This window comes from Capsicum annuum, chromosome 5, assembly GCF_002878395.1.
Source record: "Capsicum annuum cultivar UCD-10X-F1 chromosome 5, UCD10Xv1.1, whole genome shotgun sequence".
NCBI classification, from domain to species: Eukaryota; Viridiplantae; Streptophyta; class Magnoliopsida; order Solanales; family Solanaceae; genus Capsicum; species Capsicum annuum.
This window is the reverse complement of record NC_061115.1, coordinates 18,471,517-18,615,695: the sequence shown is the minus strand read 5'-3', so window position 1 is coordinate 18,615,695 and position 144,179 is coordinate 18,471,517. Positions and strand designations below refer to the sequence as shown.

Below are 144,179 nucleotides of genomic sequence, written 5' to 3'. Positions count from 1 at the left end.
CAGCCCATCGGCAATCCATTCTGAATAGTCGTTGATCAATTTTGTTAGTTTTTTTGGATCCTCATCCGAGATATTGAATCCTTCAAATGGGTAATTCTTTTATTCTCCCGAACTGATAGGCTCTAATGTTTCTTCTTCCATGGAAGTAGTTGATAGATTATCAACTATGATATTATGCTATTTAGCAGTATCTTCTACTGTGACATCCACCTGGAAAGCCAGAATTGTCAATGCTAATAATCATAGATATACAACAAATCATCTATCTATTGCATCAGATGGATCATTTGTTGGACAAACTCAAACAGGTAAAATAGAGTTGTGTGATAATTTTGAACAGATGACCCATCTGTTGCAACATATGACTCATTTATTGGTACAAATTAAAACAGTACTAAGACCTATTTGATTTGTTGAAATAGACGGACATATGTTGCAACAGATAATGCATCTGATGCAGCAGATTATAATATAGTTGCAATAGATGTATATATCTATTTGATAATTTTTAGCAAATGTATAATCTGTCGAAATAGATATGTGTCTGTTTATTTGTTGGAACAGATGATATGCATTCACTTTCTTCAGCTCATGCTGCTCTCCTGTGGCCCTTTTATATTGATCAAAGGTGAAAGACAGAGATAGTGGAGTTGTAATTTTGCTTTTTTCAATGCTTGATGATGCCTTGGTAATTTCATTCCTTCTACTCTTAGCCACCTTGATCTCTAGTGGAGCGCATGGATATGAAGTCCTGTTTGTTGAAATGGCACCCCTCATATATGTTATTTCCTTTACAGAAGTAGTTAATGCATTAATAGCATTAATCACTCCATGATGTTTTACCTTGCAGTCTTGACATTTGCATGCAGAACATTCGCTATAAGTGAAAAAATCTATATAACCAGTATGATCTTAATCATAATGGTTTGTTGTTTCAAAAATTATAAGAGGAGCACCACTGCCTCTACCACTACCATCATCAACAACAACAAGCCCACCCTAAAAAAATATTTTTCTTATGATAGATGTTTCTCCAAACAATTCCTTCTTTATTCCATCAATGAACTTAGGGTTCGATAAAGTTTGAACATACCGTAAAGTAAGAAAAAATGACATCTTCAACTCTCGATTAGTCGGAACAATCCATGGGTGAAAAATCTAAAATAAATCAGTACATATATTAGAATAACGGTGAAATCATTTTTAAAAATCATTAATTAAAATAGAAACTTAATAAGAATTACACTTAATGCTTCCTTCGGGGGGTTGAAGAGATTAAGAATTTTTACATTTTTATCAGATTTGGCTGACAACCATCTCAAGATTCTTGGACAGGAAACTTCTTCCTGGTAGTTCACTTGTTGTCACAAATAAGGAATGGCTTTAAATGCCCAAGCTTATTAAATAATGCCAATAAATCAAAAGCATTATTGAAAAATAAATAAATGAATCATGTCCTGATAAAATAAATATTTACTATGAAAGCCCATGGAAATCCATATAAGTTGACTGTCCTTAGCGTTAACAGAGTCAACAAATATTTTACAGTCATTTTGTAGATTTCATAACCCTATGGATAGCTGTTAAATTCCTCAATATCCTCGGAGAGCTTTATTAAACCAAGTGGTATGTTTTTGTTAACGTCTCTCGCCCAAAGAACATTAAGTACAAACCAAACCAAGAACGATGATTTCTTATGCTTCTTTGAAAGTCTTTTACCTTTTAAATCTTCTATCAAATTTATGTTTTTGAAGCTTGGACCAATAAGGGACACTAGGTCATCACAATCACTTGACTTGTCTCTGCCTTTTTTGGGTGTGCAGTGTGCTTTTTTGGGGTTAGAATAGGTATAACTTATGATGAATAAGGAGGATAATATTTTAATCTAGTAACTATTGCAAACTCCTTCCAACCAAAATAAACAGGCATGCCACAGTAATTTAGTCACACCCCATCCATCTTATCTTTATTTTCATACATAAACCTACGCTTGAGAAGATCATATACCACTTTTATTTGGAAACGAGCATTGTTGTCCTCCGGCAAATCAAGATATTGCCCAAAGCAGCTGTCCCTAAAATAAGAATCCAATTTTTATTCTCAAAGTATTTTTTTAAAGGCATCGAAAGATTTTTCCATGGCTGACTTAACCAAGAAATCACCCGTTAAATATGTGGTACCATCACGCTGCATTCTTACAGGATAATAATTAATGCTAAAGGTTTTGACCAACTCTTCAGTAGAAGGGGTATTAGCATTTGGATCATCTCTTTTAAAATATTCCTCCTCCCCATGTTCATCATCTTCTGCTCCTGATTGAGATAACACTTGTAAATCAAGCTAATAGAGTGGTGGATTTAGCCTAGCTGCTTCACTTATTCCTTTACTTGGACTAGATTTGGTTTTCTTTTCTTTTGGGAGCCATATTATCTAAAATTAATAGGAACATAAAATAGATTATAATTGATTAATGCATCGTTAAGAAGGGGTAATAGTAAATCAAACATTTACAACAGTAAAATAATAGTTCCAACAGACCGCACATCTATTGCACCAGGTAGGATATCTGTTGCAGCATATAACTAACCTGTTATAGTGGATGACAAATCTGTGGAAATGATAAAAATAGTCCACACATCTGTTGCACCAGGTAGGATATCTGTTATAGCCTATAACCAACCTATTGTAGCAGATAAGTAATCTATTGGAAACAATAAAAATAGATCACTCAACTGTTGCACCTGGTAGGTTATCTGTTGCACCCTATATCCAACCTGTTGTAGAGGATGAGTAATACGTTAGTAATAATAAAAATAGATTGCTCATCTGTTTCATCAAGTAGGTTATCTGTTGTAGCATACAACCAGCCTATTGCAGCGGATGATTAATCTGTTAGAAATAATTAAAATAGGCCATAGATCTATTGTGCCAGGTAGGATATTTGTTGTAGCATATAACCAACCTGTTGTAGAGGATGAGTAATCTATTGGAAATAATAAAAATAGATCACTCATCTATTGCACTGGGTAGGTTATCTGTTGCAGCCTATAACCAACTTATTCCAGCGGATGAGTAATCGTTGGAAATAATAAAAATAGATCACTCATCTATTTCATCGAGTAGGTTATCTATTGTAGCTTATAACCAACCTGTTAGAGCGGATGAGTAATCCGTTGGAATAATAAAAATAGATCACTCATCTGTTGTATCAAGCAAGTTATCTGTTGTATCTTATCACCAATCGATTGCAGTGGATGACTAATCCATTAGAAATAATAAAAATAGATCATTCATATGTTTCCAAATGAGTTATCTATTGGATCAATATTATTTAGATTTCTTCCAAACAGAAGATTCGCCTGTTGCAAAAGATGAATGATCTGTTAGATTGTTCATCTCTTGTTTCAGATTTTCATTATTGCATAAGATTTCCATCTTTTGCGTCAAATATTTAATTTGTTGAATCAGATTTTTAATCAGTTGTATCAGATATTTTATCTATTGCAGAATATGTTTAATCTGTTGCGTCAGATGGTTTATCTATTGCATAAGATATTTAATCTTTTGCATCAGATGGTTAATCTATTGCAACACAATTTTTACTAAGAAAAATAACAAATCAACCCAACAACACCTACACAACACACATGCCAAGAGCATCAACGGTGATAAAAAGTCACTAATGAATCAAATTAGTAGTTTGACAAAAAGACCTACAATAACAACAAAAAATATATTTCACACCAGAAAGTGTTGAGAAAAAACACCAGAAATTAGGGTTTTATTCAGTCGACATTTCAAATTTAAGCAAAAAATATTGAAATTATTAACCAATACTATAAGAGAAGTTGGCTTAAGTTAAGTTCCTCTATTTCTTCATAACTAAAAGAAAATAATTTTTTACCTATAAAAAAAGAAATGGGACGACGAAGAACTACAAGTTGTTATCACCGGATAAAACTGTTTGTCATGTCGATTGATGGTTGAAAGTCAAAAAGAAACTTGTCCAGCTATTTGTCACCGAAGCATGAAGTCGCCGAGGATTGAAGGGAGAAATTTTACAGAACAGTTGCTTGGGAGAGAGTTGAGAGAGACTGTCAAGAGAGAGAGAGAGAGGAGAGAGACGGTTGATTTAGAAAGGAGAGGGGTGTGGGTTGATTTGTATTTTTAAAAAGATTAGAAAATTTTAAAAATATTAATTAAGTCCATAATTACCTTAATCAATTTTCTAATTATGTTTGACCCTTTAAGATGATCAATGTCACCAATCCTTCATTCAAGACTTAAAAGACACCTTTCCTTCAATTTTCTTAATAGTCATCTAGACACCTCAACTTAACAAGTATATCTCATGAACACTCGATCTAACGCGTGAACTCCAATTGCTAGTGACGTGTCGAATGGAAAATTAATAAATGACACAAGAATTTTTTTAATGTAAGTATTTTTTTATATTTATAACTAGTTATCGAGGGCCTGTGCAATATATATTATTTTTTATTTCAATTTATATGACACAAACAGAATTTAGATAATCAATCTTATTTTTAATATGGATTTTGATATTGTAAGTTGTTAATTATTATAATTTATCATATTTTTATATAACTTTTAAATAATATATGTTACTCTCCTTGTCCAAACTATTGTGGCATTGATATTCAATTATATTTTAAAAATAATTTAAGTTTTAATTATTAAGATATATAATACTTTTTCTTCTACTCCAATTTAAGTGGCACTAATATAAATTGAGTCAACCAAAGATTTTATATCTTTTAATTTTTTTAAGTTGTTAATTATTGAGATTTATAAATTTTTTTTATGTTTTTTTAAAATATATAACAAATTAGTTTTTTTTTTAGATATTTAAAGTTGTTAAATATTGTAATTTATAAAACATTTTATGTATTCAAAAAATATTTGTTACTTTTCTTATTCAAAATTTTTTGGCATTGATAGTCAATTATATTTTATAAATAATTTAGGCGTTTGATTATAGTGATTTATAATACTTTATTTCTATTCCAATTTAAGTGATATTAATATAATTTCGAGAGCTAGTCAAATATTTTATATCTTATAAATTTTTTAAGCTGTTAACTTGTGATATTTTTTTTGACATATATTTTTTAAAATTATATAATAGATTTTCCACGACTCGAGACTACCCCGTAGTCGTAACACAATACTTGGAACTACCGGTGATCTCAAGCTAACCCATGAACTGTCATACTGCTTGAGTAGCTAATTTAGAAAATATAAAATAGCTAAGTTTGTTTTGCGGAAACATAATGATGACATAATCTGGATAAATATGATACTAATAAAGTTTACAACCTCATAAAACTGAAAAGAGAACTAAAATTTACATTTTATGACACTGACTGACTATCTATAAAGCCTCCACTTTACTGACCATGGATAGCTGGGACCTGCCTCCAACTACCACAAATCAACACATATGAATAAATATAATAAAATACATGAACTACATTTGACTGCAGTCCCCGAAATAAGAGAACTCATCACCTGTTGGTTGAAAGCTACAACTGTCTGATTATGATGTGTAGGCTACAACTGGTACCTACATTATAAGACATTGTAGCACATAGACATATATGTGGATTAGTACTTTGGAATTTGCTGAGTAAATGGGGGTGAATGCAATAAGTAAAATTGAGTAGATACATAATCTTAAAATATGCATGCTAAGTTCTAGTAGACTTATCAAGAGTCTGAAATCAATTGCAAGCTGAAGTATCTTAAATCATGAGTAACAAACATAATCTAATAAGCTGGTGAATCACTACACTTAGTTCTAAAAATCTTTACTTTTGTAGAACAAGAAGGACTGAAGCTGGGACGAAGTAAAAATATGGATACTATATATAAATATCATGTAAAGCTGAACATGATGTAAAACTAAACTGAGGATCACATATGAATACTGGGTTTGAAACTACGTGATGGAAACTGACATAAATCGAGAATCTAAGTATACAAATATACTGAGCATGAATACATAAACATACAACAACCAAACATAAAATGTACTAAGCTGATCTGATTAACTAAATGCATGTCTGATAACTGAACACTGAATAATTGACATCTGAGTACTGATTAAATGATATCTGAATACTGATTAACTGATATCTTAATAGTGATCATGTAAAACTGAACTGTACTTAGTCTGAATAACTTGACTAAAACTGTAGGAGGTATCATGTAACCGACATGCCCCAATCTGCGCTAATTAAGCGAGGTCAAATCTATAGCCCCAGTTGGAAAAGTGTTAGTACTGTGCCACGGGTAGTAACACTGGCAGTGTGGATCCACCAAAATGGTGTACCGAAGGACTAAGGAGTCACCCTCTACTGGCAGGTGCTCTCATGAGATATGTGTCCACCCTCAACTGGCAAGAAGACATCTCACACCTATGTTGTCTACGTGGTTCTGAAACTCAGGGACTGCTACTAAAGGTCACACCTTCTATTAGCAGGTCAGCCCCTATCCTTGTATTTTCTTGGTGCTATATCCTACTCCTAATTGAATTGACACTAATACTGAACTGAAATAAACTCAACTGAATATTATTTATGATAGTGCTCATCATGATAATAATTATCTGAGTATAATTGTAATGCCCCAATTATCTGAACTGGAATGCTACACGGTGCTCATGACGCCGAAGGACCACAAGCTAACCCATGACTGATATCTGTACCTGTATACTGTATAATAAGACATAATAATATAGAAACATGCACTGAGAGGCTGTAAGGTCCAACACTGAATGTAACTGAATAACATAATATATGTGTGGGGTAATAGATTACCCAAAACAAAATAGGGAATACTGAAGTCTAAAATATGAAAATCTGTATCTAGTCTGCATTTAATTTGAAAGGCTCTACTGTCTAAATAATCTGAATAAGGAGTTGATGGGACATCTCCCCAACTAACTCCAACTCATAACTAATCAAAATACAGTGAAGAAATAATTATGTCCTCGAAGGATGAGGACTCACTGCTAAAACTCTAAGTACTCGAATGCTACTGCTGCTGCTGATCTAGAAGTCGTGTTTCTGAACCTATGGTGTAACATAAAAAGAACAAACCATAGCGAAAATTTATAAGTACGATAGAATGTACTGAGTATATATGTTAGGTAGGCTATATGCAAGGGTTCACATGCATGAGCAATACTAATTGACTGGCTAATATGAACGTGAGAGTGCATACATGAATACATAGTAACTAAGATTGTGAAAACATGATAACTGAATCTATATACTGATGACATGAATTTACTAATATCTAACATAATTGATCATGAATTCTGATAACTAATATAACTGGTAACATGAGTGACTATGTCTGACAGTCCTAAATCTGATGGAACTATCTGAGTTTCGTACTGTAACTGAGTTGACTGTGTCTGACAGACCTGATAATATGAAATCTAAAGAACTATTTGAGTTCTTTTTACTGAGACTAAGATTGAAACTGTGGGAAGTAGTTATTTAACTGATATGCCCCAAATATGCTATAATAGCTGAGCTAGGGTCCAATCTGTGCCCTGATTGGAAAGGTATCAATACCGTGCCATTAGTAAGGACAACTGTGGGTTACCCTCATCTGACAATGTCCCTAAAAGAGAATGGTGGGCCCCTCTTTTGACAGTGCTTATCCACTTTATCAACCCTCATCTAATAGTGTCGATGTCTCAACCTATGCTAGCTACATAGTTCTGGAATGCAAGGATGACTGCTACCTTATCTGGTAGTGTGTGTTCCCATCCTTGGGTTTACTCAGTGCTAAGTACTATTCCCATCTGAAGAGGCTGAACATAATTAGCTGACTGTACATGGATAGAGTTACTGACTTTCGTTGACTGATGGAATATTATTGCTATCTGATAATTAACTGAGATCATGAAATTTCTGAGATTTTCTTAGTTACATGACTGACTGAATTCTATGGGACATGGCTTGACTGAGGATAATTGTTAAAACATGACTTTGGATCTAGGCACACAACTAATGTTTTGGGTACAAGTACCCCCAGGACTCGATAAAAGGAAACTGACACAACCATAATACTTCTTGATCATAGGAATAGAGTTCATAATTTACAATGCCATAAATAAGGGATTGCATACTTCACATGGTTATCATATTCTTGATCATGGAAGGGAACACATAGAACATGTAAGTACTCGCATGGTTTTAATAACCTGAACAACTCCATAGCACAACAATCAATGCATAACAATATCATGGAACTTGTGTTGAGTCATAAGGGTAGCATGGACTTGTCATTTAGGCACTACTAAGTCATGAAAACATGATTTCTATCACTTTTAAGTATTTTATCGAACACTTGCATGAAAAACTTTGCATAGGTGTCTTTTATCAATTTATCAATTTAAAACTACCCAAATTCATAGGTTTTCAATCAACAAACTCACATACTTCATGAAAAGTCATTAAGACATTATCTTGAAATATAACTGACAACTATCAGCATGAACATGATCGAATCACAACAAGAAAATCACAATATGTTATTTAAAACATGATTCTTGGACTCCATGAATGAAAGGAATCCATGGATGAACACTAAACATACCTTAGTTTGTGATTTTGTGAAGATTGACGGTGCAATTTCCTTGAAATTAAATCTTCTATGAACACCCTAGGGCTTGTTCTTGAGAGTTTTTGAGAGTACTTAGTATTAGTTGATAAATTATGACCAAATATCATGTTATAAGGCTTATATAGGGTGGAGAAATTGACCCTTTTAACCCTAGGAAACGTCTTTAATTTCTGAGAAAATTTCCCAATTTTCATCCTTGATGCGACGCGCCACTATCGCGCCAAGTCACTGGAAAGTGACAAATGGGAAATTGCACGGTGGCGCGATGCAGAGCTATCGCGTTGCCACCTTGTATGTGACTTGGAAGTTTGGTGCGACGCACCACTATCGCGGAGCAACACTAGAAATTGACAATTGCAATTTGAGCTATCTCTGCGACGCACTGGAGGCTCAGGTGATACACTGTCTCTCTATAAAGGCTCTAACTCTTTGCCTAGGTGTCGAATTTTGGAGAATTATATATTGATGGAAATCTTATTGAATTTCCCACATGAAAAAAAGTAAAAATCTTGAAAATTCCTCATAAATAATCATCATTCACTTTCGAAGCTAATACTAGGCATTCTTGGGACAAAATTAGCTAGGAAGAAAATTTGGGGTATTACAATAATATGATAAGGTTCATGGCTTAACTGACTCAACATTTGAAAATATGAAATCATGTATGAAACTTAGGTGTCAGGTGTTCATAACCCGTCTACACTGAATGATTATAAAATATGATATCAAAGTATTAAAACTGTAGTATGGAAATCAGGGTTTGAAGATCCAAACCATAAATATCTCACCAAGTGAAGAGCATGAACTTAAATATGAGAATGTGTTAAACATGAGTAAACAACATGATTACATGGCTCGGTTCATAATGAGATATTATAACATAAAATTTACTTGAATATGACATGGGAAATTGAAACTTGAAGCATGAGATAACCTAACTTTTCATAGAATCATACGTGGACATAGATTGAGTTCAAACTACTAAGGAGAACATGAATCAAACTTATATTGAACATGTGTAATTCCATACTAAAGGAAAAACTCATACTTTAATCAAAGCAGTGAAATTCAAAACAAAATTTCAAACAAGTAGTTTAAAACATGAATAAGTACAACTCTTATGCTCTTTAGTCCCTTAAATCACATGATAATTCTATGTTTTCAACACACGAGGATTTGAGAATGAACCCTAACTTAAAACATATAAATTCAACTTAAAAATCATACTTTTGGGGTACAAGGATGAAAGATTAACCCTGTTCAAAACCCTACATACCTTAATTGAATGAATTCTTGAAGAAATCTTGAATCCTTGTGTTCTTGAGAGGAAAAGCTTGGATTATTGTTCTTGGGAAAGAGGAGGGTTTTTACATGAGTTTCTTTGAGGACAATGGGCATATAATGCACTTTTGGGTGTTATAATTCATGCTTTGGACGATTGGGGTTGAGGGGAAAGGACCAAAGTGTCCCTTGACCCTTAAGAAGCTGAAATAGTGGTGGGATAGCCCTCGCAGCACACCCCTTAGTCCAAGGGAATATCTTCCACGGCACAGGCTTATCGTGAGCTATTACTACCTCTCACAAAAATGCTCATAACTTTTCGCTCGAGTATTGGATTAAGGCAAAATTGGTATAATTGAAAAGCTAATTCAATTATATATCATTTGCTGGTCTTGAGATGAAAAATTACAAATATATACAAAGTTATGCACATCAAACTCCACCCTTGTAGAATTGAATACTAAATTTGGTCGAATCAAAGGCTCTTAACTCAACTTTGCTTTTAATGATTCCTATGAACATTTCTAACCTCGAAAGTACTTCAGAAACTTGGATAATGATCATGACATATGTATTCATATAAATCATGGGATTAAAGTTTACACACGTAGGAATGATGATTCAAAGTCTAGCCCAAAAATATGTGGTGTTACATTATCTCCCCCTTGGAATCATTCGTCCTCGAATGATGTACAGGAAATTGTTGAAGTCTTATAATTATAAAATAATGTACACATGAAAAATCTGGTATTGAAGGATGTCATTGAGCTGAAACATTGTAAGTTTTATTATGAAACTGATTTCTGAGCTGACTCGTACAAGGGGTATTACAATGTATGAGGTAGAATACTTGGAAAATTGAGATTATGCTCTGAACACTTATGAACTAAGTCATGACTAAATAGCTGAATCTAAAACAAGATGCTTAGACTGAACTGAATTTGCAACTTACTTGTCTGCGAACAAATTACCTCATGGAATTGCCATATTCATAAAACTTCGGATAGTATGAGTAGATGGAAAGATGGAAAATCATAGGAGCTTATCTGTATGACTGCTAAACTAAATTGATGGCTATACAAACTAAATTATACTGGAAGCTTATACTTAAGTAGAATATTCTGAATAAGATATGTCAGTAAGGAATCTTAATATGGTTAGAACCCTGTAACATGGGACATAGGCCTATGAAACATAAGCTGGGATAGAATTACTAGGCCTTAGAAATGCAACTTCTAACTTTGAAGCTTAGCCCCGAGTCTGAGTTGAACTACATACCCTCACCATGTTCAAGGCTAACTCAAAATCACAACGTATTGCACATAACACCATAATAATAGTCTGAACCATGAATTTAATACCCCATGAATGTTTCACATCTTTTATGTCATGAATAATTCTTATTACCACTTCAACAACTACATTCAACCTCTTACTAGGAATTTACTAACGCACAATGCATTCATCCACTTACACACCAACATGATATTCAAATCTATCTTCATAACCACATATGAACTTCTAGGCAAACAACCATAAAAACATCTTTCTCATATTCTCTAAACCTCTATCATTAACAACTTTCATGCACTATGCCCAAGAAAACATACACAAAATCTTAACTATCCATGATATATATCAAAAGTTGCACCTCAATCATCATTAAACTTTATAGCCTTAGATAAAACAAGCATACTACAATCGTTTCTTTAACAAGGAACATTTACTCTCTCCTATCTAAATAATGACTCATCGCCACTATTATTTCATAAGGAGAGGTCGCTATACGTAACTTAACACTTAACAAAGGCGTAAGGAATAGAGTATCAATGACATGAATTCATCAAAAAGATCATAATTAAGCACATACATGACATAATCTGAATTTCACTGGTCATTAAGAGTGTAGCATGAGTACCTGGAACTGAAAATATTGTAAAGCATGAGCACATGAGTCATAAGCTACATGACCTGAGTTCGGAGTTCATATATTCATGGAATATGATTTGTACTGCTGAGTGAACTGCAATTCCTTATAATAGAAACTAGAAGCGCATATGCAGAGATGACATATAAGGCATATAAGGAATGAACTATGATCATGGAGATGACATATAAGGCATGAGTAGATATCATATTGTCTGAAGTACAAAACTTTACATTGAGATAAGAATGGGTCAGGCATCTTTCTCCCCCACTGATGCTCTACACTACTCTAGCATCACTACTAGAATCTGAAATCCTGACTTAGTTACTTGCTCTTTCATCTCCACCTTAGATTAAAGCTATCATTCTAAATATGTGGACCTCTTAGATAAACTATACTCTCAACTGCAACCACTTCACTCTAGATTCCAAGATATAATAATACATGTAAATAATAAACTCACCCTTAAAGACTATACTAGAAAGTGTAGAATCCAGTGCCAATACTTTCTTCTGAGATACAACTCTTAACTTTCTATATCCCCAATAGTCATCATTTAACAAATTATTAACTTACTAACTTAGAATCTTCGTGAGTATCATCATACCATGAGCTCACACCATCTAGAATTTCAATTCTTCTTACTATTAGGTCAACCGTCCAAGATTTAAACTTAGATTCTAACACGCAACATAGATATTCCCAAACCTTTAATGGACCATACTACTTCCATCATAGCCTACCAATATCATATCTCTAAACTTATATTTTTCCCTAAACTATGAGAATTACCATTACACCAACATACACTACATAAACAACATATAATTTCGAATCAACATACATAAATTCTTGCATACACTATTTCAAGACTTCTGGTTCACCTTTCATACAATTAGCCTCATGGATACATAATCTACTAAATTTATATAACACTATACCCATATTACTACTACTAAAGTTCTGGGTTCAGGCTTCTGATTCTAGATTATATGGTATTAACAAATTCTGAGAAAAGATCTGAAAACATATTTGACTTTGGCTTAATGCCGATTTTCAGGAATATGAATGAAATCTTTCATACTTTGGAACATAAAAGCACTGATGGGATACTTTTGAGCCTATATATAATCCCATAACTATCTGTGGGGTGTGCCTGAGAAAACTCTATCCATAAGGATTTAAGCTAGGATATTTCTATTGCCTCAAGAATAAAGCAGAGTTGTCACGAATAGATTCACGTAAGAATCTGCATAAGTTCCTTAGATAACACTTATATTGCACGATCTGAGACAAGAAAGAAGGGAAACATTTCTAAAATGCCTTGTAGCCTCTTTAAGAAAAGTATAGACTTCTCTATACCATTCTGCAAGACTCTACTAGACACGACTTCATAGATACCCTAATCCACTTGAACTATGGGTTCTAATACTAAGTTATTCATGACCCAAAACTACCCCTGAGTCATAACAAGGTGCTTGGAACCACAAGTGATCCCAAGTTAACCCATGAACTACCATACTGCTTGAGCAGCTGATTTAGAATATATAAAATAGCTAAGTTTTTTGTACGTAAACATAATTGTGGAATAATCTAGATAAATATGATACTGATAAAGTTTGCAACCTGATAATACTAAAGAGGGAACTGGAATTTACATTTCATGACTCTGACTGACTATCTATGAAGCCTCAACTATACTGATTGTGGATAGCTAGGACATGCCTCCAACCACCATATATATATATATATATATATATATATATGAATAAATATAATACAATACAGTACATGAACTACAACTGACTAGAGTCCCCAAAATAGGAGCACTCATCACCTACTGGCTGGAAGCTACAACTGTCTGATTATGATGTGTAGGCTACAACTGGTACCTACATTATAAGACATTGTAGCACATAAACATATATGTGGATCAGTACTTTAAAATTTACTAAGTATGCGGGGGTGAATGCAATAAGTAAAACTAAGTAGATATATAATCTTAAAACATGCATGCTAAGTGCTAGTAGACTCACTAAAAGACTCAAATCAATTGAAAGTTGTTGAATCATTACACTTAGTTTCTAAAAATCTTTGCTTTTGTAGAATAAGAAGAACTGAAGCTGGGAAGCAGGAAAAACATGGATATTGTATGTAAATCTCAGGTAAAGCTGAACCTACTATAAAACTGAACTGAGGATCACGTATGAATACTGGGTATGAAACTATGTGATGGAAATTGACATAACTTGAGGATCTGAATAGACAAATATATTGAGCATTAGTGCATAAAAATACAAAAACCAAACATAACATTTACTAAGTTGATCTGATTAACTAAATAATTGATAACGGAATATTGAATAACTGACGTCTGAATACTGAATAACTGACATCTGAGTACTGATTAATTGATATTTGAATACTAATTAACTGGTATCTGTATACTAGTTAATTGATATCTTAATATTGATCATGTCAAACAAAATTGTACTTAGTCTGAATAATGGGCAAATAATGCTTTTTGAGGTTTTATAATTCGTGCTTTGGATGATAAGGTGGAGGCGAAAGGACAAAAGTGGCCCTTGACCCTTAAGAAACTGAAATAGTGGGGGAATATCCCCCGCGGATCACCCTTTAGTCCGAGGGAGTAGCCACGGTAACTCACCCCCTTGTTCAGGAGAATAGCTCTTGCGGCACGGACCTATCGCGAGCTCTTACTGCCTCTTACAAAAATGGTCATAACTTTTTGCTCGGGTATTGGATTAAGGCGAAATAGGTATAGTTGGAAAGTTAATTCAATTATATATCATTTGGTGGGTGTTGAGCTACAAAATTACACTCTTATCAAAAGTTATTCATGTTAAAAGTTGACCCTTATAGAATTGAATACCAAAATTTGGCCGAATCAAAGGCTCTTAGCTCAACTTTGCTCTAAGTGATTCCTACGATTATGTCTCACCTTGAAAGAACTTCACACACTAGGATAATGATCATGACACATGTATTCACATAAAAATCATGAGATTAAAGTTTACACATGCGGGGTGTTACAAAATTAAAAAAGGAAGACAAACAAATTAAAATGGAGGGAAAAAATGGAGGCAAGGGAAGGACCAATGAAGTTGTGTCAAAGAAGACACGCTGACCTTTAAATTTTTTAAGTTATTAATTATTGTGATTTATAGTATTTTTTGAAATATATAACATATTTATTTAGTTTTTTAGATATTGTAAGTTTTCAACTATTGTAATTTATTAATACTTTTATGTAATTTTCAAATATATGTTACTCTCCTTGTTCAAACTTTTGTAGGATTAATAGTCAACTATGTTCTTAAGATAATATAAGTTTTTAATTATTATGATTTGTAATTTCTTTTCTTCTATTCTAAGTTAAGTGGCACGATGCTTAGATCTCTATGATAATTAATTAGGGGTGATAGAGCAAAATCACAATTGAAATGGCAAACCAATATATCTTACGTGACTTATAATAACTAATTAGAAGTGATATAGCAAAATTACTATAAAAAGTACTTATGAAAAAAATTTATGTGGGCCTCATATAAGACGTCAAGTTAATTTTAAACATCAAGAGTTAATTTATAATTTTACATCTTTTTTACCCTTTTTGTTAAATTTTTTTATTGCTTAGATAACTTATAATAATTAATTAGGGGTGATATAGTAAAATTACAGTTGAAGTTGCTTAAGCAGACATGTCATAAATGTCTCTTTTATTTTTTATCAAATATTATTAATTTTTTAATACTCAAATGACTTATAATAATTAATTAAGAGTGATATAGTAAAATCACAATTGAAGCAACACAAGCAGGCAACACAAGCAGACATGTCGACCAGTTGCCTGCATTAGCACGTTAACTCGCTCTTATCATACTAGATTGCGAGGAGTCCGTGCTAGCACGGTTAGGGTTTTTGCGCTGATTTTGTTACAAAATTTAAGTTTTATTTTTCTTAGAAGAAAAATAAAAGTAATACCATAATTACTTTTACTTTTCGTGAAAGGAAAATATAAAACTTTTACATATTTGACAACCCTCTTTCTTGGAGGAAAGATTTTGGAATTCTACAAATAGAAGATCCCTCTTCTCATACCATAACACAAGAACATCCATAATGTAGTCCTTTAAAGTGTCTGGTTTAGGGGGAGATTTCTCCCATAGGTTTATGTTTTTTCAAATATTAGTTTTTAATATATAGGTCATTCGACCAAATCATATCAATAATATATGTTTTAGTATATTTTTTCTTTGTCGTCTGAATTATCACCACGATGGTTTGCAACTAATAGCTTCCGCATGACGCCATCTTGATTTTGAATCCAACAAGTGGTATCAGAGCCTATGGTTCGAAAGTATAGTGGTTTGGTGAAACGAGGTTGAAGATGACTTCATGGCTGTTCAAATCAATTTGCAACAAATTTGACGATAATGGAGATTTTTTTCGAACTATGTGGAGAAAAAGTTTCAACCATATTTTCAACATTCTTGTTGCTGCATCCTTGAAAATAAATATAAACTATAACTTTTTAACCATGATATTTTAAACCTTATTTTTAACCATGGCAAGCAGCAGTTATGAAGATTATATCAAGAACGAAGTTCATGCATTTGACGTGAAGAAGGCGGGTCAAGTGAAGAAAATCAAGCCAAAAGGGGAGATTTATTAGGGTTTTTGCCCCAATTTTCTTACCAAATTTAAGTTTTATTTTTCTTAGAAGGAAAATAAAAGTAATACCATAATTACTTTTACTTTCGTGAAAGGAAAATATAAAATTTTTCATATTTGGTAAACCTCTTTCTTGGAGGAAAGGTCTTGAAATTCTATAAATAGAAGATCCGTCTTCTCATAACATAACACAAGAACATCCACAAGGTAGTCCTTAAAAGTGTCTGGTTTAGGGGGATATTTCTCCCATAGGTTTATGTTTTTTCAAATATTAGTTTTTAATATGTATGTCATTCGACCAAATCATATCAATAATATGTTTTTAGCTTGTTTTTTCTTTGTCGTCTGAATTATCACCATGATGGTTTGTAACTAATAGCTTCTACATGACGCCATCTCGATGTCGAACCCAACAAGTAAGAGCCCAATATATATTATTTTTTTGTCTTAATTTCTGTGATACAAATATAATTTAGATAATTAATCATATTTTTAATACGTTTTAAGTTCGTAACTATTATAATTTATAATACTTTTTATATAACTTTCAAATAATATATGTTACTTCTCACGGCCCAAATGGCCATGAGTTGCCCCCATACTAATCTTCTTGTGGGAGAACCATCTAAACCGAACCATTACCCAATCACTTAGTCAATATTAAAATGATATTATCATAAAACCAACTTAACAACAATAATCTGGAGCTAATCATTAGTAATGCGGAAACCAAATAGTCTAGTAACTGAAATTCCCAAGACCCGAAAGTCACCGTACAAGAACTTTTAACAAATATCATGTCTATGATTGTAATTGTAATCCCAATAAGAGGACGAATCTAATGACACCCATTTTACACATTCTTACTCTAAAAATTTAAGACTAAAGAAACAATCAAAATAGTAGCTTGTAATTGCCAAACTCTACGCTTAAACCTCAATATGATTATGACGTTATTATTACTACGCCATTATTGCAAAAGTAACAATTGTCAGTCCTAAATAAGGCACGCTGCTGATGCCAATAATGGCATGATATATCATCCTATACCTATGACCAGTTCACAAAATTTAATAAATAACCATTCAAAATTTCCCCAGTTGCTTCTTGACGCTACTCGAACCAGGGCCTAGCCGTAATGGAAATCCTAAGTCAAACCAAGATCGGGGACTACCCCCATTACCTAACCCCAACCTCCAGCCACCTGCCCTAAGTTGGATGAATTCTGAACATTTAACAAGATAGCATAATAACTCATATGAAAACTCTGGTGTAAGATCACGACCGTCACCAACCCAACCAAGTCCAACCATCCAACCATACCAAAACAAAGGCCATAACCAAAGAAATACCAAGATATAATATAATCAATCCCCAAATATAATACGATGGAACAACCAACGATATCGTCCAATGATGTCAGCCCTAATAACAATGCTAATACTAAGGGTGATACCCATACCGATCCATCCCATACCAACCCATAGAAGTACCACAAAGCCTATAACCAAAGGTGTAAAAATATCTGATTGGGACATATCTCCAACCATGGACAAAACCAATATCCAAAACATAATCGAAGTGTTTGATAATATCCATAACATGAAATGGATCCTTCCAAAAGAATGAAAGCTCACCACTTCAGTCCAAATGCTGATCTCTGAGTCAAATCACTATGAAGGAGGAGTAGAACGGCCTATTCCTGCATAGTATAGGTATACAGCTTCTAGGAGACGAGTTAGCGAGTGATCTCTAGCATGAACTCAGGATAAGGATAAAATAATGCAATTTATAAAACCAAGTAAACCATCCATAATGAATACAACCATATATATATATATAGCCATGTCGGAAAAGGGAACCGTTTTTAGCATGCATTTAAAAACTTTACCTGAGTTGTGTAGCTTTGTCATCCTAAACCACCCATGGACTATTTGGTTCAACTTCCCCTACTGAAAGGACCCCAGTGCGTGAAGCCGCACGGTCGGAGAAAATAACCTGGGATGACTAGTACATCCCCCAATGTAAATTGTGACATCATGCACACTATCACCAAGACCAAACCTTACATTGACAAATATGAGTTTCCAGTTTTGGTCCCCTCAAGACCTCTACCTTCTATGATTTGCTACATTTCTTCCTTTAATGCCCAATTAAAACCATTTCTAACCAACCAAACCATTATCCGTTTATTAACCAAGGCCATTAGTGGTGGTATCATCATACCAACCATAACTTGCGAGTATTTTCCATAGCCAACCATTTATAGGTCAAGTTCCCTTCTATTTACCATATCAAACCACTTGGGGATCACCATGTACCCCACAAGAATTACCATTTTTCCTTTTACCTTTTCAAAGAATTTAAGCCATTTGAGTTCCTTTACTGAATTTAAAATAAGAAATAGTTCCATTAAAATACATTAATGCAATGAAAATATTCTTATAAGCATTTTATCAAACACATTGGAGGAATAATGTAACCAAAACCAATTTCTATTGCCATTTAACCATTTCCATGTAATGCATGTATTCAAAACTACCATTAATGCATATAAATCATAATTAAAACCATGACCAACTGTTTATAATCAAACCCCCCAAATTATAACTAAAAATCAAAAGCGTACGATAATGAAATCATGAAAACCAATAGTAAAAACCATGCCTTTAGTTGGAAATAATAATGAGGGAAGAGAACATGCCTTAATTGTCAAAGCAGATGGAGAGAAGTCACCAACAAGATCCCTAAATTGGTCCTCAGGAAGAAACCTTAGCTTTCCTTGACCAAAAGCTCTTGAGAGGATTATAGAGGGTTTAGGAATAGTTTTTAAATGTTAATAAATAGAATAATAGGGTAAATACTCTCCCAATTAGGTTAAAAGTTGTGGGGTCCTATTAGGTTAAGTGGGAAAATAGCCAGAATGCCCCCACTTAAGTTGTACCGAATCCCATCATAGGGATACAACTGACCTACACGAGTTGTACCATTCAATATGAGTGGTACCCGTCACTCATATCCTAAGACTCAATCCTTGGACCCAACACTGTCTAACATATGACTCATCCAACCCAATCGTATCCACAACTTACAATCCGTACCTTCAACCTGTACCCCTGGCAACATAGAAATATCAAGAGGATTGAACATTGTCCACCATACGAGTGTAAGATATAAGTCATATTCTGTTTTAAAGATCAAGGTGATCCACTCGTACTAGACTTAAGTTACCAAGTCTAAGAAAAAACCCAACCCAAACAATCCGTATCCAACCATAGGACTTGTACCACCTAAGTCGTACAAATTTCAGTGACCAAATTCACCCTATCAATCAACACTGGTCAACATACGCAGGTCCATACCATTCGTACACCAATATACGACTTATACCCTTGAGTCGTATTAGGTTCGGAGAGTGGAATTCTAGGAAATTTTCTAATGTCCAGAAACCAGGGTATTTCATTCTCCCTTACTAGAAACATTCATCCCTGAATAATGGACAAGATAGGGTAGACGAAAACATAAGTCATTTGAATTATCAAACAGTAATCCAACCCTTAGATGTTTCTACTCTTACCTTTAACACAAAAAACAAAGATACAAGAGATTTAACCTTTCCTTTAAAAAACTAAGAAAATAAAGTTGTTCCTAAGAACAAATACTAAGAAAATAAAGTTGTGTCTAAGAACAAATACTTTTCGTATAAATCCCATAAGCAGAAAAAAAGAGCAAATTCTTGGACTTTATGTCCTCCTCCGCTTCCCATGTAGCCTCTTCCACCTTGTGGTTCTTCCATAGAACCTTAATCGAAACACATCCTTGGTGCATAACCGATGAACCTACCTATCCAATATCTCAACTGGGACCTCTTCATAAGATAGAGAAATGGAAATACCTAATCCTTCCAAAGAAACAACTGAAGAAGGATCACCAATACATTTCCTCAACATGGAAACATGAAAGATCGAAGGAACCAAGCCCAAACTAGCAGGCAACTCCAATTCATAAGAAACATTATCAACCTTCCGTAAAATCATATAAGGGCCAATATACCAGGGAATGAGCTTCCCCTTTTTGCCAAACCGCACTACTTCCTTCATAGGAGATACCTTTAGGAATTACCTTGTCCCCAACCTTAAATTCCAAGTTTCTACACCTAACATCCGCACAAGTCTTTTGGCAACTTTGGGTAGCCTTAAGCCTATCCAAAATCACCTTCACCTTCTCCATAGCTTGATAAACCAAATTGGGACCAAACATATTTGCCTCACCAATCTCAAACCAACCAATAGGATATCTACACTTTCTACCATACTACACCTCAAAATGGGTTATACCAATACTAGAATCATAGTTATTGATGTAAGAAAACTCCACCAAAGGTAGATTCTCAAATCAACTGCCACCATAATCAACGACGTATGCCCGAAGCGTATCCTCCAATGTTTTAATAGATCTTTCTTCTTGGCCATCCGATTGCGGATGAAAAGAAATACTCAGACTAACCTTAGTCCCCAACCCTTTCTGGAAAGACCGGTAGAAGTGAGATGTAAAATGTGTACCACGATCAGAAATAATTGAAAAAGGCATCCTATGTAGCTTCATAATCTCCTGAAGATATAGCTTCACATAATCCTCTATTGAAAGGTAGTCCTCACTGGCATAAAGTGAGCAGACTTTGTCATCTTATCCATGATGACCCAAATTGAATCAAAATGATTTCGAGATAGAGGAAGGCCGGTAACGAAATCCATATTCATCATCTCTCATTTCCATTTGGGCAAGTCAATTTCTTGATACAACCCACCAGTCCTCATGTGCTCAATCTTAACTTGTTGACACACCCTATTTTTGACTAAGAAATCAACCACATCTCTCTTCATACTGTTCCACTAATAAATCTCCTTGAGATCATGATACATCTTTGTCGAGTTGGGATGAACAACATAACGCAACTCATGCACCTCTGCCAAAATCCTTTACCGCAAACCATTGACATCAGGAATGCACAACCTCTATTGGTACCATAAAGCACCATCACCACTAATCTCAAACACCACTACCTTTTTCCCACCAACATCACTCTTGATTTTTATCAAAATAGGATCTAACACTTGCTTCTCCTTAATCTCTACACCAAGACACGATTGAACCACTTTCTACACCATCACACCACCATTTTTGGAATCTAAGAGTTAAAATCCAAAATTAGCCAAGCGGTGAATATCCTTTACTAATTCCCACTTTTTCTTTTCTACATAAGACAAACTCCCCATGGACAACCTGCTAAGAGCATCAACAACCATGTTAGCTTTACCTAGGTAGTAGTGAAGACTCGTCTCATAGTCCTTGAAAAGCTTAAACCATCTCCTTTACTTACGATTAAGCTACTTTTAAGTGAAAACATACAATAGGCTCTTATGATCCGAAAACATATCTACGTGAAACACCATATAGATAATAACACAAGATTTTCAAAGCAAAAACAACCGCCAGCAACTCCAAATCATGAGTAGGATAGTTCTTCTTATGCACCTTTAACTACCTAGAAGCATAGGAAATCACCATCTAATGCTGCATCAATATAAAACCAAGCCCTACCTAGATGCATCACAATAAAATACGAACCCATCATTGCCTTCTAGCAAAGTCAGAATTAGAGCCAAAGTTAGCCTATTCTTCAACTTCTCAACACTCCACTCACAAGCATCTGACTAGGAAAACTTGGCTTTCTTTTGAGTCAACTTAGTCAAAGGAGCAGCTATTGACGAGAAATATTCCACAAACCAGCTATAATACCTGACTAAACCAAAGAAGCTCTAAATGTCGAATAGAGTCATGGGTCTAGGCCACTTTTTAACCATAACAACCCTCTGAGGATCCACTATTATCCCATTGCTAGAAATAATGACCCAAGAACGTTACAACGTTTAATGAAAACTCACCCTTAGAGAACTTGGCATACAACTACTGTTCCTTTAAGGCTTGCAACACCATATAAAGACGATTAGCATGATCTACCTCACTGTTAGAATAAACCAGAATGTCATCAATAAACACAATGACAAAGAGATTCAAATAATGCCTGAAAACTTTATTTATCAAACCCATAAATACCGCTGGGGCATTAGTTAATACAAATGGCATGACCAATAATTTGAAATGCCCAAACCAAGTACGAAAAGCTATCTTAGGGATATCCATCTCCCTAATCTTAAGTTGATGGTACCCCAACCAAAGATCTATCTTAGAAAAGAACTTGGCACCTTGCAACTGGTCAAACAGATCAACTATCTTTAGAAGAGGATACTTGTTCTTGATCGTAACCTTACGCAACTGCCTTTAGTCAATGCACATTCAAAGAGAACCATCTTCCTTGCATACAAACAACATCGGTGCACCCTACAGAGAAATACTAGGACAAATAAACCCCTTGTCCAGAAGATTCTTAAGTTTCTTCTTGAGTTTTCTCTACTCAGCTGGAGCCATTCTATAAGGAGGAATAGATATTGGATAAGTGTCTGAAAGCAAATCAATACCAAACTCTATTTCCCTATCTGGAGGAACACTAGGAAGATCATCCAGAAAGATATCTAGAAACTCATTAACCACTAGAACTGACTGTAATGAAGGATCTTCCAAGCTAGAATCTTTAATCTGAACTAAGTGATATAGACACCCCTTAGAGATTAACCTTTGATCTCTAAGATAAGAAATAAACTTTCCCCTGGGAGTAAGAGAACCACCCTCTTATTGTATAATCGGCTCACCAGGGAACCTAAAGATAACCTTCAGGTTTGACAGTCTAAGGATACATAATAGGAGTGTAACCAATCCATACCCAAAATAATAGCAAAATCCACGATTCCCAATTAAAATAGATCCACTAGGGTTTGTTTGTCACCAATAGATACCACCCCCCTATAGACTCTTTTAGAAATAACCGAGTCACCTACTAGGGTTGTATAACGCCCTGAATCTAGTACCCAGAATGTTACACGGTGCTAACAATCCTGAGGGACCACTAGCTAACTCATGACTGATATCAGTACCTGTAAACTGCATAATATACTAACAAATGCAAAAATAAAGACTGTAAGGCCATAAGATTCACACTGAATCATAAATGAAATAATAATGTCTGCATAATGTGGTATATGGATACCAAGAAAAACTAGAAAAAACTAAATTCTAAATCAAATCTGAAAAGCCTTTAAGTACTGTCTGAATATGGAGTTGAAGGAATATGTCTAACTAACTTTGTCTAGCAAAAATAAACTAAAATAATAATAATCATCTAGTAATGATAATGTCCTTGAAGGATGAGGACTCACTGCTAACTTGGGTTGCAGAAACTAGGATGCGACTGATGCTCTGGAACTCGTGCTTCTGACCCTATCGTATAAGACACCATAGCGCAAATGCGTTAGTACTTTGAATGTACGGGTATGCATATAAGGTAGGCTGAATGCATGGAGTTTCATATGCATGAACAATACTAACTGGTTGACTAACATGAACCTGAGAATGCATGCATGAATACATAATAACTATAAGTGAGATCATGAAAACATAATTACTTAGTCTGAATACTAATAACCTAAGATACTGAGGATTGATATAATTGACAATATAAGTGACTGTATCTAACAGTCCTAAATCTAATGAAACTAGCTGAGTTCTGTACTATTCTGAGTTGACTGTATCTGAAAGTCCTGAATCCTATAGAACTATCTGAGTTCTATTACTGAGATTGATTGACTATATCTGACAGTCCTGATTTAGTAATTAAAACTATGTGAAATATTTATGTAACTGACATGCCTCAAATAACTATAATAACCAAAGTAGGGTCCAATCTGTGCCCTGATTGGAAGGGTGTCAGTACCGCGCCACTGGAAAGGACAATTGTGAGTGGCCATCATATAACAGGTTACTCTAATAAGAATGGTGGGAACTCTCAACTATTAGGTAAGCTACCTCATCAACCCTAAACTGGCAGGTTAGATATATCAACCTACGCTGGCTACGTAGTTCTGGAGTGCAAAGATTTCTTCTAGGAATTACACCCTCTGAATAATAGGTGAGTTCCCATCCTTGGGTTTACTCGATGCTAACTCCTATTCCCATATTAATAGACACTGAACATAATTAACTAAACTGAACTGGACTGAGTTAACTGAGTTCCATTGACTGACGGAATATCACTGATATCAGATAACTGGTTGAATTCATTATTTATACTGAGATTACTGAGGTTTCCTGAGTGACATGACTGACTGAATTCTGCTGAACATGGCTTGACTGAAGGTATCATGAAATCATGACATTGACTCTAGGCACACAACTATATTTTTGGGGTACAAGTACCCCCAGAACTTGATAGAAGGAAACTGGCATAACAAGACACTTGTAGATCCTAGGACTAGAGTCCACAATTCATGTTATCATAAGTTGGGGATTTCATGAAGCACATGGTTTTCAAAGTTCGTGTACACGAATAGAAAGAAATATAATTATGCTATAATTACATACTAATATCATGGATATTCCAACAACATTTACACTGCTGTACATTAGCATGGGAATTATTTAACCATAAGAGGATATCATACATTTATCGTCTAGGTTACATTCAAGCTAAATTGCTTGGTTTCTAGTCCTTTAAGCATTTTGTTATCGAACACCTTGTATGCACACTTTGTGGCATAGGTATATTCATTAACTTAATAATTCCAGCCACTCGAAATTCATATATCTCAACTAGCATGCCATCCTAGTTTCATGGAAACACATAAAGATTCTATCATGGAATCGTTCAACATATAAACATGATCAACAATCAATTCATAACATGAACATCATGATATATATTTTAAAATAGGGTTCTTGAGCTTCATGGATGAAAGGAGTCCATGAATCAATACAACGCATACCTTAGTTCGTTAATCTCCAAAGATTGACGAATAGAATTTCTTGAACTTGAATCTTCTATGTAAACCCTATCTTGAGTTCTTCAGAGAATTGAGAGAAAACATCTATTTTTGGTGTTAATGGTGCTTAATCCCGTGTGTAGAGTATATAGGGGTGGGAAATTGACTCATTTACCTTTCAAAATACGGAGCTAAAATGCTGGAAATTTAGGTGTACCGCTCTAGGCATCGTGGTGCGACCCCTATCCAAGTTGACTGGGCATTGCATCATGACCCCTAATCAACTTGACTGGACCTCATGATGCAGGGCCATCACTATAGCTCACTGGTTTGAAAATGCAAACATGCCCTAAACGAGTTCCGATAATTCCGAAACTCACCCCAAGTGTACTATTGACCTGCCTTATCACAACACTACTTGAAAATCACAAAATGGAGGCCGGGAAATTCATTAAGTAAATCCCCAAAATTTGAAGGCTTAAAATGTGACTAAGTGTTGAAAACTTAAGTAAGAATTATTCTAAGTGTCGGATTATTTAAGGGACTTAAGGAGATGAATTTAGATGCATGATTTTGCAGGGTCTTATAATATCTTCCCCTTGGGGACATTCATCCACAAATGAGACTGATTGAGAGAGGATAAAAGCTTAACTGAACATGGGCTAAACATGACTAACTAGAACAAGATTGCATGACAGACATGACTAATGAACTAAATGCATATCGTGCTCAACATACATATCTGATGCATGTTTAACTGATTCATAATGCATAATTGAGTATTCTAATGAACTAAATTTTTTCACAATGAGAATTCATGTTTGATGCATAATTACTTGACTAAACTGATACATAAATGCATGACTGAATATGCAATGATATTAAATACTAAGTTTGTGATGAACACTAACATAAAACTGAATGAGCTTAAGAAAGACTGTTACCTTGAGTGTGGTCTGAGTTAGCGAAGAAGAGGTGAGGATACTTGGTACGCATGTCTGCTTCTGCCTCCCAAGTAGCTCCCTAAAATGACTAATTCTGACTAAGAACTTTGAATAGAGGGACTTCTTGGTTCCTCAGTCTACGAGTTTGATAATCTAGGATTTCAATTGGAATCTCTTCATAAGAGAGGCTGTTCTGAACATCAACACTATGAATAGGGACTACGACTGATGGGTCACCCATGAACTTCTTGAGCAAAGAAACATGGAAGAGTGGATAGACTGAAGCTAGATCTGAAGGTAATTCAAGCTCATAAGCTACCTTGCCGAATTAATTGAGAATTGTTAAGGGACCAACATATCGGGGACTGAGCTTTCCCTTCTTGCCAAACTGGTTCGCTACCTTCATAGGAGAGATCTTTAGATAGACATAGTTACCAATCTCAAACTTGAGATCTTTTCTACTAACATCTACATAGGACTTCTATCGGCTCTGAGCAGCGTAGTGTCTTTCTCTGATAAACTGGACCTTCTCTAAGGCATCGAACACTAATTCAGGACCTATGACAGAGTCCTCGCTGACTTCAAACCAACCAACTGCTGATCTACATCTCCTACCATAGAGAGATTCAAATGAAGTCATCTGAATACTAGAATGATAGTTGTTGTTTTATACAAACTCAATCAAAGGCAAGTGGTCATCCTAAATTACCTTTAAATCAATTGCACACGCCCTTAGCATATCTTTTAGAGTCTTAAAGGTCCTTTCTACTTGACCATCTATTTGAGGATGAAAGGTTGTACTAACATAGACTTGGGTACCAAGACCCTTTTGGAATGCTTTCTAGAAATGAGAGGTGAATTGGGTACCTCTGTCTGAGATAATAGGTAATGAAGTACTGTACAATCTGACCAACTCTTTGATGTAGAGTTTGCCGTAATCCTCAGCTGAATAGGAGGTATGAACTGGAAGAAAATGACCTAATTTGCACATTCTGTCTATAATGACCCAAACTTAATCATGATGATGAAGAGTTCAAGGCAAACCCATCACGAAGTCCATGATTACTTCTGACCATTTCCAAGTAGGAATACTGAACTCCTGCATAGGACCACTAGGCTTCTGATGCTCTATCTTGACCTGTTGATATGTAAAGTTCCTAGACACAAACTTTGTAACATATCTCCTCATCCTACTTTACCAATAGATCTCCTGTACATCACTTTATATCTTTGTCGCCCTTGGATGAATAGAGTAGCGTTGTAATGCCTTGATTATCTGAACCAAAATGCTACACGATGATCATGACCTCGAAGGACCATAAGATAACCCATGACTGATATTTGTACCTATATACTGTATAATAAGTTATAATAATGCAGAAACATGCACTGAGAGGCCGTAAGGTTCAATACTGAACATAACTGAATAATAATAATAATGTCTGAATAAAGTGGTATCATAATACCAAAACAAAACTAAAATACTAAAGTCTAAAAACATAAAAATACTATAGGCTTCTGAAAGCCTCTAACTGTCTAAATAATCTGAATAAGGAGTTGATGGGACATGTCCCCAACTAACTCCAAAGAAAACACCATAGTGCAAATTCATCAGTATATGGAAATGTACTGAGTATGCAAGTGAGGTAGGCTGAATATATGGGGTTTATATGCATGAATGGTGATAACTGACTGACTAATATGAATGTGAGAATACATGTATGAAAATGTAGTAATTGAGATCATAAAAACATAATAACTGAATTTGTATACTGATGACATGAATTTACTAATATCTAATATGACTGATACTGAGTTCTGATAACATGTGTGACTGTATCTGATAGTCCTAAATCTAAAGAAACTATGTGAGCTCCATTCTGTATCTGAGTTAACTGTATCTGACAGTCCTGAAATCTAAAGAACTATCTGAGTTTATTTACTAAGATTGATACTGAAGCTATGGGAAGTAGTTGTTTAACTGGCATGCTCCAAATGCTCTATAATAGTAGAGCTGGGGTCCAATCTGTGCCCTGATCGAAAGGGTGTCAATACCGCACCACTGGTACGGACAAGCTGTGGGTAACCCTTATTGATAGTGTTCCCAAAAGAGAACGGTGGGGACCTCATATGACAGTGCTAATCCACCTCATCAACCCTTATATGACAGTGTTGATGTCTCAACCTATGCTGGCTACATAGTTCTGGAATGCAAGAATGACTGCTAAGAATCATACCCTCATCTGACAGTGTGTATTCCCATCCTTGGGTTCACTCGGTGCTAATTTTTACTCCTATCTAAAGAGACTGACATGAATAACTGACTGTACATGGACTGAGTTACCGACTTCTATTGACTAATGAAATATTTTTGCTATCTGATAATTAACTGAGATCATGAGATTTCTGAGATTTCCTGAGTCACACGACTGGCTAAATTCTATGGAACATGGCTTGACTGAGGATAAAGTGAAAACATGACATGGCTCTAGGCACACAGCTATATTTTTTGGGTACAAGTACCCCCAGGACTCGATGGAAGGAAACTGACACAATGTGACTTTCTTGAATACATGACCATCAATAATAATCCATAATACATTGATGAGGGATTTCATGAAGTCCATGGTCATCATAATATCTAACATGAATGGGGATTCTTGTAATCAAGTCATAAACCTCATGTTCTAATATCATGGACAATCAAATAACATGTACTTTTCATAACGATAGCATGACAACCATTTAAACATAAGGAAATAGCAAACATGTAAAATTTAGTTCATATTATAATAATTGGGGAATAACCCATGTGGTATTTCATAATCTTGACCTTGTACATAACATGGAATACATATGGACACACTATAAATCCATACTCCAATCATCATGTACATTCCATTAACCCATATATATTTCAACACAACAACATGTGAGCCCTTTAAACGTAATAGACTAGCATGAATTTATCTTATAGTTCATTCCCAAGCTATAACGCATGATTTCTACCATTCTAGGCATTTTATCAAACACCTTACATGAACAACTTTGATCATAGGTGTCTTAATCAATTTGTAATCTAAAACTACCCAAATTCATAGGTTTGCTATCAACAACTTACATACTTCATGAAAAGTCATCAAGACACCATCCATAAACATGAATAACAACTATCAACATGAACATGGAAAAATCACAACAAACAACTCAAAATATGCTATTTAAAACATAATTCTAGGACTCCACAAATGAAAGGAATCCGTGGATGAACACTACGCATACCTTAGGTTGATGATTTGTGAAAGTTAGCGGTGAAATTTGCTTGAAACTTGAAGTTCCCAATTGAACCCTAGGTTTGTTCTTGATGATTTTAGAGAGGATTTCAACAAAAGAAGTATATTTGGTGAAATTAAGGATTAATTTCATGTTATGGAGCTTATATATGGGTTGGAAAAAGACTAAAATACCCTTAAAAACACAAAGGTGGAATGCTGAAAACTGGGCACCCACCAGAGTTGCAGGGCGGCGCCTTTCTATAGCACCACTCTAGCTAAGGCAGCGCCTTGCAAGTCCACCACTTTAGCTAGGCGGTTCCTTGCTTAGAGCGATGCTTTAGGTTGGGCGACGCGGGCTAAATGCCTTTTGCTACAAGTTTGGAAACCCAAACACCCCCTTATGCTATTCGAAAAATTCCAAAACTTACCTGAAATGTACTATGACCTTGCCCCATCGCAACACAACTTGAAAATTGGAAAACAGAGGTCGGAAAGGTCATAAAATAAGTCGCCAAAGTTTGGAGGTCTAAAATGAGACTAAGTGTTGAACACTAAGCTAAAATTTTCTAAGTGTTGGATCTTATATTGAGATACAAAGAGCTAAATGAGCTAAATACGAACGCAACATTTTTGTGGGGTCTTACAAGTATGCACCATGCACTTCTGAAAGAATTCACTGCCTCAAGTCATCAACACTTGGAATACACAGGCGACCCTGACAACGCAGAACACCATCTCCCCCTTTGGAGAAAACCTCTACTTTCTGATCCTTGACTGACTCTTTCAACTTGACAAGGCTGGGATCTCTATCTTTCTTTTCTTTTACCTCAGAAACAAGAGATAATTTTATACTACTCTGCACCCATGTATCATCCTCTTCTGTATCAACTAAGCAAATGCCTAGTCTGGCAAGCTGATGTACTTCCTGAGCTAAATTCTTCTTACTGTCCTCAACATAAGAAACACTACCTATAGAGAGTGTACTGAGAGCATTAGCTATATCTTTGGCCTTGCCCGGATGATAAAGGACACTCAAGTCATAATCTTTCAAGAGATCTAACCATCTTCTCTGACAAAGATTGAGATCTTTCTGAAAAAAGAAATATTGAAGGATCTTATGATCTGGGAATACATCTACATGAACACCGTATAGATAATGCCTCTAAATCTTTAAGACAAAAACTATGGCTGCTAACTCAAGATCATGAGTAAGGTAATTCTTCTCATGGGGTTTAAGCTGTTAGGAGGCATAGGCTATGAACTTACCATGCTACATGAGGACATAACCCAAACCTACTCTGGATGCATCACGATACACTATGAACCCCTTCGGACCATCTGGAAGAGCTAAGACTAAACCTAAGGCGAGTCAAGTTTTCAACTCCTGAAAACTCTTCTCGCACGGATCTAACCACTGAAACTTGACTTTCTTCTGAGTCATTCTTGACATAGGGGTGAAATAGAAGAAAATCCTTTAACAAACCTCCTGTAATCGCCAGCCAAACCCAAGAAACTCCTGATGTCTGATGGAGAGATAGGTTTGGGCCAGTTTCTTACTACTTTAGTCTTTTGAGAATCTACTCTAATGCCATCACCAGAGATAATATGACCAATAAATGCTACTAACCTTATCCAAAACTCGTACTTATTGAATTTGGCGAACAACTGATGATTTTTGAGAGTCTAAAGTACTATTCTGAGGTGGTCTGCATAATCACACTCACTGCAGGAATAGACCAGAATATCATCTATAAGACTATGATAAATATGTCCAAGTACTGCTTGAACACACGGTTCATCAAGTTTGTGAAAGCTGCTGGGGCATTGGTAAGACCAAAGGACATAACTAGGAATTCGAAGTGACCATACCGAGTTTGTAAGATTGTCTTTGGAATGTCATATTCTCTGACTCTAAGCTGATAATAGAAGAATCTGAGGTCTATCTTAGATGAATAAATGGCACCCTAAAGTTGCTCAAACAAGTCATCAATTCTGGGAAGTGGATAATTGTTCTTGACCATAACTTTATTGAGATGACGATAATCTATACACATTCTGAGATAACCGTCTTTCTTGCACATGAATAGGACTGGTGCACCCCATGGGGAGACGCTGGGCCTAATGAATCCCTTATCTAAGAGATCCTTCAACTATTCTTTCAGTTCCTTGAGTTCTACTGGTGCCATTCTGTAAGGCGAAATAGATATAGGTTGGGTATTCGAAAGAAGATCAATGCCAAAGTCTATTTCCCTTTTGGGAGGAATTCTTAGAAAATCTTTGGGAAAGACATCTGAATATTCATTCACAACTGGGACAGATTCAAGACTGGGAGTTTCGGAATTAGAGTGTTTGACACGAACAAGATGATAAACACATCCTTTAGATATCATTTTCCTAACCCATAGATAGGAAATAAGATGACCTCTGAAAGCGGATACACTACCCTTCCATACTAGGATAGGTTCATTCAGAAACTATAATTGCACTATTATATTTTTGAAGTTGATTGTGGCATAGCAGGAATAAAGACAATCTATGTTGAGAATGACATCAAAATCAGTCATCTCTAATTCAACTAAGTCTGCTGAAGTGAATTTCTGAAAAATCATAACCGGGCAGTCCCTGTATACTTGTCGGTCTATGATGGTTTTACTCACTAGGGTAGAGACTAAAAAGGGCTCTGCTAGAATTTTGGGACTGACTCCAAAATTGCCTGCTATATAAGAAGTAACGAAAAATAAGGAAGCACCTGGATCTAGCAAAGTGTAAACATACACATGAAAGATTTGTAATATACTTGTAACTACATCAGGAGAATTTGTCTGATCCTATTGAGTCTCAAGAGAATAAATACGATTTAGGAATTGCCCACTAGTAGCACTGGAGGTTGTACCCTGCTGATTTGGGCGACTAGACTGAGCTGAGGAATGGTTCTACTGACCCTGAGGACCTGGCTGAGGACAGTCTCTGACTCTGTGGCCTGGCTTGCCATATCCAAAACAAATACCACTACTAGCTCTGCAAATACCCTAATGGTGCTTGCCACAAATTTGGCAAAGAGGATAGGTGTGAGTACTGCTAACACTGCCCTGAGACTTAGATCCTGGTGCTCTATCTTTGTTGCCATCCCTGAACTTAGGAACTAGAGCACTGGATAAAGAAGGAGCTGGAACAGATGACTTAGTATAAAACTAAGAGCGATTGCCTCCCTCTAGCTTAGGCTAATTAAAATTGAGGCTACTTGTCCTAGCTCTCTTATTCTGCTTTTCCCTCTACTCTCCTATCTGCTGAGCATGAGTCATAAACCTGGATAAACTCATGTCACTATTTATCATGGCGGATCTACACTCATTTACCATGCTATCATTCACCCCTGACACAAACTTACTCATCTTAGCCCTACTGTCTGCAACCATATGAGGGGCATATCTGGCTAATTGAGTAAACTTAAGATATACTTTTTCATCGTCATATTGCTCTGCCTGAGGTTGATAAATTCTAACACCCTAGCTTTTCTAAGCTTTTGGGGTAAGAATCTATCTAAGAATTCAGTGACAAACTCCTCCCACTCTATAAGACCTGTATCATCTAATCTCTTTGAATTTCACTATTTGTACCAACTGTGAACAACATCCTACAACTGATATTCAGCTAGCTCAGCACTCTCAACAATAGTCACCCCTATGATGTTTGTTACCTTCTGAACCTGATCAAGGAACTCTTGAGGGTCCTCATCTGACTTAGACCTGAGGAAGGATGGAGGATTCATTTGGGTGAAGTCCCAAATCTTGGATGCAACCGGGTTGGACACTGGGTTGGACACTGGGTTGGTCGAAACAACTGTTGGCCATATATTTTGAGCGGTAACTGACTGAGCAAGAGTAGTAAATGTGGCCCTGAACTCTGCATGAGAAACATGATCCCCCAAAAGATCTTTAGGATGGGGGCTAGCCGATTTCTTCTCTTGGGAGGCATGTTCTGAAATCTAGAGAAGAAACGAATTATACTGAGCTATTAACTTGAGATTATACTTACTGGCATGACATGACTATTTAAAGAAGGGAAACTATTCCTAAAATATCATATAGCCTCTTGCATATAAATATGGCGCGCAACAAACCCATGTATAAGTCTCAACTAGATGTGGCTTTCAAACTTCCTAGGACACTATTGAACCTTATGCTCTAATTCCATTCTGTCACGACCCAAGCTGAGGCCCTAGCCACGATGGCCATCCCAAACCACACGGGCCCGAGATACCCCTATCACATCCCAACCCACTAGTGTATTGTCCGCTCTAGGCCCAAGCCCACACGGCTTTAAAAGGAGTCACTAGGGAGTAAGGCTTTCTTACTTATATACCCAACATCCCTCTTATGTTTTGTCGATGTGGGACTCCTTCCTAAGTTGGGGTATTACTACACCCCCTTACAGACTCAACGTCAGCATCCCTCATATATTTTTCTAATGTGGGAATCCTTCATAAGTTGGGGTATTACAAACACCTCTCCGTACGGACTCAGCATCCTCGCTGAGGTTTTCCCCATCGAATGGGATTTGCCTATACTCAGGAATGAGGTTTTCCCGCCTTACCAGGATTCACCTTCTTCCCTACACTCAGGATTGAGGTTTACCTTGGATTACCAAGAGTCGCCTACACTCAATTTGAAATCTGGCCCATATCAACAGGGATGACATAGGAGGGGCTCTGATACCTAGTTTGTAACACCCTAAATCTAGTACCCAAAATGCTACACGATGCTAACAATCCCGAGGAACCACTAGCAAATCCATGACTGATATTTGTACCTGTACACTGCATAATATACTAAACAAATGCAAAAATAAAGAGTGTAAGGCCATAAGGTTCACACTGAATCATAAATGAAATAATAATGTCTGAATAATGTGGTATATGGATACTAAGCAAAGCTGGAAATAACTGAAGTTTGAATCAAATCGGAAAAGCCTCTAAGTACTATCTGAATATGGAGTTGAAGGAACATATCTCCAACTAACTCTGTCTAGCGAAATTGAACTGAAATAATAATAATCATCTAGTAGTGATCATTTCCTTGAAGGATGAGGACTCACTGCTAACTCTGGCTGCAGAAACTGGGATGCTACTGACGCTCTGGAGCTCGTGTTTCTGAACCTATGGTATAAGACACTATAGCACAAATGCGTCAGTACTTTGAATATACTGGTATACATGTTAGGTAGGCTGAATGCATGGAGTTTCATATGCATGAACAATACTAACTAGCTGACTAACATTAACATGAGAATGCATGCATCAATACATAATAACTATAAGTGAGATCGTGAAAAAATGATTACTGAGTCTGAATACTAATAACCTGAGATACTGAGGACTGATATAACTGACAACATGAGTGACTGTATCTGACAGTCCTAAATCTGATTGAACTAGCCGAGTTTCGTACTGTTCTGAGTTTACTGTATCTGACAGTCCTGAATCCTGTAGAACTATCTATTACTGAGACTGATTGACTGTATCTGACAATCTTGATTCTATAAATGAAACTGTAGGAAATAGTTATCTAACTAACATGCCCTAAATAATGCATTATAACTGAAGTCGAGTCCAATCTGTGCCCTGATTGAAAGGGTGTCAATACCGTACCACTGGTAAGGACAACTGTGAGTGACCCTCATATAACAGGATACTTTAAAGAGAATGGTAGGAACCTTCATCTAGTAGGTAAGCCACCTTATCAACCCTCAACAGGCAGGTTAGATATCTCAACCTACACTGGTTACGTAGTTCTAGAGCGCAAGAATTTCTTCTAGGATTCATACCCTCTGAATAATAGGTGAGTTCCCATCCTTGGGCTCACTCAGTGCTAACTCCTATTCCCATCTGAATAGACACTGAACATAATTAACTAAACTAAACTGGACTGAGTTAACTGGGTTCCGTGGACTGACGAATACCACTAATATTAGATAACTGATTGAATTCATGATTTTGACTAAGATTACTGAGGTTTCCTAAGTCATATGACTAGCTGAATTCTACTGAACATGGCTTGACTAAGGGTATTATGAAAACATGACACTAGCTATAGGCATACAACTATATTTTTTGGGTACAAGTACCCCCAGGATTTGATAGAAGAAAACTGACATAACATGACACTTGTAGATCCTAGGACTAGAGTCCACAATTCATAATATCATAAGTTGGGGATTTCATGAAGCACATGGTTTTCAAAGTTCGTGTACACAAATAGAAAGACATATAATCATGCTATAATTACATACTAATATCATGGATATTCCAACAACATTTACACTTCTCCACACTAGCATGGGAATTATTTTACCATAAAAGGATATCATACATTTATCATCTAGGCTATATTCAAGCTAAATTGCATTGTTTCTAGTCCTTTAAGAATTTTGTTATCGAACACCTTGCATGAGCACTTTATGGAATAGGTATATTCATTAACATAACAATTCCAACCACTCAAAATTCTTATATCTCAACTAACATGCTATCCTAGTTTCATGGAAACATATAAGGATTCCATCATGGAATCGTTCAATATATAAACATGATCAACAATGAAGTCATAACATCAACGTCATGATATATATTTTAAAATAGGATTCTTGAGCTTCATGGACGAAAGGAGTCCATGAATCAACACAACGCATACCTTAGTTCGTTAATCTCCAAAGATTGACGGATAAAATTTCTCGAACTTGAATTTTCTATGTAAACCCTAGCTTGAGTTCTTTAGAGAATTGAGAGAAAACAACTATTTATGGTGTAAATAGGGCTTAATCCTGTGTTTAGAGTATATAGAGGTGGGAAATTGACCCATTTACCCTTCAAAATACGGAGCTGAATTGCTAGAAATTTGGGTGTACCGCTCTAGGCATCACAGCACGATCCCTATTCAAGTTTACTAGGCATCGCGTCATGACCCCTAATCAACTTGACTGGGCCTCGCGGAGCGTGGCCATTGCGGCAGTTTAGTTGTTTGAAAATGTAAACATGCCCTAAACGAGTTCCAAAAATTTTGAAACTCACCCCAAGTGCACTATTGACCTGCCCCATCACAACGCAACTTGAAAATCACAAAACGGAGGCCGGGAAGGTCATCAAATAAATCCCAAAAGTTTGAAAGCTTAAAAGGAAACTAAGTGTTGAATACTTAGAGAAGAATTATTCTAAGTGTCGGATCATTTAAGAGGCTTAAGGAGCTGAATTTAGACGCATGATTTTACGGGGTCTTACAAGTTGAAACAAAAAAAGAATTCGTAATCACTTTGAGATCAAAACCAAAAAATATAGACACATTAAGAGTCATATAAGAGAAAGTGGACCCCGGATAAAGAAAACAATATACGTCATGAGAAAAGAGCTGTAACACACCAGGAATGACATCAGGTTATGCCTCATATTCCTGGCAGGATGCCAAAGAATTCAACCTTTTCCTACCAATACTAGAACCAAGAGTAATAACAAAAGCAAATACAACACCACCGGGTATAGGAACAAAAGATAAAGCAATAAAAACCTTGTTCGTCCCCGTAGCGACCTTATTAACCGGACAATCCCTGAGCCGATTACTTGGATAGACATAATTGAAATATTTGTCCCTCCTTTCATCACAAATACCCTAATTAGGTCAACCATAGAACAGACAAGTAGAGTATGAAGAAACTGACTGACCTTCAATCGTCTGAGATTAGGCACCATGTGCCTAAAAATTATCACCACCCCGATGACGCATGTCGCTTGACAGCTTTGGGTAAGGGGCACTAGCAGTAGAGAAGGAGCACAAATTGCCCACTTCTTTTCTACCATTTGTCACCATCCCAACCACCGTAAAACTAAGCGCCTCCCTAATCAGAAAATCTTCTTCTCTTATAGGGTTACCTTATTAGCGTCGTCAGCATAATTTTATTTGGGTTATTTTAGATAGGTTTACCAAATCATCCCATTTCCTGCCAGTTCATACATCTTACACAATCGAAGATTATGCTAAGTTACATATTAGAGAGTTGATCAGATTGCACAGAGTTCCTTTATCGATTATTTCAGATAGGAGTACTCAATTTGCCTCTCAATTTTGGAAAGCCTTTCAGAAGGGTCTTGGTACCTAGGTTCATATCGATTCAACTTTTTACCCTCAGACTTATGGTCAGGTAGAGAGGACCATTCAGATCCTAGAGGATATGTTGAGGGCGTGTGTTCTTGACTTCAAGGGTAATTGGGATGATCACCAGTCGTTGATTGAATTTTCCTACAATAACAGTTACCATGTTAGCATCCAGATGGCCCCATTTGAGGATCTTTATGGGAGGAGATGTAGATCCCCTAGAATTTAGTTTGAAGTGGGTGAGGCCACGTTGATTGGGCTAGATGTGGTATTTGAAGCCATGGAGAAAGTCCTGTTGATTTGAGAAAAGTTGAAGACAACTCAGAGTCTTCAGAAATCTTATACAAATGTGAGGATAAGGGATGTTGAGTTTGAAGTTGATGACTTAGTTTATTTGAAATTTTTACCCATTAAGGGGGTGAAGAGATTTGGAAAAAAGGGGAAACTCAATCCCCAATATGTTGGCCTCTACAAGATATTGAGTCATGTTGGAAAGGTTGCATATAAACTAGAATTGCCTACAGATTTGTTATTCGTTCACCCTGTGTTCCATGTATCCTTACTAAAGAAGTATATGGGTGATCCAGCTACTGTTGTTCCCTTAGAAAGCACAGATATTCATGATAGCCTCTCTTATAAAGAAATTCCAATTGAGATATTTTATCACCAAATTTGTAGACTAAGGAACAAAGAAGTCCTCTTGGTCAAATTTCTTTGGCGGAATCAATCCTTTGTGGGCGCCACTGGGAAGCAGAAGTAAATATACAAATCAAGTACCCTCATCTTTTCATTGCAAGTTCAGATTTAATGTGAGGTAACAAATTTCCTCAGATCATCTTTTTTCATTCTAAGTCTAAACTTTATATAGTCATTCTCATGACAATTCTTGCTTTTACAAATAAATTTAGTCATGCTTTCAGTTATGATTCCAGTTATAGTCTCAGTTACTTAGTATCCTCAGCTTGACTAATCTCGTTCAAGGATGAATATTCCCAAGGGGGAGATATTGTAATACCTCGTATGTTCTTAGTTCAAATCAGCCCTTAGTATGTGCTTATAGCACTTAGAACCTAAAAATAAAGCTTTGAGTTGAGGGTTTTAGTCATTTTTGACTCCCTTTAAACTTTGAGGATTTTTAAGTTGACCTTCCGGGCTCCAAGATGATTATTTTTTAGTTGAGTTATCGTCAGGGCTGTAAGTATCATACCTCGTGTAAGTTTTGGATTTTTCATACAAGGTTTAGATCGCATTTGGATTGGCAATACAATAGCTCACTACTATTAGGCTGCATTGCGGTGAGTGTCGTGGTAAGGGAGTCACCGCATCGCGGTGAAGGATGTAAAGAAAATTGTCATTTCCAGAGAGCTATCATGATTGCACCGCATCTTGGTGAATTTTGTAATGGGGAGCTCACCGCATCGCGGTGATGCCCAAATTAGCATTTGTCAGAAACCAGTAAGTCCCCACGATTACACCGCGTCGAGGTGGGTATTGTGATGACCCACTTACCGAGTTACGGTGAACCCTTAGTTGGCATTTCAGATTCGAGTTTTAAATCCAAGGGGCAACTTAGTCTTTTCCCAAGCCCTCAAATTGTGATAAACAAAAGATTTAACCATTCTAAGCATGTTATATTGATTTTTCACCAAATTTCTCTCAAGGAAAACCCTAGAACTTCAATTTCAAACCTCAAAAAACCCAAAATTTCACCATTCTTTTTCCAAGATAATCTAAAATTCAAGGTTCCCAATTCAATAACTTCAAGAAACAATCTACAAGAGCACAAATAGGGATTCAAAGTCAAGTGTCTTCAATAATTAAGGTATATGGGGTTATGAACAAGGATACTTCTTCCATCCTTGTGCCCAAAATTTATTTTAAAGGTGATTTCATGTGAATTTACATGAAGTTCAAACTAGGGTTCATACCCAAATATTTCTATTTGAAGATTATGATATTACAAGTGTTTTAGATGATGAATTGCATGCCTTTCTTTGCACATTTATGCTTATGAAGTGGTTTATGATATATTGAAGGTTGAATTTAACTATTTTGATTAACATTGTGTAAGAACTTCATGATTTTGACTATTGAGCATGATTTGTGATAAATGAACATGAATTTGAAGCATGGGCTATTTTTAATAGTCATATTTCAAGAAGATTGTGCTTTAAGCATCCTATGATTAGCTTATATTCAGTTTTTGAATCAAGATCTGATCTTTGGATCCTCAGCTAAGATATGGAATCCACTCTGTAGTTTTGATGATAGTTTGACTACAGATTAGTTTGATCATAGTTTTATAAAGAAAAATGCATAACTGATTTTCATTTTCAACCCTTATGCTAGTTTTAAAGTGATTTCCTACAGAATGAGCATACAGATTTAAAGGGAGTAGTATTTAGCACCGAGTGAGAAGTGTGGGTTTCGTGCACCCTACTTCCCCAGAACTACGAGCCAGCATAGGTACAGATTCAGATTATTCTCATTTATATAGATGCAGATTCAGATTGTGATCATTCAGTTTAGGTTATACTCCTTGGCAAGAGTATGACACCTCTCCCCAACGTGAGATTTTCCCCTTAGGGGAACTAGACGTTGGACTCCATGGTAGCTCATATAGTTTTGGTCGATTATAAGAACCTATCTATAGGAAAAAGTAATCCTAACAGAAAAGCTTTTAGAAACTAAGTGCAAGGCTCACAATTCATTTCAGATATTTTTTCACATAAAATGTTAGTCATGAGATTTCAGCTTTCAATTTAAGGATATAAAAGTGAGTTCTTTCTTCACTTAGACAGTATGATTTAAAGATAGAATACAAGTACAACTTTTAGAACTAAGTATTATGACTCACAAAATTTATACAACATGCTTTATTACTCATGATTTTTATTTTCGGTTTTCAGTTATCCAAGCTAATGTGAGTCATCTACACTTAGCATGCATTTTCTTACAAGTTTATATAAAATTGAGATATTGTTTACTAATGCATTCACCCCCACATGCTCAGCATATTTCAGAAGTACTGATCCACATAGATGTCTATGTTCTACATAGTTTAATAATGTTGGTTCATGTGCTCAGTTTCAACAGCGTGAGTGATTTCGAGCATCTCCATCTACATCCCGACAATTGGTGAGTCCTCATAGTTTAGGGACCCAGTTATTCAATTTTATAGCTTACTAAAGTAGTTGATTCAATATTTATAGTCAGTTCGAGTCTGCTGGGGGCTTGTCCCAGTGGCTCTCTAGTAGTTAGTAGTAGAGGCTTGTCAGATTGCTAGTTATAATTCAGATTTCCAGTGTTGATTGTCCAGACTTTTGAGTCAAATACTTTCAGATATTATGTTCATTCAATTCCAGCTTTGATCAGACAGAATTCGGCATTGATTTTATGTTTATATTTCTCCATTATGAGTTTTAGATTTAGTAGAAGGCTTACAGGATTAGCTTGAGACTACTCATAGTCTTGAGCATCATGTGACGTCTTGAGACCTATTTTTGAGGCGTTACACTGCATCGCCCAAAATATCTTTTTCATTTCATCCAAGAAACCCTGTGGATCCTCCTCCACCTTCACTCTAGTAAAAGTAGGAGGACCCATCTTTATAAATATGCCAACCCTTGCTGCTTTAGCAGACAAACACTAGATATATCTTGCTTAGCCTATGAAATAACCAACTGAGAAATAATAGGAATAGATTAACAAAATTCCGTATTCATCACATTGCCCTAAGGGACCTGATGAGAACTGGTAGGATTAGGAGGAACCGCAGCATAATCAGGAATGGGACCTTGAGATCAAAGATTAACTCCCGATGAAGGACGTACCCCTTCAACACTATCCCTATATAGGAGAAAACAACTTGGGATGAATAGTACATCTTCCCATATAAATTATGGCACATGCACACTGTCACCAAGATCAATCACACATGCATGAAGCATATCCTCTAATACCTGAATGGTTCGCTCAGACTGCCCATTGGTCTAAGAGTGAAAAGTTATACTAAGGTTCAACCTAGTATCTAACTCCTCATACAACTTCTTCCAAAAGATAGAGGTAAATTGAGTACCCCTATCTGAGATAATAGAAATTGGGACCCCATGCAACCGAACAATCTTCTTAAGATAAATCTTGGCCAACTTGTCTGCATTATAAGTCACCTGAATTAGAATGAAATATGTAGACTTAGTCAACCTATCGACAATAACCCATATAGAATCATACCTTCCCAAAGTCTTGGGAAGACCAACAACAAAATCCATAGTTATCCTCTCCCATTTTCATTAAGGAATGGGAATCCTCTGAAGAGTACCACTAGGATTCTAATGTTCGTACTTTATCTACTGGCAACTCTAGTATTTAGCAACAAAATCTACTATGTCATGCTTCATCTGACCTCACTAGTAATGCTGCCTTAAATCACGATATATCTTAGTCATTCCAGGATGTATAGAATACTTCAAACAATAAGCCTCAGCTGGAATAGTAGGAATCAAATAATCAACACAAGGTACACAAACTTGCCCCTTAATCCATAACACATTGTCACCATCAAGAATGGCCTCTTTGCCCTCACCCTATAAAACCTTTTCATGAATTTCGCTCAACTTAGCATCCTCAAGTTGTTTATCCTTGATTTGATCAAGAAATGTGCACCTTGCTTCAATGCTAGATAGAATTCCTCCTACCTCAGTCAACTAAAGTCTAATAAACTTGTTATCTAGTTTTGAATCTCTCTAGCAAATGGATGCCTGTTAACATTCAAATAAGCTAAACTACCCATACTTGCTGACTTTCTGCTCAATGCATCAGCGACTACATTAGCCATCCCCAGATGATATAGAATAATGATATCATAATTTTTAAGCAACTTCATCCATCTATGCTATCTCAAATTCAAATCCCTCTGCGTGAACATATATTGCATGCTATGATGATCAGTGGAAACTTCACAACGAACCCCATACAAGTAATGCCTCTATATCTTAAGAGCAAAAACCATAATAGCCAACTCCAAATCATGAGTTGGATAATTCGTCTCATTGGTATTCAATTGCCTCAAAACATAAGCAATAACATTATTTTCCTGCATCAAAATAGCACCTAAACTAGAATGTGAGGAATCACGATAAATAATAAAATCCTTACCCTCTATCAGCAAGGCAAGAATAGGAGTGGTAGTCAATAAGGTCTTGAGCTTTTGAAAGCTCTCCTCATACTCATTAGAACAAACAAAAGGTACATCCTTCTGAGTCAACCATAACATATGAGTAGCAATAAAAGCAAACCCCTTCATGAACCTATGGTAATAACTTGCTAAGACAATAAAGCAACCAACCTCTATCACTGAAGTAGGCCTAGCCCAATTTTTAACCGCTTCAATTTCCTACATGTCTACCATCACCCCTTTTTTCGAAACCACATCCCCCAAAAAGGATATAGAAGCCTACCAGAACTCACACTTAGAAAACTTTTCATAAAGCCTTTTCTCTTTTAACAAACCCAAAACAATCCTTAAGTGATTCTTATGCTCCTCTTTACACTTCGAGTAAACCAGAATATCATCAATAAAGACAATCACGAAAGAATCAAAGTAGGGTTTAAATATCCCATTCATCAAACTCCTAAAAGCAGCTGGAGCATTAGTCAGCCCAAAAGACATCACAAGAAACTCATAGTACCCATACCTAGTTTGAAATGGAGTCTTCGAAAAATTGTTAGGCCGAATCTTAAGCTGATGATACCCAGACCACAAATCAATCTTAGAAAATTTGGATGCACCCTGCAATTGGTCAAATAAATCATCTATATAGCGCAAAGGATAATCATGACGAATCGTAACTTTGTTCAACTGTCTATATTCTATACACATACAAAGACTACCATCCTTCTTCTTCACAAATAAGACAGGAGCACCTTATGAAGAGGCACTCGGACGGATAAAACCCTTACTCAAAAAATCCTAAAACTGAGCCTTTAACTCCCTTAATTAAATCAGAGCCATCCAATAGGGAGAAATGGAAATAGTACGAGTACCTGGCTCTAGATCAATACAAAAATCAATGTCACGATCTAGTGGAATACCAGGCAAATCTACAGGAAAAACCTTTTGGAACTCACACACTACAGGAACTGACTCAATATATGGGACCTCTGCAAAAGTGTCATGAAGATTTGCTAGGAATAAGGCTAAACAACCTCTCTCAATTATTCTCTTTACACTTAGAAAAGAGTTTCATTAGAGTATGACTATAATCACCCTCTCACTTAAGTCTATCCATTCCCGGCATAGCCACAGTCACTGTCTTAGCATTACAGTCTAGTATAGCATGATACAAAGACAACCAACTCATACTCAAACTTATATCAAAATCTACTATGTCTAGAATTAATAAATCTGCCCAAGTTTGATACCCCATAAATATAATGGAACAAGACGATAAACTCTATTAACAATAAAAAAATCACTAACAGGAGTAGACACGTGAATGGAAAAGTCAAGTAAATCATGCACCATGTCCAATCCCACAACAAAATTAGCAGATACGTATAAAAAAAGTAAAGCCAGGATCAAATAATACAATGACCATCCGGTCATAGACAAAAATAGTAACTGTAGTAACAACGTCTGATGCCTCTGCCTAGGGCCTGCCTAGAAAGGCATAGATATGGGCCCTACCTCAATGGGTCTGATCACCACCCTTACCTACCTGATGACCACTATAAACACATTATGGACAACCTCTACCATACCACTACCTCCCCTACCTGCTAGGACTATCGCTCTAGGAGCGTGCTACCGGCTAGACTGATCATACTGCCTCACATTAGGACAAAACGTCCTAATGTGGCTAACTCCGCCATAATCATAACATTAACAATCCAAGATAGGCCACTGACTGACAAAGATAAAGTGAGTTAACCACCACAGTCTGAAAATAGATGGCTAGCTCCTGACGAACCCCAACAGACACCTACATCACTGACTGAATGGGGCAGGAAGGGTATCCCTATGAACTCCGACCTCTAGAATATGAACCACTAAAATTACCTCCCTTGTGGGCTTTCTTTTCTGCTGCCTTGGCATAACCCTCTTGCCTTATGCCCTCCACCTTCTTGACAAGATTAACCATCTCCTAGAAAGATCTACCTAAAGATGGTATCTAAAGAGTAAAAATCTAGAGACCTATATTCAAACCCTTCATGAAAAGATGGATCCTTTCCTCCTCATTTTTCAGCAAGTGAGATGCATACTGAGACAATGAATAAAATTTGGCCTCATAGGCCGCCACTGATATGTTCCCCTACTTAATATTACCAAACTCATCCCTTTTTCTATGTCTCAAAGTATGAGGCATGTATGTTTCTAGAAGAACTGAGTAAAAATGTGTCCAAGTCAAAGGAGGAAAGCCTGCATCCCTACACTCAACATAAGCTCTCCACCACATCTTAGCATCCCCCTAAAACTGAAAAGAAACTAGTTTTGCACCATACCTCTCAACTATACCTATCTCGTGAAGCCTCTCATGACAATCAATAATAAACTCGTACGCATCCTCAGACTCAGTTTTATGAAAAATAAGAGGCTTCATCTTGATAAACTTACAATACAACTCATGCTTATTTTCGGTCATCACCGAACCCATTACCTATCTTTGAAAAATATCTGATCCTGATACTTCTTTTATTCGAGGAGCTATAGCAGCAATATGTTGCATCCTATGTTGGACTGTAGGTGTTGTGGGCATAGTCTCTGATACCACTAAACCACTCAAAAAACATAGAACCTACTGAATCACAGCGGAAAATATCTTAATCGGAACTTCACCTTCCTAAACTGGTACAACCCTATCATGGACTAGCAATCATTCATTCTGTATTGACATAGATCTATCCTCTGCTACCTCAAGAAAATCCTCATATGGGGGAGGAGCTATTGGCCTCTCCCTAGCAGGTCTTGCGGCCTGAGCTCTACCCTTGGTGGGCACTGCTCTCCTTCTTTTGGCTCATCCTCCTCTTGCTTTCCTTCTACCACAAACTACAGCCTCAGTAGCCAGTTCATACACCACGACTCTTGCCCCATTATTTTGAGTTATTACCATTAGCGATAAAAGAGTAAAAGAAGTCAGATACCAATTGGAATAGCCAGATGCCAATTGAAATCAAGTAATAGCATATAAGAAAGAAGAATTGGAATTTTCCTAGAATCTTATATCCTCTCGAAAGAAAGTACAGACGTCTCCGTACCGTTCTACAAGACTCTACTAGACATGTTCTTGTACGATGAGATCGACGAACCTAGGGCTCTGAAAATAACTTTGTCACGACCCAAATGGCTATGAGTAGTACCCACACTAATTTTTCTATGGGAGAACTATCTAAATCAAACCATTATCCAATCACTTAGTCAATATTAAAACGATACTATCATAAAACAAAGTTAACAATAATAATCTGGAGCTAATCACCAGTAATGAGGAAACCAAATAATCTACTTATTGAAATTCCCAAGAATTGAAAGTCATCGTACAAGAACTTCTAACAAAGATCATGTCTATAGAGATATCCAAAAATAAGGTAAATAAAGAATGTTTCATTACTCGAAAGATAGACAAGAACAAATAGGATGACCTATGGCAGCCTGGAAATGGAGTGCTCACCCTTGGATCAAGATCTGCTATCAAACTCTAGAGGTGAGCTTGTGTCTGAGCCTCTGGAACACTTTCTGCGCTAAACAAAAGAAGAGTACAGGGTAGTATCAGTACAAACCACTCTATACTGGTTGGTATCACAGGCCAATTTAATTTAATAACACGTAAACAACATAAATGAAATAACAAGTAGACAGGTATCATGACATAACAAATACATAATGAATCAACAATACAACAATAACATGTCAAACAATACTCACAAACAAGCTACATAACCATCAAGAGTATCAATCGTATTGTAAACATCCATAGAATCAACACAAATATGTACACACATGCTATGGGATTTATTTTTGCCCAAATAGTCATGACCTGCAGGGAAAAATCTATGTTCATGTACCGTACTATCATGGTACACGATCCTTAATAACAAGTCATATCAATATCATATAAGTACCGACGTGGTACCCAATCCTCCATAAGTAAGTAATATCAATATATATATCTGTACTGGCGTGGTACTGGATCCTCCATAAATAAGTAATATCAATATATATCCATACCGGCATGGTACTCGATCCTTCATAAATAGGTAATATCAGTATACATATTCGTACCAGCGTGGTACCCGATCCATCATAAAAAAGTAATATCAATATACATATCTGTAGCATGGTACCAGATCCATCATAAAGAAGTAATATCAATATCAAATTTACACTACTCACAGCATACAATACGATGTACTAAGTTTACAAGTACATTTAAAGTCATATGGTAATCCCATCAAGTATTCAACAATTATTTATACCTGCTTAAGCAATCCAAACATCATCAATTTCAAGCATGTTTGAATACCAAACAACAAGTATCCAGTTTAGGAGCATACACACAATTAAATCCAGTCTACACTCCAGTTAAACCGTAACCTACCTCAAACCGAAAAACTCGAAAGCAAGTTACTGTGCAAGGGTCTATCCCTTCCGTAACGCTTCTGAATGTTTTAAATCTTTTCAAATTGTAATCTCAATAAGAGTACGAATCTAATGACACCTATTTTACACATTCTTACTCTAAAAATTTAAAACCTAAAGAAACAATCAAAGTAATATCTTGTAATTGCCAAACTCTAGGCTTAAACCTCAATATGACTGTGGCATTATTATAACTACGTCGTTACTGTCAAAAGTAACAATTTTTAGTCCCAAATAAGGCACGCGACTGATGCCAATAATGGCATGATATATCATCCGATACCTGTTAACAATTCACAAAATCTAATAAAATAACCATGCAAAATTTCTCCCAATTGCTTCTGGTTAACTTTATTTTTCGTTACCCTTAACTGACACGAAAAAACAATTGCTAACATAGTACCTAACTTTGTTTTTCCTTAGCCGCTAACATACTTCCTAACTTGTTTTCAATTCTTAATAAAGACAAAACAACTAAATCATTAACCAATCAGCCTAACATATTTTCAATCCTTAATAAAGACGAAAAATTCAATCATTAGCCAATCATTTAATAATTATTACTATACTACGCCCAACATTATCATGAACAAACTTGCAAAATAATTTCACTATAAATTTTCTCAACTCACGTGAAGCCGTCGTTCTTTTGTTTTTCTTCTATGTTGTGTGAGAAAATCTAAGCGTAACTTCTGTACTCCACCTCTCAATCTATCTGACCTTATTTTTAATAAATATCCTAAACTCTTTCCATTTAAATTAATTCTTTTATTGACCACATAATAAAATAAACTACAACTTTGGCCCATTAAATTACTAATTAAATTAGTTATCTAAAATATTCAAAATGCTAATATATCCTCAAAAAATCAGTACTACCTATCCTGTGAGTCATAGTTCACGTACACCAACTACAGAGAGAACTAATATAGTGAAGAGGAGAAAACTTCACAAACGATCGGGAGGGTCTTTACATTACTTTGTTCAAATTTTATGGCATTAATAGCCAATTATATTTATAAAATAATTAAATTTTTAATTATTGTGATTTATAATTCTTTTTCATCTATTCCAATTTAAATGACATTGATATAATTTTGAATCAGCCAAATATTTTATATCTTTTAAATTTTTCAAGTTGTTAATTATTGTGATTTATAGTAGTTTTGCAATTTTTTTTTTAAATCTATAATAAATTAATTATTTTTAGATATTTTGAGTTGTTAATAATTATAATTTATAATACTTTTTATGTAATTTTTAAATAATATATGTTACTCTCCTTGTCCAAATTTTTGTGTTATTGATAGTCAATTATATTTTAATAATTATTTAAGCTTTTAATTATTGTGATTTATAATATTTTTTCTTCTATTCCAATTTAAGTGGTACAACATCTAAATGACCATAATAATTAATTAGGGATGATATAAAAAAATTACGAATGAAGCAACGAAGCAAACATGTCTTAAATAACTTATAATAACTAATAAGAAGTGAAATAGCAAAATTACTATAAAAAATACTTGTGAAAAAAATTTAAATGGTCCTCATATAAGACGTCAAGTTAATTTTTTAATCATCAAGATTTAATTTATCATTTTATGTCCATTTTACCCTTTTTTTATTAAATATTAACATTAACTTTATAATACTTAGATGCCTTATAATAATTAATTAGGGGTAGTATAGTAAAATTACAGTTGAATCAACTAAAACAGGCATGTCATAAATGTCTATTTTTTTAATTAAATATTATTAAATTTTTAATATTTTGATGACTTATAATAATTAATTAACGGTGATATAATAAAATCAAGGTTGAAACAGTTGAAACAACCATGTCATACATGCATATTTTACTGGTTTTATAAACTATTATTAATTTTATAGTCGGTAAATGACTTAAAATAATTAATTAGGGGTAATATAAGGAAGCAGGCTTGATGGTACCATTATAAAAAATTATCGATTTTGATTCTGAAATGGTCACACCAAGCCTATCCAATAACTTGATACAAATAGAATTTAGATAATCAATCATATTTTTAAGGAATAACTACATATCTTAGAAAATATAGACTTCTAATTACCATATTTAGCCTATGTTTGTAATGCCCCGATTTTTCAAACCGAAACGCTACATGGTGCTCATGACCCCAAAGGACCATAAACTAACCCATGACTAATATCTGTACCTGTATACTGCATAATATAACATAATAAATGCGGAAAACTGGTGGAAACTTACCGTAAGGTTCAAAATATCTAAAATATTCAAAATTGAAAACTAAATACTAATACATCTGTCTGAAAAGCCTCTAGCTATTTGAACTGTGGAGTTGATGGGATATGTCCCCAACTAACTCCGTCTACTGAAAATAAACCGAATCAAATGAAATACTGAAATAAGAAGCATCCTCGAATGATGAGGACTCACTACTACGTCTATTGCTGCTGACTGAGTCTAGACTAATAAGGGTGCTTTGGGGCTCGTGCTTCTGAACCTATGATGTAAAGTAAAACACCATAGCGCAAATGCATTAGTACGTGGGAATGTACTGAGTATGCAAGATGAGGTAAGGCTAAATGCAAGGTCATATGCATGAACATAACTTAATAGAATGACATGAGAGTACTGAATGAGGACATATGCATAAATTCACAAACCAAAACTTAAATCGTAGTAACATAGATACAAACTCTAGAATACTGAATAACTATATCTACTCATATTAATGACTGAGTTCTGAACTTGCTACTGTCAACTGACTAAATCTGAGATCAAACCTCTCTAACGGATGATCTCTGAATCTTCTATTTAATAGAAAATATGGAATGATTTTGAGATCAGGCCTATCTAATGGGTGATCTCTGGATCTATTTGTACTGATACTTATTAACTTTATGAGATACCAGGCTTATCTAGTGGGTGGTCTATGAATCTATGAAACTATCTAAGTTTTTTATTGAGATGGGTGACTGTATCTGACAGTTTTGATTACTGAGTTCAACTCTGACAACTGATACTGAAACTGCAACTTTGGGAGTTTTCACTTAATCGACATGCCCCAAATCTGAACTGGTAGGGTCCAACCTATGACCCTAGCTAGAAGGGTGTCAATATCATGCCACGGGTAAATACCTTTTTTATGGCCAAGCCTCTCTAATGGGTGACCCTGAACAGGAAGTCAAGCCTAAGGCAATATAATAGTCAAGTCAAGCCTTAATCTTACGGGTGACTCCTGGTCCTGCACTGGCTACGTAGTTCTGGAGTACAGGGATTTCTACTAATGACTCTGCCTCTCTAAAGGAGAAGCCATCAACCTTATACTTTCTGGGTGCTAGTTCCTATTCCCAACTGAAAGACTCTAAACTGAGTCTTAACTGAAGTTAAACCGAGCTAAATCTGTTATTATTCATATTTCTTGACTGATCTGACTGAGTTCACTTGGTTCAGTTAACTGACGAAATACTTATGAATTCTACTTTCTGTCTAAATGTGACTGAGTTCTGTAACTTACTAAGCTTTACTGAAATCTGAACTGAATATTGAGCTTGATTAGACTAGATACTGATACTGGATTGGACTAGTACTAATATTTCTGAATTTCCTAAATGTTCTGCCACTGACTGAATTCTACGGATCATAGCACGACTAAGATTATCTTGAGACTAACTCGGCTCTAGACAAGCAGCTAAGTTTTTGGGTATAAATACCCCAGGATTCGATAGCATAAATAAATAAATAAATAAATAAGATAGGACCACACTTGAATATCATGACAATGGACTTTCCTTCACAACAGAATCAACACGATATCTCGTCAATCACTTGAATGTCGTAAACATGTAAATGTATAGGGTATGCACACTAATATCTCATAGTTTCAATAAGTAATACACATGGATAAGAATGCACGCAACTTATCATAATACATTCACTAAGGCATTTCAACAAATGCTTGGCATGCACTAGTTATCACATAATTGGGGATTTCATGCTTAACATACTAAAAAGGCACTATTCTCTTTACTTAAGCATTCTATCAAACATATAGGGAGCATGCTTTGGTTATAAAGAAGATCCTATACTTATTTATCATGGATACATTCATGAATTAACACTCATCAACAACATGAACTTCAACTTCTATTTACAAAAATCATGACAATCTCATAAATATATAAATCTTGAATTTAGAAAAGGATTCTTGAACTTCTTGGGTGAAAGGAACTCAAGAATCAACATCCGCATACCTGAAAATCTAGATTCTTGATGTTCTTGAAGACTCTTGGAAGGATTCTTGAGATTGCTTTTGAAACTTGGGGGCTAGGGTTTTCTATCTTTGAGAGAAAGTATTTTGTTCTTGATGAAATAATGAAAATAGATGAGCAACTTTGGCTATTGGGGGTTTAAATCCTATGTATAGACTGATTGGGGCTCTTAGGGAAATTACAAAATGGTCCCTAAAATTTAAATAATGGAACCAGAATGAAATCCTAAATTTACATGTTGGCGCGACGCACCATAATCGCGCCAGTTTACTGGAAAGTGGACAATTGGGAAACTGCCTGATGGCGTGATGCGGTGGAAATTGCGTTGCCACCCTGGTTATGAACTTGAACGACACCGCAACATGGTGAAATCGTGGAGGCTCACTGAAATTTAACAATTGCCATTTTAGCTGGCTCTGTGACGCGCTAAAGTGTCAAGTGGCACACTGTCTCACTAAAATGGCTCTAACTGTTCGCCCGAGTGTTGGATTTGAGCGAATTTGGTATCGAATGAAATCTTATTCAATTCTCTACATGACAAAAGGTCGATATTAGGAAAATTCTACATGTTTTAAAATATTTCTCACTTGGCAAATCACTTCAAAAATCTTTTAGGGCCAGATTTAGACTTCACTTGTTACGCTTTAGGGCTCAGACTGCAAGAGGACTTTGCGGGGTCTTGCAATGTTTCAACTAAATACAATTCATATCCCTCTCTTACTTATTAATTATTCCAAATTACAATTCATAGTCTCTCTCACGTATTTTCTCTCTTTTTCTATTTTCTATTATTCTCTTTTTTTCCCTCTTTTTGTTGTTTTCTCTTTCTATTTTTTTTCTTTTCACTTTTCCTCCTCTTTTTTCCCCTTTTTTGTATTTTTTTATATATTTTATATTACTCTCCTTTTTTTTTTTTATATATTTTTTCTCCTTCTTCTTTTCCTTTTTTTTTCTTTTCATTTTTTCTCATTCTTTTCATTTATGCAAACTAGAAAACACAAATACAAGAGTGAACTATAAAATAGAAATACAAATGCAAATTATAACATACAAATACAAGTGCAAACTATAAAATACAAATATAAATGTGAATTATAACATACAATACAAATGTGAACTATCATTTGTAAATTTTAATTATTGACAAGGAACGATTGATTTTCTTTCTTTGAATACTTGTTTGCATTTATTGATATGAGTTATATTTATTGATACAAATAAATACAATTCAAATTTTTATATAAATACAATAGATACAAATACATATTTTATTTGTATTTGTAAAATCATTTGTTTCATTTTGTATTTATATCTAGTGATATTTTTTCGTTTACAAATATGAAAGATAATTTTGATATACAAATACAAAACGGTACATTTATATCAAATGATACATTACATACTTATATATTTTAGAATCAAGAAAATACAATTAATGCATTTACTTGTTTGTATACAAATAAAAATAATAAATTATATATAGTCAAGGCTAAATACAATATGCAATAAGTTTACAAATACAAATACTAAATAATTCTTTAAAAATAAAAAGGTGGCGACGAAAATAGATTACAAATACAAGTATAATCCAAATATAATATAAATATAATCCAATATAATATGTAGTCAATCATAAAATACAAATACAGAACAGTTCTTTAAAATACATGCGCGAATTATGTAAAATATAAATGATGGTGCAAACTAACAAATACAAATACAAGTGTGAACTATAAAATACAAATATAAATGTGAACTATAAAATACAAATATAAATGTGAACTATAAAATATAAATACAAGCGCAAACTTTAAAATACAAATACAGTTGTATCAATGAATACAAAAATATAAATGACGGTGTGACTACAAATGCAATAAATAATTATGGTATTTACATTATCACCCATGACTTGTCATATTTTTCAAAAATACAAAAAAATATAAAATAGAACCAAAAAAATGATAAAGAAAATAAGTACAAAAAAGAAACCAAAAAACAAAAAACAAAAAAGAAAAGAAAAGAAGAAAGAGAAATAGAAGCTTGAGATTAGAAAGAGAAAAAAGTCAAAAAAAAAAAAAAAGAAAGAAGTGAAAAAAATAAAAATAAGAAAAAATAGAAAAAAAAGGTAGAAAAAATGGGAAAAATACGAAAAAATATAAAAAAATAAAAATAAATAAATAATGGTAGTGTTTTTGGAGAGACTAAATATGTAGTATATTTATGTATTTTATGAATACAGACCACTGAGTAAAAATGAATACAAAAACTGAGAATCGAATACAACGACTATAAATGGTAATGATGTAAAATGTGGCTATGGAAGGGGGATTTAGAGCAAAGTATCGCTATTTATGAAAGATCCCATATTTTTAATATGTTTTTAGATATTTTAAATTGTTAACTATTGTAATTTATAATAATAATTTTCAAATAATATATGTTACTCTCCTTATCCAAACTTTTGTGGCATTGATAGTCAATTATATTTTGAACATAATTTAACTTTTTATTTATTCTATTTATAATACTTTTTCGCCCATTCCAATTTTAAGTGGCACCGATGTAATTTCGAGAGTCAACTAAATATTTTATATATTTTTAAAAAATTTTAAATTATTAATTATTGTGATTTATAGTGTTTTTACATATTTCTTTGAAATATATAATAAATTAATTTTTTTCTTTAGATATTTTAAATTTCTATCAATTGTAGTTTATTACTTTGTAGCAAAAAGATCGGAAGAACCAACAACTTCATGAATATTTCAGTATTGATGAAAGCCTTAGAACACGTAGAAGACAGAAATTCAAATTTGTTGCCACTTTCCCAAGGAAAGAATAAAACAATTTGCCAATGTTCTTGCTAATTTGCCATTTCATAACAGAGAAAAAACTAAAGTAATGCATCTCTATATGATATTTGTGAGGATGCATCCTTGATTTTGGTCTTCTACAATTACTCAGAATTCCGTGATGATTCTGTGCAGAAAATATTTTTACCTTGTGGTCTTCCACTTGAATGGGAAGATGATTAAGAGTTGCAATGGATAGCACCCTTCAGACTTGGACCTCTGTCAAGCCAAAACAGTTTATAACGTGTAAGGTTGATAATATGAAAGATTTGTCTTGTATTAATCTGACTAATCTAGCGAAAGTACATTCATGGATACACATGTTGAGTTGTTTTATTATGTCCAAGTGACATGTATTTCAAGTTCAGTAGTTGTTTTTGCTCAAGTGCCAAAGAGGTGTAAGATCGTCGAGTAGCTGCTATATATGTTTCTAGTTGCCCGTTCAACTATTTTAAATAAATTGCTATAGGCATAGCGACTTGTAAGTTACTAGGTGCCCAGCGGCTTACAAGTTGCTTAGTGCCCAGCGGGCAGCAATTTACAACTCCTTTAATTTTTATTTTTGTTTTGCTTTTCTAAAATAACTTGCTTTTTTAGTAGTTTAAGCTTCATCCTCTTTTCATCTTGATTAGATACTTGTTTCTTGTATTAATTGTTTTTAATTGTATCCATACTAATCAAAATGAATGAGGGTAATTAAGAGTGAATTTCTTTTGGGGTGGTAATATTTTGTATGAAATTGATTTTGTAAGATATAGTTAACGGCCGGTAATGGTGCAAGTGTTTTCATTCTCTCTTTAAAATGAGCGATTGCAATGCTTATTAAGGAATAAAATAGGGAAAAGTGATCCTGAAGATGCAGTAGCTATTACTGGATTATATCCCACGTCCTTTTCAACCAATCGTTCTAGATTACTGGACAATAGTAAGTGTTGCAATCACTCATATTTCACCACTGCATTTGTGAGGAAAAAAGATATTAATTCGTCCAATAATAACAACAAAACCCAATACAAAAGGGGTTAAAATAGAATAAACGAAAAACTCGTCTAACACACATGCAATTACATGCATGGAGTTATGAGGAGACACTAGATATTCAAACAACCTATCTTATACAATTAACACAATTATTAGGAGAACGATGGCTGCGAGAGTTGAAGCTCCTACCCAAGGACAACTAAAATAATTGTGTATCAAATTTGCCTTCATTCTGTTCCATGGTCTTTCACAATGTTCAATTATTTTTCTGTATCCTTGTTTGTCATAAAAGCCGGCTGAAGTGCTGACCCCTTTTCCAATTTTGTTAAAGAATCTAGTCACTTCTTTGTTCTCTCCTAACCCGTCAATTATGATTCCTTTTTGGCGAAGCAAATTCACATCGTTGTCTGACTCAATAAGCTGATCCATGAAAGTAGCATAATCACTTAAATATCTATGATGCATATTAGATTGTTGCTCAAAAGCAATGAGATTTCTCAGATTTGACTCAATACTATCAAATACTCTAAGACAAAGGATTTTCAACAGTCCATTCTCGTACTTTATATCAAATAAACTTGTATCCCCAATATCATCTTCGTCATATGATCTATATATATTTTCGAAGCTTTTGAAGCTGCGCTTAGCTTCAGAAAGCTGTGTTGCATTTGGTATGACTGTTAGAGTGGGTAAAAGTCCCACATTGGTTGGGGAATGGACTGGTGGTTTGCTTATATGGACTTGGGGAATCCTCCCCTCTTGAGCTAGCTTTTGAGGTTGAGTTAGGCTCAAGGTCCATTCTTGACATGGTATCAAAGCCTTCTCTTGGTTGTCTTGCTTCATAGAGTTCATTTGTGGTTTCTTTCAAAATTTATTTTGAAAATTTCAATTTTTGTTGATTGTTCCTCGACATTTAAAACCTAGGACTTTGATCTTGGTCATTTTGGTTGTTCTTTCTGAGTTAGTGTTTCTAGTTTTCATAATTGTGAGTTCATATCAGTTTGAATCATTCAGTGTTCGTTTCACTGGAAAGAATTTTTCTTCATAGGAGTTTCAGTTTCAGTTATTTGTCACCAGAAAAGAACTATGGGTCCATATAGATGGAGCCAATCCTGCTCCTACTGATCCTACAAAGTTAGGTGAATGGAAGATTAAATATGCTCGGATGATGACATGGCTTTTAGGGTCAATTGACCCTCTTATTGTTTCTAATCTCAGGCCTTACAAGATAGCTAACGCCATGTGGGATTATTTACAAAAGGTTTACAACCAAGATAATAGTGCCCGATGCTTTCACTTAGAGTATGAAATTGCTAAATACTCTCAAGGAGGTCTTTCTATTCAGGATTATTATTCTAGATTTCTGAACTTATGGGCTGAATTTACAGATATTGTTTATGCCAAAATAACTTCCGAATCTCTCTCTGTAATTCCGCAAGTTCATGAGTAAAGCAAGCGAGATTAATTTTTGATGAAGTTACGCTCTGAGTTTGAGAGTGTTCGCTCTAACTTAATGAATCGTGACTCGTCTCGTCTCCCTCCCTGAATGTTTGTTTTAGGGAATTGCTTCGTGAAGAGCAGCGTTATGTCACACAAAATGCTTTCAGAAGAGGAAATGATGTCGCTGTTGCATTTGCTGCTCAAGGTAAAGGTATGAATAGGGATATGAATAGAACTCAATGCTACAATTGCAAGCAATATGGTCATATTGCTAGAAATTGTGGTAAGAAGTTCTGTAATTATTGTAAACAACAAGGACACATTATCAAAGAGTGTCCCACACGCCCCCAGAATCGTAAGGTAAATAATTTTCATGCAGCAATAAATGGTTCCACTCTTGAGAACTCATCTTCAGGACCTTCAGGATAAGTTCTTACTCCTGAAATGGTACAACAAATGATCGTATCAGCCTTTTCAACATTGGGATTACAAGGTATTGATGTTAAATCTAATTTTTGGATTGTTGATTCTAGTGTTTCTAATCATATGACCAACTCAATAAGCATTCTAAAAATGTTCATAAGTATCAAGGTTCATCATAAATGCAAGTTGCTAATGGTAGCAATTTACCCATTACCAAGGTTGGCGATATTGCTCCAACTTTCAAGAATGCTTTTGTTTCACCGAAGATCTCAACTAGTCTTATTTCAGTTGGACAATTGGTTGATGACAATTGTGATGCAATTTTTTCTCGTAATGGTTGTCTTGTGTAGAATCAGGTGTCGGGAACGATAATCGCGAAGGAGCCTAAAGTTGGAAGATTGTTTCCTATACAATTTTCCATTCCTCCTATTATATCTTTTGGTTGTACTTCTATGGATAATAAGATTGAGCTTTGACATAAGCGTCTAGGAAATCCAAATTCTATTGTGTTGTCTCATTTATCAAATTCTGGTTTATTAGGAAGTAAAAATCAATTTTCCCCTGCTTCATTTGATTGTTCTACTTGTAAATTAAGCAAACGTAAAATTCTTCCTTTTCCTAATTTGGGTAGTCGTGCTACAAAGTGCTTTGATGTTGTTCATAGTGATGTTTGGGGTATTTCACCAACTGTTTCTCATTCTCATTTCAAGTACTTTGTGATATTCATAGATGATTATAGTCGATTTACATGGGTGTATTTTCTTCGTACCAAATCTGAAGTATTTTCCATGTTCAAAATATTTTTAGCTTACATTGAGACTCAATTTTCTACTTGTATCAAATTATTAAGATCTGAGTCTGGTGGAGAATATATGTCAAATGAATTCAAAAAAAATTTCTTGACAAAGGAATTGTCTTACAACGCTCTTGTCTATATACACCACAACAAAATGGGGACGCTGAGTGTAAAAATCATCATCTTTTAGATGTCACTCGTACTTTATTGATTGAGTCCTCTGTCCCATCAAAATATTGGGTTGAAGCTTTGTCTACTGCTGTCTATTTAATTAACAGGCTGCCATCTAAAGTGTTAAATCTTGAGTCTCCATATTTTTATCTTTATCACAAAAATCCAAGCTTTGATAATTTTCATACATTTGGTTGTATTTATTTTGTGCTTCTTCCTCCTTCTCAGCGTAATAAACTTTTTTTCAGTCTACTAAATGTGTTTTTATGGGTTATAATACTTCACAGAAAGGTTTTCTCTGTTATGATCCATGTTCTAATAAATTTCATGTTTCTAGAAATGTTGTTTTCTTTGAGAATCAGTATTTTTTTCCTACTCATATTGAGTCATCTCCTGCTCCTCCTCTTCTTCTTCTTCTTCTCCTCCTCCTCCTCCTCCTTCTTCTTCTTCTAAGAGTTTCAAACTCGGATTTGTGTACGAATTCTTCAAGGCCTGCTCCTCTTGAGCCCACTCGATGATCTACGAGAGTATCTCTTACTCCTAATTGGTATGGATTTTCATCTACTTTATGCACCATTTCTTTTCCAACTTGTTACTCACAAGCTTCTAAGCATGAATGTTGGCAGAAGGCAATAGAGGAAGAACTTTTGGCTCTCAAAGAAAATAACACATGGGATATTGTTTCATGTCCTTCAAATGTCCGTCCAATTGGATGTAAAAGTCCCACATTGGTTGGAGAATGGACTGGTGGTTTGCTTATATGGACTTGGGCAATCCTCCCCTCTTGAACTAGATTTTGAGGTTGAGTTAGACTCAAGGTCCATTCTTGACAATGACGACCTTATTCATCTTATTGCCCTTCTTCTTCTTCTTCTCTTTTGACCAAATTATTTGCAAACGATTGCAACATAAGATTCTCCAGGAATATGTTGCATTTGTGTTAGTATCCCCCGGCCATGACATGTGTATTAGATGAAGTAAATGTTTGATTTATCCTGCATTAGCTTTATTACATATTTCTAGGAGTTCTGGAGGAGTCATTAATAGGAAAGCAACATTTCACCATCATTGCAAATGGTAATTCATCATCTTTCGTTGTCATGTGATGAAGCTTGTTGGGGACAAAGAAGGGAAGTTGATTTTCTAGTAAAATCAAGTCTCAAGTCACTTGATCAAATATGTAACCAACACTAGTATCGATAATTTTTCTTCTTCTTGAGGATACTTTTTATGTAGCTCTCGAATAAACTCAACCACAAAACAACCATAAAGCAAATAACATTTGCAAGAATTGATCAGTGTGACTCATGTCTTTCTTGAGGTCTTCTATATCATCATAACATTTTAGTGCTTCCTCCTTCAATTCCTCCAATTCATTATATTGATGCAACTTTCCAGATCAAGCCCCTCTTGTCGTTTAAGAAACCTTTGTAGGTATAATACTTTGTACTTTTCTATTGGACGAAGTTTAGGATTTTTCCTATGGTAAAGACCAATAGAGACCATCTTTGGTGTATAAGCACCTGGATTTGATTCACGCAGCCCCACATTTACTTTGAATATCGTACACGATTTAATAGACGAGTTATCCAATTTCCCTTGGTTGTGACCCTGATGAATCTTGTCCATTTGTTTCATTTATCCCACTTAAATGATCCACTTCCCTCCCTTCTTCTATCTGTATGTAATGGAAAAGATCTAGAGTTACATTTTAAAACGTTTATTTTGTTTGTTCTTTTAATACCTCATTATTTTGTTTACATATGTAATCAAATCGGACGGTAGTGTTATGGGATAAAAAATGTCCGACATAGTGAAAATGTACTCCAGCTGTTTTAATTTATTCGTCTCATTTTTCTTTTTAGTCAGTTTAAAAGACGTTACTTTTTTGGGTAACTATTTAATTTTAACTTTCCACATGACATGTTTAAGATCATAAAATTTAAAAATATTTTGGTACATTATATATATATATATATATATATATATATATCACAAGATTGAAAAGTTTTCTTCCCTTTCTTAAACTCCAAGTCAAGTCAAAATCATACAAACAAATTGCTAAAAAGGGAATATGTTTTATAAAGGAGGATAAATATATAGACAGATACACAAATTTGGTCTTAACTTTAGGGGCTTATGAGAGTAGAGGGGATGTGGATAGTACATGGGAAACGATCCCTAGTTGCATTAGAGAGACTGCTAGAGAGGTGTTGGGTGTCTCAAGAGGCCGCTCAGACAAGCATCGGGGGGACTGATGGTGGGATGAAGGAGTTAAAAGAAATGTGGAGACTAAGAAAGTGGCTTATGCAAAGTTGGTTAAGAGCAAGGATGACAAAGAGAAACATACGAAGACAGAGGATATAAGTCAGCTAGGAGAGAGGCTAAGTTAGAGGTAGCAGCGGCTAAGGCAACACCTTTCGAGAGCTTGTATGCAACGTTAGAGAAGAAAAACAGGGACAAAAAGTTTTATTGGCTTGCCAAGGACAGGAATCACTTCAGTTTTATGCTAGATCGCTCGAGTACTGAGGTCATTCACCTAGTGAGGAAATTATTAGAGCTGTTTGGGGAGAGAGAAGTACTTGCACATGGTGTTTATTAATCTAGAGAAGCCATATGACAAAGTCCCAGAGAGATTCTGTGGAGCTTCTTGGAGGCTAGAGCGGTGCCCGTAGTGTATACTAGGTCAATTCAGGACATGTATGTCGATTTTCCCATGTGAGGACAGCAAGCGGAGATTCAGAGCTATTTTGTCTTGGTGATGAATGTTCTAACGTGACTGATCAAGAAGAGGTGCCTTGGTGTATGTTATTTGCTAATGATGTTGTACTGATTGATGAGACTTGAAGAGGAGTTAATAATAAGTTAGAGGTTTGGATACAAACTCTTGAGTCTATAAGGTTTAGATTGAGCAGGACGAAGATAGAGTACTTGGAATATAAATTTAGTTATTTGTCTCATGAGGCTGACATGGTAGTGAAGTTGGATTCCCAGATCATTCAGAATAAGAAAAGTTTCAAGTATCTTGGGTTTATAATTCAGGAAAATAGTGAGATTGACAAGGATGTCACGCACCATATTGGTGCAGGGTGGTTGAAATGAAGGCTCGCTTCGGGAGTCTTGTGCAATAAGAAGGTGTCTCCTAAACTTAAAGGTAAGTTCTACAAAATGGCAGTCCGGACGACTATATTGTATGAAGTAGAGTGTTATCCAGTTAAGAACTCTCATATCCAAAAATTGAAAGTGGTGGAAATGATGATGTTGTGATGGATAGTGGACTCACTAGGAGAGATAGGATTAGAAATAAGATTATCGAGAGAAGGTGGGAGTTCCTTCGGTGGAGGACAAGATGTGGGAAGAGAGGATGCGATGGATCGGGCATGTGATGAGGAGGTTTATGAATGCTCTAGTATGGAGGTATGAGAGACTAGATATGAATGATTTTAGGTGGGGTAGAGGTAGGCCAAAAAAATATTGAAGGAAAGTGATTAGGCATAATTTGGAGCAGTTACAACTTACGGAGGACATGAACCTTTCTAGGAAGGTGTGGAGGACTTGGATTAGGATAGATGGTTAGCGGGTAGGAGTTTTATAGTGATAGTAGGGATGAGTGCTTGGTTTGTTTTGCATCTAGAGTTTCTTGTTCGTGGTGTTTCAGTGATGTATATGATTTTGAATAAATAATTTATAGTATTACCTTGTGAGTGTCTTGTTTCCTTTATTATCTAGCAGTGTGTTATAATTTTTTGTATGCTTTTATATTTTTTTTGTTTGTTATACTGTTATATTTCATGATTGGGGGTCTATCGGAAACAACCTCTCTACTTTATTTGAGATAGTAATATGGACGGCGTATATTTTACCCTCCCAAACCTTACTTTGTGGAATATACTAATAAATTACTATTGTTATAAGTATATTTTTATATTTAAAATAGAAAAGCCTTCTTGGCCTTCCACCCACCATTTTCTTCTTATTCCCTAATTTGCTTCTATGCAATCTCTTTCTTGTCAATGAAACTGATTGATTTATAATCAATATCTATTGTTTCTTGTATTCTTTAAGTCTTTTAAAATGAAAGAGGTATTAAATGAAAGAGTTTGAGAAGAAAATCATGTGAGTTTAATTCAAAATAGATAGTATTATACCTTGTAAGAAAATTTTTAGACTGACTGAACCCAATATAATTGTCAAAAAAAAGTGGGCTGGTAAAACAAAAAACTAAAATTAATTACTTTTATAGTTGAGAGAGAGAGAGTAGAGAGACCTCATCTTTTTCAGTTGAAAGAAGCAGTGGAATTTCAGTGGAGTATGACATCCCTCTTTCTTCAACTCTAATTCCTACAATAAGATATATTCTTTTAAATTTCAATTCATAGATGTAGGTATTATTGTTATAAAACTTAGTATAGATATTTAAATGAAAAAAATCAGCAAATTTAAAGGGTTAGCATATGTATTCAATCCTCTTTTTCTAATATCATCCCAAATTAATGGCAGTTTGAGGAAGCATATTTAGACACTTCTTTACAAAAGAAACAAATTTGATCTATAAAGAATAGGAAGGATACACATAACAATTTAATTAATGGAAATCACATAACCTCTTTTATTCACTGAGTATGTTGTTATTATAATTACTATCATTCGTCTCACAATATTTATGTATGCTTTTTTTATGTAGCATTAACTTGTAGTCACAATATGAATTCATAATTTAAATTATGAACTTCTTTTGAAGTACGAACAACAACAAAAAAAACTCGGCTGAATATCATTTGACCACCATTTTCATGTCAAGTGAGTGAAAATATGCATTTAAACATCATGATTGTCAAAAATACGTCCAATAGGCACATTTTTAACATAATTCAAGTATTCAATAGGTATAAACCTTAGTATACGTATTTAAATGAAAAATTTGAACAAATTTAAAGGGTCAACATATGTATTTGGCCCTTTTATTTTTATATCATCCCAAATTAATAGCAGTTTTGAGGAGTATTAGACATTTCTTTGCAAAAAGGAGAAAAAAAAAAGAGAACTCCTTAAGAAAAATTGAAACATGTACTATCATACGAATGTGATAAAGTGATAATTTCAAATCCTTATAATTTTTATATTCTTCTTAAAAGTTACTCGAGAAACTAACAACACAAATCATTTCAACAAGGTGGATATCATATAAAACTCCCTTCGTTTCATTTTGTTTGATCCTTTTTGACTTGAGAAAATATTAATTAGAAGGTTATTTTACAAATTTCACTCTACTAATAATGTCTCGAAACTCTAATTTTTAACTATTACTTTCTTCTTTAGTCATTTAATACTGAGGATAATATTAAAAAAAAAGTAATAAGAAACTTTTGATTTGTGAAATTGGATAGCTAATTTAAATCAAACGTATTTAGAAAGAAGATAAAAAAAAATAGAATGGAGATAAAGTGGTGGTTTGTACACCATTTCCAAAACAAAACAAAACTAATTAACGATGAGTAACCAACAACAAAGGGCTCATTTTTTCATTGATTTGAAGGTTGTGAGTTTAAGTGTTGAAAATAAATTTATTTTTATAATAAATGTCCACCTCCTAAAATGAGGCTTCCTATCACAAATTTAACTAACTAGATTCTAATATAAATATTGAACACTAACAATGACTAAAACTCTCTAAGACTAAAATAAAATGATTATCCATTTGAGTGATACCCTTTAACTTAAGGTATAAGGCAATATAGTTAATGAATAGGGTTTTCTAGCATAGAACTAGAGATGCAGAAAATTACCTATTTGGTTTGACTGTTTCTTCTTTTGTGCTTATTCAACTCTGTATCTAGAAAAAATTGAAGGAAAGGTGTCTTTTAAGTCTTGAATGAAGGATTGGTGACATTGATCAATTTAAAGGGTCAAACATTATTAGAAAACTTGATTAAGTTAATTGTGGACTTGATTAATATTTTCAAAACTTTCAAATCTTTTTAAAAATACAAATTAACCCAACCCACACCCCTCTTCAATCCATATCAACCAGTCTCTCTCCTCTCTCTCTCGATCGACACCTTCTTTCAACTCTCTCCCAACCAACAGTTCTGCAAATTTCTCCTTTCAATCCTTGGTGACTTTAACATCTGACAATAAATAGTTGGGCTTCGAGTTCCTTTCCGACTTCAACCTTTAATCGACGTGACAGCCTTACTCTCTAGCCACAACAAATTGAATTCTTCAACCTTCAATCGACGTAACAACCTTGCTCTCTGGCCACAACAACTTCAAATTCATCATCGTTCCTTTTCTTCTTTCATAGGTACAAATTTATAGCCTTTTTAGTTTTGAAGAAAATAAGGAATTTGAGACAAATTCTCTTGTAGTATTGGTTAATAATTTTAATATTTGTTGCTTTAATTTAAAATGTGATCTGAACAAATCCATAATTTCTGGTATTTATTCTATAATACCCCGTATGTTTCTAAGCTAGGAAATGAACCATTGTTCCTATGTATGAAACCTCCTATCCTGTGATTCATATTTGAGTATCTGACTTACAATAAGTATCCTAGTGATAAGATAGCTTATGATGTGTTAAGCACGTTCATATAAGTCACTAAGAGTAAGGCAATCTAAGAGCTTTTGAATCCATCAAGTTTTAGTATTTGATTTTGCAAGAGTAATATTTAAACAAGAATAACTTGATTTATATATGGTATTTTGGTAGATTTAAACCATAAAATTATAGAGAATCGAAGTAGATTTCCAACGATACGAATTTTATCAAAATCCAACACCCGAGCAAGAAGTTATGGCTTTGCAAAGTGGAGTGCGTCGCCTAACAAATCACATAAGGCTACTAGGATGGGTATGCCATAGGTTGTGCGACGCACACCCTAAAGTGTTCCATAAGGTGTGCGACACATACCTTAGCTTGTTCCATAAGATGTGCGGCACACACCCTAACTTACGCGTAAGGTGTGCGCACATACTTAGGATTCCAGTGATGAAACACTTCGTTTTTGAGTTATTTTGAAGGAAACTAAGTATTTTTACACTCCTTACACGTCCCTAAATTTAACCTTATGGAATTTACAGCTCCTAATCACATTACAACCCTATTAACATGTTAAGTTCATTATCCAAGAGCACAATAGGAGAAAAACAACTAGGGTTGCACCATCAAGATTGAAGGTCCAATCTTTCAACAATTTCATAACCATTAAGGTATACGTAGTGTTCATCCATGGATTTCTTTCATCCATGGAGTCCAAGAATCATATTTTAAATATTATTTTTTGATTATCTTGTTGTGATATGAACATGTACATGTTGATGATTTGTTCTTTAAGTTTTAAGATGATATCTAAAGGTGTTTTCATGAAGTATATGTGTTTGTTAGTTGAAACCCATGAATTTCGGGTAGTTTAATATGGTGAGACTCATGAACAAACCTAAGCCAAAAGAATGCATGCAAAGTGTCTGATAAAATTCCTAGGATGATAGGATTCATGTCCCATGATCTAATAGTGCTTAAATGACAAGTCCATGCTCTATGCTTTATGATTCCACATGAATTCCACGTTATTGATATGTGTTGTTGTTGTGACATGGAATGAGCACGGTATTGAAGCTATGCAAGTATATACATGTTGTATGCATTTTCTTTCTGTGTATAAGATGTTGAGAACTTTGCTTAGTGTGACATCCCCTACTTATGATATTGTAAATCGTGGACTCTACTCTTATGATCAAGTCAGTTATGTGTGTCAGTTTCCTTCCATCGAGTCCTGGGGGTACTTGTACCCAAAAAATATAGTTGTGTGCCTAGAGACATGTCATGTTATCATGGTACTGTCCGTCAATCCATGATCTCTAGAACTCAGTCAGTCATGTCACTCAGAAAATCTCAGAAATCTCATGATCTCTGTTAATTCTCAGATAGTAGTACTATTCCATCAGTCAACAAAAGTTAGTTACTCAGTCCATGTATAGTCAGTTAAATCATGTTCAGTATCTCCAGATGGGATTAGAAGTTAGCACCGAGTGAACCTAATAATGGGAACACACACTGCCAGATGAGGGGGTGATTCTTAGCAGTCATCTTTGCATTCCAGAACTATGTAGCCAGCATAGGTTAAGACACCAATACGTGTCAGTTGAGGGTAGATAAGGTAGATTAACCTATCATATTAGGGTCCCATCACTCTCATTAGAGTACCTACCAGATGAGGGTCACTCACAGCTTGTCCTTACCAGTGGCGCAGTATTGATACCTTTTCAATCAGAGCACAGATTGGACCCCGGCTCAGCTATTATAGCATATTTAGGGCACGTCGGTTAAACAATTACCTCTCACAGTTTCAGTCTTGGTCTTAGTGAAAGAACTCAGATAGTTCTTCAATTTTTAATACCAGCACTGTCAAATATAGTCAATTCAGTTACAGTACAGAACTCAGACGGTTCCATCAGATTCAGGACTGTCAGACACAGTCATCCATGTTATTAGAATTTCAGTATCAGTCAAGTTAGATATCTGTAAACCATGTATTAGCATACAGATCTAGATATCACACATTCACGATCTCAGTTACTATGTATGCATGTTTGCACTCTTACGTTCATATTAGTCAGTCAGTTAGCATTGCACATGCATGTAAACCCTTTTGCATTTAGCCTACCTAACTCGTATACTCAATACTTTCAGTTGTACTGATGCATTTACTCTATGGTAATTTCTTTTATATTACACCATAGGTTCAGAGACACGAGTTCTGGATCAGCAGTAGTTTTCGCATTTCAGTATACAGAGTTGCAGTGAGTCCTCTTCATTCGAGGACGATATGATTTAATTTTATTTATTATTTTAGTTAGATTTAAGTTTACGGAGTTAGTTGGAGACATATTCCTTCAACTCCCTACTCAGATAGTACTTAGAGGCTTTCAGATTTTAGATTCATCTTTCAGTTGTTTTGGGTATTCGTTATACCATATGGATGTTATTATTTATTAGATATTCCATTTAGTTTAACCTTATGGCCTATTGTTCATATTTTCCACACTTTACACGTATATTATGTAGTTCACGGGTACAGATATCAGTCATGGATTAGCTTGTGGTCCTTCGGGGTCATAAGCACCGTGTAGCATTTCGGTTCACCAAATCGGGGTGTTACAAACTTGGTATCAAAGCCTAAGATTCAATAGAGTCCTAGGAAGTCTGAAAGCCACATCTCTTATACATGGGTGTGTTGCGCGCCACATTTATGTACAGGAGACTATAATATGTTTTAGGAATAGTTCCCCTTCTTTCAGTATTCATGTTGTGCTAGTGAGTATAATCTAAAGTTAAACTCTCAGTCTAATCCGTTCTTCTCTTATTTCAGATATGCCTCCAAAGAGAAGAAACCAGCCAGCTCATCAGGCCGAAGATCCTTTGGGCGAACATATTTCTCATGCAGAGTTTAGGGTTGCATTCACCACACTTGCTCAGTTGTGGCTGCCCAAAATGAACGGCCACCAGTTATTCCAGCCAATCCAGTGGCCAAATCAGCCACAGCTAGGATTCAGGACTTCACCCGAAGGAACTCTCCATCTTTCTTTGGGTCTAAGTCTAATGAAGACCCTCAGGAATTCATTAACCAAGTCCAGAAGGTCATAGACATCATGAGAGTTACTTGTTGTTAGAGTGCCGAGTTATTCGCATACCAGTTACAGGATATAGCTCACACTAGGTACAAATAGTGGAAGTCTGATAGGTTAGAGGATGTAGGTCCTATTGAGTAGGAGGAATTTGTTACAGCTTTCTTAGACAGATTTTTTCCCCAAGAGCTGAGGGAGGCAAAAGTTCTAGAGTTCATCAACCTAAGGCAGGTAAATATGATTTTTAAAGAGTACTCTCTCAAATTTACTTAGTTAGCTAGATATGCCCCTTATGTGGTTGCAGACAATAGGGCTAAAATGAGCAAGTTTGTGTTAGGGGTGAATAATAGTGTGGTAAATGAGTGTAGGCCTGCGATGCTAAATAGTGATATGACTTTAGCCAAGATCATGACCCATGCTCAACAAATAGAAGAACAGAAGATTAGGACTAGGGAGAGGCAGAACAAGAGAGCAAGGTCAGGCAATTTCAGTTTTGCACAACCCAAATCAGAAGAAAGAAATCGTTCACAGCTTTGTCCTAAGACAGTAGTTCATGCTACTTTATCCGCCAGTGCCCCAGTGCCAAAATTCAGATACAGCAATAGAGATAGGGCACCAGGATCTAAGTCTTAGGGCATTGTTAACAGTGCCCGAACTAATCTCCTATGTCAGACTTGTGGTAAGAACCACAAGGGTACTTGTAGAGCTGGTAGTGATGTTTGTTTCGATTATGGAAAGCCAGGTCATAGATTCAGAGATTGTCCCCAATCTGGTTATCAGGGTCAGCAAAACTATTCCACAGCTCATTTCGGTCGCTCGAACCAGTAGGGTGCCACCTCCAATGCTACTAGTGGGCAATACCCAAATCATCTTTATGCTCTCTAGACCCGGAAAGATCAGGAAAATTCTCCTGATATGGTTACTAGTATGTTACAGATCTTTCATGTTCATGTCTATGCTTTGCTAGATATAGGAGCTTCCTTGTTTTTTCATACTCCTTATATAACAGCCAATTTCAGAGTCAATCCCAAAACGTTAGCAGAGCCCTTCTCAGTCTCTACCCCAGTGGGTAAATCTATCATATCCAAATAGGATACAGGAACTGTCCGGTTATGATATTCTAGAAAGCCACTTCAGCAGATTTAGTTGAATTAGAGATAACTTACTTTGATATCATCCTAGGTATAGATTGGCTTTATTAGTGCTATGCCACAATCGACTGTAGAAACAGAATAGTCTAGTTTCTGTTCCCAAACAAACCCGCCCTTGAGTGAAAGGGTAGTGTATCTTCTTTCAGAGGTCAGCTTATTTCCTACCTTCAGGCAAGGAAAATGATATCTAAGGGATGTGTTTATCATCTTGTTCATGTTAAAGGTTTTAGTTCTGAGACTCCTAGTCTTGAATCAGTTCCAATTGTAAATGAATATTCATATATGTTTCCTGAAGATCTCCTAGGAATTTCTCTCGAAAGAGAAATAGACTTCTGCATTGATTTTCTTCCAAACACTCAGCCTATTTCTATTCTGCCATACAAAATGGCACTTGTAGAACTGAAGGAACTGAAAGAACAGTTAAAGGATCTCTTAGATAGGGGATTTATCAAACCTAGCATTTTCTCATGGGTTGCACCAGTCTTATTCATGGGGAAGAAAGACGGTTCTCTTAGGATGTGCATTGATTATCGTCATCTTAATAAAGTTACGGTCAAGAACAAGTATCCACTTCCTCGGATAGATGACTTGTTTAACCACTTCAGGGTTCCAATTATTTCCCCAAGATAGACCTCAGATCAGGCTACCATCATCTCAGAGTTAGAGAATGCGATATCCTAAATACAAATTTCTATACTCGATATGATCACTTCGAGTTTCTAGTCATGTCCTTTGGTCTTACCAATTCCCCAGCCGCTTTTATGGACTTGATGAACCGTGTGTTCAAGAAGTACTTGGACATGTTCGTCATAGTCTTCATAGATAATATTCTGGTCTATTCCCACAATGAGCGCGATCATTCAGACCATCTCAAAATTATTCTTCAGACTCTCAGAGATCATCAGTTGTTTGCCAAATTTAGTAAGTGTGAATTTTGGCTAAGATCAGTAGTATTCCTTGGCCATATTTTTTCCAGTGATGGCATTAGAGTGGATTCTTAGAAGACTGAAGTGGTAAAAAATGGGCCTCGCCCTATCTCTATATCAGATATCAGGGGTTTCTTGGGTTTGGCTAGCTATTACAGATAGATTTTCTTTTATTGCATCTCCTATCTCCAGATTGACTCAAAAAAAGGTCAAGTTTTAGTGGTCAAATTCTTGTGAGAAGAGTTTTCAGGAGTTGAAGACTCGACTCACCTCAGCTCCAGTTCTAGCTCTTCCAGGTGGTTCAGATGGGTTCGTAGTTTATTGTGATGCATCCAAAGTGGGTTTGGGTTGTGTACTCATGCATAATGGTAAGGTCACTCCTCCAGACAGTTAAAGCCCTACAAGAAGAATTATCCTACTCATGATCTTGAGTTAGCAGCCGTAGTATTTTCCTTGAAGATTTGGAGGCATTATCTCTACGATGCTCATGCAGATGTTTTGATAGATCATAAGAGTCTTCAGTATGTATTTTCTCAGAAAGATCTCAATCTTCGTTAGAGAAGGTGGTTAGAGCTCTTGAAAGATTATAACATGAGTGTCCTTTATTATCTGGGCAAGGCAAGGCTAATGTAGTGGCCGATGTTATCAGTAGGCTATCCATGGGTAGTGTTTCTTATGTTGAGGAAAGTAAGAAAGAGTTATCTTAGGAAGTTCATCAGCTTACCAGACTAGGCGTTCACTTAGTCAATACTTCAGAGGGTGGTGAATATGTTCAGAGTATCTCAAAATCATCTCTAGTTTTTGAGGTAAAAGAAAAGGAAGACAGGGATCCCAGTCTAGTCAAGTTGAAAAAGTCAGTTCAGAATCAGAAAATAGAGGTTTTCTCCTAAGGGGAGATGGTGTCCTCCATTGTCAGGATCGTCTATGTGTTCCATGTATAGATGGTGAAGTGGGATAAAGAGAGATATTGCAGAGTTTGTGGCTAAGTGCTCTACATGTCAGCAAGTTAAGATAGAGCATTAGAAGCCTAGTGGTCCTATGTAGGATTTCATTATTCCTACTTGGAAGTGGGAAGAAGTGAACGTGGATTTCGTGATGGGTTTACCTCGAACTCGTCATCATCATGATTCAGTGTGGGTCATAGTAGACAGATTGACCAAGTTAGCTCATTTCCTTCCGGTTTGTAGCTCTTATTTAGGCGAGGATTATGCCAAACTCTACATAAGGGAGTTGGTCAGATTACACGGTGTTCCATTATCTATTATCTCAGACAGAGGTACCCAGTTTACCTCTTAGTTTTGGAAAGCGTTCCAAAATAGTATTGGTAACCAAGTTCATCTCAGTACAACTTTTCATCCTCAGACAGATGGTCAGGCAAAAAGGACCATTCAAACTCTAGAAGATATGCTAAGGGCGTGTACAATTTATTTCCAGGAAAGTTGGGATGACCACTTCCCTTTGATTGAGTTTAAATACAACAATAGCTATCATTACAGTATTCAGATGGCTCCATTCGAAGCTCTCTATTATAGAAGGTGTAGATCTCCAATCGGTTGGTTCAAAGTTAGTGAGGCCTCAGTCATAGGGCCTGACTTAGTATTCGATGCCTTAGAGAAGGTGCAGTTGATCAGTGAGAAACTTTGGGCTTCTCAAAGCCGACAGAAGTCCTATGCAGATGTGCACAGAAAAGATCTTGAGTTTGAGATTGGTGACCATGTTTATCTCAAGATCTCTCCTATAAAGGGAGTGAAGAGAATTGGAAAGAAGGGAAAACTCAGTCCCCGATATGTTGGTTCCTTCAAAATCCTCAGTCTCTTTGGCAAAGTATCTTATGAGCTCGAGTTGCCTTCAGATCTAGCCTCAAGTCATCCAGTCTTTCATGTCTCTTTTCTCAAGAAGTGCATAGGTGAACCATCATTCGTATTCCCTATTCATAACATAGATATTCAAAACATCCTCGACTATGAGAAAATTCCAGTTGAAATCCTAGACTATCAGATTCGTAGATTGAGGAACAAAGAAGTCCCTCTAGTCAAAGTTCTTTGGAGAAATCAGTCTATTGATGGATATACTTGGGAAGCAGAAGTAGATATGCGAACCAAGTATCCTCACCTCTTCATTCCTAACTCAGATTCAGCTCAAGGTAATGGTTTTTCTTAAGCTTATTCAGTTCATGATTCAAAATTTCATTACAGACTTGGTATTATGTACCATTACATGTTCAGTCATGGATTCATATGTCAGTTAAGCTATGTATTCATGCATCACATACACATCTTCATTGTGAGAACTCAGCTATCAGAAATCTCAGTTATGCATTTATGAATTAGTTACTCATGTATCAGATATGCATGTCCAGTATTATATGTTTAGTTTATCAGTCATGTCAGTCATGAGATCATGTTCCAGTAGTGTATATCTTATACGTACTCTAGTTTATCGTCTATCCCCATTTCAGTCAGTCTCACTCGAGGATGAATATTCCCAAGGGGGAGATATTATAATACCACGTATGTTTCTAAGCTAGGAAATGAACCATTGTTTATATGTATGAAACGTCCTATCCTGTGATTCATATTTGAGTAACTGACTTACAATGAGTATCCTAGTGATAAGATAACTTATAATGTGTTAAGCATGTTCATATGAGTCACTTAGAGCAAGGCAAGCTAAGAGCTTTTAATCCATCAAGTTTTAGTGTTTGATTTCACAATAGTAATCTTTTAACAAGAATAACTTAATTCATATGTGGTATTTTGGCAGATTTAGACCATCCAAATTGTAGAGAATAGAATTAGATTTCCAACGATACCAATTTTACCAAAATTCGACACCCGAGGAAGAAGTTATGGCTTTGCAAAGTGGAGTGTGTCACCAAACAAATCGCATAAGGCTACTGGAATGAGTATGCCATAGGTTGTGCGACGCACACCCTAAAGTGTGCCATAAGGTGTACGACGTATACCTTAGCTTGTGCTATAAGATGTGCAGTGCACACCCTAGCTTACGCGATAAGGTGTACGACACATACTTAGGATTCCAGTGACGAAAACACTTTAGTTTTGAGTTATTTTGAGGGAAACTAAGTCTTTTGACACTCCTTACACGTCCCTAAATTTAACCTTACGAAATTTAAAGATCCTAATCATATTACAACCCTATTAACATCTTAAGTACATTATCCAAGAGCACAATAGGAGAAAAACAACTAGGGTTACACCATCAAACTTGAAGGTCCAATCTTTCAACAATTTCATAACCATTAAGGTATGCGTAGTGTTCATCCACGGATTCCTTTCATCTGTGGAGTCCAGGAATCAAGTTTTAAATATTATTTTGTGATTATCTTTTTGTGATATGAACATTTACATGTTGATGATTTGTTGTTTAAGTTTCAAGATGATATCTAAAGGTGTTTTCATGAAGTATATGTGTTTGTTAGTTGAAACCCATGAATTTTGGGTGTTTTAATATGGTGAGATTCCTAAACACACCTAATCCAAAAGAATGCATGCAAAGTGTTTGATAAAATACCTAGGATGATAGGATTCATATCCCATGATCTAATAGTGCTTAAATGACAAGTCTATGCTCTATGCGTTATGATTCCACATGAATTCCACGTTATTGATATGTGTTGTTGTTGTGACATGGATTGAGCACGGTATTGAAGCTATGCAAGTATATACATGTTGTATGCATTTCCTTTCCGTGTATAAGATGTTGAGAACTTTGCTTAGTGTGAAATCCCCTACTTATGATATTGTAAATCATGGACTCTACTCTTATGATCAAGTCAGTCATGTGTGTCAGTTTCCTTCCATTGAGTCCTGGGGGTACTTTTACCCAAAAAATATAGTTGTGTGCCTAGAGCCATGTCATGTTATCATGATACTCTCAGTCAAGCCATGATAACTAGAACTCAGTCAGTTATGTCACTCGGGAAATCTCAGAAATCTCATGATCTAAGTTAATTCTCAGATAGTAGTACTATTCAGTCAGTCAATGAAAGTCAGTTACTAAGGCCATATATAGTAAGTTAAATCATGTTCAGTCTCTTTAGATGGGATTAGAAGTTAGCACCGAGTGAACCTAAGGATGGGAACACACACTGCCAGATGAGGGGGTGATTCTTAGCAGTCATCTTTGTGTTCCAAAACTATGTAGCCAGCATAGGTTGAGACATCAATACCTATCAGTTAAGGGTAGATGAGGTGGCTTAACATATCATATTAGGGTCCCACCACTCTCATTAGAGTACCTGCCAAATGAGGATCACTCATAGTTTGTCCTTACCAGTGGCGCGGTATTGACACCCTTTTAATCAGGGCATAGATTGGACCCTAGCTCTGCTATTATAGCTCATTTGGGCATGTCGGTTAAATAACTACCTTCAACAATTTCATTCTCAGTCTCAGTGAAAGAACTCAGATAGTTCTTCAGATTTCAGTACCAGGACTGTCAAATACAGTCAATTCAGTTACAGTACGAAACTCAGACGGTTCCATAAGATTTAGGACTGTCAGACACAGTCATCCATGTTATCAGAATTTCAGTATCAGTCATGTTAGATATCAGTAAATCATTTATTAGCATACAAATCTAGATATCACGTATTCACGATCTCAGTTACTATGTATGAATGTTTACACTCTCACGTTCATATTAGTCAGTCAGTTAGCATGCTCTTTTATGTAAGCCGTTTTGCATTTATCCTACCTCACTCATATACTTAGTACCTTCAGTTATACAGATGCATTTACGCTATGGTGCTTTCTTTTATGTTACACCATAGGCTTAGAGACATGAGTTTCAGATCAGCAATAGCAGTCGTATTTCTGTATACTGAGTTGCAGTGAGTCCTCTTCGTTCGAGGAGATATGATTTCATTTTATTTATTATTTCATTTAGCTTTCAGTTTACAGAGTTAGTTGGAGACATGTTCCTTCAACTCCCTACTCAGACAGTACTTAGAGACCTTCAAATTTTAAATTCAGCTTTAAGTTATTTTGGGTATTCGTTACCCCATATGGAGTTATTATTTATCAGATATTCTATTCAGTTGAACCTTATGTCCTATTATTCAAGTTTTTGACATTTTACATGTATATTATGCAGTTCACAGGTACAGATATCTGTTATGGGTTAGCTTGTGATTTTTTGGGGTCATAAGCACCGTGTAGCATTCCGGTTCAGCAAATCGGGGCATTACATCTTCTCTTCTCTTTTCGAAGTGAATTATGATTTTTATTGCTTGTTTCTTTTTTTTTAAAGTTTGATTTTTATTGTTTGTGATTATAAAATAAAACAACGATTTGGGTTGATTTGTTTTGTTCTTGTTCTTGGTAAAAATAGTGATATTGTAGTTTTTCTGTTGAACAAAATCGCGATACTATTTTTTGTTTTATCCAACAGATTATCTATCTAGTGCAACATATTAACTATCTAATACAATAGATTTGTCAGATGATGCAATATATAAACCATCTGATGCACCAGAAGAACCATCATATTACAATTCTGATCTAACAGATTAATCATCTAATGTAACATATTTAACATATGATGCAACAGTTTAACTATCTAATGCAACAGATTAACTATATGTTGCAACAGATTAAGCAGCGGATAAAAAAACTGATGCAACTGATTAACCATTTTATGCAATGGAAGAACCATCAAATTAATTATATGATAGAGCAGATGAAGCTCCTGTTGGGTAAAATCATATCAACTCTTCCAACAAGATTTTTCCATGACTTAATTGTCCAACTGATCATTCATCTGCTGCAATAGATGACCCAATATTGGAAGAAATCTAAAGAATATTAACCATTTATAACTATTCCAACAAATCACTCATGTGTTGTAACAGATATATGACCTGTCGCATAGACTATTCATATTTCTCTACGAATGAGTGATATATTTTGTATTATCACAACAGATTACTCAATCGTTGCTGAAGGTTAGTTTACTATTCTGACATATTACTCATATATTACAAGAGATGTGTGATATATTGCACAGACCATTCATCTTTCTCAATAGATGAGTGATATGCTTTGTATTATCACAACAGATTACTCAGCCATTACTACAGGTTATTTAACTATTCTAACAGATCACTCATATGTTACAACAGATGATATTGCAACAGATGTGTGACCTGCTGCACAGACCATTCATTTTTCTCAATAGGTAAGTGATATGTTTTATATTATTTCAACAGATTACTCATCCATTGCAATAGTTTATTTAACTATTCCAACAGATCACTCATGTTGCAATAATGTGCGATATATTGCACAAACCATTCATCTGCCTTAAAAGATGAGTAATATTATTGCAAAAGATTTCCCTTCCGCTGCAACAGGTCTGTATATGCTGCAACAGATATACTACTTGGTGTAACAGATAAGTGATCTACTGAAACTGTTATTTTATTGTTTTACTTGTTAGATTTACTATTATTCTTTTTTAACAATGCATTAATCAACTATAATATATTTTTTATTTTCCTATTAATTTTAGATAATATGGCTTCCAAAAGAATAAGAGTTGAATCAAGTCCAAGAAAAGTAACAAGTGAAGCAGCTAGGCTACATCCACCACTCTATGAGCTTGCTTCACAAGCGTTATCTCAGGAGTAGAATATGATGAACACGGGAAGGAGGAATGTTTCAAAAGAGATGATCCAAATCCTAATAGCCCTTCCGCCAAAGAGTTGGTTAAAACCTTCAGCATTGATCGTTATCCTATGAGAATACAGTGCGATGGTGCCACAGATTTAACGGGTGATTTCGTGGTTAAGTCAGCCATGGGAAAATCTTTCGACGCCTTCAGAAAAATACTTTAAGAACAAAAATTAGATGCTTATTTCAGGGACAGCTGCTTTGGAAAATATCTTGATTTGTCGGAGGACAACAATGCTCATTTTCAAATGAACTTCTCAAGCGTAGGTTTATGTATGAAAACAAAGATAAGATGGATGAGGTGTGAATAAATTACTATGGCATGCCTATTTGTTTTAGTTGGAAGGAGTTTTCCATAGTTACTAGACTAAAATATTATCCTCATTATCAAGTTATACCTATTCTAACAAAAAAAAAAGTACCCCGCATACCCAAAAAGGCAAAGGAAAGTCGTGTGAACGTGCTGACCTGGCGTCCATTGTTGGTCCAAGCTTTAAAAATAAAAATTTGATAGAAGCGTTGAAAGGTAAAGAACTTTCAAAAAAGCACAAGCAGTCGTTGTGCTTGGTTTGGTTTGTACATAATATTCTTTGGGCGAGAGACGTTAACAACAACGTAAGTGTTGGTTTAATAAAGATCTCCGAGGATCTTGAGGAGTTTAACAGCTATCCTTGGGGTTATAAAAGCTTCAAAATGACTTTCCAATATTTGTTGACTCCATTAGCGCCAAAGACAGTCAACTTATATGGCTTTTCATGGGCTTTCATGATAAATGTTTCATTTCTTTCTTTTATTGTGATATCATTTATTTTTTTCACTCAATAATAGTTTTAATTTATTGGCGTTATTTTATAGGTTTGGACATTTGAAGCCATTCTTTATTTGAGACAGCAGGTGAACTATCAGGAAGAAGTTTTTTGTCCAAGAATGTTGAGATGGTTATCTGCCAAAAATAATAAAAATGCAAAATTTCTTGATCTATTCAACCCTCCAAAGGATATAGTAAGTATAAGTATAATTATAATTAAGTTTTTATTTTAATTAATGATTTTTGTAAATGTTCTAATCATCATTCTAATATATGTAATGATTTCTATTAGATTGTGTATGAGTCGCTAGTTCCAACCAATCGAGAGTTGAAGGTGCCATTTTTTCTTACTTTACGATCTATGCAAACTTTATCGGACACTAACGTCATCGACAGGATAAAAATTGAATTCTTTGGAGCAACAACCATTACAAAAAAAATAATTTTAAAGGGTGGGCTTGTTATTGTTGATGGTCTTAGTAGTGATGGAGCTGTTGGTGGAGGTAGTGGTGCTATTGTTGGTGCTAATGATGTTCCTCTTACAGTATTTAAAAAAAATCATTATGAGAATAATCATACTGGTTATATAGATTTTGCCTCTCCTAGCGAATGTTCTACACGCAAATGTCAAGACTGTAGGGCAAAACATGATGTAGTGACTAATTCTATTAATGCATTAACTGCTTCTGTAAAGAAATTAACATCTAAGAAGGGTGTCATTCCATCAAAGAGGATTTTATTTCCATCCACTCCATTAGATATTAAAGCTAGAAGGAGAAGAAAAGTGATTTCCAAGGCATTATCAAGCATCGAAAAGAGCAAAATTACAACTCCTCTGTCTGTGTGTTGCACTGAGCAATGTACAATGTCCAAAGAAGAGCAACACGAGCTGAACAAGGTAAATATATATGTCTTTCAACTAATAAATAGACACATTCTTGTTTTAACGCATGCCACATCTATTGAAAATTATCAAACAGATATATGCATTTTTTGCAATAGTTGACTAACTTATTGCACCAGATAAAGTACCTGTTGCGACATATGTGTCGTATGTTTTAGCAAATCAAATAGCTCTTTATACCGCTTTTATTTGTACCAGCGGATGACATATCTGTTGCAATAGATGAGTCATATTGCAATAGATGGTTTATCTATTGGAAATTATCATACAGGTCTTCCTCATGTAGAAATTTGACCCATCAGTTAATTCATTATTGCAACAGAAATATAATTTGTTTGGGATAATTTAAAATAGGAGGAAGACCTATTTGATTTGATAGAATAGATGAGTTATCCTTTTTCGATTTGTTGTATCTCCGTGATTAGCATTGACCAATTTTGGCTTTCCAGGTAGCTGTAGAAGCTACTGCTGAACAACATTGACAATATGCTACTCTACTCTTTTTATGGAAATACGGAGAACAGAAAGAGCAAAAATCTTACATAAGCGACAATAAAGATCCAGGACGAGCAAAGCCGAATTCCATAACACCAGATGAAGAATAACTTGTCCATATTGAGTAGATATTTATATCTTGATTCTGTCAAAGTAATAACCTCACCTCTCTTTAGAACTCCTTGGCACCAATACTTAAATTGTTGATATATTTGTTGAGATCCGTACCCATACAAAATTTTTATATTTTATTTGTTCGTTGATTTTATTTCAGCTATTTTTTAAGGCTTCAATTTATTTTATTTTTCTATAAATTTTATTTTTTCCTTAGATTTGAACTTATTAATTGAAATAGAATACTAGATTCAAATACTGCAACTGATAATGTATCTGTTGCAATAGACATCATATCTGTTGGAAAACATCAAACATATTTGACATATGTTGCAACAGGTAGGTAATCTATTGGAATTTATCAAACAGGTCTTTCCACTACTGCAAAAGATAAACTTAGATAGAAACACCGACATAATGTAACAAATGACCAACCTATTACATCAAATAAACTATATGTCAGAACAGGTAGAATATCTATAACAACGGATGGAGAATCTGTTGCATTATAAAAATTCAACTTTTATTGGACATAAAAAAATTGCCACTACATGTGAAAAAGTGAAAGTGAATTGAAATAAAAAAAGGTGGAACCCATCGATAGTGCTCAGTTCAAACACCTAAAATAAAATAAGATCAAGTAGACAATGATCATTTTAAACACGTAAAATAAAATAGGCATAAATGTGTCAGGTTGGCACTTTTTACTGACTTGGCGTCTGATTTTGCCCCCAATGGTCATTCCCCCCCCCCCCCCCCCCAATGTCTTATATATTCATCTTCTTCCTAAAATTTAACCCTAAATTCCCAAATCTTTTTCTTCGTTGTTATCTTTTTTTTATCTATCCAAATTCTTCAAATTATTTGCATTTGGCCTTTCTTTTCTTCATTTTTTTTTATTTTTTCCAACTGAGTTTGACAATATTGAGTGTGTCTTCTACTGTTTTTTGTGATAATGATTTTTGATATTGTAAGTGCGGTTATGAAGCTTTATTCAAGATTTCTTGGACTCAAAAAAATCCAGGTCGTAGGTGTTTTACTTGTAAGATTTCAAAGGTAATATTTTCTTTATTTAATTAGTTGATTAATTATTGACTTGTAATTGTTTTGTAATTGTGTTCTTGTTTTTATTGAAATTGGGTGGATGCGATTACTTTGATTGGTATGAAGAATGACACCCTTCACAAGTAAATCATGTAATCTGGGGTTTATTGAAGAAAGTCAAGGCCTCTAAAGAGAAACAAAATCAAGCAAGAAGATACTACATTGTTGCCGTTATTGCTACTTGTTTGGTGGTGTTGGGCACATGAATTTTCAAGCCTAATTACTGAAACTTTTATGGTGGTGTATTTGCTACTAGCTTGGTGTTGTTGATAACATGGATATTCAAGTGTGTAATTGCTATAAAATATCAAACAGATTTAGGCACATGTTGTAAAATTTAGGTCATCTATTGGAAATTATCAAATAGGTCTTCTCTCTGTTACAACAGATTAGACTTAGATCAGATAGAAATAAAATTGGCATAATGCAACAGATGACCAACCTATTATAATAGATAAACTATCTGTTAGAACAGATAAAATATATTTTACAACAGATTGACAATCTATTGGATTATAAAAAACTCAACTTTTATTCTATCAGAAAAAAACTATTGCCACTACATGTACATGTAATTTAAAGTAAAGTGAAGTGTGACTTGAAATAAAAAATTATTATTTCATAAGCTCTTCTATATACACAGGCTCTAAGCATCCAATTAGTACCCCATAACTCTAGACCTCTTGTATGTTTGCCACAGCGTTGTCGCACATAAAGGTCATTGGCTCGGCCATTTTTATGCTGGTCAGCAAACATTTGATATGTACAAGAGCGTACGAGTTGCTAGCGTAACCGGAATTATTTTTTGGAAGGATCATGCCGTTGTTTCATAATCCCATGATTTCTTCATCAACACTTCCTTTGGCAAATGATTTATCAGTTTACTCTCTCTCAACAGGATGGGCAACAATTCCATCAGTGGCTCCACGAGGAGAAAAAGATCGACATCATCGATGAAGGGTTCGTTGCAGTCATAAACATTGATCTTTCCCTCCTCGAGTAGTATCTCAAAATCCTGATAATGTATGTAATTCATGTTAATGACTGCAAGAATCCTCTTTTCCTTGGTCCAGCTCTTGTCGTGTGGATTTGGCCTCTCCCCTCTAATATATTTTATCATTTCTTCTTCATCCAAGTCCAACGTAGAAGCTAAGAAATCAAATCTCACGCCATAGTCTAATGCCACATTATTGAGTTGATCGTACTTATCCTTGAGCTTCATGCAGAAGTCGAGGTCCATTATCCTATCGACAACGTCATAAGATTTTGGGTACATTAATTGTCTTTCCCTCATGAGGCAGAGAATTTTATCAACATGTTGTGATATAAGAAGACAATTTTTAAATAGATTAGTAATTGTAAAGATGGTCCATCTACTGCATAAGGTTCGCTGAATCAATAATCCAACATAACTTAGGAAATAGATGGATAGTAAGTTGCAACAGAACCACTACCAGTTACACCAGAATACCCAGTTGTTGCAACAGATTTCACATCTGTTGCGTAGCTTCTTCTTCATGGGGTAGATTAGATTAGAAGGCTAGGTTAGGAAATGTAAACTTTCCTTGTCCCCATACTGCATACACATATTTGTTATAGTATGGAAGTCTTTGGGCGAAAAGGGAGGCCTGGGGTAATCTGGTGCGCCTGGCTTAGCATTCTTGTCCTATCGTAGATCCTTCTTCTCTTTGGCGCCAAGTTCCGCGTATATGTCCACCTTCTTCTTGAATGGCCCCTAAACTTCAATAGTTTTTTGAGAGCGAGAAGTTGTAATTATTTTATTATTTTTGACAGAAGAGTACATCGGTTATTTCTCTTTTATTCCTCCTAACCAACAATGTAGCAGTGTATTGCTCCCTCAATTTCATGGATGGTATGACCCACCTCTTGGATTTTAATTCCTTGATAGCTTTAGAGATAGCCTCTACTTTTTCAAAGAGTTTATCCTGGCTTTCCTTGCACTCTTTGCATTCGCAACGAGAACACGAGGGTGAAGAGAGGTGAGAGGGACCTGTGTAAGGGTGAAAAGGGGTGTTTTCAAACATATTTACTTTTTCTTGAGCATAAATATGCTCATCATCATGAGAGGTAGTAGCATTAGCATGCCTGCCACCAATACCAACAACTCCACTAGAAGAAGCACCCGGATCTGCCTTAGTGGGTTGATCATGAAGAGCCTCAACATTAGGTTGACCTTGCCTAACTGCTCTCCTTATGGCTGTTGTTCCAGCCAATTCCTTCCTTATTAACTCCACTGTTAGGTCTGCTATAGTATCAATATGACCTAGAGTAATATAACAAGTCATCAAAGACTCCTCATCAGTAGGCACGATCCGTGGATGCACAACTTAGAAAAAAAGGTAGATATATTTAAATCATATAATATAATAATTTTCACAGTTGTATTAATATTTTAACAATCAAATTCTGCAACAGATTAATAATATGTTGCATCAACTTATACATTTGTTGTATAGTTTGCAGTAGATGGTTAAAATTCATTTGAGTCGGGCTAAGAGATTCAGAGAAACACATGGATAATATGATGCAAAATATCAATCATCTATTGAACTATATTACCAATCTGTTGCACCTGTTGCACAAGCTGGATAATATGTTAGGTTATATATTATGCAACAGATGATCTGTATGTGTATTAATAATATGTTACATCATATTACACACATGTTTCATAATTTGCAGTAGATGGTTAATCTATTAGGAGTTGGGTTCAGAGAACCAAAGAAATAGATGGATAATCTGATTCAAGATATCAATCATCTATCGTAATAGATTGTCCATCTATTGCACCGGTTGGTAAAATATGGGTAATCTGTCGCCTTCCATTTGGTGTATTAGATATAACATCTATTGCACCAGATATAACATCTGTTCAATATCTTTCATTGAGTAAAATTATTTTACTTGAAGAAGATGTACTGTATTATCCAGAGGGTTAAAGAGATCAGTCTCCTTTATTTAATTGTTGTTCTTTGCAGCCAACCACCTAAACATCCTTGGATGAGAAACCTTATCCGGGTAATCCATTACCTACTTTTGGAGGGGAGGAATGACTTCAAATACCCAATCTTAAAAAAAAGTAAATAGGAAGCAAGCAAAAAAAAAGTCATAATAGCTATATTCAATATAACTTATGTATGAGTTAAAATAGTGATTAATTTTACAGTGAAAGTCCGAGGAAAGCCATATAATGTTGTAACGCCCTAAATATGGTACTCAGAATGCTACACGATGCTCATGATCCCGAAGGACCACAAGCTAACCCATGACTAATATCTGTACCTGGATACGGTATAAAATACTAAATAATGCAGAAACATGAACTACAAGGCCATAAGTTTCAAACTGAACATGATCTGAATAATATAACATCAGTGTGAGGTATGAAATACCCCAAAAAACAACAACTGAAATAACTGTTTGAATATAATAGTTTATAAACCCTCTAAATCATGACTGAACTGTCTAAATAAGGATTTAATGGGACATGTCCCCAACTAATAAACTAATCAATAAGATAATGGAGAAATAATCATGTCCTCAAAGGATGAGGACTTACTGCTAACTCTGACTGCTAATATCTGAAATCTACTAATGCTTTGGAGCTCATGTCTCTAGACCTATGGTATAAGACACCATAGCGCAAATGCGTCAGTACTTTGAATATACTGGTATGCATGTGAGGTAGGCTAAATTCATAGGGTTTATATGCATGAACAATAATAATAGCTGGCTGACTATCATGAACATGAGAATACATGCATGAGACATAATAACTAACATAAAAATTGAGATAACATGATTACTAGATCTGATTATTGATAACATGAGTGACTGTATCTGACAGTCCTAAATCTGATGAAACTATCTGAGTTTCATACTAAATAGAGTTGACTGTATCTGGTAGTCCTAAAATCTGAAGAACTATCTGAGTTCCTTTACTGAGACTGATACTGAAGTTGTTGGAGGTAGTTATTTAATCGACATGCCTCATATGTTCTATAATAGCTAAACTGGGGTTCAATCTGTGCCCTGATTGGAAGGGTGTCAGTACCACGCCACTGGTAAGGACAACGTGTGAGTAACCCTCATATAACAGGTAGCTCTAGTAAGAATGGTGGGAATTCTCATATAATAGGTTAAGCCACCTCATTTACCCTCATATAGCAGGCTGTGATGTCACAACCTATGCTGACTACATAGTTCTGGAATGCAGAGATTGCTTCTAGGAATCACACCCTCATATAACAGGTGAGTTCCCATTCGTGGGTTCACTCGGTGCTAATTCCTACTCCCACCTGATTAGACTCTGAACATGATTATCTAAACTGTACGTGGGCTGAGTTACTACATTATATTGACTGATGGAACACTATTGATATATGAAAACTGACTAAGTTCATGAGATCATGGAGATTTCCTTAGTCATAATACTATTTGAAATCTAAGGATTTGTAGCTTGACTGAGAGTATCGTAAAAACATGACATGGCTCTAGGTACACAGCTAATGTTTTGGGTACAAGTACCCCCAGGACTCGATAGAATAAAACTGACATGACTTGACACTATTGAACACATGACTAGAGTCCACAATTCATCATACGATCATTGGGGAGTATTTTTATGAGGCACTTAATTACCTTAACATAATACATGAACAAGAGGTCACATAATCATGGTTTTCTTACACACTTCTAGTATCATGAACATTCCATCAAGCAAGCATAATTCATAATCAATAATATGTAAGTCATGTTAAACATGGATTGATTTGCATGCATTTAGCATTTAAAACACAATTGAGTCATTATACATGATTTCTATTATACTAGGCATTTTATCAAGCACCTTGCATGCTCCACTCAAGGCATAGGTATGGTCATAAATCAAATACATTATGATTCTTCAATTTGACTTCATTGCATGGATTTCAACCCTAAACTAACATTGTTTAGTGAAAATGTGGTAAAGATTTATTCTTGGTAGTCACACAACCATAACAACATGAACGTAATCAATTCACCACATAAATATCATAATAGGTAATTTAAAAGAGGATTCTTGGGCTTCATGGATGAAAGGAATCCATGAATGAACACTGTACATACCTTAGTTCGTGATTTCGTGAAGAATGATGGTGAAACTTTCTTAAAATCGAATCTTCTATGAAAAGTCCTAGGTTGTTCTTGAGAGGTTTTTGAGAGAAACTAGTGTATTTTAGGTGAAAGGTGGTTGAATCACGTGTTAAAGGGCTTAAATAGGGGTGAGAAATCGACCCTTTTAACCCTGGATGCGTCATTTAATTTTAGTAAAATTTCCCGAATTGTTCCCCTAGCACGACGTGGCGCTATCGCACCGTGTCACTGGAATTTGACAATTGGGAAATTGGGCAATGATGCGACGCGGAGCCATAGCGTTTCCACTTTGTTTGCGACCTGGAACTTTGGCGCATCACTGGGAAAATTGCGCTGAGACACAGTAAAAGGACAATTGCCTTTTCAACTTGTGGCGCGGTGTTCCACTGACCAATATGGTACTGTTTTACGAAGGAAACTTGAAATAGTCATACTTTCTTATCCGGTTATCGGATTTAGGTGAATTTTATATCGATGGAAATCTTATTGAAATTTCCCACGTGATAGAAAGTGAAAATTTCAAAAATACCACGTGTACAAAAATAGTTTTGCATTTCAAAGCAAGTTCTAACATCCTTGAGATGATTTCAAGATAAGAAAAAGGTACGGGTATTACAATATCTCCCCTTTTAGAACATTTATCCTTGAATGAGACTGAGAGAGAGGGGAAGAACGTAACTGATGTACATACTGAACATGAATAACTGGAACATGATCTCATGACTGACATAACTGACAAGCTGAACATAACATACTAAACATAAATATCTGATGCATATGTAACTAATTCATGAATGCATGACCGAGTGTTCTGAAGAACTAAGTTTTCTTACAATGAGGATGCATCTCTGATGCATAATTATATAACTGAACTGATACATGAATGCATGGTTGAATATACAACGGTACTTGATACCAAGTTTGTGATGAACACTGAGCATGAAACTGAGTAAGCTTAAAGAGAACTGTTACCTTGAGCTTGATCTGAGTTGGCGGGGAAGAGGTGAGGATACTTGGTACATATGTATGTTTCTGCTTCCCAAGTAGCTCTATCAATGGACTGATTTTGCCAAAGAACTTTAACTAGAGGGACTTCTTTGTTCCTCAATCTACGTGTCTGATAGTCTAGGATTTCGACTAGAATCTCCTCATAAGAGAGGCTTTTCTGAACATCTATGCTCCGAATAGGGACTATAACTGTTGGGTCACCTATACACTTCTTGATTAAAGAGACATGGAAGACTGAATGAACGGAGGATAGATCTGAAGGCAATTCGAGCTCATAAGCTACTTTGCCAAAGCGACTGAGAATCTTAAAAGGACCGACATATCGGGGACTGAGCTTTCCCTTCTTGCCGAATCTCTTCACTCCGTTCATGGGAGAGATCTTTAGATAGACATGATCACCAATCTCAAACTCGAGATCCTTTTTACAAATATCTGCATAAGGCTTCTGTCGACTCTGAGGATCCCAGAGTCTTTCTCTAATCAACTGGACTTTTTCTAAGGTGTTGAATACCAAGTTAGGCCCTGTGACTGAGGCCTCACTAATTTCGAACCAACTGATTGGAGATCTACACCTCCTACCATAAAGAGCTTCTAATGGAGCCATCTGAATACTGGAATGATAACTGTTGTTGTATCCAAACTCAATCAAAGGAAAGTGGTCATCCCAACTACCCTTGAATCAAGCGCACATGCCCTTTGCATATCTTCTAAAGTCTGAATGGACCTTTTTGCTTGAACATCTGTCTAAGGGTGGAAGGATGTACTAAGATAAACTTGGGTACCAAAACCCTTTAGGAATGCTTTCCAGAAGTGAGAGGTGAACTGTGTACCTCTATCTAAGATAATAGACAATAGAACACCGTGCAATCTGACCAACTCCCTGATGTAGAGTTTGGCATAATCCTCGGCTGAATAAGAGGTATAACTGGAAGAAAATGGGCTTATTTGGCCATTCTGTCTATAATGACCCAAACTGAATCATGTTGATAATGAGTTCGAGGCAAACTTATCCCAAAGTCTATGTTCATTTTTTCCCACTTCCAAGTAGGAATAATGAACTCCTGTATAGGATAACTAGGCTTCTGATGCTCTATCTTTACCTGCTGATATGTAGAGCACTTAGCCACAAACTCTGCAACATCTCTTTTCATTCCACTCCACCAATAGACCTCCCACAATTCGCGGTACATCTTAGTGGTTCCTGGATGAATAGAGTAGCACGCACCATGCACTTCTGCGAGAATTCGCTGCATTAAGTCATCTACACCTGGAACACAGAGACGACCCTGACAACTCAGAAAACCATCCCCCTTTAGGAGAAAACCTCTAATTTTTTATTCTGGACTAACTCTTTTAACTTAACAAGGTTGGGATATCTATGTTGCTTTTCTTTCTTTATGATAGTTGGTCTGTATGTTCTCTCCAAGATGTATGATGCAATAATCAAAGTAAGCTGAAGGTACGAAATGTGAACCCATCTTTGGAATACTTGGATGCCTATCTGATACAAAACACAACTCTTCAGTATCTTCGACGCAGCTTCGCAGTTGTTAAGAAAATCCATAAAAGGCATCACATTCCTTTTCCGCTATATAAAAAGTGATAGGAAAGATGTAATTCTCGATATCCTACACCACCACCACTAGCAGAACTCCATTATACTTACTCCTCAAGAAGGTACCGTCGACGTCTATGCCTTTTTTCAAATATCGAAAACCTTGAATCCAAGGACCGTAGGATAGAAAAAGGTACCTGAACCTTCCATTTTGATCAAGATGCAATGTCGTCTTACTTTCAGGATTTGTTGACTCAATTATGTAATAGTAGGCATCCAGGACTGCATACCCATGCTCGAGTATCCCTCTAACCAAGTCCTTGGCGACCCCCATGGCCGTATATATCTTCCAATAACTAACCAAGACACCCAATTCTATAAGGAGTTGATTGGTCATAACCCTTATTTAAGGGCCTTTTCTATCGGGGAAACTACTCCTGAAATATTCACCGAGGACCTTTGTTGTGGCGTGAGGATTTTGTCCCGAGATATTCTTCGAACCACATGTGTGATACTTTTCATGTTTATGAATGATGAATCTTTCAGAACTTTCATACTTCACCGCTCTCAACCACCACTTGCAGTTCGAATTACCACATTTGAAGAAAAAGACACTACTCAAATTAATCACCTTCTTTATTCTAAAAAAAAATTCAAGCAAGAAATAAACACAATGGTAGATAGTTCATTCTTGTCCTTGAATGACATTCCAATAAAAAAGTCGGTTCCATCATCTTGAAGATTTTTCTGTGTCGATTAAGAAGAACTGTACATTGTATTGGTCGCATCAATGGGCATAGGTGTTTGATCATCATCTAGACTATTCATGTCTAGATCATCCAACCTATCGTCAAAGATGTCTTGTTGTTGTTCTTTTTCTACATTCTGGTTCTCATTCTCTCTCGTATTTTCAACCACGTACAACCTTAACACTGGCCTGGATGAATCACTAAGATAAGCATGCAACCAGACCTAATCGATTATCTTGAAAGAGTTGTGCATGTAGCTGATGACAATTTCTTTTGATTGACAATTCCGTCCACAATAACTGATGATTAAGTTCACAAAATAAGCATACGAAACATCACTTTGGACTGTCATAGCTATCATCTCTAGAATTTTACCCTCATTCTAATGCCATAAATATCGATTGCTCTTCTCGATCCATTGACCATGACAATCCACCCCTATTGTTATTGATCCCTCCATTAGTGGTACCTAAATAAAGTCATTTGTTTAAAAAAGTTAATAGTGATTTCATAGTGCCATAAATAAATCCCAATAGATGTGTAATCAGTCGTAATAAATTGCTTACCTGTTGGGATTCATGTTACGCTCCTGAAGCTGATTTCAACAGACTAGTCATCTGTTGTAACAGGTGAATCATATGTTGTAACAAACTATATATCTGTTGGGATTGATGTTACAATACTGAGGTACCTTTGAAGCTGAGTCTAACCAATGAGTGACATGGTCCAATAGATAATTACACTCCTGAAGCTAATTTCAACAGACTAGTCATCTGTTGTAACAGATGAATCATATGTTGCAACAGACTATATATCTGTTGGGATTGATGTTATAGTACTGAGGCACCTTTGAAGCTAATTCCAATAGATGAGTGACATGTTCCAACAAATAAATAACCTGTTACGACAGATGATTCACCTGTTGCAACAGACTACGATCTGTTGGAATCGAGGTCAGGTTCTATCGCAACAAGTTACTAATATATTGCAACAAATATTTACCATTTGTTGGAATTGAGTTCAAGTTCTGTTGCAACAGGTTAATAATTTGTTGCAACAAATATTTACCCTGTTGCAACAAACAACACATCTTTTCAAATCGAGTTCAGGTTCTGTTGTAATAGGATAATAATTTGTTGCAACAGATATTTATCACGTTGCACTAGATAACTAATCTATTTAAATAAATAAATCATCTATTACAATAGGTGACCCATCTTTTCGATTCATGTTATGGCCTATAGAACCATAAACATAAATCCAACATATCAGTCTTCCATTGAAACAGATGTCTCATCTATCGCAATAGATGGATCTTATGTTGGATTCATGATTGGGTTCTATCCATTGTTGGAAAACAGCACAACAGCAGTTACCCTGATGAAAAATTCAACTAAAAATCATAATTTGACTTACCAAAGTCTCCTATGAAGTAATGCCAAAGTGGCAAGTGATGTACGAAACAAGATTTGACCTAAATAAATTGGTCAAATAACAACAGTAGCGGTAACAACAACAACAACAACGACAATGGTCAACAAGAAGAATATAAAGATGATAATGAAGTAGATGATGATGATAATGAAGCAGAAGATGGTGAATAAAGGAGCAGCAACAATGAACAACAAAAATCTCTAAAAGAGAGAAAACAACATTGCATGAGAAGAGAGAGAAAGAAATCTTTTTTCCCTCCGTTTCTCGTTTTATTAGGTAAATATTTCGATCAAAGTGTAAATTTAAAACGTGTGGGCTATTCTCAAACTTACCAAACTTTCTTAATCCTTAATAAAGTAATTGTCACCTCCACTCAATTATTAAGACTTGTGTTACCTACACGTCATTTTAAAACTTTTTTGTCACCTGTGGCCCAAAACCCTAAGTATCTATCTATATATAGAGAATAAGAAATAATACAGATAATTGGAGATGGCACCAATTCAAGGGCGGACCTTAGATCAATTTTCAGATGTTTTGGTATCTATTAAATCTGATGCAAATTAGATATAATTATATAAAAAATATGTATAAAAATTGATATAAGACTTACAAAAGTACTCAGTAAACTAAGAAGATAGATAGCTGCTCTAGTTTTTAGGAGGAATTTCTAAGTTTCGAGTGTCAATACGTGTGTTCAAACCTCCTGAACACCCACAATCTCTAAACTCTAAATCCTGAATCCGAAAAGCATTAATATTACTGATTATTTTATAAAATATATATCATATTAATTTTTTATTAGTTTATTTTAAATAACTAAAATTAGACTTTTCGAAATCATCCCATCATGTTTCATTCTCTGGAATTGGTACAGCTTTGGCTAATTTCATTTTTTTGGTTAAAATGTTATGTCAGAGTCTATAGGAAGAAGTTAGAACATGATACTAAGCATACTTTCGTAGGATTTTGATAAAACTATTTAGACTTTGTTTAAAAAACGATGAATCGAGGGAATATAAAAGATGATAAGAAGAAATAATCAGATATTCATTCCACAATCTTACAATAGAGTAAAATATAGTTAAATAAAAACAAAAATTTATATCACACGAGTGAAAATATATTAATCAAGATCATGGGCTCAAAAACTGAGTCTACTAAGATTAAGTATCCAAATATATTTGTAAATAATAAAATCAAATTTTAAATTGTATGAAAGCAAAAACATCTAATACCTTGTAAATTTACTACTCACGAGCGATGAAATACCTTGCTAAAAATGCTATAACCAATTTAGTTTTAATAGGAGTAAGGACAAAGGTACTAATATACCCTCGAACTTTGATAAATGATACAAATATACCCTCCGTCATACTTTAGGTACAAACATATCCTTACCGTTAATAAAAAGGTACAAATATACCCTTATCACTAACAGTGGAACACGTGTCACGATCGTGTTCCTCCATTAGTGATATAAGGGTATATTTGTACAATTTATCAAAGTTCGAGGGTATATTTGTACCTTTTCTATTTTTATAATTTACTTTCTCTATTTCATATGAATTGATCATTTTATTAAAAAAAATTATTTTATATTAATTGTCCATTATACTAAATCAAAAAAGCATTGATTAAATTTAAATTATATTATCCTTTTAGTTAATTCATTCTGAAAGTCTTCACATTTGTTTATAAAGTTTTCAAGAAATTTTTACGAGGGAAAGGCCATGGAAGCAGGCAACTCTCCGTCAGCTAGCCTGCTACTCCTGCCTGCTTCATCAGGTACTTGTTCCATGATTTTACTATATTATCTCTAATTAATTATTATAAGTTATTTTTGTATTAAAAAATAATAATATTTAATTAAAAATAAATTATTTATTTTTATTTTAATATATATATATATATAATTTTACAAAGATTAATTAATTCGATAAACTAATAATAGTAATAACTAATTATTCTTTGATGACAATATTTTCACTTCATACATGAGTCTGTTTTTGTAAAATGGGACGAATAGAGTACTCTTGTAAGGGCATGAAAAAAATAAACATGATAAATTAATGAATCGAATTAAGTAATCTTTGTCTGGTTTAATTATCATTTAATATCCTTATAGATTAAACCACACAAAGATTACTCAATTCGATCCATTAATATAATTAAACCATACAAAGATTACTCAATTCGATCCATTAATTTATCATGTTTATTTTTTTCATGCTCTTACATGAGTACTCCATTTGTCTCATTTTACAAAAACAGACTCATGTTTGAAGTGAAAATATTGTCATCAAAGAATAATTAGTTATTACTACTATTAATTTATCAAATTAATTAATCTTTATTAAATTATATATATATATATATATATACATATATTTATTTATTTATTTATTAAAAAATAAAAATATATAATTAATCTTTTATTAAATATTATTAATTTCTTAATACATAAATGACTTATAATTTAATCAATGCTTTTTTGATTTAGTATAATGTATAATTAATATAAAATAATTATTTTTAATTAAATGATCCGAATATGGAATGGAGAAAGTAAATTATAGAAATCAAAAAGGTACAGGTGACTGGTTCACCGAAAAAAATAGAAAAGGGGAGGTGATGGGTAGGTCGGTGGAAGTGGATCTCTTCCTAGAGTTTGGTGATGGTGGCTCATCGATAGTGATGAAGAAGAGAGAAGGTGCGTGGTTGTGGTGTTTTTCCAATTTCTTGCTGGATTTCTATGGCTTGAGGTCGAAAAAGACAATGATGTTGTGGTTGGAGGTTGCTAGAGTTCATAGTGTTGTTGTTTGTTTACCAGATAAAATGGGGGTCTGGTGGTGGTGATAAAATTGTTATACGATTCGAATTGTGTTATACATTGTTATGAATTCTATAGTTGTTATTTCATAACATATATAAAACATTTTTAACAGCGTAAGATTGAAATACATAGAATACGTAAAATATATTCAATTCAAAATATATTATAACTGTTCTTTATTTTCCTTTTTTTCATCAATGATGTTAAAGAATTATTTTACCTTAATTTGAAACATTTAAATACTATTCAAATTGATTTATATGTTAAAGTACTACATTAAAACTGTTTTAAAATGTAACATGTATTTAGCTATTTTTATAAAGAAAAGTTAGGCTATAGTCTGTAAGAGCCAAAATTATACTATAACGCATCATTTGGTAGAGTGTATTAAAAAAATAATGTGTACATTAGCTTTATGTATTACTAATATCTTGTTTAGTATACTTTCTCTTCTTATATATTACTAATGATTGCATTAGTTACACACTCTATTTGGTATTAAGAAGTGTATTGTCAATGCATGTAAATCCATAATATTAGTAATGCAATAGATTTTAGGCAAAACTTCACATATAGATAACACCTTAGATTCCTCATAACTAACTTTATGGTCTAAGTTTTACCAAATTACATTCTATAGACATTAATTAATGACCAAATATTTTAGGACTCATTAATCATTTATACAATATAATTAATGTTAGTTTAAAAGGAAAGGGAGAGTAATTAATGCTCATTATTATCTCCAACTTCGCCCAACATTTTCTTTTATATACCTAAAATTGTTATTGATTCTCCTATCATGCCATAATCGTTGAATTCCTATGTAATGACCCATTTTGTCGTTGCTAAATTATTCATAATAAATTCATAAAAATTCTTAATTTTCATTCCTCAATATTAATTTGGGTCTAAATTAGCCAATATTTTATTTATTATGTCACCTTAAACTTTTCAACGAAGATTTTAGCCTTCGGATATGACTAGATAGACTCAAGCCGATGCATTTAATTATTCATGAGTTCTAATATCAATAACTTAATTTTAAGTGCCTGTACCTATTAATTAAGGTCATACAATATCCCTAACACAAAGTTAAGTTTAAAACTTATTTTCGATATAGATTTCAACATGAGTTTTTATTAGAGTCAATTTCAAATGATCATATCTTTTAGAATATAAGGAGTTACGAAACCAAACACCTACCAAATTAAACATCTCTGAGTCCTCTTTCCAATGCAACAAACTATTCCTCAATCCGAATTTGGAGTAAAAAGTTATGATTTTTGTATGGAGCACTATCCGGGCTGAAATGGAATTTTTCTGTAACGAAAATTCTGATGATATTTAAATTAGCTTCAGCAGCATTTTAAGTCCAAAATTCTCAAATTTCATTCTTCAACCCTAGAGAAAGTGATTTCCCAAGGATTAAGGTAAAATTCCTTCATTGAGGTAAGTTTTTCCATTATTTTCTTCGTCTTTTAATCCTTTAACATCTTAGAATCTTTAGAAAGACCTTTAATGGTGGAATTCTTTGGGGAAATACTCATGAGTGTTTTTACTATGACCTAGAGCTGATTCTAAACTATAAATTAAATATTCCTAACATGAATTTCATAAACTAGATCATGAATTGTGATGGTTAGGAACCTTGAATTCCATAAAGATGAGACCTTTAGCATAAAAACTTCATTAATGAATATGGGTTAAGCTTGAAAGAACTAATTAATGGCTAACTGACCTTGGGGAATGATGCAGACCTTGAATTAAAAGTAGAATTAGTAGGTTTGAATCCCCAAGATATTTGTTTGAAGAGTAAATATTTAATTACTTTTATAATTGCTTGATTTTTAGATGATTGAATGTTCCAAGGCATGAAAGAAAGGAAAAGCATCCTTGTTGCATCTTGCTTCTTCCAAAATCTTGGCATCCAGGTAGGCTAGATTTAATGAGTAGAAGATTGTGTTATTTTATATTTTCATAATTTAGAATTGATGGGAGAAAACATGTCTAGGCCTGCGGGCATGGAGTTGATGTAGATAAAGACACGGGTACCTAACTTTAATCTCAAAAACTATATTATTGATTGATTATGTGATATTTATGACATTATGTGTTATGTGTTGGAAAGGATATTGTTGTAAACATAGTATATGAACATGATATTTTTTTACTTGTTCTAGTGGTGAACCTAGCTGAGTTGTAATGGTATTAGGTTGTATGTATTGTACAATAATATGATAAGGAGAATTATGCTAAGATCGAACATTGATGAGTCTATTAATATCTAAGGGATAGATGACTTGAATTAGTGAGATGATTGTATTATGGGGAAAGAGGTAGATGATAATGATACGCATGAATGTGTTAGTTATAGGTGGTGATGTTAGCACCCAAGTTGCGGTATTTAAAAAGATAATGATATTTTTAATAATTAATGAGTAATTAAGGCTCTAATAGTGATTTGTATATGTAAGAATTAAATTGTGATTTATTTATGATATTCTTGTTTTGATATTGATAAAAATACTATATCTATTGGATGCTCATGAGAGGCTAAATTAGTGATAATGATGGTTTATTGAATTGTGCCTATGAGTAGCTTGTTTGATAATGATAACTCCTTAAAGTAACGCTATGAATACTCGTTGATTGGTATTCAAACATGCTTGAAATTATTGATGCGTTTATAAATGATTGTTGAAAATTTCCTTGATGGAATTGTCTTATGACTTTAAGTGTACTTGTACACTTAGTACATTGTTGTATGTTGTGAGGTCGTGTAAATTTGATATTGATAATACTTGTTTATGGTGGATCGGGTACCACGCCGGTATGGATATATATATGTTGGATCGGGTACCACGCCAATACTAATATGTATATATGGATCAAGTACCACGTTGGTACGGATATATATATATATTGGATCGGGTACCACGCCGGTAAAGATATGTATATGTGGATCGGGTACCACGTCAATACAGATATGTATATGTTGGATCGGGTACCACGTCGGTACGGATATGTATATGTTGAATCAAGTACTACGCCGGTACGGATATGTATATGTTGGATCGGGTACCACACCGGTACAAATATGTATATGTTGGATCGGGTACTACGATGGTACGAATATGTATATATTGGATCGGCTACCATGCTGGTACGGATATGTATATGTTGGATTGGGTACAACGCCGGTGCGGATATGTATATGTTGGATTGGGTACCACGCTAGTACGAATATGTATATGTTGGATGGGGTACCACGCCTGTACGGTACATGAACATTGATTGTTCCCTGCAGGTAATGACTATTTGAGAAAAAATAAGTCTCATAGCATGTGTGTATATATTTGTGCTGAGTCTGTGGATGTTTACAGTATGGTTGATACTCTTGATGGTTATATGGCTTGTTTGTGAGCACTGTTTGATTTGTTATTGTTCTATTGTTAATTCATTGGGTATTTATTGTGTGATATGTATTTGAAGAAGTGAAACTTGTACTTATTTATATGTTGGTTGACTTGCTTAATTTATACGTGTTTTAATGGTAGCTTACCAGAATGGCTAGTTATCATTCTTTAATATTATAATAGAGCATTGGGTTGTTAGCCCGAAAATTTAGTATGGGTTGTCTATGATTACGGGTTTGTTCCCGTGAATATGAGTAATGAAAAAATAAGGTGAATAAAGAGGAATAGTGTTGTATTAGCACTGTATTATGGTTGATGGTGTTAATTAATGAGGCTAGAGTATGTTAGTAGTGAATATAATATTGATGAAGTAGGAAGAGTAGTGGGATATTGTAACTTATATAGGTAAAGTAATAATATTATTACAACCTTAGTTGAATTATATTCCATTCAGGATATCATGATTTATTTTCCTAAATTCTATTTTATGATTATATGGACTAACACGGTCAGCCTATGATTCCAACCAGTACGTGTGGTTGTACTGACCCTTAATGCAAGTTAGTTGCAGTTACTAGATGGATGACGATATTCAGCACTAACTTCTGCACTTTCATCCTAGAAGATGTTAGAGTCTTTGTATAATTATTTATTGTCAGTTTATACTGTAGTAGATAGCTCTTGTATATGTCTGGCCAAGTCTTAGGGACAGTGAAGGACAATTGTAAGAAGTTTTTGAAAAAGTTTACTTATTAATATTTAATTTATGTTATTATATTTAATTCAGTGTTTTCTTAAAAACAGAAGTATTCCATATATTTTTAGTTGGGTTGTAAGGGTTCTCCTATCATGCCATAATGGTTGAATTCCTATTAGTATCCATGATAAAAGTTGAATCCTAGATGTAGAAATAGAAGAAGGCAAACCCCCTCTCCGTTGAAAGAAATGAGATTATTGCAAATACATACATTAATTAATAAAATTTTCCCGACGTAGAGACAATCTAGAAAGCCGTATAAATGAATATATAACCTACAGAAAAGTGAGCTAATCCAACCAATCTTGCTTGTACAATAGAAAGAGCCACTAGTTTATCTGTCCAATGAATCAAATTGGCCAAAGGTGTGCGTTCATGAGCCCATGCTAAAGTTTCAATCAATTCTTGCCAATATCCATGCCAAAAAATTAAGAACATAAATCCAGTAGCCCAAACAAGATGTCCAAATAAGAACATCCATGCCCAAACTGATACAATATTCATACTTTATATATATATAGACACACAGACATACACACACAACTGTATATACAAACACATTAAAATTTTATAATTATGTATAATAAATATAGATGCATATCAATAATATATTTTATAAATGTACAATATTATATATATATATATATACACACACACATGTATATGTGTAACAGCACAAAACAAACTTGTATATATATATAATTATACAAAAATCTATATATATACGTCAAAAATATACATTCAAACATTCGTATGTATATAAAAAAATATACAAATGAAAAAAATATACAATGCATACCTACATACAAAAATCTACTCAACTGAATAAAATTAAATCACCTCTATACAATTATAAAATTCATTAAAATTTGATCAAATAATCAATTATGAAAATAATTTATCAAGATTTATTTCGTGAAATTGATACTAATACAATTTGATTTTCAAACTATACATTTTATTCTATAAAAATAGATGAAATTTGAAGAAACTTAGTGGTTCTATAATACCCCGAGTTTTCATGGAGTGAACCTCTCATCTTTTTCTCACGAAATCTTATCCATCCTAAGGAAATTGTTACCCCTAAGTTGAGTCTCTCGTTTCGATCTCAGCTATATAGCTATTTTCATGAAAGCTCATGAACTTACAGATCAGTTTAGTAGCCCACTATGATAACGCTCAAATTACACTCTTGAATGGGTGTAACCGATCGTTGTCAATATAAAATCCAACTAGGTTGGGGTCAAATCCCACAGAGAATAGGGTGTGAACTCAAGTTGTTTACGATTTAATTCACTGGTAGTTTACTGTTTCCTGAAATGGGGGTTTTAGTTTTGCAGAAAATTGTTTATCACATTGAACTTAATGTTTGTAACCAAGATTTTATGAGATAACCAGGATTATGTTCACTAGGACTTACGGAACATGACACATGCTACAATTAACTCAAGGTTCTCATGGTGGTTAGGATGACAAGCTTTCTTTATCGATGATATTCTCAAATGTCTCTCGACCTATTCGAGCGTCTAATTTCCTAATCCTCTTGGACTTAGGAAATCGCAAGTCACTACCCAGATTGTACCTCAGGTTAATCAACCTTGGTATACCGCTGATTATTAAATAAAGCCTTTCCGAGTCCCTGTTGATAATTCACTTCCTACTGTTTATGATTTCTTTCTCAAGCAAACCAAAGTAGGTATGCCTATTGTTTTCAACCAACAGACATAAATTCTAATCTCAGAATTACCAAGAAATCCTAACACTTATTAAAACTTGAGTAATTAATTAACACCTTATCATGACCTAACCCTAGATTCTATAATCCAGGTTAAGAGTGTTTAGTTACTCATGATGCAAGAAATAAGCACACAATTTGAATTCATAACTGGAAAGATTAACTTACAAGAATAAAGGAAATCAAAAGTGTTCTTGTAATTGAATCACAAGGTAAAACTCTAAAATAATGTTCTTAGAGAGAGAGAGAGAAAAAATCATATATTGTCAATATGTCAATGGATAAATGGATAGCTCGATAATTTCCTATTAATAAAAACCCTCAAACAAGACTTTAAATAGTAACCCTAAATAAGGAAATAAAATTAAAAGTTTTAGATTTTCCTCGGAATAGACGACGGCGCCCGTGATGGCCTATCAGGGGTCTGACGGCCTATCACGGACATTGTCAGATTCTCCTTAAGTTTGGCTTTTGCTGTCTCAGGATGACGATAATTATGATGGACTATTAGGAGTCTGACAACGTGTCATGGATGTCGTCAGCCCATCTTCCATTTTGATAATTTCTACTTAACGTTGACAGTGATTCTGACGGCTTGTCACAACTCTGATGCCTTATCACGATATGCCGTCACAGCTTTATAGTAATTCCCATTCTCTGATTAAGGTTAACCGTATCACTGATGGATTATCACACTTTTGACGTCTTATCAGCAGATGTCGTCACAACATTTACTTGATGCCAACTCCCTGGTTATATTTGACGGCAACTGTGATAGCCTATCACGGGGCTGACGACTTATCACAGATGTCATCAGCCACACTTTTTTTTAGATTTCTCCAGATTTCAACTTCTATGCCTCCATTCTTGTTGGTTCTCTATCCCATCAGCTTAATCTATAAAATTAACATAAACACATCAAAAAACGATAAAAGTTGCTTAAGGCCTCATAATTATTGTAGGTTAAAGGCCTTAAATGTGTTAGCAATTACGCACACAGCAACACCTTCAACTTAAAAGAATTTCCTATCCTCAAGCAATTTAATTCAACTAAGAGAACACATAGCACATTCAACAACTAATTTTTCATTTAAGATCAACACAAAGTTATCCTTTCATTGCCTAATCAACTAATACCAACTGTGCATATCATTGAAAAACAGTACTGTAACACAAAGAAATCAAGCGGCAACATCAATCTTAGCTGCAACAACCATTCACATATCAATGCCACACTATCTAAACAAGAAAGTAGCTAGCAACAATACCAGTGTACCCTCACAAAAAAAAAATCCCCCTCTTCTCATATAAGATATCCAAAGCTGCAAATATAGGGGTCATCCAAAGACTCTCACTCTCAAAAGGAAGTTCCAGTAAGTGTATGCCAAGTACCATAGGCTTGGCCTTATTTTCATTACCAAAATCCTCAGATAGGCCATCTAGAATCACTATAGGACTTTTTTTAGGATTGTAACATGGTTTGGGGATGGTATGATATTCAAGGTCATTTAGAGTAACTATGCCTCCTTGACACTATTCCTTTCTGGGGGTTCACTTATTATCCTCTTTCTTGATCGTCCATATTCAAGTTGGGTGCTGCTTCCCTTTTTTTAGAACCCATCTTTTATTCTTTCTCCCTTATTCCACCTTTCTTCATACTCAGCTTACACCATGCACCCCTATGATAGCCACCCTCAATTTAGGATGTTTGCCTAGGTTAAGGTGCTCAGTATCCAATGAAGGCCAAGGATAAATAGGTTCATTATGGTATAAACGGGAAGGTAAAAGGTGTCATACAAAATAAATGGTTAATTAAGGCTATAAATAGGGATCAAGGGGTGTTATGCATACAGGGAAGGATATTTAGGCTAAAAGTAGGTTAATCAACAATGGCCTATGATCCTGTCCTAACTTATATCCTAAGACCATGGCAAGACCAGCCAGGCAAGTTTTGGCTTTAGAATACAGAGGGAAACAAGTAGTAGCTCACATACACCTGGCACACAAGTATATCACAGGCCACCACTTATCTAGTTCATGCAATTGTTCAAAAATGATCATCAAGCAGCTATAACTAATGCCACAACAAAATTCACAATGGTCACAAGTAAATGTAATCCACATAGTTTATCAAATAAGGTATTCGAGGGGTGTTTAAAAGTTGATAACGAATATATCACTGCCTTTTGTGCTTGTATTTCTCCTAGTTACCACAACTATGTTACAACAGCAGGCTACCTTACATGCTCAACTTAGAATTAAATCAAAAGTAAACTAAGAGTTAGAGTATACCTGGACTGGACCGATCTTGGGGATCATGGGTTGCCTCCCATGCAGCACCTGATTTAACGTCGCGATACGACTCAGGTATCTCAATTACTCCAGACCTCATCGAGATAGATAATAGTGATGCTTTTCACTGATTCATTCGGGCCAATATAAAGCTTGACCCGTTGCCCATTTACCTTGAAGGTAATGCCGTCTTCTTTTTTGAGTTCCACTACTCCAGATGAGTGGACTTGACTAACCTTAAAAGGTCCTGATTAGTTAGATTTTAGCTTGCCCGGGAATAATTTGAGTCTGGAATTAAACAAAAGCACCAATTCCCCCTTTTTGAATTCTCGTTTCTATATTCTCCAATCATGGTACTTTTTTTTATCTTTTCTTTATACAGATCTGCTCGTTCATATGCCCCGAGGCAGAATTCATCCATCTCATTCAGTTGCCCCAGTCTCATCTCTACTTCTTCCTTCCAATTCAAATTCTACCTTTTGAGTGCCCATAAAGCTTTATGTTCTAGCTCTATTGGCATATGGCAAGCTTTTCCATAGACCAGCTGAAATGGTGACATACCAATGGGTGTCTTGAAAGCAGTCTGGTATGCCCACAATATATCATCAAGCTTTTGAGACCAGTCTTCCGGCTAGCATTCACCATTTTAGCTAGGATGGCTTTGACTTCACGATTCGACAACTCTACCTACCTACTGGTTTATGGGTGGTATGGAGTAGCCCCTCTGTCTTGTTTCACTCTATATTTTTCCAAAGTTGCTCAAAAAAATTTGTTGCAAAAATGAGATCCTCCATCTCTTATGATAGTACGTGGTACTCCAAAGTGAGAGAAAATGTTCTTTTGAGAAAAGGAACAACCCTCTTTCCTTCGTTATCAGCCAAGGCCACAGCTTCGACCCACTTAGAGACTTAGTCAACAACAACTAAAATATACTTCATTCCGTATGAGCTTACAAATGGACCCATGAAATCAATACCCCAGACATCAAATAACTCTACTTCAAGCATCTTAGTCAAGGGCATATTATGTATTTTTAAGATTGACCCCTGCCTCTGACATTGTTTACATTTTATCACAAACTCGTGGTCATCCTTAAATAATGTTGTCCAATAATAGCCACTCTGCAACACCTTCCTGGCCGTTTGATCACCCACATGGTGACCCCTAACTGGGAAGTATGACATGCTTCTTGTATGCAAAATACATCTACTTTCAGTATGTCTCTCCGTATGATATTATTTGTACATCGCCAAAAATGGTAAGGTTCATCCCAGAAGTAATGTGTTACATCATGCAAGAATTTCTTCCTTTGGTGGAAAGAAAGATTTTCTGGGATGACCTCACTCACAATATAATTTGCATAATCTGCGTACCAAGGTAATTTTTCCATATCAGCTGCCAAGATCTCTTCATCAGGAAATGCATCATTTATCTTTGCTTCATCACCCACTTTCTATTTACCTTCCATTCTAGATAGGTGATCTGCAACCTGGTTTTCACAACCTTTCCTATCTTTAACCTCGAAATTAAATTCTTGTAGTAACAACACCCATCTAATAAGCCTTGGTTTTGCATCCTTGTTAGCTATCAAATACTTCAAGGTAGCATGGTCAGTGTGGACCACCACTTTGGTCCCAAGTATATAAGCTCTGAACTTATTGAAAGCATACACCACTGCTAGAAGTTACTATTCAGTGACGGTGTAATTCTTTGGTGCTCCATTCAGTGCTTTACTTGTGTAATATATCAGATGAAACAGTTTGTCCCTCTTTTGTCCCAATACAGCTCCCAAGGCAACACTGCTTACATCACACATTATCTCAAATAGTTTTTCCCCATCAGGAGAAATAACAATAGGAGCCTCAATCAGCTTCTTTTTAAGGCACTCAAATGCCTTCAAGCACTCGTCATCGAAGAAAAATTTCACTTCCTTCTCCAGAAGCTTGCAAAGTGGATTTGTAACCTTTGAGAAATCTTTTATGAATCTTCGATAAAAGCCTGTATGACCAAGAAAACTACGCACTCCCTTCACTAAAATGGGAAGCAGTAGTTTCTCGATAACTTCCACCTTTGCTCGATCAACTTCAATCCCTTTTTTGGAAAATTTATGGCGAAGAACGATTCCCTCCTTTACCATGAAATGGCATTTTTCCCAGTTAAGTACTAGGTTAAATTTAACACATCTTTGTAAGGCCACATTCAGATTCTCCAGACACATTTTAAATGAATCACCCACCACAAAAAAGTCATCCATGAATACCGCTATGGTGTCTTCCACCATATCAGAGAAAATAGACATCATGCACCGTTGAAAAGTGGCGGGTGCATTGCATAGCCCAAATGGCATCATTTTAAATACAAAGGTGCTATATAGGCATGTGAATGTCCTCTCCTCCTGATCTTCAGGAGCAATGCAGATTTGGTTATATCCAGAATAACCATCCAAGAAGCAATACCACCCCCTACTGGCTAATCGATCAAGTATTTGATCCATAAAACACATTGGGAAGTGGTCTTTTAAAGTCCAAGAGTTTAGCATGTGGTAGTCCATGCAAACTCTCCACCTAATTACTGGCCTGAGTGGAATCAACTCATTCTTTTCATTAGCAACCACCATCATACTTCCTTTTTTGGGCATATATTAAACTGGGCTCACCCACTTGCTGTCAGAAATAGGGTAAACCACTCCTGAATCTAACCACTTAATAATCTCCTTCTTAACCACCTCTTGTATTGGTGGGTTAAGATCGTATTGATGCTATATGGTCGGAATACAATCTTTCTCAAGTTGAATTTTATACGTGCAGATGCTAGGGGGATACCAATAATATCTACTATGGTCCATCCGATTGCTCTCTTATGCTTCTGAAGTACTAAAATAAGTGCATTCACCTGTTGTTCTTCCAAATCAGTTACAATAATAATAGGTAGCGTGTTCCCCTTACCCATAAACACATATCATAAGTGTCCAGGCAGCTTCTTCAACTCCAACACTGGGGTTCTTCAATAGATGGCTTGGCGGGTGGCGTTGGTTGATTAAAAAGTTCAAGGTTCAGCTTTTTAGGAGCATAAGGATATGACCCCATTCCATTCAAGGCACAAACTGTCTCTTCATACTCCTCAATGTCTTCACTATCATAGTTCATTATGACCATGACCAAAGGTTCGATAACAAGTTGTTCAGTTATGGGCACGTCCTGTTCGTCCTTAAAATACACATCAACTACTGAGAACACACTTATTTCCTTATGCTTTTTCATTGATTTTCCCACATCAAACTGTACAACTTCATCGTTCACCCTAAATAGAAGCTCATTCGCTCTCAAATCGATCAACACACTTTTGATTGTGAGGAAAGGTCGGCCTAAGATTATGGTCACCTCGAAGTCCACCTCGTAGGCCAGAATGACAAAGTCTGCAAGGAATATACAATTGGAAACCTATACCAACACATCATACAGAATGCCAACAGGTCATTTTACTGGCCTATCCGCCATCACCAGTCTCATGTTGATGGGTATGGGATTCCCTAGACCCAAATTTTTATAAATATTCAATGGTATCAAATTAACGTTTGCTCCCAAATCACACAGTGCCTTGGTGAATTTCATAGTTCCAATTGTGCAAGGAATAGTGACTGTACCTGGATTTGACTTCTTCAGCATTAAGGTCTCCATAGAAATAATGATGTAAAGCTGGAGATCTGCCTTTAATTCACAACTCACTGCTCGTTTATTTATAACAACGTCCTTTATGATTTTGCATATCTTGGCATTTGCTTAAGTGCCTCAATTAAAGGCACATTTATCGTCAATTGCTTGAGCATTGCCATTAACTTGCTGAATTTGGCATCATCGTCCTTCTTTCTTAATTGTTGAGGAAAGAGAGGTGGTGGTCTTGGGATGGTTTTCAACATTACTTTCTCTTTCTTCTCCTTCACCTTCTCCGACGCATCAATAGAGTTATTCAGTTTCTCAGATTCCACTGGTTATTTTCTTCTGGTTCATCCGCAACTACCTCATTGTTCATAGACTTACCCACAAAAGGGCCAGATAAGATCGTACCACTCCTAGTGGTAATCTCCAGACATGAGCCATCAGTCTACTGACTCTGAACCATTTTACTAGGTAGATTTCCACTCATTTCCTAGTTCAGTGTTGCAAAAATTTGGCTCATCTGCTGCTCCAAATGCTTGATAGAAGTTGATTGTGAACTAACCAACTGACTCAGAGTAGAAAATTCACTCTTCATAGTAAGTACCCCTGATTTGGTAGACTCAACTCCCTTCAACAGTTTTTCCATCATATCATCCATAGATATCTTCCCCAAGCTAGTTACAGTAGCTTCTTGATTTTTAGGAGGAGCATATAGCCCACTTCTATCATTGTTGCTTCTCTAGTTTCCATGCTCCCTATCTCTGTAACTAGGTTTGTCATAAATATTCCGACCTTGATTTCCATAGTTATTGCCTCAGAAAACCCCGTGATTATTGACATAATTAGCCTCTTCTTCAGGCTCTACATTAACTCGGTCCTGTGAAATTATAGCCTTTACTTTCTCCGTGTTCCTCGATAATAAGTGCTTGGTGAGCAGGTCCATCTGAGTCTTTAGATGGGTTATATCTTAATTCCTTTCCTTATCTCTCCTATGTTTTTCAGTAGTTATCCTCATAGGAATAATAGGGCTTGTCACCACAGAATCCCTGTTGTACCAAGGTCGACTCCGTTTGGTCATCCGATTCAGCATATCTGCAATATCTCAAAAGGAGATATCTACAAATGAACCACCAGTGGTGTTATCTACAATTGGCCTTGTTACAAAGTTAAGAGCCCTGTATAAAGTCTCTATCAAATGTTTGTCCATCATGTTGTTGTTCGAACATTGTGTTAGCTTCTTCTTGAACCTGTCCCAAGTTTCATGCAAGGCCACAGTCGGGAGCTGTCTAAAATTGTTGATCTCATCCCTCAACTGTACTCTCCTTGAAGGCGGAAAGAACCTTTCTAGAAAACCTCCTTTTAACTGCCTCCAACAGGTTATAGAATCAGGCGTCAGCTTATTTAGCCACAATGTTGCCTCCTTAGATAGACACAATGGGAACAACCTCACCGAATAGCATTCTGTCCTACTCTTGGGTTATCAAAAGATATGCAAACAGTGACAAAATTCACCAGATGCATGTTGGGGTCATCCCCAGGAAGGCCTCCAAACAACCCCTTCTGATTCAGGAGTTGGATTATCGTTCTTGTAATATTGAACTTTTCTCCAGGTGCCAACGGTGGAGGAATGATTGCACCCATTGCACCTACTCCATCCATATCATCATCATCAAACTCATACTACAACGGTTGTTCTGCCATTCTGCTTATGCGGTAGAGTTTCTGATTGAGTGGTGCTTGGCATACCCTATAAAGATCCTACAAATAAACAAAAACAACAAACAAACGTAAATCTAGAAAACTTAACTAACAGAAAATTAGCACACACAAACCTTCAGTTTACAACCGTATTCCTCGACAACGACGCCATTTTTGATAATGCTTAAATTACACTCCTGAATGGGTATAAGCGATCGTTGTCAATATAAAACACAACTATGTTGGGGTCGAATCCCATAAGGAATAGGGTGTGAACTCAATTTTTTTACGATTTAATTCACTGGTAGTTTACTGTTTCCTAAAATGGGGCTTTAGTTTTGCATAAAATTGTTTATCACGTTGAACTTAATGTTTGTAACCAAGATTTTATGAGATAACCAGGATTGTGTTCACTAGGTCTTATGGAACATGACAGATGCTACCATTTACTCAAGGTTCTCACGGTGGTTAGAATGACAAGCTTTCTTTATCGATGATATGCTCAAATGTCTCTCGACCTACTTGACATCTAATTTCCTAATACTCTTAGACTTAGGGAATCGCAACTCACTACCCAGATTTTACCTCAGGTTAATCAACCTTGTTACAACGCTGATTATTAAACGAAGCCTTTTCGAGTCTCTGTTGATAATTCACTTCCTACTGTTTATGATTTCTTTCTCAAGCAAACCAAAGTAGGTATGCCTATTGTTTGCAACCTACAGACATAAATTCTAATCTCAGAATTACCAAGAAATCCTAACACTTATTAAACCTTAAGTAATTAATTAACACCTTATCATGACCTAACCCTAGATTCTATAATCCAGGTTAAGAGTTTTTAGTTACTCATGATGCAAGAAATAAGCACACAATTTGAATTCATAACTGGAAAGATTAACTTACAAGAATAAAGGAAATCAAAAGTGTTCTTGTAATTGAATCACAAGGCAAAACTCTAAAATATTGTTCTTAGAAAGAGAGAGAGAAAAAATCGTATATTGTCAATATGTCAATGGATAGATGGATAGCTCGATAATTTCCTATTAATAAAAACCCTCAAACAAGACTTTAAATAGTAACCCTAAATAAGGAAATAAAATTAAAAGTTTTAGATTTTCCTCAGAATAGACAACGGCGCCCGTGATGGCCTATCAGGGGTCTGACGGCCTATCACGGACATTGTCAAATTCTCCTTAAGTTTGGCTTTTGTTGTCTTAGGCTGACGACGATCATGACAGCCTATTTGGAGTCTGACGGCATGTCATAGATGTCATCATTTCCTCTTCCATTTTGATAATTCCTGCCTAAGTTTGACAGTGATTCTGATGGCTTATCATAACTCTGACGCCTTATCACAATACGCTGTCACAGCTTTGCAGCAATTCCCATTCTCTGGTTAAGGTTGACAGTATCCCTGATGGCTTATCACACTTTTGACGTCTTATCAGTAGATGTCGTCACAGAATTTACTTCATGCCAACTCCCTGGTTGCGTTTGGCAGCAACTGTGATAGCCTATCACGGGGCTGACGACTTATCACAGATGATGTCAGCCACACATTTTCTCAGATTTCTCCAGATTTCAACTTCTTTGTCTCCATTCTTGTTGGTTCTATATCCTAATAGGTTAATCTGTAAAATTAACATAAACACATCAAAAAATGACAAAAGTTGCTTAAGTCCTCCCAATTATTCTAGGTTAAAGGCCATAATGTGTTAGCAATTGCGCACACATCACACTACGTTGGGATTAATTCATGCAGTTTATTTCAGTTGTGCATGATAGCTTACAGGCTTAGATTCCTCAGTAATTTTAGCCTAATTAGCCACATTCAAGGATGAATGTTCTCAAGGGTGAGATATTGTAATACCCTAAATTTTTTCTAACTTAAATTCGTTCCTAGAATGTTTAGGGATAACTTTCAAAATAAATATTCTTTCCTAGAATGCTAAGGGATAGCTTTCAAAATGAATAATATTTATTCCATGTTAATTTTTTAAGATTTTGATATTTTATTGTGTGGAAAATTGAATAATCTTTTCGTCGATACTAAATTCATCTAAATCCGACACTCGGTGAAGGAGTTATGGTATTTTTGAGTTGACAGTGTGTCACCTGGACTCTCAGTGCGTCACGGACCTAAGAAAATTGGTAGTTGTCAAATTTCAGTGAGACTCCGCAATTCTACCGCATTGTGGAGGAGTTCTATTTTATATTTGTCAATTTCTAACAAGCCTACGTGATAGTGGCATATTGCGCCAATGGCCAAAATGTCAAAATTATAGGGCACCGCGATAGTTCCACGTCGAGGAGAAAGCCCAGTTTTCACTCGTCTTTTTTTCCAGTGAGCCACCGCGATTATGGCGCATCGTGGTGGCCACCCAAATCAAAAACATATTACATTTTTTAGTTTCATTCAACAGTTTATAGAGGGTATTTTGGTCAATTCTCAAGGCTCCAATCCGTCTTAAACATGAGATTAATCATATTTCCAAGCAATTTTTCTTATTATTCATTATTCCCAAGACAGGATAGTCAAGACCTCATCTTCAAGAACTCAATTCGGAGTCTATAACTCAACATTTTTCATCTAATCATCTACCAAGGTATGTGGAGTTTTGAACAAGGATAATTCTTTCATCCTTGTGCCCAAAACTTTATTTTAGTTACAAATTTACTGCAATTTATATGATTTTCCATGAAATTCAAGTTAGGGTTTATACCCATTATAATTATTTGCAATATTATGAGATTTCTCATGATTTAGAAGTTGAATTACATGATTATATTTATATTTCCATGCATAATTGTTGAAATTTCCAGATTTTAAGTTGATTTATGAATGTCTACATTATCAAGCATGAATTTTAAGATGTTTTAACATGAGATTGATGCATGGGTCATTACGCCCTAATTAAGATTTGCTATTTTGAGATCATTTGTGCTATGAGCATCCTCAAATAAAATTATCCTCAGATTTTGATAAAGATTTGGCCTTTTGGTCCTAAGCTAAGATAAGGAATCCATTTTGTTCATATTACTTGAGATTTAAAGAAAGAAAAGCATAATTGGTTTTCTTGTAAACCCTTGTGCTAATTATAAAGTGGATTTCTTAAGATTTTGAGCATAAGAATGGGAGTAGTATTTAGCACCGAGTTGGGCATGATTCCAAGTTTTCATACCTCAGAACTACGTTCCACCGTAGGATTCAGATTATTCCCACTTCCATGAAGATGACTCAGATTGTGATCACTTAAGATAGAAGTTCTATTCCGATGGCAAGGGTAGAACAGCCCTACCTAACGGGGGCTACACATAGGACTCCATGGATGCTCACCTGGTGTATGTCAGTTAGAAGAACCTCCCAAAAGAAGTTCACTACTCTTAAAATAGCTTATTGATTTGAAGCCTTACGATAAAAGCATTTTCTCTTTAGATAAAGTGTTTTTTCCTAATAGTAAAGACTTTCAGAAAAAGATTTACAGAAAAGCTTTTAGAAAACTAAGTGTTAAGAATCACAATTTTTGCTCAAATTATGCTCTACAGAAAGATATTAGCCACCGTTTTTAGCTTTCAAATTTCAGATTAAGAGAGAGTCCTTTCTACACTTAGACAGTATAATTTAAAGGGAGAATACAAGTACAGTTTTAGAATTAAATGTTATGGCTCACAAGATTTATAAAGTATGTTTTGTTTCTCATTGCTACATATTTCAGTATTTCAGATATTTCAGCTTATGTGAGTCATTTACATTTAGCATGCATTGTATTACAAATTATGATGATGAGATAATGTTTTTCTTATGCATTTCACCCCCATATACTCAGTACATACTCAAAGTACTGATCCATATATATGTCTATGTGCTACATTATCTCATAATGTAAGTATCAACTCAGTTGTAGCACGTATATTATATTCAGACAGTTTGCAGATTTCAGCCAACAGATGAGGAATCCTCCTACTTCGGTGACTTTAGTTAGATGTTATTGATTTACTTTATTTTATTATTCATATGTATTGATTAGTGATAGTTAGAGTCGCGTCCTAGCTATCTATAGTCAGATAGTAGAGGCTTCACATATGTCAGTTAGAGTCAGTTATGATTTTCAGTACCTCTTTCAAACTTTATCAGAATGTAAAATTTGTATTGATATTGCATTTTTCCCAGATTCCATCGTTATTATGTTTCCACACCGTAAACTCAATCGTTTTATACATATCATTCAGTTGTTTATGAGTTATGCTAGTAGAAGGGTTAGCTTGGGCTCACTTATGGTCCTAAGCACCGTGTGACATCTCGGGATAGATTTTTGGGGCTTTACAGGTTCATTTAGAGAATGCCTAAAAAATAAAATGAAAAAAAATCTATATACCCGAAAAAATTGAAGATTACCGCGAAATCTTCAATGCATATCCCCATGGATATTTAGTGATGAAAAATTACTCCAAAAATATTCAGTACAAACCCACAAAAAATGTTTAGGGGGAGATAAAAAATGACTAATTTGGGAGGAAAATTTTCTTTGAGATATGTTCAAGAAGCGTGCATAAATTAATACTGCAAAACTAGCCAATTAGATAAGAGAGAATATAAAAATTAATTACATGAGAGAAAGAGAGTATTATTTGCTATATACATTGCATATTATATTTGTATGTAGGGACCCACAAAAAAAAGCAATTTTATAACTAACAAATAATGCCATGTAATTAAGAAATTATTTTATATAGGGAAAAGGCATCGTTTTCACCCCAAACTATACCCGAAAAGTCGAAGCCACACCTAAACGAAACCATTTACACCCTGTCAGGCTATCACCACTTGCATGTGGTGTAGTGTTTTACACGCGCTGCCACGTCAGTACCACGTCAGTAAAAAGTATCACTTTTTTATAGTTAAGGTGTGTAATAGGTCACTTATATAGTTTAGGTGTGGATTCGACTTTTCAACTATAGTTTGGGGGGGAAACGATGACTTTTCCCTTAATGTTTTTAGCCATTTACTTTTGTTATTTAATAGGTTGGACGCGCCTAAAATAAGTGTAACACACGCGCCTTAGAATGGGGGTTGCGGGGAGGTAATAATATCACTTTTTTATAGTTAAGGTGTGTAATAGGTCACTAGTATAGTTTAGGTGTGACTTAGACTTTTCGGGTATAGTTTAAGGTGGAAAAGATGTCTTTTCCCTTTTATCTATGATGTGTAATTTTTCCTAGATTTTAATGCATGTATTACTTTGATTAAAGTCACAATTTCCCCTTAAAATCTTTTTCACATCCTTTCCATCATATTTATGGAGGATATTTTCATATAAAAATTTGTAATGTTGTTTCTAAACACCAAACCAAACACTGTGTAAGAAAACTGCAAACATAACAAATGCAAGCATTAACACACTATATTCTGCACTATTCTTATATATCCTATCAAACGATCTCTAATTAATAAATAAAGCTATATATTATTATACCATCAATGTAAATGAGAAAAAAAAAAAGAGAAATCAGTTGAGTCAAGTCAATGACTATTCCTCGATATTTTACTTTGAGTAGCAACTAGCAATAGAAAGTTAGGTGAAAAAGAAATAATTTTACAAAAGTAAAAGTAGTGTAGTTGTGTAGGTTCTTTAATATACACGTATACTTCACAGAATTATTATTACAATTTATTAGTTTGTTTCAAAATATTTGTTCATTTAAAATATTAAAGTATATAGAATAAATTATTTTTTTATTTTATCATTAAAATTAATTATCTTTGAAAACAAACAATTAAGATAATTTTACAGAAAAGAATTGAAGGTAAATTAGTAAAAAAAATAAAATACTTTCTATTCATGTTTTCTTATAGGGTATATAAAAGAAAAATGTGACGAATAATATGAAATTATTTAAATATTATTGTAGCTCCAAAATGACTTACAATTTAGGAGTCAACCAAGTATGAAAGCTTCTCCTTTGACTTCATTTCAACGTCTATTGTCAAGGCAAATTAATGTATACACTATGAGTAGGTGAAGGACGATAAAGGACGTTTTAGTCATTTAGTCAAAATGCATGCAGTATTTGCTTATACTGTTGGCTCAAAAGGTTGATCCCAAATTGTTGAAGAGTGTAATATATAAATAAATTTGATAGTTTAGATGTAAATTTGAATCTTTTGTTTATATATGTGGCTCTAGCATAACAAGTGACAGTGTCCAGTTGAATAGTCATTAAGAGGGTGGGGGTGGCGTGGGGGTGGGGTACAAAACAAAATTAATGAGTGTAGTTGGATAGTCATTAAGAGGGTGGGGTGGGGTACAAAATAAAATTAGTGTTGTGGGACTTTCATGGACCCAAAATAGAAAAGAATAGCAAAATAAAGACAAATGGAATATTCTCAGTGTTTAAAATAGAATGATTTTATTTTCTTTTAATTTGTTTCATAAAAGCATGACCTTATTACTTTTTTGATAATATTTTAATAGTAATTTTCTACATAATTTGTTTAGGATCATAAGATTAAAAAATATTTTAATAAATTTGACATAATTTTAATTTATGATCATAAGATTTAAAAGTCTTTTTTCATTTTCTTAAACTTTATGTCAAGTCAAACTAAGTCAATCTTTTTGAACCAAAGGTGATATATGTTTCAAGGTAAATTTGAAGCTTTACCTCTTTCTTTTTCTAGTTCTAATGTTTTGTTAAAGCGTAAAATCTTCCTGTTATTTTAAACTTTTCTTAACTAAAAAGGGTTAACCATTTGAAACTACAATAGTTTTAATTTTTCAAGATTTTGTCTAACTTGACTAGTTATATTGTTCATTAATTTGTTGATTGATGATCAGAGTGCCTTATTATCCATTGAAATGGGAGGGGAAAAAAGTTGAAGATGATAACATATTGTTAATGAAAAAGAAGCATATAACAAGTTTACGTCGGGATCGGATAGTAGACGGGCAAAGATACCATAAGCTTAACCCTACACCATCTTCTTCTTGCTCATCTCGCCTAATCTTTTAACATAAATTAAGATGAAAATATTATCTACACATGTATTTTCTAGTAATCTGTTGAAATTTGGCGTTTAGACAATAACGGAGATCTCACAATTAGGTGAAATTATATTATGTCAAAGTATTTGTCCTTTCAACGATTAGATTGACCCCAAAAATAAAAAGAAATTGGCAACACCAACGATTAGTTGGTGAGTTTGTTCTTTCATATACATGTACAATTCATAGAGACATCACAAGTCCATCTTAAAATTAAAATATTTGTCACTTACAGTGAAAGAACTATTTTTTTTCATTTTATTCTTAAAATTAATTATCTTTAAAAATAAATAATTAATATTAATCATATAGAAAAGAGTTGAAGGTAAACTAAAACAAAATGATTCTTATTCATAACTTTTTAAGGAAAATATAAAGAAAAATGTGATGACAAATATAAAATAGAAGAATATCATTGTAGCTCCAAGATGACTTAGAATTAATTAGTCAATCAAATATTAAAACTTATCTTTTCACACTTCTTTTCAATGTCTATCATCTAGGCAAATTAATTGTACAGAAGATGAGAAAGTGTAGTATGATCAAAGACATTTTAGTCATTTTCTCAAAGTCCATGTACTGTTTGCTTATACCGTAGCCTCAGTAGCTTGAACGCGAATTATTGAAGAGGGTAATGTATTATCAATTTGACAGTTTTGATGTTTGTTTATTTTATGTGGCTCCTGAAAGTTGGATTGTCATTACTTTCATCAGTACAAATAGAAAGTAGGTGCAAAAAATAATTTTACAAGCTGCTCACCATTGTGAGTAATTTATTATTCAAACAGTTCATTTAGCGTATGCTTATTTCCTGAATTAATAATTACTACAAAACCAACACGTTTTTCTTAATGCTTACGTGTCATCTGTGAGGTACATTCTTTGTCTCAAATTACTTGACATGTATTTTTTATAATTTTTAAGGAGAAATTAATAAAGGAATACAAATTAACTAATATGATCTTATTAAATCTTGATTAGATTAATCTTCTTTAATTAATATGAGTATAGTTGATAAAATGATTAACTATCTCTTGAATTCTTAAACATACCAATAATTTTGAGATAATTTTTTTTAGCAAACATGTTAAATAATTTGAGATGAAGAGTGTATTTGATATTTATTTCAAATCAATAAATGCATAATACATGCATTACTTCCTCTGTCCAATAATAGTTATCCACTATTAACTTGACAAACATGTTAATAGTAGGGGTAATTTTACTTTAATATTATTAATTCAATTCTTTGAAAAATGTATTGAGTATAGCTAGAATTAATAGGGATCGTTTGGTTGGGAAAGAGTTATTCCGGGATTAGTTAACACACCAAATATATGGGATAACTTATCACATCACTATGATATAAATGGTGAGATAAATAATATTGGGACTAAGTTATACCTCTAATCAAATACGGGATAAAATAATCTCATATTTTATCCCAATACTATTATACCTTATACCTCACACCAAACGACTCCTAAGGGTAAAGAGATAGAAATAGGTTAAATGCCCGTTTATTTTCCAAACTGAACAAGTATTATTTGGATATTTATTTTAAGTATATTGGACAAGTATTGTTGAATGGAGAGAGTATAATATAGCGATGTTATTATACTCTCTCCAAGTGGTATTTTTTAATTTAGATACACCTCTTAAGAAGCTATTCAATACTAGAAAATTAAAAATGACTTATTAATTTACCCTTAATAAATAACTTAAACAATGTCTAACTCTTTGATGATTTCTTGATTATATAAAACTATTTTTATTTAAAGAGCGATAAAATAGGGAGAACATCATTAATATGTTCTAGATTATCTAGAATGCTACTTACTTAGAAAAAATAAAAAAAGCTAAAACATCACTTATTTAGGATGGAGGGGTTAGCATCATATCTCACGCAAATTCCTTCCTGAAATTTTATGATTGGGCATCATCATCAACTTCTTCTTGAACCTCAACCATCTCTCGTGCAATGGTTCTGAATGCAATTGGCTAAAATTATAAATCTCATCCTTTAACTGTAGAATTGTAGAAGACGGGAAGAATAATTGGTCAAAGAATTATTTTCACAACTCATTCCAATTAATGATGGACCCAAAAGATAGTTCCCTAACCATAATGTCTTTTCGCTTGTAAGAGAGAATGAGAACAACCTGAGTCTCAAAGCTTCCTAACTCACCCCAGGTAAATTATACAAAGTGCAAATTCCAACGAAATTCATGATATGCATGTTTGCCTTATCAGTCAGCAAACCCACAAACACACCCTTCAGATTGATCAGTTGAATCATAGCGCTCGTAATTTCAAATTTCATCCCTTGGAGAAACTCAGGGAGAATGATAGCCCCTATCTCGATAGGCTTAAAATACCTTAAGTCTTACTTCGGATCATCATACACTGGTAAGTACTGAAAAGCTGGGGGTGGTTGAGGTCTATCTCTCCTAGCTTTGTCGAGTGTTGCTTGACACTCTTCTTCCTGTGTCACTCTATCCTCTTGAGCTGCACGATGGACAACAACATCCCTTCTTTCTTTAGTTAGTAACCACACAGTGGTTTATATGACTATCTCTTGAACACCATGCAAATGTGGCGGACTCAAGGCGCGTAGATCATCTTGAAGCCCTCGTAACGAGCTTCATGACCGTGTTTTGACATCCTACAATTCTGTCATACTATTCGTTCAAGCTCTATATTAAGTTGGATCAAGGGATTACCTTGAATCCGAGTACTGGGCATACACAGACATACACCTTAAGCATAATAAGAAACTAAAAATCAACAACCTCAACAAACTCTATTAATTAATCCATAACCATATTCCCTGGCAACAATGCCAAAATTTGATATTGCCTAAATTATACCTCCAAGAAAGTACAATAAAATTGCTTTCAAATATAGAACCCAATTAAGGTTGGGGTCAAAATCATAGGGAATATGGCAAATCTTATCAAGAATTTGATGAATCATTCGAAAAGTGCAGAAAGTAAATGGGGGGAATTTTGTGAAAATAATAACAGTAGTAACAGATCTTGATCATTGTAGGTTGAAATCTATATGAGATAAATACTAGGACTGTATTTTTCCTGACTTCCTAACTCCGTAGACTTATCGTACTTCATCAAACTATATTACTACTTTGCATCCAGAATCTGATAAGATATGTGTCACCAACCATTTTGTGACTGCCCTTGGTGAATTTCACTCATCACCTTATAAGTATTAGAGTGTTTCCTCACTAACCCTTGACTTAGATCCCAGATTAACTATCTTTTTTTGGGTATCAAGTTAATTAGATGAAGGTTTGTATTTTCAAATTACTATTGTGATCTTCTTTTCCTAATCTCAACCTTTCTTGTGGAGATGGTATCAAAAATAGGTAGGTTCTTGAATTCTGAAGTCATTAAGAAAGCAAACAATATGAAGAAAATCACAATACATACATAAACACTGATCAAGATAGACTTTGCACTTCCTCTACTTCATTATTCCACTAGGATTTCCACAACCCTAGTTAGGTGATTAGCCGCTCATATTTACAATAAAATCCATTGAATTCATGAAAGAAAGCATATGAATAATCATACAAATAATTGACGAATAAAAACCAGAATTTCTAATTAATAATGGATTCCAAGATCAAAAGTTGAATCTCAGAATCAATATAGTTTTGTGCATATATAAAGTGTATAAAAGTGTGTAAACTAATAAAAAAACATCAATGGGGTATTTATAGGATACATCAAAAACATTAAAAATCCTAACCAAATCAAAATAGGAAAACTAAGTCAGCACCTACCTATGGATGCACTTATGGGCTGTAAGTCTCAGAAGGATCCTCAACCTTTTTGAACTTCCACTTATAGGGGTTACCTACGAGAGTCGTAGATGACACTTGTAACCTTTGTATGTATTAAAGACAACTTCATAACTTCAAATCATTTGACTGTGACTTGCATGGCCACTTACGATGGTCGTAAGTGTCACTTATGGCCTGTAAGTGGCCTTCGTCAATCTCAAAGTCACTTGGCCATCTATAGAACCTTTTTTTCTGACACTTACATAGGGACCTACGGTGGGTGTATGTCCAACTTATGACCCACAAGTAGGTTTGTAAGTGGGATGCCCTACAACACTTCATCTCTTTTCTTCTCTTCTGATTCAATACCTATTCTCCTACAAAATCAACATAAAAACACATCATATCTAACAGAAAGACTTAAGTACTTGCATATTTTTCATTTTTAAGCATCGAAAGTGTCATGAAATCATGACACGTCAGTAATGGAGAAAGCTTGAATATTTTTCATATTGGTGAAGGAAAACTTGAGACTCAAAATGGTACTTTAAACCTTAAAAGTGTATTGGTTGTTTCAAATATTGAAAAGAACCTGATATCTGTGGGACAATTAGCTCAAGATAATTCATGTATCATTTCATTCAATGTTGACAATTTTTTTGTTTAGTCACAGGAAGGTAAACTGCTTGCTAAAGGATGCAAAAATAGAGGGTTGTATGCACTAGATGAAATAAAGCATTAAGAGCTTTATGTTTTCAAGAATCCTACCTCCAAAAACATATGGCAAAAGAGAATGAGTCACCCTAATCCAAAACTTTTGAAGCTCCTACACTCAAGAAATTTAATCAATGTTTATGGTTGGAAAAAAGAAAAACATCTTTGTATTAGTTTCTAAATAGGAAGAAATTGTAGAGTTCCTTTTTTTATCATCCAATAGTATTTTCAAATTTCCTCTAAATAAGTTGCGTTGTGATTTGTCGGTCCTGCTTCAATTCTATCTTGCCAATAATTTAAATACTATGTAATTATTGTTGACAATTATACTCGTTACTCATGTATTTTTCTTCTAAAGAAGAAATCCGATTTCTTTGAGAACTTTCTTGAATTTCAAAGACCAATTGAAAATCAATTCGAAAGAAAAATAATTTTTTTTCAAAGTGATCTAGAGTTGAATTTATATCAACTAAATTTGAAAACCATTTATCTCAATGTGGCATCCATCAAAAATTTTCCTTCCCACATACTCTTGAACATAATGGTGTGCCGAAAGGAGGCATCGTCACATTTTCAAAACAGGTCTTACCTTGCTTTTTTAGGTAAAACTTCCTTCTAAATACTGGGTTGATTCTTTTCTAACAACATGCTCTCTTATAAATTGCATGCCGTCCAAAATGATGAAAATGGAAACTCCTTTCTTTAAATTGTTTAATCGTCATTCTGACTATTGGAGTCTGAAAGTTTTTGGATATAGGTGATTTACATATTTAGGACACTACGAAAAGAACAAGTTTACAAAGAAAATGTATCCTTGTGTTTTCCTTGGATACAACCCTATTCACAAGGGTTATAGATGTCTTGATCCTTCAACTAATAAAATTTGGATTTCATAACATGTTAGTTTTTATCAAAATATTTTTCCTTATGCTCCTTCCAAAGAAATATCTATATAGGAACATCTAGAATTCATAAAATTTCTAGATTTTGATGTGTGGAAAAAGAAAGAGACTGACTTCTCAATTGAAAAGGAGTGTGCACATCAATTGAAATCCACAAATGAAGATGGTGCACAAATTCAAAAAGAGTCATCATGTATTCTATGTGACGAAGACTATGTCTCTGATAACTCTCAACTTACACCATCATTTTGATGCAAGACGGACGTTGTCAATATATACCCAATATGCGTTAGAGTCGATATTTATAATTTTGCTCTTTGAAGGAGCACTCTCGCCACGTATACTCAATGGGTAAATGGGTGTCTTCGAGGATATCTAGTTGTCCCCCTTGTACTCCTTGACCTTGGCCCTTTATCACAACTCCATGATCAGTGATGAAAACATGAGCATTAGGACACCTCTGGTCTTAAAGAGTTTAATCTCAGAAAGCACAAATCAAAATATCCAAATGAATATTGTCCAAGACGATGGCTACCATCTGAGCTCGCATAATAGGGACATATTCATGTTGGTGTATGAGGAAACACAGTTACAGATGATAGTCAACCAGATTTGAGCCTCAGATGAAACTCATTCAAAGTTATCCCCATTTTTGTAGCAGCCCATGGGACTTCTCTTCCAAGGCACAGTATTTCAATGAACCAGCTTCCCAGAGTATAGTTCTTGGCCTCATATTCTCTTATGTCAACATATATAGTTCTTGGCCTCATATTCTCTTATGTCAACATATGGCAGGCCATATAGATCATTGATATGTTCGTCCCCAAAATGAACTTCCTTGCCCTGAATCTTCATAACTGGGTCAGATATATATACACTATACTGAGATTTGTGTAAAATTCCCTAACCCAATTCTCATTGGCCCAGCAGGATCTGGGGCAAAGTACCTCCACCTAGTGACCACCAGTCTTTAATGAAAGAATGGGAGCTTCTCGGGCACTTTTTTCAAAGATATGCCCCACTTAGAGAGCAACTTCCTTCTGGCGAGGTCCTTATAGTAAACTGTTGTAATATCAGTACCCTTTTCCTAGCCTGAAATTATCTCAAGGATGCCAGAACTTGTTTGAAATATGAATATATTTTTGTACAAATGATATTTTTAGATTTTCACTTCCTATCACGTGGAAAATTGAATAATCTTTCCATTGATACCAATTTCATCAAAATCCGGTATTGGACGAGAGAGTTACGACCAAAATAAAGAAGGCAGTAAAACCACCCAGGTGCGACGGTGCAGGCCAACGGACTGTCGGACTAGTGACGGGCCGTCGACCATGACGGTGCATCGAGGCAGTGAGTCAGCTTTCTGGATGAGTACGACGGTGAGGTCCGACGGACTGTCGACCCACCGACGGACTGTCGTACCCCACTATTGCATCAAGGCAGTGAATTAGTTTTCTAGCTAAGTATGAAGGAAAGGTCTGATAGACCATTGATCTAGCGACGGACCATCGCACCCCACCGTGGCACAAAGACAGTCGGTCCTAGTTCTGGTCCCATTCAACGGAGAGGTCTGACGGACCATCGCACCCCACCATCGCATGACCGATTCAATTATTTTAAGTTATTTTAACAGGGATATTTTGGTAATTTACCACCCACTTATATATACCCAGTTATATGTGATATCAGCCCATTTATACATTATTATTTCACACCAACAAGATTAGGGTTTTCTCTCTAAAATTAATCCTCAAGAACAAAAATCCAAATCTTCTTCAAAATGCAGAGATTTAAATTGTTCAAGCTCAAGAACATCAAGAAACTCAACCCAGGTATGCATAGTGTTCATTCATGGACTCTTTTCATCCATGAAGCCAAAAAATCCTTTTTCTAAGTTCAAGTTTATGGATTTCCTTTATGAATTTCATATTGGGTTGCTAGTTTTCATGTTGATAAATAGCCAATTGAATCTTTATCCATGTTTGGTGATATATTTCAAGTTTAATTGATTAGTATATGTTTAGGTCCATGTAAAACTATAATTAAACCATTGAATGATGAAATTAGAATTGAACCATGATGTTTAATTATTGTAAAATGTTGTTTACACATACTATGCCTATCATGTGTTTGATTTAATGCCTATGTGAAGGAAAAGTGCCCAATTAGTATGATATCATAAAATCCCCATATATGTACAAGTTTATGCATATCCCATGTTTGATGAAATGCTTCAATAAATGAATTATGAATTATGATTGTGTTCAAGTAAGTCAAGCTTTGTCAGTTTCCTTCTACTGAGTCTTGGGGATACTTATACCTGAAGTATTATCTGTGTGCCTAGAGCCATGTCATATTTTCATGATACTCTCAGTCAAGCTATGATCCTTAGACTTCAGACAGTCTTATGACTCAGTAAATCTCCATAATCTTATAAACTCAGTCAATTATCAGATATCAGTAGCATTTCGTTAGTTAATAGAATTCAGTAACTCAGTCCATGTTTAGTTCAGTAAATCATATTTAGTATCTATTCAGATGGGAGTAGAAATTAGCACCGAGTGAACTCAAGGATGGGAATACACCTCTTATATAAGGGTGTGATTCTTATAAGCAATCCTTGTATTCCAGAACTATGTAGCCAGCATAGGTTGAGATATCATAGCCTACTATATGAGGGTAGATGAGGTAGCTTAACCTGTTATATGAGGGTTCCCACCATTCTCACTAGAGTTATCTGTTATAATAGGGTTACTCACATATTGTCCTTACTAATGGCGTGGTATTGACACCCTTCCAATCGGGGCACAGGTTGGACCCTAGTTCAGCTTTTATAGCGCATATGGGGCATGTCAGTTAGATAACTACTTCCCACAGTTTCAGTATCAGCCTCAGTGAAAGAAATCAGATAGTTCTTCAGATTTCAGGACTGTCAGATACAGTCAACTCAGATACAGTACGGAACTTAGATAGTTCCATTAAATTCAGGACTGTCAGATATAGTCACTCATGTTATCAGTTTTATAAGTATTAGTATGTCATGTTATCAGTATTCAAATTCAGTAATCATGTTCTCAAGGTATCAGTGTCAGTTATTATGTCTCGTGCATGGATTCTCACGCTCATGATAGTCAGTCTATTATTATTATTGTTCATGCATATGAACCCCATGCATTTAGCCAACCTCACATGCATACCAGTACATTCAAAGAACTGACACATTCATGCTATGGTATATTATACCATAGGTTCAGAGACACAAGCTCCAGAGTATAAGTAGCATCCTAGTTCAGAAATCAGAGTTAGCAGTGAGTCTTTATCCTTCGAGGACATGATTATTTCTCTATTATCTCATTAATTATTTTATTAGTGGGAGTTAGTTGGGGACATATCCCATCAACTCCTTATTCCGATAGTCATGTTTAGAGGCTTTCCAGACTATTATGTGTACACAGTTATTTTAGTTGTTTTGGGTATTTCATACCCCGTTAGATGTTATATTTTACTTCAGTTATGTGAACCTTATGGCCTTTCAATTTTATGTTTCTACACTTTATAGTATATTATGTAGTATACAGGTACAAATATCAGTCATGAGTTATCTTGTGGTCCTTCGGGGTCATAAGCATCGTGTAGCATTCCGGTACCAGATTCAGGGCGTTACAACTGTTTGACACTAGAGGCCATGAATCGAATCTGATCATAATATGTCATCTTCAGTTGAAAAGACTTGAAAAAAACCCAACGCATTAATAATCAATATCACATGTGACAACTATGCTATATGTCTTAGTTAAGTTAAAGAAATGGTTCCCGAGTCGAATTGGAGCTTGAAATGAGAATTTAGGAGTTTGGACAGGCATGCCAGACAACTCTTAGATGTTGTAGCCGCAGGGCACTGGATCGCGATCACACTACCATGATTGCAGTCTAGTGACCGTAATTGCGGTACCTGAGGCTGCAATCCTAGAAAGATTCACGACCAAAAATGACAATTTTCTATACCAATTTGTGTTCATAAAATGTAAAAAACATTACAAACATGAAACACAATTCCTAAACACTCAATCATGCCCTTTAAATGTGAAAAAACTATAAAGGAACTCATTCAGTCATTTTACCAAAAACTTGGTGTACACCTATGATTCATCCTAATTTTGAATAATTTTGGGTACTTGAGACTTCCCCAATGATGTTCACACCAAAAACAACAACTACCATACTACACAATATTAATTAGAAACTAATTAAGAGCACAATTCACCAATTTAGGCCATTTTCCTACACATGATTCTAAGGCTTAAATTAAACATTAAAGAAAAGATTAGAAGAACATACCAGAGGTTAGGATGAAAAAGAGGATGCCTAGCACTTAAGAGCCTCTTAACAATGATGAAAATAGATGAATTTTTAGGTTTTATAGAGGGGAGTGGGGGGGACTGTTTGTAGGTGACAATTTCATTTTAAAACTGCCCAACTGCAATCATGACAAGGTAGGGTTTGTGATCGTGGTCAATGGCTCATGATAGCAGACCCTAAGGTCCTATCCAGGGCCTAGTTTAACGTTGCGGCCTAACGTCCTCTTATAATCAAGATGGATCCTTAAGGGCGGATGACTCAAGATCCACTACCATAGAATTTATCACATCCTCATCTACCACATCAATTACTGACACCACTTGCAAGTACATTGGTAGTTTCTTAGTTTTGTATACACTAAAGGAAACATCATCATTGTGCATAAGGAACTTCATCTCTCCATACTCCATGTCAACTAGAGCTTGTCCAATTTCTAAAAATGGAATTTCGAGTATGATTAGTATATCATGTTCAATTTCACAATCGAGGACTACAAAATTCTCCGGAAGGATGAATTTGTCAACCTTAACCAACACATCATACAACACTCCCACTACTTTTTAATTAAATGATCCGCCATCAAGAGTCTCATGGTGGTGGGTGTAGGATCACCCAATCCTAGCCTTTGATACACAACATATGGCATCAAGTTGATACTAGCACTAAGGTCACACAATGCCTTTTCAAATTTGTGTGTCCTGATGGTGCAAAGAATTTTAATGCACCTGGGCCTTTTTTTTTCTCCGTCATGGCATTAGACATGATAGCACTACAATTATGCATAACTTCAATAGTCTCACAATCCATAACTCACTTTTTGGACATAAAGTTCTTCATGGACTTAGCATATCCTGGGATCTCTTTAAAAGCTCTAACAATGGGATATTGATTGAGAGATTGCTAAGTTTTGCAGCATACTTTATAACTCGGCCTTGTCATCTTTATTATTTAACCTTTGTAGAAAGGTGGAGGAATTTTCATCCGGGTAAGTGGTATAATTTGAGATTCACTCACCTTTTTCTCGACACCATCACTCATCAATCTTTCCCTCATTACTCACTTCATGAGACTTTGTGGTACCATCATTTAGTTTTTCGGACCGCTTTCTCTTTGCATTCTCATCAACCTCAACCACATTTTTACCAAGATTTATACCACTCCTAGTGAATATTTCTATAACATAGGCATCGTTCTTGAGGTTAACTACCGTGTCACTGGGTAAACCTCTATTTTGCCTAGCGTCGAGTTGTGTTGAAATTTGGACCACTTACGTCTCCAATTGTTTTATGGAGGACAAATTATGTGTGATTGTTTGGTTTAATTGAGAGAAGTCACTTTTCATCTCCCTTACCATTATGTTAGTACCTTCAACTCCCATCAAAATTTAGACAAGGACATCCTCAAATATTTTAGGGTCCATCGAGTTTGATTCCTTGTCCTTAACATGATCATGAGGGTACATATATCTATTATATCCTTTCTCCTTATCCCTCCAATCTTGGTCTCGATACCTCTCTCTACCATGCCAATCATGATTGTGGTCGTTCTAATCTTGATTCCCACCTTGCTTTTGGCAGGCGGGACGGGACCTCCCTGAATGGTTCGCCAAGAACCTTATCTCTTCATCGAGTTCCTTAGCTTCATCCTTATCATAAATTTTGAAACCTTGAGAGGCAACGACATTAAATTCTTCAGAAGCTGCTCCTATCACGTGTTTGGTGAGGAGATCTAATCGGGTCAGTACTTTGTCCATATTTTCACCTCTCTCCTCGTCCTTATTCCTTTGCTCTTTGTTGACATAAGATGCGATAGGAGACCTTATGGTCACTTTGGAGTCCCGGGTATGTTACCCTCTATTTTTCTTTGTAACTTGGTTGAACAAGGTTGATGCAACCCTATAGGATAACTTAACAAGAGACCCTCCGGATGCATGGGCAATAATGGTTTTATTCAGCTGGTCTAATGCCCGATAAAATATTTGTAGAAGCATCTTCTCCTTCACTTAATTGTTCGGGCATTGCATGAGCTTGTCATTGAACCTTTTCCATACCTCATATAAGGGCTCACCACCAAGTTAAGAAAAATTTATGATTTCATCTCTTAGTTATAGTATTCTAGGAGGAGGAAAATATCTATCCAAAAAGTCCTCCGTAAGATCGACACAAGATGTAATAGACCCATTGGATAGAGATCTCAACCACAAAACCTCTTCAACCATTAAAGAGAATGAGAAAAGCCTCAACCGAATAGACTCTTGAGTAATATGGGCAATATCAAATGAGGCACACACCTCAATGAAGTTTTTCAAATGTAGGTTTATGTCTTCGTGTGCTCAGACCCCAAATAGACCTTACATTTGTAAGATGTGGAGCATTACATTCGTGATATGGAATACCCCATTTCCCTCAGTCAATGGGCCATAGATGACACTTGCACTCCCCGCAATATAGAGATGATCCTTATTCTCGAGGTATCTATCAAATGAGCTTTCATTGCTCCTATTGTGGCTCATGGTGTTTTGATTACTATGAAGATCACCTAACAAAGGGAAAAAATGACAAACAATGTAAAAAAAACACCACGTCTAACCCAAGTTCACTAACAACGCTGCAATAGTGAAAACTAAGCTTCTCTTCCTGGCAACGAAGCCATTTTTGATAATGCTTAACTTATATCATCATTTCGATGCAAGGCATATTTTGTCAATATATACCCAACATGAGTTGAGGTCTAATCCTTAATAAGTGAAAGAGATCTTTTAACACCTATGTGTGTTGAGAGTTAACTATGTGTTAACCTATAATGCACAACTAAAACAAAACATGAAAGTAAATTGGGGGGTTTGAATGTTGAAATTTGTTGAACATAATCACCAAATCAGAAGGTCGAACAATTGTTAAGCTTATTAAATCAATAGGGATCTAGGGGTTATGTTCTCCTAAGTCGTGTTCATGCATGGGTAATCAAGAATTAGTCCAAGTGTTGACTAAGGGTTTTGGATAGGCTAGATTTAGGGTCTTAGTGTTAACCTTTCGATAAAACTCTAAATTTCACTCATGGATTCTTTCAAATGACTCATGAGCGTGACAAGTTTACCAATTTATAACCTCAAACTAGCATAATTATTTCTAAGATGATGCTTATTAACATAGCCGATTCAAAAAACACCCTTATTACTAAGATAGTGTTAACAAACAAGCTAATTCAAGATGTTGTTTGCAATTAATCTTCACCACATCCCTTTTTCAAGGATGATATGGGATTCAAGACAATTGGGGTTTTCACCCACAATTCTCAATTCAACCATAGACTTAAATCAAAACCCATCACCATTAACCAACTATTTGGACTAATAATCAATATCCACAATTAATAACCTCAAGATATAATATTAGTCACTCATGTAATTAAAGAGAGAAAATACACCCAAATTTGCATGCAATTGATCCATCATAATCTAAATAAGAGTAAACCCAATCTTCAATCTCAATTTACAACCAAAATCCCTTGGAATCAAATTAACAAATTGTTCTTAACTCAAAAATAGAGTACTTCTTCTCTGCCCAAAATTGAAATCTGGAAAAAGATGCTCAAATTGTTCAAGGGTATAGCCTTTTGTAATTTTGGGATTAAACTCTGTGAAATTCTAATTTTTCCCCTTAAAAATTCTCGGCCTATCGTGATCATCGTCTCTTGGTAGCGACATAATTCCATGATCGCGTAGCATCTAACTACGATCGTGCAACTCTAATTTTCTGACTGATGGCTATCGCGACCCTCAGATTGTGATCGCAGCATATGAGGGTCGCCTTCTGGACCTGATCTTCAGTTCTTTTTTTCTTCTTTCCCACTTTACTTCTCATTCAATTTGTATCAAATCGTTTCTATTAGATTCCCTACAAGATCATAAAAGCTGGATATTAATGTATTTCAATGAAGAATTAGTCTCATTTACATAACTAAATCATTGTAGTGTGAAGGAATTTGGATGTAAATGAGTGACAAATTTGACACTCTTCAGTATATAAATCTCAAAAAGTAAATAAGAAATCACCTCAGCTATCTGATGTATAGTCAGAAAATGACACTATGTTAGAGATCACTACTGAATTGGAAAATGCAACAGAAAATATAGAAACTCATGCAATAGAACATGAATATTTTTTCCCTCATTGGTAATAAAGAACCAGAATCTTGAGTCCAATACAAGCCTTAAAAAACACTCATATTATAACTCGAATGAAGTTGAGGAATGATCCTGAATTAAATCCTAAACGTAAAAATAAAACTGAATAGATTGGAGATAAAAAATATCAATGGGGAGGCAAAATACATCACCGCACCTTCATCACAACTAGGAGCTTTACAACCCCAAAATCATATAAAGATGCTCTTCCTCACCCCTACTGGAAAGAATCAATGAAAAAAAGATACAAGAACTACATGAAAATCACACCTGGACCTTTGTACCAAGACCAACAGACACTAAGGTAGTTGGTTCAAAATGGATTTATCGAGTCAAATTCAAGGAAGATGGATCAATAGAATGATTCAAAGCTCCCTTGATTGCACAAGGGTACACACAAGTGGAAGATATAGACTATAAAAAAACCTACAGTCCAGTTGTAAGAGATACTAACATAAGATTTGTGCTAGCTATTGTAATCCGTCAAGCTGGAAATTATGCCAATTGGACGTCAAAAATGCCTTCCTCCATGGTAGCTTAAAAGAAACTGTGTATATGGAGCAACCACAAGCATTTAAGGATCCAAAACTCCATAATTACGTATGCAAACTAAATAAATCAATTTATGGACTCAAATAAGTACCTCGTTCTTGGTTTAGTAGATTGTCTAAATTTTTAATTCACATTGGTTTTATCTATAGCAGGACTGACTCTTCCTTATTTATTTAAGAAAATAGGATATTATTATGGTCATGCTAATTTATGTTGATGATATTGTGCTTACAGGAAACAACGAAGATTTTATACAGGAATTAATAACTTAACTCAACTCGAAATTTTCATTAAAGGACTTGGACAACTTACATTACTTTCTTGGGCTAGAAGTACAATATTTTCCAGGAAGCATTACTCTATCACAAGGAAAGTACACGAAAGATCTTCTCAATCAAGAAAACCTTATAGAAAGTTCTTATTTTAATACAACAATGGCATTGAAATCACACTAACACTAGAGGACTCAAAGCCAGTTAAGGATAAGGAATATCAAAGTTTAGTGGGTGCACTTCTATATCTACCGAATACATGTCCTAACATCATCGAAGCAGTCAATAAAATATGTCAAAAATTAAATGAGTCAACAGAAGGAGTCATGAAAGCAGTAAAGAAAATTCTTCTCTATCTCAAAGGAATAATGCACTATGAAATCAAATTTCTTTCCCAAAGTCATCTAAAGCTATATGGATTTTGTGATGCTGATTGGAAAGGTTGTCCGGACACTAGAAGAAGAAATACTAAGTACTGTATATATTTCGAAGCTAAGTTCATCCTATGGTCACCAAAAAAGCAACCAAAATTTTCAAGATCCAGTTCTGAAGCAGAATATAGGTCAATGGCAAGTACAATGGTGGAACTAGTATGGATTACCTTATTACTACGAGAAATTAAAATTAACTTATATGAACCACCAATATGTCACAACCCGAACCAAGGCCTTGGCTTCGATGATCATCCCGAACCATGAAGGTCCGAGAGCGCTGCTAACTGGTAATCATATACTTAATTCATACATTACAAAGAAGTGTGGAAAATAATACAAAATGGAAATATGGTCGCTTTTTTATTCCAACTAACAATTCAAGTATGAATCCATAAACATTCAAAAACATCTAACACCAGTCTCCAAAATCTCTAACAATATAAAAACAATATCTATCTAAAAATTGGGACAAGGCCTCCAGTCGGACTATGAACTAAAATCAAATAACAATGTTTCATAGAACAAGACCTTCTGAAATAAGGGAGGCTCACCAACTGCAAACTTCTTATAACCTAATCTACTGCTTAGTGGGACCCCAGAACTAAGCCTCAAATCCTAAAATAAGGGGGTCAATACAAATGTATTGGTATGGAGAGCAATCCAAAAACAAAAAAAATATATTTTATACAACATAGATGAGAGCATTTCATAAAACGTATTATCATAAAGCATTTAAAAACACATAGGCATAATCTGATATCTTTCAAAACATATTCTTCAAAGTCTTGACTCTACTCTTTCTTCTCTTCTAAGTTAGATGGTACACCCTACAATCTGTAATTCTATGGGCTATATGGAATTCTTCCTTGACTCGGCGGCTAAGATCCCAACCTAAGTTTTCCACAAGAGTTGGAGTCTCTACATTTCTACTATGCCACAGGGATGTCTCCAGCGAACAATTCCCTTTTTGGTAATATGGACCCGTGTCGGTAAATCACGGTTTTGGGCAATGAGTCGTATAACTCGTGCCTTCTTTGGGTAACAATCTAACTCTCTTAAGCCCAGTTTTAGACTCTTTAAAATATGTCTTCTTCTTATAACTATTTCACTCTTATTCTATTTTCCGGCACATCATAATAGGGTATCGTCACACCCTAACTTGTAAGTCGTGTAACAACTCTACTACACTCTTACCATTTCAAAGATATTATTGACTACCCAAAAGATCTACAATTAAACAAGAGTTCATATTTCAAAATAGTTGAAAACCAAACTATTCCTTCTTCAATATTTTATCTACGATGGTCACTTTTCTTATCAAATTTGAAGCCATTCTCGATGGAAAACATGACCATTTACAAAACAAGTAACATACCCTCTTATTGTCCCATTAAATAGTACAATTGTACATATCAATTCATCAATAGAGACAAACCCTTAGCAGTTGACATAATCAATTTATAATATGTAAAAATCAAGGGATTTTCATAGTAAAAGAGTGAATTACATATCCCATGCTCTAATTTAAATTCATAGTTCTAATATCGCATGATCACATGAAAATAATTCAAGTTTTAAACACCACTTTACAATTTCTACAATACTTCATCAAATCATAGGTTTTTCAATACATGTTCATCAAAATCTTAAAACCAATCTCATATGCATACATATTTACTCGTTAAATCAAGTTTAAAAATATTAAATCCATGACCATGTGTTTAGGATAGTCCCACATACCTTAGGTTCTTTAGTTCGATGAAACAAACCCTAATCTTGACTTTTTTTTTGAAAATCTTGAACTTAGAGGTTGAATTCTTGATATTTTGGGGAAGAGTTAAGATTTAGTTTTGAGAGGATTTGAGTAACCTTTGGCATATAATTCCCTAATAAGGACTGAATCTCATGTTATGAATGAGATAAAATAAGGGAAAAAGACTAAAATACCCTTCTGGACTCGAAAATCATTAAGATGAACTGGGCACCCGACACGTTAAGCGTTGCACCACATCGGTCTTTCAACGTGAAATACGATGCATCGCATTGGTCCTTGATGATGCAATTCCTAGTGCAACACGACCATATCATGTTGGTCTACTATTTTGATCATCCAAACATGTCTCAAACATCGTCCAAAAAATTTAAAATTTCCCCGAGACATGCCCTTAAAACCATTGAATATGAATCAACTCAAAAATCTATGTATCGGGGTTGGGAAGATCAATTTAAAAATTATTGAACTTGAGGGCTTAAACTATGACTAAGTCTTTCGACACTTAGAAAAATTTTAGGCTTTAAGTTATCTATGCATGCAAATATGAATGATATCCAGTTGAAAATGCTATGGGGTATTACACAAAACTCTTTTGTGATAACAAAAGTGCATTGTACATGACTATAAATTCAGTTTTTTATGCTAGCATAAAACACATAGAGATTGACCATCACTTTATTCGTGAGATGATAGCTATTGGAGCATTGACTACTAGATATATTTCCCATCTCATCATATTGCAAAAATCTTAACCAAACCTTTGTGGCATTTTAGGGACAATCTAGGAGTATTTTCAATCATTTTCTCTAGCTTGAAAAGAGATAAAAAGAGTAAGGAATGACCAACAAATACCGTTTACTATCCATACAAGGAAAGAGCTAATCACTTGATATCAAATCTTATTCAATGTTCTGACATATCACAGTGATTTCCTCAATCTAGAATTATATAGTTCCTCTATATCCTTCTGACTATTAGAACCAAATTAGGAGGATGTTAATTATTCTTTTGTTATTTTTTTTGTCTCTCGTGAATTTCTGTTTATATAGTTTCCCCATTGTAAGTAAAAAGGACACAGAAAAAGCCATACAAAGTTTGAATTGCAACTCTGCGAAAGTTTTCTTTTATGAAATAACTACTGAAGTCCCTAGGGTTAAAGTTATTTGCCTAAGCATCCCTAGCCTATCTATAAATGCGCTTTTGACTCCATCAGTCTGGCAAAACTTTTGATCGGCATAGGCTAAAAGATTTTAAGATTTCTTCTCTTCCTCTTTTTTATTGAAGTTTTGACAAAGGTTCTCCACAACACTTGAAAAACGATGGTTGAAAGTAGGTTTCCTTTTAACTTTTTCGCTACATTTTGACTCTGTGTATGTATTGAAATTCAACATGTGGTATAAGAGACCCTACTTTAGCTATGTTGTTTATTATTTAGTTAAAATTAAAGGATAAATTGGTTTTTTGTGTTTTGTTAGAACCTATTGTAAGACCTATCATAATTGAAGTCCTCTGCTAGTTTTAAATTATCATCGCATAAGGGTACTTGTTAAACTGCTGAAATTTTAAAACCGTTTATCATGAGGGTTTATGTGAAATCCAAAATTTATATTGTTATATTTTTAACAATGATTAGTCTGACTTGTCAAAGACAACGGTTTATTTTAAAAGTCGTTCTATTCCTTAAAATGTGATGTCATCATGTGATGTATATTATAATAGTTGTTAAAAGGATAAGACAACTATTTAGGAATTTTGAATATATAGTTTCTTAAAGTTCGTTATGCTAGTTTAAGTACTGTACATGTAATCAATGACATATATCGTGTATATTTTCTTATATGTTTAATAATTTTTTTTGTTTTAATTAGAATTATCATTTTAATGAAGGATATGTAGGCTAGGCCTATTTATTTATTGTACAGTTTTTTTTATTAATATGAGATGCTTTACGCATAGGATTGCTTTGATGTAGGCTATGCCTATTCAATCCGATTTTAACATTGTGATTAATTAACTATACAATTGAGTTAATTGTTAAAGTTAAATACTTTGAGATGCTTCATACAAGGAGTTGTTTTGATGTAGGCTGTCTATTCAATCCGTTTTAGTAGTTGATAATTAACATCAACTTTTAAGTTAATAATTTATTGTAAGATATCATTTTTGAGTTCTTTTTATCATTGTTTAAGTTAGCCACAACATTCCGAGTATATGATACAAAGAAAACAAGTTCTTTAATAACATAAAGTAAGTGTTGAAGATATAATAATGACATATAATAAAGTCCTATTCTCTTGTCAAAATAGTAATCTTACCCCACAGGGAGGTAACTAGTTTGGTTATATTAATTGAAATAGATAGTAAATCATTCTATTTAAAAATTATCCTATGCCCAAAGATATGAATTATTTTTTAATTTTATTTGGTTTACTAGTCTTATGGAGTTAAGTAACTCTATGCATGGGTTGCAACCTCTATCCACAGGAAGGTTTAGAATTTACTTAAGAGTCAGTATTTACATGATTAATTTTGTCGCAGGAACGTTTAGAATTTACTTAAGAGTCAGTATTTACATGATTAATTTTGATGGTTATGTATTTCATAACTTATGTATGTGTATCTTTGTTTTTTAGTTAACACCACTTTTTTCTACTTTTCTATTTAACGAAAATGCTCGAATTTCAATGTTGTCTGGTGACAAATTTACTGAATGGAAGGATAAAGTCCTTCTCTCTTTAAGATGTTCAGATCTGGATCTCGCATTCCGTGTAGAAGAACTACCTAAGCCCACAGATCAAGTACGCTAAAGGATAAGGCTTCTTATGAGCAGTGGGAGCGATTTAATCGGTTGAGATTAATGCTCATAAAAGCTTATGTAAGTGAAAATATTAGAGGTTTCATCCCTAACAATGAAAATGTCAAAGCTTACATGCAAACAATTGATGAATAATTAATAAGCTCTGACACGGCGTTGACCAGAACTTTATGAAGAGGCTCTCAAGTATGACATTTGATAGATGTCGTATATTGTGTGAGCATATTATGGAGATGAGAAATATTTTTGCTAAACTCCAGTTGCTTGATGTTGATATATTTGCACCATTGCTTTTGCATTTTATACTCAACTCTCTTTCGATGGAATATGATCCATTCAAGGTATCTTACAACACACATAAAGATAAATGGTTAATCAATGAACTCTTGACAATGTGTCTACAAGAAGAGGAGAGGTTGAAACATGAAATATCCAAAATTTCTAATTTGGTGTCTCATGATAAGAAAAATCTAGTGAAGGGAAAAAGTGCTCCTACGAAGAAGAAAGACATTTTTGACAATGACACTTGTTATTTCTATAGAAAAAAGAAACACTGAAAGAAAGATTACCTTAAATACAAGAAGTGGCTTCAGAAGAAAGATAATTTTACCTTTATATATTATGAATTTAATTTAATTGAAGTTTCTGAAAATACATGATGGATCGATTCTGCTTCCATAACTCGTATTCCCAAAATCATGCAAGATTTTCTATCTCTAAAGAATCTGACAAAAAGTAAATAAAATATTTATTCTAGCAATAGGACGACATCATATGTGGAAGGCATAGGGACTTATAGGCTCATTTTAAAAGTTTATTTTCAATTTGATTTAGAAAATAATTTTTATGTTCCATCATATTCTAGGAATTTAATTTCTCTTTCTCGACTATCAATAGCTGATTATAGTTTCAATTTTCATTTGTCTACAAAGAAACTTTTGAAAGGTAATAAAGTTTTTGATTTTAAAAATTTGTTTGGAAAGTTATTTAAATTTTAGCCCCTAAGACCAAATGTAATATCATAATTCTGCATGATAAAGAAATTGACACTAAGTGATGTATTATTAATGAGAACTCATTAAGTCTTTGGCACAAAAGATTGAGAGATATCTCTATTGAAAGAATCAAAAAGTTATAAACGATGGAGTTCTTGGAGCTCTTGATTTTTCTGACTTTGAAACTTTTGTGGACTGCATAAAGAGTAAACAGGCCAACAAATCCACAAGTGTCAAAAAGAGTTCTAAGTTGCTTAAGATAACACATACAGATATTTGTGGACCTTTTCCTACCCTTTGCTTGAATGGTAAGAGAAATTTTATCTCATTTACTGATGACAATTCAAGATATATATGTCTTTATCATTTGTTTAATAAATCAGAAGCACCTAATGCCTTTAAAGTTGTTTAAACCAGAAGTAGAGAGACAAATTTAAGCTTAGACCAAAATTGTAAAATCTGATAAGAGTGGAGAATATTATGGTAAGTACACACAGATAAAGGACAAGTTAAAGGTTCATTTGCTGAGTTCCTTGAAAAAAATATAATTGCACAATATATCATGCCAAAAATACCACAACAAAATGGTATGGCAAAAAAAGAAGCAAGACATTAATGGATATGGTAAGAAACATGATTAGCAAATCAAGTTTCCTTATTGAGTGAAGCCTTAAAAATTATTGTATAGATTTTAAATAGGGTTCCATCCAAGTCTATCTCCAAAGAAACCTTTTAAATTATTTAAAGGATGGGGATCAAGTTTAGGCCATTTACATACTTGGGGATGTCTAACTGAAGTGAGAATTTATAATCCACATTTTAAAAAGTTGGACAAACGAACAATAACTAATTTCTTTATAGGTTATATTGTTAACTCTAAAGGATTTAGATTTTACTGTCCTTCTCATTCTCTTAAACTTGTTGAGACTAGAAATGCTAAATTTCTTGAAGAACATGAAGTAAGTGGGAGTGATTCAACTCAAGTGGTAGAACAAAAAGAAATAAGAGAACCACTTATGGTACCTTTATATACTGAAAAAATTGAATGCAAATCAGTTAAAATTTTCATGAATTACCTAAAGAGCAACAAGTTCAAGATCCATCACCACTTGATGAGGAACTTGAAAAACAATCTGCTTTACCTGAACCCATTGTTGAAAGAGCACCTGAACAAATAAAATTAAGAAAATCCTTAAGAGGTCATAGACCAATAATTTCTAATGACTATGTTGTATGTTTTCAAGAGTTTGATTCTGATGTTGGACTAAAAGATGACCCAAGTTTCTTTTCACAAGCAATGGATGGAGAAAATTTTACACTTTGGTATGATGCCATGAAAGAAAATATAAAATCTACGACTAAAAATAAAGTCTGTAATCTTGATGAATTACCAAAAGGAGTCTCTACTATAGGATTTAAATGAGTTCATAAAATCAAAAGAGACCCATATAATAATGTTGAACGATACAAAGCTAGATTTATAGCCAAGGATTTTACTCAAAAGAAAGGTATTGAAAACCATGAAATTTTCTCTCTTGTATCAAAGAAGGATTCATGAAGAATAATCATGACATTAGTAGCTCACTTTGATTTAGAGCTACATCAAATGAATATGAAAACAACTTTTCTAAATAGAGATCTTGAAGAGGAGGTATACATGCGTTAGCCTGAACGGTTTAGTGATAAGGATGAAAGTTACCTTATTTGAAATTTAACTAAATCTATTTATGAAATAAAACACGCTTCCGGCCAATAGTACATTGAATTTCAAAATGTTGTTTCTTCATTCGAATTTATAAAGAACATCATTGATCAATGTATATATACCTTAAGATAAGTGTGAGTAAATATATTTTTCCAATCCTATATGTGGATGATATTTTAATTTCTAGTAATGATTGGGTTTGTTGCATGAGATGAAACAGTTACTTATTAAAAATTTTGAAATAAAGGATATATATGAAGACTCATATGTCACTGGCATAGAGATTCACAGAGATAGATCTCAACGATGGCTTGAACTATCTCAAAGAGTCTACATTGAAAGAATTTTAAAAAGATAGGAAATAAAAAAACTGTTCACCTATAGCAACACCTATCATTAAAGGTGGGAAATTCTCATTGAATCAGTATCCACAAAATGCATTAGAACAAGAGTAAATTAAAGACATTCGATATGCTTCACTTATTGGGAGCCTTATGTATGCATAGGTCTGTACTAGAGTTGATATTGACTTTATAGTAGGAAAGCTTAGCAAATATCAACGTAACTCTGGTCTTGATCATTTAAAAGTTGGTAAAAGAATGTTGAGATATTTACAAGGAACCAAGGATCTTAAGCTTACATATAAATATTCTGACATATTAAAAGTCATTGAGTATTCAGACTTCTGTTTGGGTGAATGAAAAGATAGTCGTAAATCTACTTTTGGATACATTTTTATTCTTGTTGGAGGTGCTGTATCTTGGAAAAGTATTATTCAAATCATTATTGCAACATCCACAATGAAAGCTGAATTTATAGCATGTTATGAAGCTACATCACATCAAGTCTTAAAGTTATCAATTCTATTGCAAGACCATTGAGATTATTTTGTGATAATTCAGCTGTAGTATTTTTTTTTAAAAGAATAATAAGAGTGGCATCCAAAGTAAGAACATTGACTTGAAGTATATGATGGTTAGAGATTATGTCAAGAAGCAAAATATGAGCTTTGAACATGTAAATACTAATTTAATGATTTCTGATCCTATGACTAAAGGTTTACCAACTAATATTTTCAAGAATCAAGTGACCCATGTGAGACTTAATAAGTCATTGTAGTCTTTCTATATTCTCTAACAGTTTGTCTAGACATTATCATATTTGTTATACATGAACGTGCACATTTTGATTTTCATGTATTATAAAGTGATCATTGGATCCAATAAAGTTGGACTCTGAATGACTTGTATTAAGCTCATTTGTAAAATTGTGGACACTTTATTTAGAACATAGTATATATTTTCATACATGGAAGGAAGTGTATGATTAAAAGCATGCCCATCATGATTTTTTGTATTAATACATTCTTGATAAAGTGATTATTGCATAACTCTTAAGCTGAGTGACTATGTGTATGACCATATTGCCTATTTTTCACTCATAAAAGATTGTCTGATTTTGATATGTGGGTTAAGTGGGAGAATGTAAGAATATTACGTATAATATTACATACTAATGAGCCACATATTTTTGATAATAAATTTACCTTATCTCCCAAGTAAAATAATAAACCAGTCATTTACTTTTTCTCCAAGTTATGCATATATAGTATTTCTTTGATAGAAAGAAATAACTATGAAAGTCTCCAAGGTTAAAGTTATTTATCTAGAGTCCCTAGCTTATCTATAAATACGCTTGTAATTCCATCAGTCTGGCATAACTTTTAATAGGCATAGGCTAGAAGATTCTAAGGTTTCTTCTCTACCTCTTTCTAATTAAAGTTTTGAGAAAGAATTCTCCACAACACTTGAACAATGATGGTTGAAGTCACATTTCTTTTTTAACTTTCCTGATACGTTTTGACTCTTTGTATGTGTTGAAATTTAACATAAAGTTCATGTTATGCTTGAGGTTTGAGAAAGGGCCAAGGATATGGCAATATATTGGGGGAGGGGGGGGGGGGGGACATAGTGCTTAAGTTAGATATGACCAAAGCATATACCAGAATATCCTACGTATTGATATGAGCATTATCTTCCCCGTCTAGGTTAGTAGCCTAGATTATAGAGTTGTAACTTTAAATCGTTCTTTGAAGTTAGTGAAATTTGTTTGAAAAACCTACAAATCATAGGTCAAAATTGTTAATCCTTTAAGCAAGAAGTTTTTCCATGATAAATCATGTGTTAGCGTAATCCCCATTCAATTATTGTTATAGGAACCTGGTGCCTAGATAGAGTAGTTGCTACTTATTTATTTCATTTGGAATTTGATCCACTCCCCACAGTTACTCTAAATATGGTGAAAGCGTTGGCAGACTTATTATTCAAATTCTTAAATCTTTCATCAAATATTTGTTTTGCAGATTTGTTGATTTTCAACCTTGATTGAACGTCACCATTTATTTCCTTTATCTCGATCAAATAATCCACTTCTCTTCCTTCTTGCTTTTGTAATTAGTGGAAAACTAGTGTACGTATCCGTGCGATGCGTGGATAACATTAAAATATTATTTCTAATATTTTATATCGAAATGTCTCGCTTGAGCATATTAAATCATATTACCTTAAAGAAAAATTCAACTATCATATTATTTTTCAATGAAATGCGAAAAAAATAAAATCTACCCCACCCACCTTCCACCCCTACCTCGCCTATTTCAAGTTCAGATGATCTACCTCTTTATCTGCTTGAGAAGGCTAACTTGAATTTAAAATAAAATATTCTACCCCCTACCCCACCCCTCCGTTTTCATCCCCACCTACCTCAATCCCTCTTATCTCTAGTTAAATCTATACGAAAAAATAATCATGTTATTGTAAAAAAAAATTATATTTTATATTTTTTTAATTATATTATTCACAATTTAAAGGTAATGATTCCTAATATCACTCCCTCACCCCACCTCTAACGAAATTTATATGAGTAAAAACAATTATGTAATTCAAAAAGAAAAAATTGTATTTATGTTTTACTTTGTTTTATTATTTACAATATAAAGATTTCTGATTATAAAAAATAATGTAAAATGTTATATATATATATATATATATATATATATATATATATATATATATATATGATATTAGCTAATTGTTTCATTACATTCTAAAAATTAATTTTAACCCCTCCAACCAACACCACAAATCCTTAATGTGCATTTTTCTATTATATTTAATTAATTTACTTTTTTGTAATTTGATTTTAGATTAAATTATTTTTTTATGTTACACGTATAAGCAGTTGAGTTTTTTTACCTCACTCATAATATAGAAATTAGAATAGATAAATTTTATCATGTAATGATATATAGATTAAAAGAAGACTTCAAAAGAGTTTAATCTACTTAAAGTGATTATAACTTAAAATTCAAGTTAAACACTTTTACACCTAGAGAAACATAATCTTATCTCATATTCTACGATTCTTCTTTGTGCTCTTAATTTTCTTTCTTTATATCATGAAACTAAGTAACGCCTAAAATAACTAAAAACCTTTATGTAAAATTAAAAGACAATAAATAAATTAAAATATCAAAATATCTATAAATTTATTTTATAATCCTTTTAAAAAGGTAAATATGTGAATGCGATATTAAATACATAAATCAGATAGTTATAAATTGCATATAATTGTATCAATACAGAAAAATAATGAAATTAAATAACATTAAAAAAGAACAATAATATCAAATACATATTTTAAAAATATTACAATTTTTATCAATATAAATTAAGTATTTCTATCTAGTTTGCTTAAGGATTTTTTGACCTTTTATTTTATATCTTTTGAATTTTCAATTATGGATTGCAATATGTTTATTATCTAATTACTTTTTAAAAATTAGTTTAAAACCCCAACACCCCATTTTCCTAAAGTTTGTGGTTTATATTTAAGTTTTCTTTTATTATTATTTTCTTTATCTATACTAAGGAATTACTCAAGAATTTCAAACTTTATTTCAACTCAAATTTTATTTAACTTTGTATTTGAATTTAAATATTATATTAATTTATTAAAAGAAGACCACTTCATTGTTCTTTCTTATTCTTGCTTTTTTAAATGTAATATATAACTTGTTTCTTCAAGAGATAGATATTTGAAATTAAAAATATTTTTATATTGACGAAAATGATTAAAAGAAGACCAGTTTGCTATTCTTCATTATCCTTGCAATTTTACATTTTTCCTTAGTTATTTAAAATTAATAAATTTATAAAATATTAAAAGTAATCAATATGTTCTTTAAAAATATAAATATAGATATTGTTTTAGTATTTATTTTAAATTATCATTTCACGCTATTATAATATAAATAGGATTATTTGTTAACTATTTTATATATTTATGTTTTACCATTAATACGTTTATAGAGTAGAAGAGGACTCCAATATAATCTAATTTAATTTGTTAAGAATACTTATTATTTAAAATTCAAAATCAACACTTGTTTAAGATAAACACTTTCCCCTCTATTGAATATAATTTTATCTCATGTTTAATTTAAATTTTTTAATTCAAATGAAAAATTTATTAGCCTAAGGAATTCGATAATGAATGAAATTATTTAAGGAATGCATAAAATCAAATAACAAAAGTTTATACATAAATGAAAGTCTGCAAGTAAGACCATGAAAAAAAATAAATGAACATTGTCTGAATAACTATAAAATTATTTTATAAGCTCCTACAAAAACATAGTTGTGATTTTTTTTTCACATTCATTCTTTACATAAATAACCTGTTAAATCTCTTCTATATATTTCTAGTCTCAATTGTAGTTATCGATTTCTCAAATAGCCATTTCACATTTTGAATTATTTGCATTCATCATATTTGTAGAGACTTCACCTTCGTTAGATACATTTGTGACAAAAGATAAATATGATGTTATTTATAGATAATAATAATAATAATATAGTAATAATAATAATAATAATAATAATAATAATAATAATAATAATAACAATAATAATAGTAAAATAACTAAAAAAATAAAAGGAAATCAAGCATGAATAATCATACTTTTGTATTTATTCAAAGAAATCCGAGGATGTGTATTACCTATAATTAATATTTTTATCCATGATAAATATGCTTATGATTTATGATAAGTATAATATTAATCACAAATAATAACAATAATAATTTAAAATAATTAAAAAATAAATTAAGGATGAACAACATACCTTGATAGCTACTCAGAGTAATTTGATGAACATACTCAGAGTAATTTGATGAACATCACCTATAATCTCTTTATCCTGGGTAGAAATACTCTATGACAAAAGGAAAATATTATATATATATATATATATATAATTATATGTGTATATAAGAGATCAGAGTTAACTACAATAACAATAACAACATATTCAGTGCATTCCCTCAAAGTGATATTTGGGGAGAATAGAATATACACAGATCATACCACTATCTCATATAAAGTAGAGAGGTTGTTTCTGATAGACTCTCGGCTTAAGACCGAAAAAGAGCACAGGCTAAAATTCAGGAAATGCAGGAAGCTTTAAAACAGACCACACGTGAACTCTGGAAGCAACTAAAATTTGTTCCACCCAGGCCACTTGTAAGTACCTTTGATTAAAACTCAAATACAAACTAACAAATTTGTTAGTGACGATATTCTGATTGGTTGAATCAGGAAGAAGTTAGAGCAAGTAAAAATTTAATATCTAGATTTGCTAAGAGAGCAAACAAAAGAGGGGAAATGCAGGATAATCGTGATAAAAATTATTTATTCAATGTAATATCATCTAGGTTACCTACCTACCTAAATATGCCTACACAACTAAAAAGGGAAAGAAAGAAAAGATACAAATAGCAATGCAAAAAATTTGTGTGGAATGATCATGTTAATGAATTTATATAGATAAAATATTTAATTAAAAATTTCAAAATAGAAATGATTTAACTTGTGGATAAGTTCAAATTCAAATTAAAATAAAACTGTAATTATCCTATTAGATAAAATGTGAATATAAATTGTTAAAAGTGATTATATATAGTAATAATATTGTATTTATAATTATCTCCTAGACTTGTGGTAATTTATTTGTGATAGGCCTGTGATAGCAAAAAGAGGTAAAACATGTTTAGCCAAAAAAGAAAGTTATCATTAACTTTAAATTCAAAAATTGATTAGGATAGTAATTAGATAAATACAAATTTTAAATTCTAACAATAAAATGAAAAAGATAAAAAAAATTTAATTTTAAATACAAATTTTAAATTTAATTTTCAATATCATTATTATTAGTATTATTATTATTATTATTATTATTATTATTATTATTATTGTATACATACGTACTACTGTTACTATTGTTTCCATCCTTACTATTAATTATTATTATTTTTATTATTATTATTATTATTATTATTATTATTATTATTATTATTATTATTATAGTTTTTTATCTTTCCCTAATATGTAAATAAATTCTATTTAAATATATTTTATAACATTTAAATTTTATAAAAGATAAGTTTGAAATAGTATATATCTATTAGATCTCTTTAATTATTAATTTCTATTTTTAAGATAATGAAAATCTTTTTTGTAAAACGATAATTTATTCAAATTCAAATACTTAATTTTACAATTCAAAATTTTTATTATAATATTTTTAACTTTGTCTTAAAATATTTTTTAATAGTCTTAAAAAATTGCTACGTGGCTATTTTAATAGCTTGACACGTGGCTTCTTGTCTTGATTCTAGTTTTGTTTTTATATATAGATAGTTTTTTGGGAGAAATATAAGATAAGGAGTTTGAAGATAAATTATACTTCCTCCATTCACTTTTACAAGTCAATTTTATTGACTTGGCACATCCCTTAAAAATACTTTCAATTAAGGGTATATTTTACTATTAATGATTATTTAGACTCTAAATTTGACTGCTATTAATTACGTTATGTTGTGATTTAATACCAATGGTAGAAACAAAAAGTATTATATAATTCTCTCAATTTTATAAATTAAATAAGTAAATTAAAATAATTATTTTTAATTTATGAACCAAGTAAAAACAACATGCATAGGAAAAATAAAAGTGAAAAACTTTTTGAAATACTGCAAGTAAAAGGAGAAAATTTGTAAAAGAAGACACTACTAAAACTTAATTAGTAAAAGAGACACCCTAATTTAGTAACTAGGGAAGAATTGACATTGTGCCCACTTTGAAAACATATTTTACAAATAGCCACTAAATTTCTTTTTCATTAAATTTTAGGGTTAGGGTCCAAAAAGTAAAAAAAGTGGGGTCCACATGTGGGCCAATTTGCCTTTTCGATATTTTTAAAACTTTGAGAATTTAATAAACTACACCTAACACCCTTCATTTCTTTCAATATTAAACAAAACCTCTTATCTCTCTCCTCCCCAACCTCTCAAACTCCCGCTACTCCCAAGAAAATCCTCTCAAACGTCATTTTTGCTTTTCATTCTTCTCCAACGGCAAAGTACTCCTTTTCTCATTCTAAGGTAAGTTAAATTCAAATTTTGATTATTTGTAGATCCATTTTAGCGATTTTTATTTGTTATCCATTTTTTAGTGATGTAGTATAGGAAATTTTTCCAAATGTGATTGTTTAAATAGTTAAAATCTGAGTATTTTCTAGGTAATTAGTTTGATTCTGTAGCAATAACTGAGTTTTGATTTTGCATATTTGACTGAAAATTTTTCGTTAATCATGCTGTTGGATTTTGAATATTTTTCTAAAAAAAATTGATTCACTTATCGTATTTTGTGTATTGAACTGTTTAATGGTGGAATAATTCCTAGTTATTTTGGATTTTCCATTTGAGCATTGAAATGTTTCTATTAGTAGACTTGTGGTCTATAAATTGACAATGACGAAATTATTTTTAGGTGTAGATTCTGTTAAGAAATGGGTAAAGCTAGAGTTGGTGCTAATGCACTATTGGTACTGCATCTAGCAGTAGAAAAGGAAGAAGTGAGGCAGTTGAAAATGCCTCTAAAATAAAAAAACTGAGGCGGAAGAGTCGAAATCAGAATCGGAACCATAAAGAAGAT

At 34.3% G+C, this 144,179-nt stretch overlaps 1 non-coding gene and 1 pseudogene across 1 annotated transcript; one reads left to right on the top strand and one right to left on the bottom strand.

Moving 5' to 3' along the window:
- Positions 1-55,743: 55,743 nt before the first annotated feature.
- LOC107871640 lies at positions 55,744-125,143 on the bottom strand (annotated as a pseudogene).
- A 247-nt stretch (positions 125,144-125,390) lies between these two features.
- Positions 125,391-125,496, top strand: LOC124899068. Its single transcript, XR_007056207.1, has one exon. It is a non-coding gene; the product is annotated as a small nucleolar RNA R71 (small nucleolar RNA).
- The last annotated feature ends 18,683 nt before the right edge of the window (positions 125,497-144,179 follow it).